We start from the raw sequence: 107,244 nt of genomic DNA on the forward strand, positions 1-107,244 counted from the left end.
TATCTTTATTTGCAATAAAATGATCAGATATGTGTATTATCATGGCGAAAAGAATTAATCTCTCTTTACAATGACATTCTTACTTTTACGACTCTGTTGGTATTTTATGGAATTATTAGATATCATATTATTTTTTTTGGTAAACAAAATAGCCTTTTTAGTCAGAATACATATATATATTTACAATTTACTGACGTTAAATTCATAACTATAATATCTATGTCAGAGTATATTTCTTAGAACATTCTGATTTCATACTTAGTTTTTTAAGTTGGTATATATATATATATATATATATATTTAAAGAATACAAAGTAATCTGGAATGCAGTATGGGGATCAATGTGGAGACATGAAATCTGATGGCCAAGAACGATTTATATAGTGATGTAGGGGTTCTAGGCTGAAGTATTGAGGGTAGCTTTGTCTCTCTCTCTCTCTCTCTTTTATCTATCCATGAATACCCTCTCCTCTAGAAATAGATCCCTCAATACATATAAATATCATCTTCCAATTGACTCTACTCTAGAAGGCTGAATAAAATAAAATGATTTCAAGATCCACCAAGTTTTATTGTGTCTGTATTTTATTTAAGTTAAACGATGAAAGAGAAGTGGAGGGGCTCTTATGATGTAGAAAATTGCTTTGATCTTGAAATCATCATCTTCTCCTTATGTTCATGTCATCATCTTCTTCTCGATGTCCGTCAATTCTTTGGCACACATCCACATCTACCCATGTATGTCTACCCATCAGAGTATGTTCATCACATTTATACACATTATCCATTGTTATTTAATTTAATTTTCATAGTTATCTGTTATGTATATTTACATAAATTCTAAATGATGTATATACATCACTTAGTTGATCATTAATTGTCACCCTTCTCATCTAATTTTATTTTTAATTTAGAAAATATCTACTACTATCCCTTATTTACCATTTTAAAAGACATTAGATCCCTAATATCTTTTCCCTATGGGAAACAAACTGTTCTCATCATTAATAGTCAAATTAGTTAAGAGTTTCAAGGTTTATAATTTTTTATTGATTTAATAAAATACAAATGATATTTAAATACCTTAATTTTGAGTTCATCAGTCTACAACATATATTCATGGCAGAGGGAGCACTTTCCTAGGGTGTGTCAAGATGAAGCATTCTCTAGGCGTGGGATAATGCCATGTGCATTTTCTTATATCCAAAATTTGATGAATAAAAACTCTCTTTGATATATTTGGAAAGAGAGAGGATGCAAGCGAAGGTAGAAAAAACTAGAGAGGATGTCTTCTTGCTGAAGTTAACACACATGGCGACTTGTAAGGCTGTTAATAGTAAATGAGACCTGACTTGAAAGTAGCACATGAAATATAAATGTTTGAGTTTCTAGTCTTTGACGAGCTCATCTCAAGAGACAGTGAAGGAACTTCCTCAGCATGAAATATCAAAAAATTATTAAAATGAATTTTGGAATTATATTTTGAAAATTCTGGACTGTTTGGTATTTGTATGGGATTTTCTGAGATCATATTCATATATATAGAAAATTTCATTGATAGTTTTTGGTAGTTTTATAGTTCAATGACATTAAATTCGTAATAAAATATTTTGAAAAGTTGGAAGTATATTTTTAGGACTTTGTGACGTTAATTTTTAAAAGAGGAAAATTTCGTAATTTAGAATGCATTATATCAATTAAGAAATAAATATTTTTGGAATGTTTAAATATGCTTTTTTGACTTTTTCCACGTTTTAAAAATTTCAAGCCACGCTGGGAATCTGCCACATGCATCAAGGATGAGAGAAAGTCAGATTACCCATTATGATTCAATTTCAGATCACAATATCTAAAAATTTAGGAGTTTTGGGCCAAAAATTTGAGGATTTCCTACTCTATTGCATCTCGGTCGATACATACCCTGTGATTGATAAATAGGCTCTTTGATCAATGTTATAATAATCCTAGAATTTCTCCCACTTTATTTTACTTAGTGAAAGAAAGTAATTTCAAGATCCATCAAGTTTTCTTGGTTTTCATTATTGATTGAAGTAGAAAAGTGAAAGAGAAGTGTAAAATCTCTTGCAACATTTACATGAGCTTGATTCTGGGAGAATAAAAGGATTGACTCTGAGCCTTCTAGTGATTTCTCATCTTCTTCTCAACATCATCCACCTATTCACTTACATTAATTTACATATATCCATCTTCATCCATCTCATCCATATGCATCGTTCCTCTCTATTTTACCCGTCATTGTCATTCACCACACCAACCTATTCTATTAATCTATTATTAGTTATTACATATAGCTGTCTTTCTGTTATTTATATATAAATCATCTCATCCTTGAGTCATCACATTAAAGACTTTTTAAACTGAGATTTTTGGTTCCATGTGCAGAGGACTCTTGTTCATATCTTACAAGTCAAATTCTTTGATGAGTCACTATTTATAAAAGAAGTTAGTGAACTCACCTTAGAACAAAAATTTTAATCCAAAATTTGAGGTCATTGATAGTTTGAGCCGTTTTTTAGTCAAGTCCCATGTCTTATTGTTTGGGTCATCCAAAACTGTCCAGAACCATCTCATCTACGAGCTATCTCATCTGGGAATCATCTTTATAAACTCAAAAATACGGTTTTAACTCATTGTTGGTAACTTTAACATCGTTCAATAACATATAAACCTGTAAGTACTTAGTAAACTTAGATAGTAACAAGTACAGATTAGCTCTACATGGAACGGTGTTAAGAATTTATTATTCTTCATGTGGTGATTAGTGAAATGATATGAGATATGTGCTATATATGAAATCAACTGACGAGAAAATTCAAGGCGAGATAGTGATAGTTGGTTGAGGGTAGTTAGTAGTTAATGATAATTGGGGTTTTAGAAGAGCATGCGAGAATGAATTAATGATGACGTGAAGAATGATGGGAATGGGGTAGAGAATGAGTCAATTACGACAAGTGAGAAGTAAATTAATGGTAAAATGATGATGTGAAAGTGGTAAGACATGATTTGGAGAACATATGGTGGTGATGAAAGGACGAGACATGTAGTGAAAGTTAACTAGGCTATCGACGGTGTTGAGAAAGAAAAAAACAATGCAAATCGCAGATGCCTACCATAAATCCTTACTTTCCGCCAGGATCAGTGTGATTCATGAGTGTAAGTAAGCTTCCCTCTACTTCGTTGCTTCTTCCCACACATCTAGGGCACCAAGAACACACTTGATGGATCTCAAAAACTATTTTTCAGTCAGTCCTCATGAGTAGGAAGCATGTTTAAGGATGATTTTGACACTGATCCACACCTCTATTCAAATATTAGAGGGTGTAAATGGAAAGAAGAGGGGAAGACAAAGCACCCTTGAAAATTTGAGCTCAATTGGAACTCTGGATCATCAGATATTATGCTATGAATTTGGAGCAATCCTAACTGGCCATTTTTCTCTCTCCTAGACATCGATGCCGACACTTCCTTTTTCTGATTTTCAGTTAAGCCCTCCAACTCACAAAGAATAATCATAGGCATGATCGCCTAATTTTAGGCAATCATGTGTTCGAAAAATACCACATGTAGCTGCATCATAAATGGTAAAAAAAATGCATTTTTCTTCACTTTTGTTCAATCATTATGTGATGACGCATCTCCACGTGCCAGGTGACTTTATTTTCCTCTTCCTTTATTCCTTAATGAACGAACACTGACATGTGTCATTCATTTCAGAAAGTGGAACGTTTTCCCCTATGATTGCCTGACATGGCACGTGTTTCAGTTTACCACATTAGGATTTAAATCCCCTTTTAATGAATCGTTGTGGTACACGTGTGCACCATGTGTATCATTGCACTATTTTATTTTTCTTTCATGATTTTTTGTATTCTTGATCTCCAAATCACATTTATGGCGATTTAAATTATCGCTTTTTTTTAACTTGTGCACGTTGCCTCCATTGCACCTTTGCACAATGATTAGCTGCACTAATCATTGTGGATACTCATGATTGGACGCCATTCGATGACTCAAATGGCAACACGTGGCGGGTAGTGTAATTCTATACAAATAGAGAATTAAAAATAATTGTGAATTATTATGAGATAAAATCCTTAAATTATGTATTATATCTAATTGGACACCATTGCAGCTTAAATAATAGCTCGTTTTATACATTACATCTAGAGGAATTAAAAAATCTATGGTTCATTTCAAGTATCATGATGCATTTCATAGAGGATTATTGGGACTACAATATAATGCAATGGCCAATCGACATTAATAAGACATTATCAACTTTCACATGGGATAATTCATCTCATAATAGTTCTAAGATAAAGTCACAATTTTATATCTATTATTTAAGTGTAGGAATCTGAAATATTTGTTAATATTATAGAAAACAATAAGAAACCCAGCACTACCAGTTTATTGGATGGGATATCAGTCAAGCTACCACTTGTTTTTCTGTTGTCAAAATAAAAATCCTTTGGACAATTACATGCCATGGGCACTGCAAAAAGAAAAAAAGATTCAACATGTCTATTCTTATAAAATCACCCAATCTTGTTTTCACCAGGATTCATGTTCCCAATAACCGGGTATGGTTTAGAACAGCTACTTAGGAAGAACCCTTCAAAATTGATACCAAACACTCAAGGATTTGGATAGTTCACCTAACATAGGAAGTTGCCATGCGAACCACAGTCTTGGCCTTGGTTTTAGGAAAATACATAAACCAAGACCTATACCCATAGTCCTATCCGTTCTCAAATTGTTCTAAGACCAGTTTGGCCTGCTCTCAATTTGGGCAGGCCTTCTAGTAAATATCAAGTTCATAGCGAAAAAGGTCAAAGTCAATAGAGTAACTAAAATTGATATTAAAAGATAACACTAATATTCTGGTAATGGAGAGAATGAATAATTTGACATGATCCGTCAGTATGAGGAACAGTATGTGATAACAATAATATTTTTTCCGTTTTGAAAAAATATGACGTTCTCATTTTAAGGGTTGTCATTATATCTAGTCCCCTTTGGCTGTAGTCATTCCTTCCTAGATATCCTTGGCTCCACAAAGTTGTGGCCCTGCGTCCAACTAATCATCACTTGAATTTCTCCTATATTCACATGCAAGAATCATAAACATGTGTCCTGTTTATGATTTTGAAATTAGAAAACATAATAATATGGATACAAATAGAGAAGTAGAGAGAGATTAAAGAACAGAGAGGAGTTGAACATTGAAAAAGAGATAGAAAGACAACAACAGACTTAAAAGAAAAGATATAGAGAGAGAGGTGAAGATAGGAAGATAATGGGAATAAACATGAGGGAGAAAGAGATTTTGGGAAAAAGATGGGGGCACGAGAGACACGCAAGCAAAGTTTGGTAAGACAATGGTGATCCCTTAGTGATGTTGCCTTCGGAAAACCACCGCTGTGCCGTGGCTTGTTGGAAGAAGGCCTCAGAGCGAGAGAGGTAGATAGATAGAGAGAGATAGATAGATAGAGAGAGAGAGAGAGATAGAGAGATAGAGAGATAGATAGATAGATAGATAGAGAGATAGAGAGATAGATAGAGATATAGAGAGATAGATAGATGGATAGATAGAGAGAAAGATAGATGGATAGATAGATAGATAGATAGATAGAGAGAGAGAGATGGAGAGGGAGAGAGGGAGAGGGAGAGAGGGAGAGGGAGAGAGGGAGAGAGGGAGAGGGAGAGAGAGAGAGAGAGAGAGAGAGAGAGAGAGAGGGAGAGGGAGAGAGGGAGAGGGAGAGAGAGAGACACGGAGAGAGATATAGATAGAGAAAGATAGATAGATAGATAGATAGATAGATAGATATATAGAGAGAGAGGGAGAGGGAGAGAGGGAGAGAGAGAGAGAGAGACAGAGAGACGCGGAGAGAGATATAGATAGAGAGAGATTGATAGATAGAGAGAGAGAGAGAGGGAAGACTGAAAGAAAGAGAGTCACGGAGGCAGAGCGAGGACCGGCGAAAGAGAGAATGACCAAGAGAGAGAAAAAGTAAGCGAGAGGACGTGGGAGAGAGAGCAAGCGAAATAGAAGACAGACAACGTGAGCGAGGGAGAGCAAGATATATATATAGAGACAGAGAGTGAGTGGGAGTGAGAGAGACGCAAAAGGAGAAAGAGATAGAGAGAGAAAGAGAGGGAGAGACAGAGAGATGGAGAGACACAGACACACATAGTGAGAGATAGATATATATTTAGATAAAGAGCTAGAGTGTGAAATAGTGAGTGTCAGACTGCGCAAGTTAGAGAGATAAAGCAACAGCGAATAATAGAGATAGAGAGCTTGCAAGCGAGAATGCACAAAGGAGAGTAAGAATGATCGACATCTACAACTGTCATTGTCGTCATTATGCCCTTCGATGACAGCCATTACCCTTGTGATAAGACTGTCATCCCCATTAACGATTGTCGCCATCTCCATTGATGATGGTTGTCAACCCTATTGATGAGAGTCGTCGTCCCAGTCGACAAATGTCATGATCCCCGTCCAAGACTGTCCTCATCCTAATCGAACACAGTATTGATCAGGATTGTCTCTCGTCCACACTGATCTTTGTCCCTATCTGTGAAAAGTCATCATCCCCGTTGTCAAAGTCAATCATCGTCCTCCTGATCATCATCCCTGTCCATAATATTAGTCGTCCCTGACGATGATGACTACTATCATTGCCCTCCACCATGGTTGTCATCCTTGTCCACGATGGTCTTGAAATTATATAGGCGAGCTATTTTTCTACAGTGGGTACAAATACAAGGAATGAGTCATAAATCATAAGTAAGATAAACGGATTTCGGAGGAGGGTTATAAGTCTGCGAATTGATCGATTCGAGTGCATGAAATTTGTGCATGTCCACTTTCATTAATCTTCCCAGGGATCTCTGAATCTCCTCCCGTCGCTAGCCCGTCTTATTTTCCTGTTGATATTGCATCTCCAGTTTGCTAGAGAAATCAAGAAAAGCAGGATATTTGATGAAAAATAATTTGTTCCCTCTCGGCTTTGAATGAAAATCGGCGCTCTTATTTTTCAAAGGGGAAAAATGTCGGCCCGCCCATTTGTCGATTCGTAGAATCGTTCGAACTCTAATTTCTTCTTTTTCCCCTCAACACAAATCAAGCTTCATTCTTGATATCGGATTCAGGTCTGTTAGAAGACCGACGAGACACGGAACCCAGTACTCGTTATAGAATATATGAAATAGGATTCAAGATAAGTTTCAGCATACTTAGGATTCAACATAGATCGGATTCAACAGTTAGGATTATTCTAACCATAGCCGTTATACTCGTTATAACGACAATGATTAAAACAAACTGAACGGCTAAAATTTGTTCGAACCATAGACGTTATACTTGTTATAACGGCTATGATTAAAACAAACTAACTATATGGTATAACTATAGGTCCTATAAGTACTAACCAATGTAAAAGGCTGTGAAATCAACGAGAATACAAATCTTTTAAACATCCTTGACGATGTTCTTTCTCTCTCTCTCTTCTCTTCTCTCTCGACTCCTCTCTCTTCTTCCTCTGTCTTCTTCCTGAGCGAGGGCAAATTCATACAATGCTATTGTGTATCCATAAATATTCTCCCCTGGTTTTCACATCTATTGCTTGATTCTCCGGCGTTTCCTGGTTTTTTCGTTCTTCTACCTTGGCCTGTCCTCAACCCTTGCTCATAATCCAGGCGAATGGATTTGCCAGTTCTGTGCCGACTGAAGAAGAAGTTCTTCAACTTCTGTGGACGAGAAACTACTCGCCTGCTCCAGGAAAATACGCGGAACCCTGCGCCATTTGCCTGGTACGTAGAGCCATAGTCTGATTTCTTCATTGTTTGTGTTCTTAATAGCGTGTCATCTTGGATTAGTCATATAAAAAATCATGATAAATGTCTGATTCTGGTGTTTCAGGAAGATTTTGAGATGGGAGAAGAGGTAGCAACGCTGAGATGCTGCCACAGTTTCCACGCCAGATGCATCGCAAGATGGCTTACGCAAAGCAATAATTGCCCATTGTGCAAGAGCATTGCCCTGATGCACCCTCGTTGAGAAGTGGGGCAACTTTATACTAGATAAAATTTTTGTAGTGAAAGATAAAAGAAATATCTGATTCACGGGCGAATTTCGCCCAAGAGAAGCAACTGTGGAAGAAAGTCACACGTTGTCTGGAATGTTTTTTGAAAGATGAAGGACGATAAGCCAGAGGGATCCTTTTTTATGTAGTCGCTGGTTCATCGAAGATTATGATTGTGTAGACCTCGTAGGCTAACCATGAGTAATGGACTTTTCCTTCTTTTTTCGATAGACTAGTGGACATTAAGGTCATTAGCATTAAGGGGGTTTATCATTTGCCCAAAGAAATGCAAAACGTCGGTTCAGAAGGGTGATCATTTGGAATCCGCGCTGGTGGAAGCTCGCTTGCGCCGCTGATTTTTCGTAATTTTTCGATCTTATTTCATTTATGTTTTGATTATATGAGATTGTGGTCATGCGGTTGCGTCTCGCTCTTACTGTCTGCAATACAGCCGCAGCAACTCAAGAGGAGAGGCGACTTGCTCCGACTTATCGTGTACAAGTTGTCGAATGATTGTTGCTGCTACCATAATGAGTGTATCATGTTATTTATGTTGAAGCTTCTCTGAGTATTGGATTCATCAGAGAAAAGATCGGTGGCAGACAGCAGAGAGAGAATTAAGAAGAAGAAGAGAGAAGAAGGGAGTATTATGGAGACAAAGATGAAGCTCGTTCAAGAAAATCCGTGCAGGTCTGGGCAACGATCAGTTGCATTTGGAAACGGCCATAAAACGATCAGTTGCTACAACAGAATCACGACCATCTGTTGTGAAATGGTCTCATTTTTTTTCTTTTTTCTTTTTTAAAAAGGGTCCCTCTGGCTTATCGTCCTTCATTTTCAAAAAACATTACAGACACCGTGTGACTTTCTTCCACAGTTGCTTCTCTTGGGCGAAATTCGCCCGTGAATCAGATATTTCTTTTATCTTTCACTACAAAAATTTTATCTAGTATAAAGTTGCCCCACTTCTCAACGGGGGTGCATCAGGGCAATGCTCTTGCACAATGGGCAATTATTGCTTTGCGTAAGCCATCTTGCGATGCATCTGGCGTGGAAACTGTGGCAGCATCTCAGCGTTGCTACCTCTTCTCCCATCTCAAAATCTTCCTGAAACACCAGAATCAGACATTTATCATGATTTTTTATATGACTAATCCAAGATGACACGCTATTAAGAACACAAACAATGAAGAAATCAGACTATGGCTCTACGTACCAGGCAAATGGCGCAGGGTTCCGCGTATTTTCCTGGAGCAGGCGAGTAGTTTCTCGTCCACAGAAGTTGAAGAACTTCTTCTTCAGTCGGCACAGAACTGGCAAATCCATTCGCCTGGATTATGAGCATGGGTTGAGGACAGGCCACGGTAGAAGAACGAAACAAACCAGGAAACGCCTGAGAATCCAGCAATAGATGTGAAAACCAAGGGAGAATATTTATGGATACACAATAGCATTGTATGAATTTGCCCTCGCTCAGGAAGAAGACAGAGGAAGAAGAGAGAGGAGTCGAGAGAGAAGAGAAGAGAGAGAGAGAGAAAGAACATCGTCAAGGATGTTTAAAAGATTTGTATTGTTCCAACCATGGTCTTGAGGAGGGGTATTAAGGAGACAAAGATGAAGATTGTTCAAGAGAAGACGTGAGGGTCCGGGCAACGATCAGTTGCTACTACGGAATCACGACCATCCTTAGTGAAACCGTCTCATTTTGAGACTATAAATAACTCTGTACTGCTCTTGTTTCAGTGAGGCTTTTCTTACTAAAAATAAAAAAAATTAAAAAAAAAATGAGACCATTTCATAGCGGATCGTCGTGATTCCGTTGTAGCTGTTAAGAAACGCGAGATGCCAAGATGCAATCAAGAAAAGAAACCAGAGAAGAAGAGGAAGGGGCATCTCACGATCTTCAATCATCAAGCCATTTAGGCTGAAACAATAGAGAGCAAAAGAGGTAGACGAGGATAAGAGGATGGGCAGGGCGACGGGTGGAGCCGCCGCCCTGGGAGACGGATTTTAGTAAGAAAAGCCTCTCTGAAACAAGAGCAGTACAAGTTATTTATAGCCTCAAAATGAGACCGTTTCACTAAGGCATGGCCTTTTCCAAATGCAACTCATCCTTGCCCGGACCTTCACCTCTTCTCTTGAACAAGCTTCATCTGTCTCCTTAATAGTAGCAACTGATCGCTTCATGGCCATTTCCAAATGCAACTGATCGTTGCCTGGACCTTCACGTCTTCTCTTGAACAAGCTTCATCTTTGTCTCCTTAATAGGGAAAAGTGGGAAAAGAAAGAAGTAATACACTAGAATGGGTGATTGAGGAGATAACTTTTTGTTGAAGAAGCCAAGCACACAAGACTACAACAGGGTCGTAGTTATAGAGTGTGAGATAAAGGACGGGGTAGAGTGTGTTGTAGAGTACGAACCAAATGAAACTCGATTTCCACGTGCTTTGTTCTGGCATGAAAAACATGATTAGCAGCAAGATGGGTGGCACCAATGTTATCACACCAGAAGTAGGAATACTGGGTACGGAAATTTGGAGTTCTTTGAGAAGGGATTGAAGTCACAAGGCTTCTCTGGTTGCATTATCCAGGGCCTCATACTCAGCTTCTGTGCTCGAGTGAAGCCATAATAGGTTATTTCTTGGAGCTCCAGGAAATGAGATTGCGACCAAAATAGACGAGATATGTGCTGGTGAATCACCTATCCTGTTGATATCCTGCCCATTCGAAGTCGCTAAACACGTTATACAGATATCAGAATTGGTATGGAGGTGCATTAGAAATAGCGAACAAGGCGCTTAAATGATGGGCAGTCATTAGGGTTCAGAGAATGCATCTTTTGGCAAGTATTATCGAGGCAGGTTAAGGTTAAGTACTGGAGGGAGCCAACAAGCAGACAATAGAGATTATGATTAAGTTGAGAGGGAAAAAGAAGAGGTAGAGAGGGCACAATGAGTGGGAAGAGGTTTACTGACGGCCATGTTATCCCAGTGTAAGACGTAGGTGTATTTGGACTGAAATTCATGTCTCAGAAATATAATACGGAGAAAATATGAGAAATAAGATATCCTGAGTCATGTTGCAGAAATTCAATACGGAGAAAATAATGAGCATGACCGAGGTCTTTGGTTGCAAAGGTAGACTGCAATTGGGAGATGAGATGGTTTATGGCAGATGCGCGGGGAGAGAGGAGAAGGAAATCATCCACATAGACAAGAATAAAGAGAGGACAGTTAGAGGAACCCTTGAAGAAGAGAGAGGTGTCGGTTTTGGAACCTTCAAATACAAGTTCATGAAGAAAAGTGGAAAGTTTGGTAAATCAGGCATGAGAGAATTGTTTGAAGCCACAGAGAGACCTTTTCATCTGACACACATGAGTGGGATATTGAGGATGTTTAAATCCTGGAGGTTGTTCCATGCATAGAGCTTCATCAAGATCACTAAGAAGAAAAGTGTTGGAGACATCGACTCGACAGCTAACAACAATTGACAGAAGGAGATAAATGGTACTATGCTTGATGAGAGGACTAAATGTTTCACTAAAGTCAAAACCTGCTTGTTGTGTATAACCTTTGGCAACGAGTGATGTAACACGATGACTGCCGAGATTGGACGGCTCGTGTTACAACACAAAGATGGTAATAGATGTATGAATTGAAAGATGGATGTGTAATATTTTAGAAATATCCAATGAGAGTTACAACTACAAACTCCCAATGACCCGCTGAGATAACTAAACACTTACGACGCAAGGGGCGTGACAGCCCAGTGGCATCCACGACTTCCTCGGTCAGTTGAATTAATCTGTATCCACAAGAAATCCTATCTCTCGTCGAGGGAGGCTAATCCTATCAATCGTCGTTTAATCCCGAAGGGGAACAAATAGCGGAAGATGACACTATAGAAAGTAATAAAACTAAAAGTAAGGGGAAGCGACAGAACCTGATCGTGTTCGTGAATCTATAGCCCGGGACAGAGGTGATTTGTTCTGTGGTGTGACCATGGCGTGTTGGTGAGTCGACTCTACACATATGAGTGGACTGGTCAGTTTCTCGTGCGACAGGCTTGTGGGGCAAACAATCCAGGCGAGGCAACAATCCTGGCGCGGCAGCGATGCTGACAAGGGGAGAGTCGAGGGCGGCGGTTCTTCCACGGAGTGATCTCCATGTGGTGAAACTGGAAACGTGCCGACGATGGACCCACGATCTACACTCTAGAAAATGGTAAAGATAAATCTGTAGCAGAGGAATAAGGGACTCTAAGGGGAATAAACTTTTTCAATTTTCAAAGGCAGTCTAAGGCGTCCTTGGGCATGCCGTCCCTTTATATAGGTGAGGGAGGATGCCCAAGTGGGCCGACACAACGGAAAACCGTCGTGAGAAGATGTTTCCCCTTAAACATAGATCAAACACCATAAAAAAAGATAACAATGGATGAGGCCCAAACATGGTGGCCCATCCAAATCGTTCAGAAAAACCAAAATACAAGAAAGAAAATTCAATACTCACAGTCATCAGTTATGTTGGGTACTTGAAGGCGGGGTCACAACGTCAGCTCGAGCTGTGCGGCGTGGTTGAAGTTGTTCTGTGTCATAGTTGGCGTGATGGTCCCCCATCAACGAGGCAGGCTTTTGATAAAGCCGATTTACGTGTGTTTTTCATTTTAATGTCGTTGTAATTTTAATTTTCCCAAATTAAATAAATTAGTTAAAATGTAGAAACTCACTCAGATGTATAGTTAGAGCAAGGTCATCTCTACAGGGACAAGCCTTTAGATATGAATTTACTAACCGTCAAGCCCCACTCCCTGGTTCTGAGGGCACTTGTGGGGACACTAGCGGCCACACTTCTATAGGAGAGGAGGACGATGATGCCTCCATCTCCGAGGAGTCAGACACCGACACCCCATCTCCTTTAGAACATCTCTCGGATGCCCCTCATACACGTCGCATCTATAACACCCGATTGCGGGTGCGTCACGCGAGCCGATAATTTTATGATTCCAAGTCTTGTTTGGAATTTTAAAGGGATCGTCAACCCTCTAACCCAGTCACATCTCCTCTCCCTAATCAATAAGCATAACTTAGGGATAGTTGGGCTTATTGAGCCGATGAGTACATAGGATCACTTCCATTCCATTGCGAGGAAACTCAGAATAGACCATGTTTATTGTCATTCCTTGAATAAGCTCTGGCTTTTTTGGAAGTGAGATTATTTGTTGGAACTACTGGCAGAAGGGACCCAGTACGCCACTTTTGACGTACTGCACTACCTGAAGCCATACATGCTTACAGTAGTCTACGCATCATATAGACACCTAGTGCGGGAGGCCTTCTAGGAGGAGCTCACCTTACATATTCATGTCCATTCACGGCTTGTTGACCTACCTTGGTTTATCGCTGGAGATTTCAACTAGATAAGGGCAGTCCGAGAACGCCAGAGAGGCCGCCCACCTCGGTCATGATCTATGGTAGCGTTTAACGACTTTATCCATCAGGCATCACTCGTGGAGCCACCTACCATCGGTGAGAAGTGGACATGGTGTAATGAGCATCAAGCAAATGCAGGTTTGTACGAGCAGCTTGACCGTTGTTTTACTAATATCACTGTGCTGATGCATTGCACCATCACGATTGAAATCCTACCAAGATATTACTCAGATCACTCAACGATCCTCCTTCTCTCGGACTTGAGTAATCGAGTCTGCCGTCCTCCATTCCGATTCCAAGCCATGTGATTAGAGCATAACGACTTCCATCGTTTTGTACACAGCAATTGGCATGGAACGATCTCTACGTTGCCTATGGAGAACTTCAATTTTAGGCTGAGGAATCTCAAGTTCCACTTGAAATTGTGGAATCGACATGTCTTTGGAGACGTACATGCACCGATCAAAGCACTCAAGAAGGAACTAGCTATTATCGAGCGATAGCTGCAAGATGGTTGGACGGACGACGTGGGAGAGCGCCAGCTTTGACTTAGAGAGCATCTTGAGGATGCTATGCGGTGTTAGGAGATTTTCTACCTCCAGAAATTGTGGGTCCAATGGCTGCAAGGAGGTGATAGAAACACACATTTCTTTCACGCCTCGATCTGTCACAAAGCCCATCCTATTATACGACCCTATTAGAGACGTATATTCAGGACCCCGCCCAACTAGCAACCACATGAGTAGAGTTTTATCACTCGCTCCTACACTCACAACCAATTGTTGTGAGGATCTTCTCGCCTCTATCCCTCACTTGGTGACTGACCAAGAAAGCACAATTCTCACAACCCTACCTACTCGAGCAGATATCAAGGAGGTAGTCTTTTCCTTGGGTAGGAACTGATGGAAATATATGTAGCCGGCAAGCCAATCACACATTCCATATCTCGTTCCATGTTCATTAATAGAACATGTTCATTATAGTGCACGTGTGATGCGTATAATGAAGTCCATGAATACATGATCAGACTTAGTGAATTATGATGAGATCGTAATACGGAGATCACTAGTCTTTAAGCATGTGTCTAAACATTCCTATTCAAAGGATACACGAGAATGACATCATAGTATCCGGATAGAATAGCACTATCTAGCCTCACTCATATGATGAGTATGGCCGGTCCCGTAGCCATTAGTGTGGCGACATTAAGGATAGATAGTGGGTGCTCTTTAGTGGAAAGAGTTCACTGAATTGATCCGTACGAATCCCTGAATGGTATTATACCGAACTGTCAATCAGGTTGATTCACGTCACGGTTGTGTAAGTGGTCTTTAGACCTGAGACACCAAAGACGTCTTATGGACGGACGGTTGTACTTTGGCTATGGCCAACGAGTCTCTAATCATGGGATTCTAAACGGTCTTAATTCGGGTGCATCAAGAAGTACACGAAGACGATTGAGTGGTCAAGATGGGATCGTCCACCCTCGGTATAAGAGGTGACAGCTCAAGGAAGACGATGCAACGAAGTCCTTGGCCAAGGCAGTGAAATATCGGAGAAGAGTTCTCTGATGATTTTTGAATGCATCAGTACTAACTCGGATGACCGATTAGGGTTTGACAGTTGACCATACCCTAAGTCATCCAAGGAGCGTCAAGTGGATGAGGGATTATACATACAAGGTAACTGATGATGAACAGGTTCCATGAGTGAGTCGATACAAACTCCTTTGTATCTTCTAGGACACGAGGTGTAGCTTGGCACCCCACGTGTCGGAGTCTTGACCTATCGATTGGGTTAAATTGATCCGACATTAATTAATCTATATGATGATATAGTTAATTAATTTGGAAGGCCAAAAAGGTTATTGGGCCGCTGGAGTCGTTAACTAGACTGATACATGGGCCCAGAGGGTCACACACAAATGGTCTTTTGGACGTTGGAAGATATACTTAAGTTTTGGGAGTTTTTATGAAAAATACCCACTTAGTATAAATAGGGGAAGGCCCTGAACGAAATTCACCCAGGCCATAATTGTTCAAGGGCCTTTCCCCTTCTTCTCCACTCTCTCCACACCTCCTCTCTATCCCTGATGTGATCGTGTCGACGTTACGACGCCGACGGAGATAGAACGGGGCTCGTCAACGAGAAGGAGGAGATCTGACGCGCCGAGGACCGCGTGGATACATCTAGAGGCTGCACACTTGAGCAGCTCTACTCGTCTCGCTCCGGGATCAAAGAAATCACGAATGAGATTCGTGCAAAGGTACGCCGTTTCAATGGTTTTTGTTGATGCCGTTCGATTCGCAAAAGACTTCCGTTGCGCATCATTTTGTTCTGTTCATCATTTTTTTTTGTTCTTTTCCTTGGGTAGGAACAAGGCCCTAGGACTGGATGGATTTTCAGCAGAATTCAACACTATATGCTGGGATATCGTAGGCACTGACTTGGTGCTTGCCATCAAGGAGTTGTTTACGCGCATGCTCGAAGTTGGAAATCCACTTTTCTGGTGCTCATTCCAAAAGTGGACACTCCAACTTCCTTCAAAGACTTTCGCCCCATCAGTCTTTGTAATGTATGCTACAAAGTTGCATCCAAAATCATTACAAATAGACTAGGGAAACTTCTTTATAGACTTATCTCGCCTGAACAATGTAGTTTTGTCAAGGGTCGATAGATCCATGACAGTATTATGCTAGTTCGCGAGCTAGCATAATCGTTAAATGCTCATATTCCGGGCTCAAATGTCATTATCAAACTGGATATGGAGAAGGCCTTTGATCAAGTCGGATAGAATTTCCTTACCCGATGCGTTCATGCATCAAACTGGGTTCACCGATGCGTTCATCGATCTTATTGATGCCTGCATTAGAGAGAATCATTTCTCTCTCCTGATGGATGGAAATTCCACTGGCTTCTTCACAACAACGAGAGGTCTACGACAAGGTGATCCTATCTCACCCACCCTTTTTATATTGATGGAGGAGGTCTTCAGCCAATCGCTCATACGTGCGATTGACCATAGCTTCATCGAACTGTATTTTATGAAAAGGGGATGCACAATCCTCTCGCACTCTCTATTTGCATATGATGCCATCCTTTTCCTCAATGGATGTAATGAATGTATGAGTATCCTCACAATATACGAGCAAGCTCCAGGCCAACTTGTCAATTCCTCGAAGAGCAGCTTTATAGTTGGTCCTTACACCACTATAAAGCACTCTCAGATACTCCAACACTATACCCGCTACTCACGAGGACGCCTTTCTTTCAACTATCTTGGATGCCCTATCTTTCTAGGACTCGCTAGGCTTCATTACTTTGATGCACTGCTGGTTAAACTGAGAAAGAAACTGGTGGGATGAAAACTTCATTTTCTATCCCCTAGAGGACGTATCCAACTTATTCTACACATCCTCATGAGTATCCCGCTGCATACCCTTGCGCTCCACTCACTATCTCTCACAGTCCTACACTCAGTGGAATGACTATGCGCACGTTTCCTATGGTCTGGTCACCTTGAGAGAGAGTGTCGTTATCATTGGTTCTCTTGGGCGAAAGCTTGTTGGCTGAAGATCGAGGGGGGTTTAGGGATCAGACGGGTCACGAACGTCCAAGACATGCTTCAAAAGAAACTCGTATGGCGTATGCGCATCACACACTCCCTATTGGGAAGTTTTGTTTCTGCCAAGTATGGCAAGTGGGCCCGTCGAGAGATGGATATCCGGGGCCCTTGGTGATGGTGGACTTGGCAAAAACACTGGCTTGAGATAGCCCAGGTTACATGTTGGCAGGTTGGCCGAGGTGCGATTAGTATTTGGTTTAACACTTGGCATGGTGACGAACCCTTAGCTCGTCATCCACACTTTGTACCTCATTAACTGAGATTAACACTGGCCCAACTGCTCATGGACAACATGAGACACCTATGGGAGCATCATGGCCTCCCTTCAGTCTCCCAGGTACAGAGTACCCCTATAAGGACCACTCCTGACCGTGCGATTTGGACGCTCACACTTGATGGAAACTTCTCCTGTAGATCTTCTTGGGAGCATTTCCGTGAGAAATCCCCCCACCAGCACTAGGGTCGTCGCATTTGGCATCCGGCGATCCTCACACGTGTCTTCATTTTCCTCTAGAGACTCTTACGTCGTGGCCTTTCGATTGATGATCGGGTGATCCGTATAGGTTCTCCCTCAATTCGCGTTGTCACTACTACCTCGCATCACCACAGGATGAGACTATGGAACATCTATTCTTCCATAGTGAGACAGCCCTAGATTGTTGGTGTCACATCACACACCCTTGGTATCCACTTCTTCCCATCCCACTGACCCCGTTCGAGTGTTTTGGCAAGATGTTTCTCTCGCCAACACGCTCTTAAAAGAGCCCCATCCTACACATCACATAGCTTCTTTACTATGGGAGATATGAAAAGGGCGAAATTCTTCTCGTTACGCAGGAACTCCCATGTGTGCCGTAGATATCACTCATCGAATCAAGCTCTAGATATGAAGCACCCACCATCTCATCTCACCTCGCAACTGCATCTCAACCCTCACGTGCGGCTTCCTTCGCTCTTGGGGCATTTCGGTGACCCTTTCCCCTGTCCGCATTCAGCTATTGGTCGTCCATTGGCTTCCATCTCCACTCGACATCCTCAAACTGAATGTAGATGGTGCGGCCAAAGGGAACCCAGGGCCAGCAGGTGGAGGTGGTATTCTCAGTGATCATATAGGGAGTATTATCTTCGCTTTTTCCTCTTTCTATTGCATACAAACTACTACAATAGCCGAAGCTATGGCGATACGTGATGCTTTACTCCTCTACGAGGAACAAAACCTTTACCACGTCGTCATAGAATTGGACTCACATGTGTTGGTTGACATGCTTCGTGCAGGCACATGCTCCCAATGGCGCCTACATCGCGTATGGCAGGACATCATGCGGTGCCGCCCTCGCACAACTAGTATACATCACCAGCTGCGAGAAGGCAATCGGACAGAAGATGCCCTGGCCAACCATGCGGTACACACATGACACCCCTCCTGTCTTTTTCTTTCCTGGCAGGCCCTCCCTCCCTCAGCTCGGTGATGCTATCGCGTGGAATGTCTCGGCTTGTGGACCCTCCGTACGCGTCACATACTACCGAAGGAGGACCTGTAGGAATGGCGGATTGCGTGGAACACTCGAGGAGGGTGTGCCCAACCTCTCACCTGATCGGACAACTTTCACAATGGCGGGATGGACTGCGCACACTTCCACCATCGTAGCTGCTCCGCGACCACCACTCTCCGCCCCCACTTTCACTCGGAGGTAGCATGGATGAATGAGGTCGGCGCGGGCGAACTTCTCCGAGCTCCTGCTAGGTATCATTTATGTATCTTTTCCTTTCATGCACATTGGCGTGGACAAGTGGGATCCAGGTGGGATATTTATGCTCGATCCACACCTATAAACAATGATAAACACTCCATTATATATAAATCCCCCTGGGTGGCATCCGGGGCACGGCTAGATTGGACTACGAGCACAACCACAGGGTTGGCCGTAACCGACACCGTTTTTTGCTAAAAAAAAAAGAAGAAGTAATAGTAGGAATAAATAGACTAAATATTGTATAAAATGAGTAATTAGTAGCTAGGGGATACTATCTTATGGATTGTAGAAATTATGATAGTATTGGAGGATGATAAATAGTAATTGATAAGAAAGAGAATTAGAGTAAGAGGGATAATATGAGATATTATTTATATATTTTTATAATTATCAAAGATAATAAGAAATTAGGATAGTGATATGAGTTAATAGATTTTAGTTAAGGATTGTATTATTGTAGGTCGTATAAGAAGTAGAGAAGATTATAAAGATAAATAGAATAGTAAAATTCTATGAATAGGGGCACGGAGGTTATTTATAATTAGTAGTAAGCTACATAGAAAATTGAAAGTGGATATAACTATAATGATATTAGGACTAGTTAGATAAGGAATAAGGACTTACGGTAATGAGATGTAAGAAGTTAGTTAATAGGAATATTTAGTTTAGTAGAGGGTAAGGGAAAAAGTGAAATAGAGAAAGGGATATGATTATGACAGATAATAGAAGGAGAGATTAATGGATTACAGTATTAGATATTGATATAGATGAGAATATATGTGTATAGTGATGTATAGATATACTTAGAGCTTAATATGAAGAGAGGAGAGACAATTGATTTTTTTTGGTTTTATTTTTTAAAGAATGTACTTAATTAGATAGAGAGACGTTATAGAGAAAAAGGAAAGGGATTAATAAGAGAATTCAAGATGAATATATATTTCTAATACGTCGATTATAATATTAGAATATTTTAAATGTAAGTGTCGTGTTTCTTATATATATTTTATGTATTTTCTTACAGCAAAAAATCAAGAGAAATGGGTGTATTTCCGACCCCACCCTACAGGTGTCCAACAGAATGCCCCAAAGAGGTTGAAATGCAAGGATGGTTCACTAGGTATATCTTTTCTAATCTTTATGTATACATTATATTTGTAAAAGGATAAATGGGGATGAATTTAAATAATTGATGGATAACGTTGAATGCACTCTAGGTGTTCGATGGAAGGCCCTAATGAAATCATGGTACTGAATCTTGATCACATTGAACTAGATGTGTGATTGATCTGATTTGAATCTAAGTGTTGGAGGACCATCTAGAAGACCAATCCAGAGCTCATCAGCAGTTGCATCAAGGAGCGCATCAATAGCCCGTGGCAATCTCGGCAAGAGGCTCCCCAGCCATCTCACCTGGAAAGGCTGCGCAAATGTCGCCACAAGGGCCACCCTAACCGCCGCCCGCAAGGGGTGCCTGGCTGCAGCCTTCGCACCGATTGTTGCCCTAGTGGTCGCCGCCCGCGAGGGGTGCCCTAGCAGTCGCCGCGAGGGTTGCCCTAATGATCGCACCAGGGGATGCCCAAGCAGTTGCAGCCTATGAGGGCCACAATAGACACCACTCTCGAGGGCCGCCATAGCCACCTCCCACGAGGGCTGCCATAGTCAACACCCGCTAGGGCTGCCATAGCCGCTGTTGGCGAGGGCTGCCATAGGTGCCGCCCACGAGGACCTCATAGCTGGCAGCTCGCAAGGGGAGCCCTAGGGGCCACCACCCCCATAGCCGTCTGCTGCGACCGCTGCCCTAGCGGCTGCCTACTGCGGTCTTGCCCATGGCTGCCTGTCGTCTTGCCCATGGGCTGCACACCAATGCCTGCCATCATGCCCCTACCACTTGCGCCGTTATGTTCGTCATCATGTTTGTCGCCATTGACCTTTGCTCCCATCTGCATTTTTGCTAGTGGCTGATCGTCTACTGCTCAAAGGTTGTCGATTTTCCACTATCATTGCAAAACAACCGACCACAATGTCATTGATCAGTCTCGTGATCCCCCTTCGTTATCAATGATTATGCCCGCCTCAAGCACCTGGGCCCAAACCCATAGGTTACACATCCCTTGCTCTTATTTTTAGTATTATTATCTTCATCTGTGCCATCTTCTACTGCTCCACTGTCGAGAGTTTTTGAGTCATAGGAATAGCCACTGAGTTCATGTTATGGACTTTCCTTTTTGATGTTGGATTGGTATCGTTCTCGACAATGGTGTGGATGCTCATAGGCAGTGATTGTTCCCCTCCCGCTGGCCTTCAAGTTGATTATTCGGGCCATTTAAAGCTTGCCACTAACCTACCCCTTGTGTCATTACTCTGGTCTTACCCCTGAGATCTGTAGCATCTTTCATATATTTCCATTGATTTTACTTCGTGTGCGTCACATCCGTATTATTGCATATCTGATCGTAGTATCTGCCCTGTGATGTAACACAAGCCGTTCGATCCTAGTGTCCTTCATGTTACATCACTAAGCTAGGGCATTATCCTACTGCATTGAAATTAAATTATGAAAGGATTCTGCACTAGCAAGGAAGAGGGGAAGGAGGGGGAGAGCAGCACACAGAAGTCAGGGGGTGGCGATTGACATCCCCGTCCCAGTTCCTCGATTTAGTCTGGATCCTGAGTGGTCTAAATGATAGATATTATGTGGCTATCAAGCCAATCACACTTCTATGTTTATTCAAATTCATTGAATAAAATATATCCATTCATTATAATTTATGTGTGATGTTTATAATGAAGTTTATGAATACACTCAATGTCATAGTGAATTATGATGATATCATAATACAATGATCCCTACTTTTTAAAGATGTATTCTAAATATTCATATTTGATGGATACTCGAGACAAACATCGAAATATCCAGATAAAATAGCACTAGCTGATCCTACTTATACGATAAGTATAGATGGTCTTGTGGCTATTAGTGTGGCGACACTAAGGACAGATAGTAGGTGCTCTTTGGAGAAAGAGTTCACAGAATGGATCCGTAGGAATCTCCGAATGGTATATACCTAAACGTCAATCAGGTTGATTCATGTCACAGTTGTATAAGTGATCCATTGACTTGAGACGCCAAGGACATCTCTTGAGCAGACGACTACATTTTGATTACGACTTACGAGCCTCTAATCATGGGATTCAAAAAAGTCATAGCTCGGATGTAGTAAAAAGCTCACGAAGAGGATTGAGCGGTCAAGAAGGCATCATCTACCCTTGGTATATGAGGAGATCGACTCAAGGAAGGTGGTGCAGAAAATCCATTGCCAGGCTAGTGAGTTTATTGGATAAGGTTTTCTTCAATGATCCTCGTTACGCAATCGTACTAATAGAATGACGGATTAGGGTTTGATGATAAACCATACCCTAAGTCATTCGAGAGTCTCGTGTGGATGATGGATTATATATATATGGTAACCAATGACGGCAACGGTTCGATGAGAGAGTTCAACACTAGTCGGTCTCTTCTAGAGCACGAGGTGTAGCTTGGCACCTCAAGGGCTGGAAACTTAATATATCAATTGTGTTAAATCAATCCTTAGATAATCTATATGTAGATATAAATTTAATTAATTAGGTTGGCCAATACTTGTTATTGGGCCACTAAAGTTATTAAATAGAATGATACATGGGCCTAGAGGGTCACACGAGTAAGGTCATTAGAGCATTGGTGGATATATTTTACTTTTTAGGGTTTTTGAGAGAAACTTAAAGTAAAACATAAATAGGGAAGGGGCACTCATTTCAAGCACCCAAGCTAGCCATATTTGAGAGCCCCTCCCTTTCTCCACTCTTGTCTCCACTCACCCAAGGAAAGTGTCTTCATGGTGAGAAGATATTCCAGATTTTTAAGAAGAGTTGAAGGAGACGATGTGGAGATCCAAGCGTCGTGTGATTGCATTAATATTTCTTGAGGTCGGAGGTGTAAAAGGCTTCCGAAAGATCTCAGAGTGGCAAAGTCAAGGGGGGAACAAGTTCCCCGCAAGGTACACTCAATGTTTTATTTTAAATATTCATTATGAATTGATCAAAACGCTTCCGCATCCATAGAATCATTGATAACTTGCAAATTAACAGGATTAATTGATGAATTTTAAAATATATTTATGTGCTTTAATGGACATATTTGCATGTTATCATATAAAATTGAAGATTAATGAGTTACACTTTGATTTTACTATTATTTCTAATTTTTTATCATTTTTACATGGTATTTAACCTCATTTTATTGAAGAAATATTTTTTACAGGGCTTTAAATATTTGGCTAAAGGTTGGTAATGGCTCTCATAATTTTTCTGAAATTTTTCCATATTTTATATAATTTTGACCAATATTTAGCCAATAAATGATTTTTCCAATTAAAATAATACATATTTTATTTATATCACATTTTAGAATGTTTTATATATATATTATATTTATTAAATGGCATCCACGTCATTCGCTTGAAATTTGGGCGAATGAATGATGCATATTATTTGAATATTAAGGAGAGAGAAGGAAATGAGCATTATTGGCTCATTATGGCATCGCAAATCGCAATGCCATAATGAGCCAATCATTAAATTAAAAGGGGTTAATAGCACAAAATATCCCAAACTTGTTCAAAAATATGAGACTTATCCTAAACTTTTTTTTGGCACGTTATATCCCAAACTCGCTAAGTCGACGACGACATATCCCGGTGATGACGTGGAATCCATCGTGGCTGCCAGGCGGATTTTCGGCCAGATTTTGACCTGGCGAAATCCTCTTGGCAGCCATGATGGATTCCACGTCATAACGGGGATTCCACCTGCCAGGTGTTTTCTAATGAGAGAGAGAAAGAGAGGCATTCTATAGAGAGAGAGAGAGGCATTCTAGAGAGAGAAAGAAAGAGTGGCCTTATTCCTTGACTATGATGTCGTCGACCCCGACCGCGCTTTCATGTCCGATTCTGTGAGTTTTCTCTCATTTCCCTGCTCGTTCCCTTCTTCTCTTCTCTCTCTAGAACGCCTCTCTCTCCCTTTCTCCCTCTCTAGAATGCCTCTCTTTATCTCTCTAGAATGCCTCTCTCCCTTTCTCTCTCTCTCTCTCTCTAGAATGCCTCTCTTTCTCTCTCTAGAATGCCTCTCTTTCTCTCTCTAGAATGCCTCTCTCTCCTCTTCTCTCTCTAGAATGCCTCTCTCTCCTCTTCTCTCTCTCTAGAATGTCTCTCTCTCTCTCATCGGAAAACACCTGGCAGGTGGAATCCCCGTTATGACATGGAATCCATCGTGACTACCAGGTGGATTCCGCCAGGTCAAAATCTGGCCGAAAATCCACCTAGCAGCCACGATGGATTCCAAGTCATCACCGGGATATGTCGTTGCCAACTTAGCGAGTTTGGGATATATTGTGCCAAAAAAAAATTTTAGGATAAGTCTCAGATTTTTGAACAAGTTTGGGATATTTCATGCTATTAACCCAAATTAAAAGTACTTATAACGTGGCGCGGTCGGCAAAAAAAAAAAAATAATAATAAATACATTCATTTTTATTTGGCTAATCATTGACTTAGGAATCGATAACCACGTGCATTTAATGCACGCGGGAATCGATTCCGCATCTATGATTTATTCCTCGTACGCAGAATTGAGTAGCCGCGTGCACTAAATGCACGCGGTAATCCATTCCATGTAAATTTAAATGCCGCCCGCTTTTCAATTTTCTGCGTGCATTAAATGCACGCGAAAATCGATTAGCAAATTTTGAAAAAAAAATAGCGGTAATCTTACCGCTGTACTTTTATTATTATTTTTTGTTTTTGTAGGCATTGACGAGTGATGTGGCGTCCTCTCAGCCATTCAAGAGGAGATTCAATCATCCAATGATTGCGAGCGGCGGACACGGACAATCACGTGTCATAACATGATCCGAGAAGGCGGAAAAGGAGAAAAATCATGCGTCAGCCAATCAAAAAAATCAATTTTTTTAAAATAACAAGATGATCCAACGACCTAGATTAAACTATAGTAAAATGACGATATCTAGAGATCTATATGTCCGATTGGGCTGAAATTTTGAGGGTAGGTTCATCCTTTTCCCTCTACAATCCAAACGGTTGGATCTTTAAATAGACGTCTAGAAAAGTGTGAAATTCACTTTTTGGAAGCTCTCTCCAAGGATTTGGCCAGGACGGACACAATAGTTGCTTTGGAAGTTGACAGTTCTTGATTCTACACTCAAATTTGTAAGTTTCTGATTTGTATTTCAATCTTCTTCTTGAACAACTCTTAAATGCCGAGGCACGGGCAAAATGTACATGCCCTAGAAGTGGTTTTGTATGAAATTAGCATTGCATTTTGATTCTGATTCAAGATATGGTTTTTAATCTTTAATCCTACATCAATTTTGACCATTTTTGCAACATTAGATTTTTAATTTAGGGTCAGATTTCATCATTTCCCCAAATTCTTCACTTTCTCTCTCTATGTTTATTTATCTAGTTTCTCTCTCTAGATTTCAATTTTTATTGTTTGGAAATTTAATTAAATATATAAAAAACCTAAAAATAAAATTTTATTTGAAAATTCATCCATCTTGAAGTCCAATTTAAAAATCCCTTTCTTGATTATTTAATTCCCAATTTTAATTCATAAAAATTGTCTTAAAATTTTATAATAATTGGGAAATTAATGATCCGAATTAATCTGATCTTATAATTGAAATAATTCTATCTTGAGCTTTTTGACCGAAATAGTGAAAATCAAAATTAAGTTTTTTATTTAATTTTGATTAATTAAAAACATTATTAAGTATAATAAGATTTATTAATTGCAAAATTAATTCATATTTGAATTAATTCATTAAAATTGGATGAAAATTCTTGCTGCCTCCCTATGGTTCAACCCCTTGCTTGCTCTATATTCTATATTTAGTGATTAAGGGTAATTGTAAATTTTATTGTATAAGTCTAAACATCAAATCAACGACATATTTACACGCATTTTTAGGCTTATCAATCATCTTTTCCTTGGACGAACCAAGGCACATAACCCAATAGTACACAGCTTGCTCTTTCTTGAAGTCTTCCTGAGTCATCTACACATCCACTGAGCTTTCACAACATTACCGAGTGCTCTAATCCTTAAATGGACCTTCGCATGCGATAAGAGATAAAGTTAGAGCCTTCCAAATCACACTTTAAGGGGTTTGAGTGGTCCTCCATGGGTCACATCTGATCCATGGATCGATCCATGGTTCCCTCATCGACGGCCATGCTGGCCAGCCGATGAGGATAGCAACCAGGGGTGGAGAAAGATAGGATCACCCACTTCCCCCCTGATCTTATTTTGAATGGGTTCAATGGCTGAGATTAAATTGCAGCCGTGGACCCATTCTAATGGTGTAACCATTTTATTTCCACATCAACACCTGGTCAACTGCCCCTTAAGCATGCCATCTTTGTGATTTGCCAGCTCGTGTGGCAAAGTGTGCCAACGTCTGAAAGATATAATTGTCCAGTCTTATTTAAAAAGATTAGATGATCACGATTATATCATTGTTTTAAGAACGCTCGTTATGACTTGGCTTCAGGCCAGGTCAGTGCGAGGTTCAGTCAATATTTATTTTATGCATCTTAAATTCATGGCCCATGGAGCAGCAACCAATCTCATCCTTGTCAGCATGTCCCCGTGTACTCCTGAAAGATATACTTAGATGCAATCCTATATCAAAAAAATTTAGGAAAAGTTATGTTATATAAATCTCTTTCAATATTCTAGATCAAATTAAAGAAGACATCCATCTAGAGTGCATTCCTTGATCTCTCTATGGGCCTCTATGGGCCTGGTGTTGGGGCTCTATGCGGCCCATTTGCATAGACCTCTTTGTGTGCCAAAAGTTGGCTTCTTCTGCGGTGATGCTTGCCGATTTCTGGGTAGCTTGACATTGTGCCCTTGTTGGTTGGAAGCTTTCTTGAGTGCTGTTGTGTTCTCTCCTTTAGCTGGCCACCAAAAAACCCTTTTGTTTATTTTATTTTTTATTTAATGCACTTTAAGCTTACTGCAATTAGAAATGATAATTCCAATTTTTTTTCCAAATGACCTACAGTCACTAGAGAGAATTTTAGTGAAAATAAATGGTCACGCTTGAACTTCTAAAGAATTAATGCATGGAATGGGAATTGATGGTAAAATAAAGATAAAAGTAATAAAATGGTGCATATAATGATTCTAAGATGTGTATATGATTCTAAAAATCTCTTCATTAGCTTTGTATTTGTCTATTGCACTATAGGGAGTGCATTTGATGCAATAAACCCATTTTCAGCCAATGACATGGAAATCGGGATTACAGGGAACCAAGGTCCAGGTGCTTTTATGTTCTATGACATCTGTTTCAATGGTCATGTCAGCTTTCCTGGTAGCATTTGCGGGAGAAATGGAGAAACTAGTGGGTTAGATATGGGGGAAATGGAGAAACAAGTGGGTTAGTTGTGGGGGAAATGGAGAAACTAGTGGGTTAGAATATGGGAGTGGTGGATGCTATGAGGCCAAGTGGAAGGGGATTCTAGTAGCAAGGAACATAAAGCATTTGGTAGGTGATGAGGCAACTAGAAGGGTCAAAAAGAGACTGATGCTTGCACAATTAGAAAGACAGTTTCAAAGAAAATAACATGGCAAGATAAAAAGAACTTAACTATGAGGAGGGAAAGGCATTGATAGCCAAGAGGGAGAGAGCTGTATTCAAGAAAAACACACTTTTTAGACCTGGAATCAAGTTTATGTTTTGCATATGGGTGCATAAATGGATAACGTAAGCAGCCAAATGTTTTAAAAATGAGTTATCCGGCGAGGTGTTAAAAAGTAGTTCCAACGTAAATTGATGGTGTAAGACTTTTGTGGGTGATATGTTGATTAGAAAAACTACAGTGATTATACCTTTATCCCAAAATTACTTCAGGACTAAGGCGTGATGAAGCAATGTAAGTGTCATTATAATTATGTGTTGATGTTAATGTTTGTTGTTGCTATTTTGTTCAGGGGTTTCAGGACTAAGGCGTGATGAAATAGTGTTAGTGTCATTTTAATTACTTCAGGACTAAGGCGGGATGAAGTAGTGTAAGTGTCATTTTAATTATGTGTCGATGTTAATGTTTGTTGTTGCTATTTTATTCTGTAGAAATTTCCAAGAGAGTTAAGATAGGTATGGAGAGGTGAATATTTGCCACTCCAATCAGTCTGGAAGTATTTGTTTGTGAAATGTCATAAAAATTCAAGAAGATCACTATTACATTCCAAATTCAAGAAGATCACTAGTACTAGAGCAGGAATTGTGAGGTTGAGAAGACTCACCGCCATTGTTGTTCTGTCATCGTTATCGTGTGGAAGACCTTTCCCGACATTAGCGATCCAAATGGAGATGGAAGTTCCGTCATCGTGTTCTTTTTTTGCTTCTGTCATCGTCATCATGTGGAAGACCGGAATTGTCGATCTGGAAGGAGACGGAGGTTCCGTCATTATCATTTGGAGGTTTGCTATGAAGTGCATTGTCATCCAGTCTGACCATCGTTTTTTGGTGGTCCTACTTCTATCAAGTTCAGCGTGAGAATTCATTTGTGCTATTCTGTTGAAGATGGCTAGTGAGGCATAGTCTACAACAGCAAGTGGGGCTCATGGAAATGAAGATCTAAGGGACTCCCACAGTCTTCTGCCCTCTGTAATTCCCCATGTTGTAGAGACACTCTGATATAATAGGAGGAATTTTTCTCAATGGGGTCAAATAGTGGAGCTTACTCCGATTGGGCGAGAGTTGAGTGACCATCTAAGTGCAGAAATGGCTCCAAGGAATCCCTCGTATAAGTCTTGTAAGTGAGACAATGTCATTATCTGTGTGTTTTTACTCAGCAGTATGACCAAAGATCAACTTCCCAAGATGGCATTTTTGAAGACAGCCAAGCAGATTTGGGATTATGTCAAAAAGAATGTTCTTAAGGATCTTAAGAGGACTATGAACTTGTAATTTGAGCCTATAATATACAACAAGGAGACAGAAGTGTGACAGATTATGTAAATGAGCTTCATGCCCTTTGGTTGGAGTTGGATCACTACGGTCTGATTCACGATCCAAATGAGTGGGAGTATACTCTCCAAGACAGAATGTTCAGACTCTTGATGGGTTTGAACCATGAATATGAATCTGTGCAGAGCCAGATTCTGAATCGAGAAAAGATTCCTGATCTGGAACAAGCTATCAATCTCATATTGGAAGAAGAAGGTCGATTACAAGTTGGTAGTAATGCCTTGAAGGAAGTGACTAGCTTGGGACTGATGGCCACGGTGAAGGGCCAAAAGACTGGAGCAGCGGACTCTTCAAGTGCAGATAAAGCTACTGGGCAAGAAAGAAATGAGGCATACCAAAGCTGTAAAGGTCATGAAGGTAGGATCAATAAGGGCCCATGTGTGTCATTACTGTAAACGGAGAGGGCATACCAAAGATAACTGTACAAATTTGCACGAGCGACCTACAAGAAGTCAACCTCATTCTGCACACACCGGGGGAAGTGATCCAGGCGAAGCTGAATCATCTGACCAACGGACAGTAAAATATGTGATGAAGTCCAACACTGAGGAGGTTAGTCATCTCAAAGAAGATCTTGAGAAGTTGAAGGCCCTGGTCAGTTCTACGTCCATGGCCAGCACAGTCACCAGATCAGGTAATCCATCTTACCCAGAAAACCAAATTTATCGAGATTTGATTCTTAATTCTGGAGCAACATACCATATGACTCCTTATCCGGCCAAATTCTATTCATACTCCCCTTCCGAGGGAGTTAATGTAAAATTCTATTCATACAGTAGGAGCAGCCTTACCCGTCACAAGCATGGGTAATATAAAAGTTGAAAGTGTGGGAATTATTAAGAATGTTCTCCATGTGCCTAGCCTAAGGGCTCAATTAATTTCACCCCAGCGTTTAGCTCGGGATACTGGATGTACACTAGTTTTTTATCCTACTGGGTGCTTTTTTTATGACAAGGCAAGGAACCAGAAGATTTCACCCTTCAAGGAATGAAATGGGCTCATTTGCGTCAAGGATGAATGGAAGGCAGGGATGATGGTGGATGCTCAGAAACTTGAAGAATTTAAACTCTTACATTTTTTTCTGGGACATCCAGCTTTTGTATTGATGGAGAAAATGTTTCCCTTTTTTGCTAAAGACCTTCAAATATATATAGTTGTGTGTGAATCTTGCCAATGTCCTAAACATAAGTGAGCATCGCAATGACTGTACGTGGTTAACCTGGATACACCTCCTTAAGCACAAATCCGAGGTGGCAAAAGTAGTCAAGGACTTCTGCATATGAATTAAGACTCAGTTTGGTGTGTGTATACAGAAATTTTGATCAGATAACGCAATGGATTTCTTCAACAACACCTTGTCATCCTTGGAAGAGGAATAGTACACGAATTGTCATGTGTATACACACCACGTCAAAATGGTGTAGTAGAGAGGAAGATTGGCTATGTGGTGAATACAGCTCGAGCGCTCCTCTTACATCAAAATGTTCCTAACCTCTATTGGGGTGAGGCTATATTAACTGAAGTACATTTAATTAATCAGTTACCATCAAGAGTACTAAATTATGACAGTTCAGTTGAGATACTTTATAAGGATTTTTCCCATATTGACTTAAGGACTAAGTTATAGCCTAGAGTGTTTGGCTGCACAGTGTTTGTTCATAAACACAGTCCAGTGGATAAACTCAGTCCAGGAGCATTTAGATGTATATTCATTGGGTACTCTCAAGAAAAAAGGGGTACAAATGCTATGATCCTAAGTTACGGAAGTTCTATATATCAGCAGATGTCACGTTTGATGAGAAAAAACATTTTTCTCCAGTGAAATAGCAGAGAATGTTCAAACTGCATTCCCTGCCGATGAGCTGGATGAAATTATCAACACTGAGTACAAGAATAATGAAATATTGGAGCATATACAGTCACTAGTTGATATGGATCTGATTGATAATGTTACTAACAATAGATCATCTACATAAGAAGTAATGGCAAATGGAGATGAAGAAACTTATCAGAACAAAGGTGAAATAGTCTTACAGAATGAAGAAGTGACTCCTCAATATGGGGACCGTATAACTGAAGAAGGGACTTTACTAGATCAGGATGATAATGACGGGTGGCCTATTGCACTCAGGAAAGGAAAGAGGACATGTACTCAGGGAGTAAAATATCCTCTTTCACACTTTGTGAAAAATTACCATGCTTCTACTGAATTTCAGATGTTCCTAACAAAGATCGACTCCATCACTATTCCAAAGAATGTTAGAGAAGATCAGGCAGATGATAGGTGGGCGGAAGCAATGAACACTAGAATGGAAGCTCTCAAGAAGAATGATACATGGGACATTGTTGATCTACCAAGAGGTAAAAAACCTGTTGGACGTCGATGGGTATATACTGTAAACTATAAAGCTGATGGATCCATAGCAATAAATAAAGCACAATTAGCAGCCAAAGGCTATACATAGTGCTATGGAATTGGTTATGAAGAAACATTTGCTCCAGTGGCCAAGTTGAATACATTACATCTACTGATTGCAGTGTCAACGAGTCTAGGATGGGAATTACATCAACACGATGTTAAGAATGCCTTCCTACACGGAGATCTGGATGAATAAATTTACATGCTATTGCCTCTTGGATATTATTATTAATATCTCATGATAAAGTTTTCAGGTTGAAGAAGAAGTTGTATGCTCTCAAATAGTCCCCAGAGGCGTGGTTTGGTATAATTTCCCCAAAGTCTAAAAAGAAGATTGGATAATTGCAAAGTCATGGCGATCACACTCTATTTGTGAAGCAATCTCTTTTCACGCAGGTAGCAGTTCTTGTTGTGTATGTGGATGACATCATCATTACCGGCAATAATGAGGAAGAAATTAAGCTACTTGGTGTGCGCTTGGCTAAAGTGTTTGAAATCAAGTCATTGGGACCACTAAGGTACTTTAGGGGCATTGAAATTGTGTACTCAAAGGAGGGGATCTTTATGTCACAACGCAAGTATATCATGGATCTTTTAGACGAAAAAGGATGAGCAATTGCAAACTGGTTGCAACCCCACTCGAGCCTAATATTAAGTTGGGTGTGTGTGAAGAGTCTACTCCTGTCAATTAAGAAAGATATCAGCATTTGATTGGAAGACATATTTATCCCAATCATACTATGCCAGATGTTGCTTTTGCGGTTGGACTCCTCAGTCAATTTATAGATAGTCCTTGTGAACCTCATATGAAAGCTGTCGATAGAGTGCTATCCTATCTGAAAGGCACAGCAGGCCATGGTTTTTTGTACAAAGAGAGTAGTGGTCTTAATTTGGAGATTTATATAGACTCAGGCTATGGCAGATATCTCTCTGATCGCCGGTCAACAACAGTATATTGCACCTTTTTTGGAATAGTAAGAAACAACATGGTGTTGCACTATCAAGTGGAGGCTGAATTCAGGGCCCTTGCTAAAGGCATCTATGAAGGTATATGGCTCCATATTATCATTGAAGACCTTCGAGTGTGGAGAAGCTCAGCAGACTCTACTATTACATGTTGCAATGAACCGTCACTTCATCAAAGAGAAGATTGATCAGAAGCTAATCAAGCTGGAGTATGTGTCCACTATAGATCAAGTAGCATATCTCCTCACCAAAAGCGTTCTAGGGAGGATATTCCAAAAGCTTATATCCAAACTGGGTTTAGTAGTATCTACCTACCCAGATGTAACATGACCTGTCGGATCGAGCGGCTCGTGTTTACACCACGAGGAGTGGAGGGCAGGGCGGCGGAGCGGTCGCAGGGAGCGAATGCTTTAGCAGTGGTGGCAGAGTGGACCCCGTCTTCAATCTGCTATCGGGCAACAAAGATAGGCGTCGGCGGTGCGGAGCGGCGACTGTATATCCTACTACGGCATGTATTTCATAGCGGTAAACTAGCGGCGGCATGTCATCCGGCAATCGTCTTCCTTGGAGCTTCTCTAGGAGACCGGAGGGGCTGGTATGTGATGGTGGACGGCGCAGCAGCATAAGGTGGGGTGGATGGGCTCAGAGACGAGCGCGGTGGTGATGGATGGTGACGGCAGCGGTAAGGCGGCGATGCCGAGCGTCCTGACTAGGGCGCCGACAGCAGTCACTGGGTGCCGGAGTCGGCGGCGGCGACGCTGGAGGTAGGGCGTCTCGGCGGCGGTCTCTCTTCTGAGAGACAAAAGTAGGGGCGGCGGCGCAATCCGGCATTGCTGATGCGAGTTCCAATTGACGGCGATGTGACGGGGGCGGCAAGGCGGCGGCAGCTTTCTCTTCTCCCTTAAGGGACTCCTCCCTTCTCTTGGAGGTTTCCTCCTCTTCCAAGTAATCTGTCAAAACAAAGATAATTTCCATGGTATCGAGGATGGTTGTAGCGCAGCTAGGTGCGGCATTGGGCTTGGAGGCGAGCGTAGTGACGAGGATAGTAGTGGCGCAGCTTTGCGCATTGACGGACTCGGAGGCGAGCGCAGTATCGAGGATGGTGGTTGGTGGCACAACTGGGCGTAGTAACAGGCTTGGAGGCGAGCGTAGTATTGAGGACGGTAGCGGCGCAGCTTTGCGCGTTGATGGACTTAGAGGCGAGCGCAGTATCAAGGAAAGTGGCACAACTGGGCGTGGTAACGGGCTCAGAGGCGAGCGTAGTATTGAGGACGATAGTGGCGCAGCTTTGCACGTTGATGGACTCAGAGGCGAGCGCAGTATCGAAAGCGGTGGCACAATTGGGCGCGGTAGCAGGCTCGAAGGCGAGCGTAGTATCGAGGGTGACCATCGAGGGCGGCGGAAGGCAGCCAAGGACGGCGACGATGCCGGCCGGGCCGGCGTCGGGCTGTCCCGCGCGATAGCGGCGACCCCGAGCGATGGCAGCGGCCCCGTGCGAGGGCGGCTGCCCCGTGCGAGAGTGGCGGCTCCACGCGATGGCAGCGCCCCGCGCGAGGGCGCTGCCCCGCACGCAGGGCGACGGCCCTATGCTAGGGCGGCTGCCCCGTGCCAGGGCGGCTGCCCCTTGCGAGGGCGGCTGCCCTATGCGAGGACGGCTGCCCCGTGCGAGGGCGGCGGCCTTGTGTGAGGGCGGCTGCCCTGCAGGCGGCGCGGCGGCCCTGTGGCGGGCGGCTGCCCGGCGCAGGGCGGCGCCCGTGAGGGCGGCTGCCCTGGCGAGGCGGCGGCGCCCGTGAGGGCGCGGCTGCCCCCGCGGGCACGGCGCGGCCCTGCGCGAGGGCGGCTGCCCTGCGCGGCGGCGCGCCCTGTGCCTCGTCCTGGGACCCCGGCGACCGCGGCCATCGTGGTGGCTGCCGCCGCCTAGGGTTCCATTGCCATGCCTGACGAAACAGGAGGGGGGGGGCAGAACGGGACGGATGGCCAAAGTGGGCCCCGTCCCGTCCGCCCTTTTCTCTCTCCCCCTCTTTCTTTCTTCTCTCACAAGAGAACGGGACGGGCTCTTCCTTTTCCAAAAATTCAAACTAGAATTCTTCTTACGATGGACACCCCTCCCCTCTTATAGGGGGAAATGTGGACCTTCTTCCTAAGAAAAAGAAAAGAAGGCCCAAAAGTTTAAAGGGAGGGCCCAATTAGGGAAAAAAGAAAATGGATACACGGGCACGCGAAGGAAAACATAGACGAGACATTTGTAAGGCTGGATGGTCCCCCATCATACCCAATTGAGGGGGTGTTAACCAGATAGCCCATGTCTATATTTTTACTTTCTTTATTTTCTAACCTTCTATGTAATGGGCTCATTACAGGTCCATAAGTCCAATTTATGTAACATGTCTGTAACCTATCCCTGTACCCATTATAAAGGGTACACGGGGAGACTTAGGAGAGGACGAAATAGAATATCTTGTTTTTCTGTCTCTTCTTTCCTCTCTGCTCGACCAAGGGTTAGGTCAGGAAGAGTCACAAAAGTTGTGTGATATTTCAATCTCAATCATTAAAGAGATGAAGCTTGCCACAGAATTATCACTATGCATTTGGAGGGTGAGGCGCTAGATTAGTTTATTTATCATATATTAGTTATAAATGTAGAACACTAAGTGGAAGAGGATGGTGCATCATGCAAAGCCTAGGATGATATATAATTATTGTCCTATTAGAAGAATGTCATGCACTATAAGTCTCTTCTGAAAGCCTAAGAATGATCAAATAGGGCTAGTTAAAATACTATCCAATAGATTACTTGGTCAGACTCTATGGCCTACTAACTTATTCTGAGTAACTGCACACTGTATCTAACTCTAGAGTTTATTCCTGGTACCTACAATGCAGTAATTTCTGTAGGATCTAAAGCATGTAGATACAGATAGATGAGAAGATTGTTTTCTATGAGTATGTGGGAAAATTCCTAGTGTAATGTCCCAATAAGGTTTGGATAGCTCCCTGCAAAAATCTCCCCCGTCCTTATCAAGTATTGTTTATTAGGCCTTCTCATCAAGCACTTCTCATTTCACTCGCACTGGCTTTATAGATGTGTGCTGCCCCAGTCCAGCTTAAGTGTGTAGTTGTGACAATGTTTTCTAGCCCATCTGCTCAGCCTTTATCTTGATGAGGATCTAGATTTATTTAATATGTCAACATACCTATACCCATTGAATCATCATTAAAAAAAATTGGTTTTGGTCGATGTGATGTTTTCGAAAGTCAAATATCAAATGTCTCAAAGGTTTGAGCTCTTATATTGAATCTGTCATACATTCCTTGCCTTATGAACCAATGTGGTTGGAACTTGTAAACATCAAGACACTTAAGCATTGTGCTTCCCAGGAAATCCTTGGGGATTAGAAGAGGTCTGGGAAACCTCTACATTTTACATTAAGATACTAGGCCAATGACTGGAGTGAGAATTGGTACTTGGAACTTGCATGAAACATTATTTGAAACAGGATTCAAGTCGTTGTTTATGTAATCAAAAGAGAAACTTGGATTACAAATGTCTAATTACTGAATGAAAATCATTTATCAAATTTTTCTGTTTGTAGTTTCTTATGTATGTTAAAAACATGTTTAATGACTAATAACCTTTTTTATCAAGTTTAATATTTACTCTAGATACCGTTAGTTTTCTTTCAAATCCTTAGATTATTGAACAATCTTCATTATATCCTTATGTTGTCAGCCTTTTAAATATTTAATAAATTAAGTAATTTAGGTTTCTTACAGCTTACTTGGTCATATCACGTTAACAATCATTCGCTTGAATTTCTTGTAGTTTGGATTTTCATTATATTAAAATACTTCTCTGAGTCTTACTATTTAAAGGCTTATGAATTGTGTTTTCTTTCAAGGAATTTTTAATGATATTGAGTCATATCTCCTTTAATATACAACATTTTATGACCGTTTTAATTAGGAGGAAAGTAAACTGGTTTCAGGTTATCCTGCATTTTGGTTGATTATTTAAATGGGATTAATTTCATTACATCTTCATATCGAATGCCTATATTAAATTTATATCAAGAAATTCAGTTCCAAGAACTGAAACTTTCTATCACAAAGATTAGGGGCTGTTCCACAAAGATTTCTTGCTTTAAATTGTTATGTTGCTCTTTAGAGACTTTTCATGTAAGTTTTGGGTAGAATGGATCTTTGGTGAGGGGAGAAGATATTCAAACCAAAAAAATATATCTTAAGGTCATCTAATCTGGAAAAATAGTCTTCCATTAAGATTACATCGTATTCTATATTTTTTCTTAGGAGCATACCCCTTAATTACAGCCTCTAGTAGTATGGGAGAATTTTGTTACCAAAATTCATAGTAAGCTTGTTATTCCAGTTAGGCTTGACAAAGTTGCCCATAGAGGCCGTGGATCAAGGAATCATTTATTTAGTGTATGGGAATTTTTTGAGTGTTTACACTATTCTTTTAACCGTATACATCCTATGGTTTCCTTTTTCATAGCTTCCAACCGAATCTTCAATTGCCATTCCACCCACTTCGGCTTTGAGCTGAGTTTAGTTGGCTGATCCACGACCTTCAATCCATCTATGCCCTCACAATGGTTTTGCACACCTTATCAATCCAGGTATCCAAATGGATGTTGTAATATTGATTAAATCTTTATCCCAGCTGGCACTCATTGCCGCGCTCCTTAGACTGTCAACATTAGCTATCATGCAAAAGTTTTATGTTGAGATCTAGACATATGTTACAAACCCATCATTAAAGCTGAATAGAACATGACTTCCCCCACATTAGTGTTCGCTCATTCCAAGCCTATATTAGATGACAATATCAGGATGAGTGCTAAACCGTATATCAAAAACAGGCTAATCTAATATCCATCTTACCAATATTCAAATTTCAGATGATGATATCGGATATCAGTTGCTACAGTGGTGGTATAGGTCCCAATTTTGGCATTAACCTTCGTTTCAATGGTTGGATGACAATATCTGATATCAAAGTTAGATATCAGCTTTTTGATACCTGACAACTAAATAGGAATATTATTTAAATGTTATATCATTTTATTAGGAAACATGTAAATTCATAATTGAGCCATATAATTTATATACATAGCTGTGTTGGAGTAGAATTGTTATTTGTTAATCTGATACGATCTACAAATTATTTTGGACCAACCCAAAATAGGCCCAGTATTGCTGACAACAAAACCCAGTTGGACTTGGTCAACCATATTTATTGCACGATTGGCACAGCCTAGTATCTTTTTCATTATATTTTTCATTGAAATCATTTATAAAATGTTGTATTCCTCTTTTTTCCAAAAGGGCAATGGGTGTTTATTTTTTAAAACCAATACCATGATAATTAGATCTTGATATCCGGATACTGATTTTCTATACCGATTTTTGAGATCTGAAATCTAGATATCAAATAATAATATCCAGTGCCAGCATCTGCCATGTCTCAACCTCCACGATATCTATCCCAATATTTGGTATTCAGTAGATATTTGATATACTTCCATTATTCAATATTCGGTATGTCAAATCATCTCAATCTCATCATAATAGTGAATGGGCGAACACTACTCCTCATGTCACCCCTCCAGGATAGGCCCCACCCTGCACCCATCCCCTATCCCCTCCACCAATACACACATCCCTATTCTACACTTTGAATATTTCACCTAGATCAGGGCGAATGAGTTGCCTCAAAGCTATTTCAAAGTGTAAAAGCTTTTCTTTTATGGTCCCAGTGCCAAAGAATGGACCTATTATATTGAGTTGTACTTGAAATTTCAAGATCTTCAAGAAAAAGGCAAAGTCATCATTGTTGGTACGCAATAAGTTTAAGTTTGAAGTATTTTTAACTTTTTGTTTGACTCAAGTTTGGAAAAAAATATTTATATCATTTTTCTCCTTAACTACTCTATAATAAATTGGGGAAGCAAAGGGGTTGATCCATAAAGGATGATCACATTATGGCAGGAGCCTAAGTTGGTCAATGAATACTAAAAAAGTGTATGCTGATAGTGGGCACCTATATGGCATTTTGAGATGCACGCATTGTCAATGGTCCGCCCCCGCAGGACAAACTGTGGAAGACTTATTTAGTTTTTAATGCATGAAACTACCGATAAATATCTTTTATCAAGAGAGAAGTGGGATAGAGATGAGAGATAATTTTTTAGAAATCGAAAGATAGAGAGAGAGGAATAAAATGAATGAAATGAATAGATTGTAAGTTCCTAATGTCTCGATGGTCTGTTCGTGCCTCTCATGCACCCCAAATCCCAAAATTTTGCTAGGATCAGGCATTATTAGTGCAAGGTGAGAATTGATTTAAGTATAACTATTTCAAAACATTTACTTCTACCAGGTATATGGACCAGGGAGAGCTCACCCTCCCGCCTGATAGTCCATCAAGTCGGGCACCTCCATGATGACATCTGCAAACGGGGAGGGTGGAGTACGCACTCCACGCTTTGCATCGTTACGAGGGCTCCCCCAACTCCTTCTATCATGAGTGACCAACTCCCAGCCTTCACTAGGTAACACCTATGTACCTTTTCGTTCCTGCAACATGGGTGTGGGCGAGTAGGGTCCGTGTGTAATTGGGACATGTACGCTCACTCCACGCCTAAAAATGATAAAAAATACTATATATATAAATAAACGCCCCCTGGGGGGTGTCCAGGGCGCGAATGGATCGGTCCACGGGCACAATCGCAGGGTTAAATGTACCCGACACCGTGATTTTGCTTTAAAAAAACCAGGTATATGGACTTATATCTTAGAGAATACCTTGTATTGCTGGTTAGTTTTTTCTAGATAGTGTACGTAATGAAAAGAGAGACAAATAAGTAAAGAATGTTTATAAATAGGCCATGATTACTTAAATTATTTTTCATACTTTCATAGTATCTATCATTGCATTTTTTCTTCTTTCCTCATTATTTCAAAGCCCCTTGGTTTGAATTTCTGGCTCCCTCTCAAGGAGGGGAGTTGAAAGGTTAGTGGATGGATACACCCCCATAACGTCAAGAAGTGCCCAGGTGACTTATTTCCTCCTTATTTATAGGTGGCAACCTCCGCCTATAATTTGCCTTATACGTTGCCCAACTTGTCAGCAGCTAGTCCTCTTTTCTTCTTCCTTTTCTCCAAGTCCGAGGAAAACCCGTATCACAGGGCCATTGGAGTTGACGTGTCATTGACACATTTTTTTCTGCCATGCCCTTAACCTCCAAACTGGAAATTAATGACATCATTACAAGCTTGAAGGGGTTGTGTGTTAAACTTCAGGTTTAAAATGTTACTCTCTGATATATGAAGGGGTTTCCTGTAGAAGTGTAATAGTCTATTTGACTATTTAAGACAGAACATGAAGGTCAGTGAGCATTTCTAATCATTTTTAAACATTTACACCCCCATAACTATTCCTTTGAGTTTCAACTCCTTATATTATCTATCATGTTCCCGACTTTCCAATAGAATGGCTTTTCTGCCCTAGGATGCTCCATTCCGTTGTTAACTCTCCCGTTTAACTTTTTAAAATATTCACATATGATGTTAAGAATCATTTATTAGTAGTAAAATTATGACTTCAAATTGTTGGAATATTCATGATATTATGTTATTACAAGATAAATTCTTTCTTGAATGCTTGAAATAATATGAAATAAGTTTAATTGTGAGAACATTAATGATTTGATTAGTATCCTCTTTTAAGGTGATATCCTGGAATGGTATCAATGGGAACTAAGGTTGCGGTCTCCATCAAAGATTGGTTCAGTATAAAAACCTATAATAATCTTAAATTAATTGTGCAGTTGATACTATGTTTGGATTTTAAGCTTAATCTTTAAGTTTATAAAAACTTGCAGTCCCTAAAATAAGTCGAGCAAGTAATTATTCTGGATAATCTCTGTAGTATATAACGATGGGAAATTAATATTTTTAAATGGTTATCAAATATGAGAAAAAAGATATAAAATAAGAGGTAAAGAGACGAGGAAAATGCAAGTTGATAAGGTGATAGTTCATTATTAATTAGATTAAGATGATTAATATCAAGGATGATAGATAAGAGATAGATATGAGTTAGATAATAAGAATGAGTGAGACAGAGGATAAAGTAACAATGATGAGATAAAAAGATAGATAGGGAGATGGATAAGATATTAAAAATATTTGTGTTAGTGGAATGATGGTTAGCTGTTAAAATAAGGTGATATGAAAGGCGTAAGATGTGATGGAAAGTGGAAGGATGTGATCTGATGATATAGATGATGGCTTTAACTTAATGACGCTGATGTAGAGAAAATACTAAAAGGATTGGCCACTTACCCTAGGTCCCTATGTTCTACCAGAATGTCACGATCATTTCTTTTATAAGCCTTTTTGGTAGCTCAACGAATGGACTTTATGTAAACATAACATTTATTTAATTTATCACTCTGTTACTTCTTCTCATAAACACTGCCACTCGTGGTGAGTGCAGGCATTTGATAACATGATAAATAAAGTGTTATTTCCATAAATGTCATATGATTTTATGCTCATTAATATGGCTTTATCATGTTATTATCTAATTTACTGAAAATTCCTATATCACTTATAATTTTTTAATTTCTATGCATTATATGCATTTTAAGATAACTTTTATTGACATTATCAATGAGCTGGAGTATTAATTGGAGCTAGATTATTGGGTGGATGGGCTTAAAGGGATCAACTGACAAGTGAGATTTTGAGATTTAAAAGGAGCAATTGAAGGATTCTGAGCCACATCCTGATCCATCAATTAGCCTTCAATCACTTCTTAAAAGAGGGCACAGAATATTAGAAGGAGAAGCCCTCAACCAATAGGAAAAATGAGGCAAAAGGACAAGGAAAGAGAGTTCCCTGTTTTGTACATGCTCTAGAAGAGGCTGACAAGTAGGACAAGGCATTCTCTAGGGTTCAGACTGTTTATCCTACATTATATATTTTTCTTGATGTTTTTAGTCAATCTCTTCTCTTTGTTCATTGAAAAAATTCATAATCCTGGAGTAATTTAAGGATCCACAAGTTAGACTAAACATTCAGGGATTAAGAGACCTGCATTAAGGTTATAGGGACTTACATCTCCATTTTCGTACCATTACCTACTTATTCAACCATTTTCTCTCTACAAAAAAATTCCCCTTTTATCTTTCACTAGAATCATCTTTTTTCTCTCTCTAAATTTTCATCCATATCTCTACTTCGTTGGTCTAAATTTTTATTAAAAATCTCAACCACTTTTATCTTTGAATTCCATTCCCATTACTACCTCCTACACCATCTCTTCACTTTCTCTATCCATTTAGCTCAAGCACTTAATCTCTCTAAGATACATCCATTTCTCCCTCTCTCTAAAATATTTATTTTACTCTATATTTAATTTTTTCTTCCAAAGTTAAAGAAAATTCTGAAACTGAAATATACCTCCCTATGGATCGGCCACTTAACCTGTATTTATGATCTATTATTTAATTTGAATAATGATTGGTCCCTAAGAAGACTGAGACAAAAATGGAAAGAATAAATAATGATTGAAGGCTTGGTGTCATGCAATCAAATCCGGATCTAAGAACAATGCTTGGATCGTACACGTGTCGGCCTCAATACTTGGGCCGGAAGTTGAGCAACCTTCCCTTGTGCAGAGGAAGTCTCTTTAGATAGCTTAAGATTGCTTGGAGGTTAAGGAGAAAGGGTAGGGCTAGGCCCTTGGCATAAAATCAGCACATTGTATTATAATAAGTATAATTATACAGAGGTGGTAGTATCTGTAGTCATAATTGAATTTTCTTTCGTATGTTTCAAAGATACATCATTATCACTATAGATCAAAGAACAATACAAAACATCATATACTTCCCTGATAATCATATGATCCTTAATATTCCCATGTACATTCATAAAAATATCATTTTCAACATCACAAAATGGTATATCAATATCAGAAATAATTTCATGCTCATTAGAGATGCTCAAGTTGGGAGTATGAATAACACATTTTTCAGATAGCTCTTCATTCGATAGCTCTTCATTCGATTCTTTATCCACACATTTTTCCTCCATATTTTCCTTGTGAATTTCTTGTTCAGAATATTTAGTCATCTTAGAAAGATTGTCATTACTCATAGAAGACATTTGATGTTGAAGCATAATTACACAAGGTCCAAAATTTTCAGGATTTTTGATGTCGGACGTTGTCAACAGCGTCGTCCGATGGGTAATTCACTAATGGGATTGTAACTACATGAATGCAAATGACCTAGGTGGAGTGTACATGCATGTCCGACTTGTGGAAATTTACTGAGTTTTGAGCTCTGGGGCGGGCGACCGATGAAGATGACGGTGACCTTCTGACCCTCATCGTAGCGACGATGGTGACTATGGCACCGAACGGAATAATTCCGAAGGGGCTCGTACATAACGGATGGGCTCGCTCCGTATTTAGGAAATCACTCATGACGTAGTTCTCTCCACCATTTCTTTCACCAAATCTGACCTGAGCGCGGTGGAGCACAGTCGAAAATATACTGAAGATGGTAATGTAACGGGTGAGCAAGGGGACGGCGTATCTTGTCAGTGGAGTCACTCATCGTCGGAATCTTCGTCGGTGTGAGAACCGGTGCGGGCGGATGTAGTGAGAGACGTATTGTAGTGGGGCACAATTAGGCTCAACTGATGGCAGTGTAGCAATGCAGGAGCGTAATGGAAGAAGAAGTTGAAGGCGAGGAGGCGCAGTAGCAAGGCTTCACAACGGGATCAACACGCCAGAAGTGAGCAGCGGTGAGGACGTTCACACAGGCACAGCAACGTCAGTGCTTGAGCAAGGCAGCACCTGGATATGCAACAGCACGTAGAACGGCAAAGTGGCCCCCTCAAATTCACCAGGAGAATGCACCGGCGATACAGCACGGGACATCGCCAGTGGAACAGGGTCATCCGAGTTGGCGTCCGAAGATCTGAATCAGCTCACATCCAGGGTAAGTCAGAGGAATTGCAGCAAACACTTGATAATTCCACCGTAGAAGATCCACGGCCACAGGTGATTCAGGTTTGTGGGATGGGTAACCCGCCAATAGACTCCTTGGATGATCAAAGAGAACACCGGTCGCACGGTTTCCTGTTGCACGAAGTAGTCAAGAGAATACCGTCGTCGGAGTCATAACGTAGAAAAATATACGTCGAGACATATGCATGCAGGATTGACCACGATGGGGCCCACACACGTGTGTAATCAGAGTCGGACATTCGCCCTAACAGCACCCACGTGGTGGGGTCGGCCGATCGGTCAACAATCCGCACTGCACAAATAATTTGCCACGTCGGTCGATAAGTAACGTCAACCGTCAGCGGCCTCATGTGGGGGGGGGATTGACCGAGCGATCAGCAAATGCGATGGGCAATGCGGTGACGTTCATCGCTCTTGAACGAGGATCGTGAATGTAGGTGACATTTTGGTGCACTCGAACGGGTGTCCAAGGGCGTGAATAGTTAGAAGACCATGTGGGAGTGACGGTGCCTTCCTTCCTCTTGCTTCTAACTCTGGTATCCTTCCCTCTTCCTCCCCCTTTCTCCTTCTTCCTCTCTTCTCTGAGATGAGATCTGAAACGACGGTAACTGCACAATAAAACCATCCAGATCTGTCTTTGAACGTGCCCATCATGGCCTTATATAGGGCCATGATGGGTCCATTACAAAGTTTACGTAAGGGGCCCAATAAGGGACCCCTTTTACAGCACTTAAAAATGAAAACATAGGGGAAAAAATTAAAACAATTCGAGATAAAATGATGGATAACGTGCGACAATACGGACGAGTCATGACGAGTACAGTGAACTCGTCGTGACGAACACAAAACAGAAATTAGACGAACAAAAACAGATAACTAAAACACAAACACGTGCGTGTAGGTGCTCTACCAGGGGTATTTAAACCCGGGCATCTTCACAGATGCTTTGGCGTGCCGGTTGGGATGGATACAGACCAGCAATGATGCTGATGATGGCGAAGACGGCTCTGATGACGTTTCATCGATGTTGTTTGGCGCACTCCATCAATTTTATTTTTTACTATCTATACAAGTACCATGTTTCAAAGAATCCTGATCAGTAATGCATTCAATTGAATCATCTTTTGATAGTACAGAATGAAGACATTTTTGAAGAGGAACATGAGTTTCATGATGTTCTAGATGAGGATCTCTTTTAGTTGTTTCTTCTGCCAGAACATCAGTATGCTCATTCTCATCTCCCTCAACTTCATCATTAGGAATTTTCATGGAAAGGGAAGATGATTCTCATGACAGTATTACTCAAGACTTAGCAAGAATGGATTTCCAATTTTCCTCATTGATTGAAGTCAAGGAAGATGACGCATGTGATTCAATGTGAGAAGGCTGATAAGAATGACAAAAATTTTGAGTTAAGGTTTGACCTTGAATGGCACACATGTTGCTTTGTTCATCTTCCATGAGGTTGATAAGAGACATTTTAAGCTTCTCATGGACCCTTTCATTATTTTCTATCTTCACTAAGATCCTTTCATTCAGCTCCACCATCATTTACATCATCTGCAATAAGTTATTATCAGGTTTCTCATTAGTTAAAGGCACATTATGAAATTTGGGCGAGATTGAAGTTTGAGAAAATGTAATGATCTCTGCTAAAATGGATCCTTAGATTCACAATTGTAGTTTTTGCTTCCTTGATTTCGCGTTGTGCTCCATTGGTGATGACCTTGGTCAACATGCATTACATTTGGCTCCATATTCTGACATGCTTCATTACCATCCCCATCTAAAACAAATTTTACAAAAAGGCTTTTGCATTTGATGATTAGAATAAGTCTGGTCATGATAATTTTTCCTAGAAAAACTTGTTTCATAATAAGGTTTTTCATGAAAATAATAACCATCATATTTTGGATCATCAGAAATATGGCATGAAGTATGATAAGAGTTTGAATTCATGATAAAATAGTCAAAGGATCCAATAAATAAATATACCTAAAAAATTATCCTTTGATGTATTTAAAAAAAAACAAATGTAAGAATGAATAATAAAATTTAATACCTCAATGACACCTGCTCCCACGCGCCAGTTGATGAACCAAAATTTGCGTCAATAAAAGTTGTTTAAGACTCTGATTTATGCAACAATATTTATAAAACTTTCCTTACTTAGAATAGTGTAAATAAGGGTTGAATCCTCAAGGGTCAGGTAATGAGAGAGTAAATTTTAATTCAAATATATTTTGAAATAACTTTCTTAGGTGATTTTATATATTTTTGGATTTTTAACTATTTTCTAGAGTGAAAATCAATTAAATGATAGAAAACTTGTCAAAACTATTGGAAATAAGTTAACTAAGTATTTGTGTTGTTTATTATAAGTTCTAATAATTTATTATGATTTTTGAAAATTTTCCTAGGGCAAGAAATAAACTTTAAAGGCAAATAGAACCTTAGGCCGCATTTCCCTTGGTGAAATTGCGGCAGAAATGAGTAGTGGACGAAAATCGATGTAACTTGTGCTATAGGAGGAATTTTAAAGTGTCGTTTGATGTGTTGGAAAGCTTGAAGTCTATGCTATCCTATGGATTTTTTATCTATAAAATTTAAATAAAGAATTCAGGAGATCACACAAACCTTTTTGTCGCTTCCCCTGAGGGCCAAGTGGTGCTCTTTCTCCAAGAATCTTGATCACCCTTGAACTCTCTCGCCCGCATTCTTCTATAACAAGGATGGATTGAAGAAATATGATGCACTAGGCCTCCAACAACAAGTTGGGAGCAGAAATCTTAGATGAGATACAAAGAGAGGGGAGAAGAGAATAAATGGAAGTGACCTAACTCTCCCAGCCATTGGATTTAATTCCAAGGGATTGGAGGGCTAATATTTCTTGATTTCCATCCTGGACCCACATTCCCTCCTCAGATTTTGAAATAAACCATTAAATTCAAATTGTGGGTCAGTTCCACAATTCTTACCTTTATTTGACCTGGTCTTTAAGGAGGTTTGAATGAACTTCTAGAATGGACTTCTTGTGTATCGGATCTCCTCTCATTATCCATTTGATTTCTAATTTCCTCCCATTTTTATCTCAAATTCACCATTATATGAGAAATCCACTTGACTCTACAGATTCAAGTGGGGTTAGTCTCAAAAATAATAAAATAATATAAAAATAGAGCCTAGGAAAATAAATTATAAACCCAATGTTTTACTGATCTAATTTGATGATATCATGTACATAGAACTTTTTGGACTAATAATCATCAATAACTACCTTTGCTTCAATGTGTAGTGTGGTTGCCATCTTGTGTACAGCATTAGTTGAAGAACCTAGGAATAATGGAGGTCAATTGAGAGAGGCTCATCATAAATTTTAGAGTTGAAGGGAAGACCATTGCCGTGGGGGAAACCCTATAATGAGCCATTTTAGAATTTCCCTCGTGTCCATGCTCAAGGAAATCAATAAAGAAAATGAACTATGTGTTACAACGTTCCCATTGTCTTCACATACACAACCTCATATGGTAAGGGATATCTTTATTGATTCTACAGCATTCAGACTCATGTATCAAAAGTTTCAAGAGCATTCACTCCATAACAACTCAAAGAACTCATCATTTGACCTCCTCTAGTTGGACAAAATGACTCACTTCTGACCTTGCTACAAATATTTCCCTAACCACAGAATGTGAGTGGTAATAATTTTCATACTAATTTCATGAATTTAGTGTCTTCATGTTCACCAAAATGATAAAAAAATTCAGTGAGTTAAGGCTTAAATTATTTATTACATTTTTTATGAAGTTATGATTTTTCTCTACTACATGGTATTTTAAAATATTTTTTGGGCTAATATCAATTAAATATTTTTATAAGTTAGAAAATATATTTAGATTTATTTAAATATTTATAAGGAATTATGGTTTCCCGATTTTTTAGAATTTTTATGGAATATTCTGACACCAAATTCATTAAAAATAATTTTAAAAGTCATATAACATATGTTTAGATTTATTTAAAATTTTTTAGGATTTCCTATATTTTTAGAATGAAACTCTGATTTTTTTCCAAGTTATTTATTTTAACAGAATTTTCTAGTTAATCAATTCGAAAATTAAATAGTTATATGAGTCCTAAATATTATTTTATTTTTAAATTAATTTTTAAGAAATTTTTTGAATTTTTCTAGTCTTCTTATTATTTTTTCATTCTGGCATATCACAACAAGGATCACGGAGAGAGAAAATCGTAGAAGAGAAAAACTCAGACGGCTCAAATTGCCCCAACTTGAAATAAGATATCTAACTATTCACAAGAAGTTTTGACCTGAAAGTTAGAGGGTAATGATGTATCTGCCCCTTTCCTAGGTTACACTCACAGATAGCCTAGGCTTTCACTGTCACGCATGCCACCTCCAACTTTGTCACTCATCAGCACATTGCCAGTTGTGACAATAAAATCTGAACCACTCCCCTAACTGCATTATTTTCCAGCACGCATCTGCAGCCATCTCTGCCCCCAACCCCCTATAATAAAACTCCATTCTACCCAATCCACTCACCTAGATTCCTGCCTCTCATCCCTACCAAATATTTAATTCTTATTTCTGATTAAAAAATTACATAAATAATTTTAAATTATTTCATAAATCTGAATAAATTACATTATTTAGGAAATTTTTCTTTTTCATCATTTTATAAACATTTGAATTAATTCTCACTAGTTTATTTTACTCTAGATATGGTCTTAAGGAAAATTGAAATTATTATTGTATAAACCAGAAGCCTTAAAAAACATAAGTTAATCCCACATAGTTCTTTTAATGATACATTATTGATATCACAATTTACTAGGTGTTTTTTTAAAAAAATAAAAGGAATCTAAATTCCATGTCTTTCCTTCAACCTTCTCTTCTCTGAAGTATGAGGGATTTAGAACTATTTTGGGCAATATTTTGGAGAAAAATAAATATCTAAACTAGTTAATCTCACATTTCATATCTTGTTTAGTGTTCATTAGTATAATATATTCATCGTGATGCATGTTTGATGATTATAATGAATGAATTATGATCAAACAAAGTGAATTACAATGAGATCGTAATATGGAGTCTATACTCTTTAAAACATACAATCTAAATATTCCAATTAAAAGCATACTCAAGAAGGATAGCAAAGCATCCGGATAGAATAGTGGTACATTGTCCCATTCATATGACGAGTATGGCCAACCATGTAGCCATTATTTTGGAGACACCAAGGAAAATTAGTGGGTGCCCTTTGCGAGAAAACGTTCATTAAACTTTTTGGAAAGTAATCCTGAATAATATTATAACAAACTATCAATCAAATTGATTCATGTTACGTTTGTGTAAATTATCCTTAGACCTAAGACACCGAACACATCTTGTAGATGAATGACCCACGAGGTCACATTCATGGAATTTCAAATTGTCTTAGCTCAAGTGAAGCAAGAAGTTCACGAGAATTATTGAGTGGTCAAGATGGAATCATTCATCCTCAGTATAAGAGGAGACAGCTCAAGGAAAATAAGGCAATGAAGTCATTGACTTAGGATAGGGTTTGATGGTTAAGCTTATCCTAAGTCAGTCTGGAACATCAAGAAGTCGAAGGACTATACGTACACAGTAACCAATGATAGACAGGTTCCATGAGTGAATCAGTTCACTCCTTTGCATATTCTAGAGCACGAGGTGTAAACTCAACCTATCCTTAAATTGATCTATGATCAATTAACCCATATCATGATGTAGATAACTAATTAGGTTAAATAAATTTTATTGGGATACTGGAGTAGATAAGTAGGCTGATGTATCCAGGGAATATTGTCTCAACTTTAGAGGAGTAAAATTATTGTTTTACACATTAATTGTTTTTTCAAATTTTGAATTTCACATGAATATATAATCTCAAATTTAGAAATAGAGGCCCAAAGCGTCACACACGAATAGGTATTTTGAATAATTCTCATTTTATGGTTAACAAAAATTTTCAGGTGCCCTTTTTCTGTCTTATCCCTTTGGCTCCTCTTAATTCATGATGCAATCGTAACAGTGTGACAATAATGGAAGACTGATAAAAGGGGTCTTCAAGATGAAGGATATTTGACATGCCAAAGATCAGGTGGATACATCTAGAGGTTGGACACATGAATAGCTCGACAAGTCTCACTCAAGAAGGCAAGAAATTGCACATTTGATCTGTGCCAAGGTGATTTGATCATTCGATTTTAGATTGTTGTTTTGATTATGTTATGTATCTTCCACTATAAAAATCATTTAAGTTTCACCTCAACCACAGAACTAGAACCAAAAAACTTAAGTTTATGACTGCAATATTTATTAATGAAGAGGAAAACACCTTTGTTTCTAGTTTTTAAAAGCTAATTTTATATAAGATGTACCACCAACAGCTGAAGCAGCTTCATTGGGAAAAACTTTATCTATATAATTTTTAAACATCTTTGTTTCTAATTTTCTTCTTATCATTTTGTCTTTCTTATTTCGGTTTAGACTTTGATAATTTTATGACAATGTATTTGTGAAAATCTGATATCTCTATAGTTTTTAAGATCTTTTCAGTAGTATGTTTGTAAGCAGTGGATCTACTAAAATGTAACAAGATATATAATACAACTTAAGCAAGTGAAAATAAAAGCAGAATATATCGTTATTCTACCCCACTATGTTGATTGAATCCCATGTCAAGATTTGAGCCTCAGAGGAAAAAATTAAAAAAACACGAAATAAGAGATTTTTTTCTTTAAAAATAAATAAATTCAACTGCAACCAAATCTAAATAAATCATTTTGGGCCTATAATTTATGAAACAATGAAAACTGGCTGACATTATGTCAAAACCTCTATAATACCCAATGAAATATGAAATTTTAAAATCTATAAACATTTTAACTTGATTTCAATCATCTCCCCACTCTTAATAACGGTTACATAGTAAAATTATTTATGTCATAATGCTAGTGCTGTAGATTTTGATCCATGGGACCTATCTCTGATATGCATATCAAATGCAGGTGATAATATGAAATAGGTGAATGATATTAATTAAGTTTCAACAATGAAAACTGTGAGATGAAAATTTTTTGATAATAAAATGTTTAGTTCTAATTTGTCTTTCTAGATAAATTATTGAAATTGGGTAAAACTCAAAATATTTTTTATTTGGAAAATTTTATCACCCAATCCTTTAATGGTGTCAAATTTAAATTCCATATCCCTCTGTATGTATGAAATAAATGAATTTTGCATGATTGGAGATAACATTTGATCGAAGATACTTTGCGTTGAATAATGGATTGATATAAAAGCAAATGAAGCATTAACATTTTAATTTGATAACTGCTTTGATTTTTTGAGATATAAAAATCAAGTTGTATAAATATTTAAACAATTTAACATGAACGTGTTCAATTCTGATCCAGTGTCATGTAAGGTTTGCCATTGGTGTTATGAGAAATGGAAGATATGTTTTCAAAATTTTAATTTTATACGTATTTTCTCATCTCATGTTGCTTCCCCTTGGTATTATGTAAAATTGCAATTTTAATTTTAACAGGCTGCAATGAATCTTCCCCTTGGTGTTATGTAGTATTACATATTTTCTCATCTCATGTTGCTTCCCTCAGCTCTACGATGTTAATTGCCCAGATTGTGGAGCCTCAGAAGATTCTAGAGAATACCGTCTTTCAATGAATTCTTAGACCGATCTAAAAGAACATGAATTTACTCTTATAGACAGCACCATATTTTGCAAAATTAGACGAATGGATGTGCAAAGGATTTCCAAAGTGAGGAGCATTTTGTCATTCATCCTGAATTGGGAAGTGGATCGAAACTACCTAATTTGGAGAAATGTGGCTTTCTTCATGAATTCAGAAGAGCTTAATCGAATCTACATTATTAGCAGTGATGTGGCTTCCTTCCTGAATTGGAAAGGGCTTGATCAAAAAGCAAGTATGACTCTTCTTACATTATACATGACTTTATTGAATGTTGTTCCTTCACAGGATGACAAGTAGATCATAAGGGCCCGTCCTAAAAAAAGAGCTCTCATGTCATCTGATTGAACAGGCTACAGTGAATCTTTCGGCATCTTCTATTTGCATGCTACTCTATCTCTCTATGTCACACTACAAGCTCCCACTCGGCGTTCTTGTCCCAGACACAAGTTACTAGAGAAGGTTCACTGTTCTTGGACCTACACTTGTCCAGATTTCAGTTCGTCAGAAAAGCCGATGATAATGTTGATAACCTTTGATGATGATGATGATGGTATGTCACTCACACTGCACAGGCATCCATATCAAAGACACTTGAGGTTAGAGGACTACCAATTCTTCAACCTACATTTGTCTAGCATTCAGTTTGTCAGAAAGAAGATGGAGATGATGAGGATGATGGCAAGGAGAACTCAGTGTCAGGAAAGGATGAGACTATGCCGTAGATTACCAATGCTACCAAGCTCCCCTGGAACCTGCAGGGATCTGCTGTAGAACTGTGAAGTTTCGCTCCTCGAGCGTCGGCGGCGGAAAATCTTCTCCTCCGAGGAGTGCAAGTTATGCACATTGGACCGCAGAAAGTGGTCTAGATTCTGTCTGTACTTCTCCTTGGACCCCTCATTTTCTCCAGCAGCGCTGACAACAGCACGGCGGCTCTGCCGGTCCTCGTCATCCGTCCAGTAGCCATTCTCAAGGTCATCTCTCATGGCAAGGTCGTCGTATTCCTCATCTGACTTGGTCGACTCCTCGTCCACTGAACCCTCCATCTGTAATCCCACAACCATGAGAGACTTGGGAACCAATAAACAGGAAAAGGAGGAAGACCTTTTCTGGGCTCGTACCTCTTCGCCTGCTCCACGCCCACCTGCATCACTGAGATCATCTTCGCTGTCTGGGTCCTGTCGATCTTCGCCTTCCTCTTCACTCCCGCACACTGAGGAATCTTCCTTGAGCTATAGAGAACACACAAGTTGGATCAGATGGATGGATAGATGGATAAATAGATGGGTAGATGGATAGATGGCCAGATAGATAGATTGACAGGCAGACAGATGGAGGGATAGATAGGCAGACACGCATAGAGACAGGATGGATGGATAAATAGATCAATTTATAGATAAATAATGACTAACAAGCAGAGAGACAGACAGAAAGATAGACATATGGATGGATGGATGGATGTTATGTTATGTATATCAATAGAAGAAGATATATATTATGTATATCAATAGAAGGAGAGATATATAGACACATATATGCATACATAAATACATACATGAATGGACAGAAAGATATAATGATAAATGAGTGGAGAGACAGATAGACAGATAGAGAATACTGTTGATAGAGATAGATCGATACATGGATGAAAGGAAAGACAGTTACACAGATAGAGAGATAGACTGATAGATGGATAGATGAATGGATAGAGAGAGAGAGAGTAGATGGGAGAAGGAATATACTTCCTTGGCATGCCCTTCTGAAATCCTGGGGGAGCTGCAACAGGAAGAATAATGTCTGCTCCCAGTTTCATCAGCCCTGGACTCATCCACACTCCCAGCATGGCTCGTTCCGCCTGTATCACTGGGCCAGGCGCTGAGCCCAAAGCCACCAAATTGGAGATTCACCGGCTCTGCTGTGCCGATGTGCAGCGGACCGTACAGTGGACCACCCCCTGGCTCAGCCATGGGCCATGCCTTTGCAACTGACCCATCTGTGTTCAACAGCACCACAAGCTGCCTCGATGACCCCTGCCTCTGTATTAGCTGGTACATCCCCTTGGAGCTCAGTGAATTTGCTGCACACTGATTCCTGTACTCATCCTCCACCACTGGCACCGTGTTCGTCACTGGGTCATAGAGCATCTCACCGGCAGCACGCCGACGCAGGCAGCTGAATACTGTGGCGTGGATGGCTGCAACGCTGCGATCCACATTGGTGTTGTTCACCTTGGGCACCCGGTGCTTATCTGCACAGTTGCAGAGATACTCCTGTATTGTCCTGATATTGCGTATATACTTTACATATTTGTTTTTCGCTGGGTCCAATGCCATGTATTTCGCCCGCACCGCAAACCGCTCCATGTGTTTATCCTCGTTCGTGATGTAGATCATGAAGGGTATCAGCGACGGGTGCTTCTTCATCAGACCCATCTGCAACCAAGTAAAAACCCGTCAGTCAAAAAAGATATGATTTGCCATCGCATATGATGATGATGATGAGTCGTCATCATGCTCATTAACTGTCCTTGATGATGATGATGATGAATCGTCACAGGATGACAGAGACCAAAACAAATCGTCATCATCTCTCAGGCAGATTGTTCATAATGATAACGATTGTCTCACCTCTCATCGTTCTCACTCTGTGAAAGTCCACAAGATGATGAGAGACAAATGACAAGATCATCACTGTCATTGGTCTGCGACAACAACAATAATAATTTTCATTGCATCCTCAAGCACTGCGTTGAAAGGCAGGGATAGCCTATGCTGATAACGAGCTATCATTGTCCCCATCATTTGTCAGCAGCATCATACCACAGATGAATGCCAATGACATCATCATCATGCCGCAAACAAATGGCGATGCCACTTTCGTCATCGTCGTCCCTTATTACCTTGCACAGATGATGATACACGACGACAAAGCCATCATCGTCACTCGAGCTATGGATGGTGACGATGAAAACTTTCACCATCGCCTGCAAATACAAGAGTCTGAATTTTTGTCTTTGCCTACCACGAAGTTAAGGCTAAGGTGCACGCCCTCGACGACAACTGATTCCTTCTTCTCTTCCCAGGCGGTGATTAGACGGTCGAGGCTGTCGATCACCATCTCACTCTGGGCTTTGAACCCTTCGACAGCCATCTGCTTCTTGCTCAATAACCCTAGGGCAGCAGAGGTTGGGGATGCGGTGGAGGGTTCTTCTTTGGGCAATGCGAGTTTCTTTGCCTTCCTCCTTGCCTTGGCCTCAGCTACGGCAACGGGATCGAGGTGATCGCCGGCATGGTAGGTTGACGCCCAGAGAAGAGGATTCTGCTTTTCATCCACGAAGCTTCTCATCATGTGCCTGATCGAATCCGTGGAGATCACTGTCGTTACCCCAAGTCTGCTACCCTGTCCATTTCATAAAATAATGGTGATTAGAAAGAATATTCTGAAAATGATCAGGCTGAGAAAATAATATAATGAACATTAACAAGAGTACCAGCAATGCTGACAAAGTAGATTTTCCGCATCCACTGGTCCCGCAGAGGAGGACAGTAACAGATTCCTTCTTCTCTCGTATTCTACAAAAATGGATAAGACTCATTAACTCAATTAACAATATTTTTAGCTAGAAATAAAATGAAAAAAATTATTAAATTAGAATCGGAGCTCATTAATCAAACTTGGAAAAAAATAGTAGAAATTTGAAAGCAAAAATTAACGCCGTACCTGCATGCTAGAACTAGGTCAGCTCTTTGGTTAGGTCCTACGTACTTGTACTGTGATAGAGCATCACAGACCACATCCAAGAAGGATTTTCGGTTAACAAAAACAGTGGTAAGCCTCTTGTACATTTCAAAAGGCACCGAGTCATTCTCTGGAATAGGAGCGTTGACAGGATCTCTTCTCATAGAAAGCGCAGAAGCGGGAGATGAGCACTCGCTCCTGAAGACTTCATACACCCTTCTACTGATCTGAGAAGAAATAAACAACATAATCCAATAAAACTATTAATATTTTAATTTAAAAATCAATGGGGAGTTCATCGGAGTTTAAGAAGCTATTTGACAAGTTTTGAGTTCCAAATACGAAAGACTTTACCCTTTCAGTATTGCTCCAACACCAAGGAATTAAGAAATAAATAGTCGCAAGTCTAATTTAAATGAATAAATTGAAGAGGGCTCAAGAAAAATCAAAAGCACGATAAATTACTCCCCAAAACCCATATGATTAGTTTACATGAAATAATATGAGACACATCAACCAAGAAGAAAAGAAAGATGAAAGATGAAAGAGGAACAGATATCAAGGGATGCAATAGATGTCAGAAAGTTCCAATGATCTGTTTGGAGAAGGATACAAAGAACAAATTCGAGGATCCTAATCCCTGGACCAGAAATTATCAATTCGTTCAGTTTAAACAATTTCAACAAGAAAATTGAAATCTTACATTGAGCTATTTTCCCCCTTATACCTTGAAAGCATGGCGCGCTTTGCAACCCATGAGTTGTAAGGTGCTCTGCAGGACAGGCCGAGTGTACCGGAAGGAACTGGAATGACAAAAAGACGAAGCAGGACATGCGGGCGAGGATGGAAGAGGAGATTCTGCAGGAAAACCCTTCCCCTTTCCGCCACTGCCATCCTCTTCATCAACTACGGCTATGTACAAGAGCTTGGGCGCCGCCTCGCCCATCTCCTCCGTCACCAAATGCGAATCGAACTGGAACAAACAGAGAAACCCATTTCACCCGCAAATCAAAATCAACCCAGATGTAAAAATAGCACAAAAAATCAAAAACTTGAAGCAAAAAAGCCGGAGAACTCAACCCAGATCAAAAAATAGCACAAAAAATCAAACCCACGAAACAAAAAAGCAGGAGAACTCAACCCAGATCAAAAAAATAGCACAAAAAATCAAACCCATGAACCAAAAAAGCAGGAGAACTCAACCCAGATCAAAAAATAGCACAAAAAATCAAACCCATGAACCAAAAAATCCGGAGACGTTAATTCATCCTCATGTTACGACGTTAATTCAGATTCAGATTCAGAAGGGGCGGAGGTTATTACAGAATTTCATCTTCTGTTTTTTCTTGCAGAACAAAACGACTAAACTCAACCCAGATGAAAAAATGGCATCAAAAATCAAACCCATGAAAGGAAAAAGCCGGAGAACTCAACCCAGATGAAACAATAGCACAAAAAATCAAATCCATGAACCAAAAATGCCGGAGAACTCAACCCAGATGCAAAAATAGCATAAAAAATAAAACCCATGGAGGAAAAAGCCGAAGAACTCAACCCAGATGAAACAATAGCACAAAAAATCAAACCCAAGAACAAAAAAAGCTGGAGAATTCAACCCAGATCAAAAAATGGTCCAAAAAATCAAACCCACGAACTAAAAAACCCAGAGAATCGAACCCAGGAAGGCAATGCAGATACCCAGGAGCTGAAACCGAGATTTCAAGAAGAGGGGAAGACCTAAGAGACGCGGCAGGAGCAGGGAGTTGGTGATCTTGCGGCGAGGGGTAATCCTGGCCGTCGAAAGGCGTCAAGAGATGAACAGGAAGGCGCTGGTAAGCGGCGTGATCGACCGATCGAGGGCGGCAAACTCGACGTGTTCTACTGCAAGTTCGTCGAGATCTCGCCATCGTTCTTCCCGACTTCCACGCATCTCTCAATCGTGCTTCCATCTGTCCTCTCCCTTCTTCCCTCTCTCTCTAAAAACCTCGTAAGAACAACCCACGTGCCAGTCTTCATCTCTACACGTGCCAGATTAAGCAATTTGATCCGACGGTCAAGGGAGAAAAACGCGTGGCCGGGTTGAGGATCCAACGGCTGGTGTCGTCCGGTATGCTGTTTCCTGGAAACAAGCGGAAGCCGCCTGTTCCCGAGACTTTGGCTGGGCGGTAAGTGTACCGCCGATGATTTGGTCATAATTTGACCGTTGACTTTGACCGAGTCTATCTTGCGTCGTAATGCACAGGTCAGCGTTTTGGGAGCAGTTAGACCGGCAGTTTGTTATTTGATTGTTTTATTGGCATTATTTTCATTTAATGAGTAACAGATGACGTCATCTTCTTCTAAGGCCTTGCGCAAAGTGTCACAAAGTGAATTATAACTCGTTTGTGGTCAGTTTACTCTGAGATTTTACCTTACAAACACATTAGATTGATAGATTTAGCCTAAATTTGTATTTCTTTGTTGCTTGATATTTCTAGAATAATAAGTTTTAACTCCATTTATCTTCCGTTTTAGAGAGTTTTTTCGTGATCTCTTCAAAGTATTTGTCACTATTTGGACTCAAAAGGAATATTTGCTATTCTATACATCATGATTTAGGGGAGCATGTCAACTCTCTCATTGAACCTTTATTGTCGTCAGTTATCGTGTATATATAATTCTGCATTCTTGCAATAACCCAAATGACTTGAAATTTTATGAATAGTGAAATCAGGAGAGAATATTTCCTAGGATATTTCTACTAACTTGGAAAAGGGTTTAACTGTGCCTCTTTCTATGAGTCCGACTCCTCTCATACCGAGGACGGATGATCTCATCATGAAATCACTTTTGTGTACTTGTCGTTGCATCATCTCAAATAAGGTTTAGAATGTCACGGTTTGACATTCATTATTTATAACTAAAACACAATCATCCATCCACAATGTGTCCTTGGTGACTCATGTATACGGACCACAACCATGACATCAAAATTTTTTAACTAACAATAGGTATGATAGTATTCAGGAACTCAAGCGGTCTACTTAGTGAACTTTTTCCAAAAACAGCACCTATTAGTTAGTCATTTGAGTAAAACACTAAAGGCTAAAATACTAACGGCTACAAGAACGACCATACTTAATCATTTGAGTAAGACTAGAGAATGTTATTGTTTCAGTATATGTTAATGTCCTTATTTAGTATTGTTCGAATATCAATATGTAGTACATGTATTTAAAGACTATTAATCATTGCATTACATGATCTCATCATAATTTACTTCGTCATTGCATGTATTAATGGATTTCAATTATACAAATCTTCCATGAACTGTAATGAATATTGAATGAGATGTGGAATACAGTGTTGGCTTTCACTTTACATGTATTTCCAACATTGAATCCATCAATCATCTTTTTAAGCGGTTAATGTAGCCATCCACCTGTCCAACCATCATGTAAGTTGGAAACGGTTACTCTTTTTCTTTGGGAATATGATAAAATGAACATCTTATCAACTATTTAAGTGGAAGAAAAAATGTTTAGGAGTATTTAGTTGGTTTTCACATTTTTCTTCTATTGGAAATACTTCACCTTTTTTGAGACTCAAAATGAAAGTATAGATCACATTGCATTAACCAATAAATAATATGAGAATAATAATGGGACTAAAATGGAAAAATATGGATATAATTATTTTATCATCTCTGTGTATATTTGGAACAGGTAGTCCTATGAGTTTTCCCACGAGTATATATATAGTAAAAATTTGTCTTTGTTGGCCTCATCATTCTTTCACTCTAAGTTGGGATGGAATATTTAAACATCATTCCAAAGAATATTAAGCTCAAACATTTCATTATTTTGCCAACTAATACTCTATGACTATAAAATTAACGGAACAAAAAATCTTCAAATTGTGTGAAAAATAAAACATTACAAGGCCAATAAAATGGACAGATAAAATTTCTCAGTCATCATAATTATGGTTTCAAATGCCTAATTAAATACTGGTTACTTCTCATAAAGCCACACACAATGAATATTTTTATTGGTCACTAATATGGATTGCCGCATATGCACATGCTGATACCCACACCAAGTATGCAATTTTTAGACCACACCCCAACCCTTTAACAGTTTGCATAGTACTTTTAGGGTGGAAATCTGCACGCACAATGCATAAAACTACACAAAGATTTGAGAGATGAGAGAGAGATGAGAAACGATAGACAAGAAATGAGAGTGAGTGAAATGTGCGAGAGAGAGGGAGACGAAGGAAAAAATGAGCTAATGGGCTGGAAAAATGGCGACACGGGAATTTGTTTTATTTTCTGTAAAAAATGTCACATATGCACATAAGCGCACCACACGACTCTCATGGTCATGGTCTCTATAGACAGCAACTATTGTGGTTGTTGTCCCCTTCCACAACAATCATTGTGCCTAAATATTGAGTGCAAGACAGATGTGAAAACCAAAAACAAAGAAAAATCAAAACAGGGATCTCTTATTAATTTCTCAAGTGAGCATCTTCAAGGCGTTAAGATAACTGGCATCTGGATGCATCTACAAGTTATTTAGATTGTTGTATCTTGTATTCTTTCTATGAAGTCTGCAGTTCAAAATTTGATTTCCTATCCATGTAGTCTCCACTAGAAGCAGCACTCAAGGAAGAGGAGGAGAGGAAAGAAGGGGGACTCAAATTGATTTGCATGGATATCAAATGAGGTCCCCCCTTTTTTTTACCTTGCTTGGTAAAAATTTTATTAAAGTCCTTAAGAAAATTTTGGGAACTTGGAATATATCCACTAGCATCCATAAACCTTGTGCATAGGACCCTCTAGTCCCAGTATCAGTCTAGTTAATTACTTCAATAGCCTAAAAACATTTATTAGATTCCTACTATTAGTTAATAAAGGATTGATTTAATATAATTGATTGGTTAGGTTTCCAGCCCATGGGGTGACTCTATACCTTAGAAAATCCAAAGGAGTAAGCCAATTCTCTAACGAAACATTTACTATCATTAGTTACCATTTATGTATAATCCTCAATCCACACGATTTTCAAATGACTTATGTTATAACTGTCAAACCCCAACTGGTCATTCTAATTAGCATTGATGTATGATAAAATTATCAAAGAATGCCTTATCTGATATTTACATTGTCCTGATTAGTGATTTAACTTAATCTTCCTTAAATCGATCTCCTCTAATACTGAGGTCAGAGGATCCCATCTTGACCACACAATCACCTTGAGTTGAGGATGCTATCATCCTGAGTCGAGGAAGTTTTATGTCTCTGCAGATGTCACTTTTCATGAAAATATTAGTGTCCTCAAGACTGTTGAATCGACTGGGGAGAAGGTACGCCATCAAGCATCTGGATTTCAAGAAGTTGAAAGGAAATCTGAACAGGCAATATCTCTTAATGACCAACAAATCGTATCAGAGTCAGTACTAGAACCTGCACCAAAACATTGGGGAACACCAGTGAATGCCCATCAGAATCTACCAGTCAGTGCAAGATATGCAAACATAGAGGATGCAAACAGGGAGAAGATGCAAACATAGAGGATGAGGATGTTACAGAAACATTGGAGGAAGTGGAACCTCCACCACAAGTAAGTGATGAATGCGATGACGTTGAGTGGCCAATTGCCCCGATCCTCTATGTTAGGCAATGTACCCAAGGTGTTAGATACCCACTTTCCCATGTGGTTGGGTATGAACAATTGGGACCACAGTATCAAACTCTCATGACATCACTTAATTCAATTTCCATTCCAAAGACACATTCTGACGCTGTCGAGGACCAGAATTGGAAGACGGCGATGGACGAGGAAATGGAAGCATTAATAAAAAATGAAACGTGGGAGATTGTCATAGCTCCACCAGGAAAATGCCCAGTTGGATGCAGATGGGTGCTTGGCATCTCAAGTCCAAATACCATTTAGGAAATTGTGATATAGGTCTAATATCATTCATGAATTCATCAAAACCAATTTGGTGCACTCTTTTTGTAAAGAGCATCATGGCTATTGAATAGGCCATGCTCATGTTGAATGACAATAGATATTGCACTTCTATCTAGTTATTCTGATATCCTGCTCGAGTATCCTTCAAAAAGGAATGCTTAGAATGCATATTTTAAAAAATAAAGATCACTGCATTAGAATCTCATCATAAATTACTTAGTCATTGCATGCATTCATGGACTTTAATTATTAGCATTGCACATTCATTGTAATTATTATATATGATATCCATGAATTTTGAACGAAACATGGATTGACTTATAAGGCACATCTATTTCAAGCGCAAGCTTTATCAATGATGGTCAACATCCCTATGGTCGTCGTCCGTGTTGACCATAACCTTTGTCATCGTCGATGACAATTATCTCTCAGGATGAAGACTATGGTAGCGGTTGTTGTCACTGTCAATGAGAATCCTCATCCCTATTGATGATGATAGTAGTGGTCGTCGTATCTGTTGGCGACATTCATTGTTGTTGTCCTCCATGTTGCGAACCATTGTTATGGTCGTCCCCATATCAACCATGGTTGCACGTCGTCGTTGATGACAATCTTAGGGATCATCAATGATAGTATTTGTATTTGTCCTGTAATACTGTTCTCGTCGAAGACAATTAGTGGCGTCGCCAACAATATTCGTTGTCCTTGTTTATCACGCTTTTGTCAATGCCCTAGTTGTCTATGTCCAATTAGTCGTAGGGTACATAAGTTTATATTTCCTTATGTTAAATATAGTATAGACTATATATTTGACAACATTATTATCCAACTTCATGTTTTAATTTTTTTTGCAATTGCCAATGTGATTCCATCCAGCCAATTCTTCATTGGCCACAACAATGACAATATGTTCTCCATCCAATAAGCTTTGACGATTGTAGTACATGGACTCAAATGGGATGGTTCTTTTCCAAGATGAAAAAAATATCCAGGGCCTCAGAAGTCAGACAAGACAAAAATTCATATACTAGAGGATGGACCAGACGGTTTTAGTGTTTTGGGACAAGAAAACTGTACCTTATTCACACAATGGATCATACACATGATGAATGCATTGTTATGATCTTCTATTGACATTATTGAAATTTCTATGAATTATAACTGAATCCGTCTTTTAGATAAATGCATTAATAGTCCATCTCTCGTTTTCTCTTCTTCATGATGTCCAACTGAATCCCAGCCCCAGGGGTGCGGCAGTTTCCCAACAGCATGGTCCCCATACATGACTGATAAGCTGATTTTAAGTGTTTATAATGTGCCCTCTTAGGCAAATCAACTTATACAATAAATTTATAACTCCTTAATCACTAAATAACCTAATATAGAGTGAGCAAGGATCGATCCACAGGGAGGAGAGTTATCTATATTTAAATTAGGATTTCTTTAAGAATGTGGAAATATGAGAAGGATGAAGGAATTATCTTTATGTATTTATCCACTTTCGTAGATTAAAAACATAAAGATCTAAGTGTTGATTTAAATTAGGGATATTTACCTAAATCTAAATTTATTCTAATAAAACTATTAAAATAAAATCTATTTTTTATTTAACCTTTCTTTCACCTTTGTGTGAGTGATGCTCTCTTCACGTTCATATCTTCATGGACCCGTACATTTTTCCCGGTGCCTTGGTGTCTTACTCGAACATGAATCAACTAATGAAAAGAGAAGAAATTTAATTACCTTTTGATGAAAACACAATTCTTCACGTTTCCTTGGGCTTTGTTTCACTCCGGCAAGCCATTTGCTAGAAGTCACACGAAAATGGAAGAACTGGATGCTTTGAAAACTCTTTTCTTTCACAACTTTTCCAAATTTTCAGTACATAACAAAACATAATTTTAAAATTACTTTGATGCCTTTTTACAGGCGTTCTGTGGGCCAGAAAATAGGTAGTTATCAGAGGAAACTATCAAAAAGCCATCCGGATCAACAGTTAGGCCCTTTGAAAATGCCATTTTTTAGGTTTTTTCTGATTTTTAAGGCATTTTCTGATTTTTAATGATTTCTATGGCGTTTTTCTTGATTTTCTTATGATCTGAACGATCCTCAGTCGTCGGATCGTCCGATCATCCCGATCAGAATCATTTTCCACCATTGGATCTTCTTTTTAATTTCAGATTGCTTCCAGGTCGTCAGATCTGGATCCAAAATAATCGAATTAGCCGCAGACCGTCCGATCGATGGACCGGTGGATCATTGTATCTATTCTTCAATTTTGGGTTTTTTTTCAGCTGTTGGATCTGGTTCCTTTATAGTCGGATTGCACGTGGACCGTCCGATCGATGGACCCCTAGATCACTCAACTTTGGGTTCCTTCTTGGCCGTTAGATCTGAGTCCATAATTGCCGGATCGTTCGTGGACCGTCCGATCAATGCGCCTTTGACCTGCAGAAAAGGACAAAAGAAGAGGAGGTAAGCTTACCTCTTAAACGAGCAACAACATTAATCCCATATAGAAGAAGTTAAGACTATTTTTCTTGATAAATAACAAAGCATATGTAATCATCCATTGAAACTTCTCATTTGCGCCCATTGCTCCTCTAGCACATGCATGCATGTGCACTTACACATACCCGTTAGTGCCACTTGTTCCCTTTGGGTGCTTAAAATTCTGAAAAATTCTAAAAATTTAAAATTAAATATCTTTTGATTTAGTCATCCATTTAACATGAAATTTTCACCAAATTCTATCTTTAAAATTCTATTTTCCATTAGAACAACTTAAAACATAAAATTACATCCAAATTAATTCAAAATAGCTATTTTTTATATTTTTAGAAAAAATCAGATAATAAAATATTATTATGCAATATAACTTACCAATTTAGCCCAAGCCATGCATGAATTGTTATACATAAACATGTATGAATTGCATATTATCAATGACCTTTTGACGGGACATTTCAGAGATAGGATGGTTTGAGACGACCCAAATAAATGGGACATGCAATGGGACAAAGAAGATCATTCACTATACTGGTGACTATAGTGCAGGGACGTGGACATGATGGTTTTTTTCGTCCCAGATTGGACGAAAATTGGGAGGAAAATTCATCCCGGGACGAACAGACAGGACGATGGACGGTATGGGAATGTTTTCCTATCATCAGACGAAAAAACCGTTAGGAGGTCTCGGACGATGGACAGTAAGGGATGGACTAAAATCTGTCAGATTCACTTCTGACGACTGAGATCTTGCCACGTGGCATCGTTTAATCAATTCCTTGACATTTTTGCATCAAAGTCCCTACTTTTTTCGCACGCGCAACCTGACGTCGCGCAAAAGAAATTGTACATATATCCCTCCGCTTTCCCTCTCCTCCATATTTCCTTGAATTTTTTTTGAAAAGTATATTAAAATTTTTAAACGTGATTTTTTTTCGTCCGGGACAAGGGACGAGAAGGTTTTCCTCCAGACGGGATGAAACTAGTGAAGTCGGGACGCGGAAGAATTTTTTCTTTAACGGATGAATCCTTGTACAAGACAGTTTGGATGAAGTTGAAATATCCGGATGATCTGTCCATCGTCCACGTCACGGACGATCCGGAACTATACTGGTGACAGTTCTGAGAGAAATTTCTAAAATTCTGAAACTTCGTAACGCCACCTCAAAAAAACCTTGCATTCTTGCCGCTCCTAAAGTCGCGCCTCAGAAGTTAAAATTTTGGTGGATAGGAATCCGGTAAAACCGTCGTTTGAGCAATGGGCCAAACCCGGCCGTTTCTCAAGAACAATAGCCAAGGGCCCTTCCTCATTTCCGTCTTATCGAATCCATGGGGGACTTGTCATATTTAGAACCTTTCTGCGGTGTGCTCCGTTTACTATTCTTTCGTACTTTCTTCTCTTTACCACGCGATAGGTCAGCGAAGTGACGAGTCTGGAGACGTGACGAAGTGCCGAGCCCACCTCGTCCCATCTCCATTCGGCATCCGTCCCGTCCCGTCCCGTCCTTAACCTACCGCCTGATAAGTGATAATTGACTTTGCAACGCAGATAAAAACCTTTGAGCTCGCTTCTCTCCCTCTCATGGCTTCTCTGCCGTCGCCAGCGGGAAGGCGAAAGCCGAATATACTCGTGACGGGAACGCCGGGGACGGGGAAGACGACGACCAGTTCCCTCGTAGCCGAGGCGACGAACATGCGACACGTCAACGTCGGCGACCTCGTCAAGAAGAAGGGCCTTCACTGCGGCTGGGACGAGGACCTCGAATGCCACATCATCGACGAGGATCTGGTATCTCTCTTCCCCAATTCATTTGCGTTTTTCAATTCTGATTTCCTGTTTTAGGGTTTCGGGTATGGGGTATACTTTCGAGACTCTTGATGCTTGCTTAAGTTTGTGGCGGGGAGATTTTTCATGTGGGCAGGGAAAGAATTAGATTTAGGGTTTCGGGTATTTTAAATTTCAGTTTTTTTTTGTCTGGGATCGATGTGCCATCATGCTTATTTGATTAGGGTCGATTAAAATTGATTATTGGGTTTTGTTTAGATTTATCAAGTGCTCAGTGATCGTCAGGAATATTGTAGCGATTCCTCCTAGAGGTATACATACGAAATGATTTATAAATCTATGCAAGTGGGTTTCCTATTGTTGGTTTCCACCCTCTTATAATCTTATGATTTCTGCGTTGTTTATATTTTACTTAAATTAGAACCAAAATATCAGAAATGATGTAACGATTTCTCTTAAAGGTATCTAGACTAGATAGATTCATGAATCTGTGTAAGTGGGTCTACTATTGTTGGTTTCCAACCTTTTATTATCTCATGACGTTTGCTTTGTTGTTAGTGCACTAAGATTAGAACCAAAATAATAGGAATAATGTAGCGATCTCTCTTAAAGGTATACAGACTAGATGGATTCATAAATCTAGTAAAATAAGTTTGATATTGTAGGTTTCGACCCTCTTGTAGTCTTATAATTTCTGCGCTGTTGTTAGTATACTAAAACTAGTACCAGAAAACCGTAAGATCAGATACTTGACAAACATATTGAACAAGATACATGTCAAGCACTTTTGAGCTTTCGCCACACCATCTTATGGGATTACTTTTTTATAATTATCAGGTGTGCGATGAACTGGAGGATTTGATGCAAGAGGGAGGAAACGTTGTTGATTACCACGGTTGTGATTTCTTTCCTGAGCGCTGGTTTGACTGTGTCGTTGTCCTCCAAACTGACAATTCCATCCTTTACGATCGACTGTCCTCTCGGTAAATACATGAACTTACTATCTAAGATCAAGCTTCTTAGCTTATAGTGAGGACTTGGATTGACTGGAGTGGAGGTGTTGCTTCTTTCAGGGGCTACACTGGACCAAAGCTGACGAACAACATTGAATGCGAGATCTTCCAGATGATGTTGATGGAAGCACGAGGCAGCTATCGCGAAGACATCGTCGTGGCGATGAAGAGTGATTCAGTTGATGATATAAGTAGAAACGTGTCAACTTTGAGAAGCTGGGTTAACCAGTGGGTTCGTGCTCAATCCTCGTAGTGTTCTTATGATTTGTTGTTATTTTTAGTGTACATGTTTTGCTGTGGTAAGGTTTTTGAGTTATTCAAATGAGAAGCAATGTTGCACTATGATGATTATGGCATTTTCTTTTGTTGTTTTTGTGGAGTGTTTATCCTCTCTGGCCAGTCATTTCTGATAATGTCAGTTTTGGATCTTAATCTAAGAAATAATTCATCTTTTCAACAACATTTCAAATACAGACTTTTATGGTTTTTGCAAGGGTACAGTTTGCTTAAACCTATATATTGCATTGCTGGATTCGGTTCGTACAATATTTCGTATCGGATGATGTATTGAGCTCCAAATATGCGTCAATTCGTTAAATCTCAGATTTAATGACTTCGCGAACTAGTTGAAATTACAGTTATTTCTTTTTTATAGTAGTCAAATAATTTCAGCTCAATTCAGACCCAAACTATTTTGATATACATGTAGAAAAATGAAGATCAATGAAAAAGGTATGATCACGCATGTACAATATGTTGTCAGCTCGTGAAAACATTGAAATGTCTATAACGTGAGTAATTATTATAAATATTGGTTTGTTACTTGAAGTTTATTATTCTGGTTATAGAGAAAGGGTATTGTGATTTTAAGTGCCTTTCTTTCGCAAACTTCGTGTTGAAGTACGAGGGAGCAAAAAATTGGTTGAGAGCTATTAATTCAAGTGTATGTTTTATGCGAATACTTCAAATTGTTTATTCTTTGGTGCCAGCCAAGCCTCACCTGGTAATTATGGAAGTCGAATTAAATTCAATAATCGAAGAAAATTCATTGAGATGAATTCTAGTTATAGGGATCAAAAGAGATGAAATCATTAGGCTTACTCAAGTCAAACAATCATTGAAATTGAGTTGATTACCAGCTAAACATATTTACTTTTCAATCGTTGAAAATAACCTACCTCACATTTTAAGAGTAGAAATCCCGGTCAAGTGAGCATTCTAACAGTGTCCAAAACACATTTAATTTTCCTAAAGCCGCAGAAAATTCAAATATCAACACATTATTTTAGGATGAGGACTTTCTAATGGTGGCTGCTTCTCCGACGGAGACTTGTGGGGCGAACTTAAAGGCAGAGGGACACTTTGCCACAGAGGAGTGAAGAAGACTGCTCTCTTCTGTTCTTTGAGTGCCCGTCCCTGAAATGGTACAAAGTAACTAAAGTGCTCAATGAGTGGATGGAAATTCAAAGTGGAGGATTTTGCCCCACGCTGGTCTAATCTATAAAAAGTCCGGTCCTCCTTGCTAGTGTTTGCCCGTCCTAAGCCTGATATCGGATGACCATAAGGGATGGATGCCAAACCAGTTATCGAAATTGGCTTATCCAATGTCCGTCTTTACCAATATCCGGAAACAGGATAACAATATTGGTTAACGGTTGCTAAAGTACCAATATCCGATGCTGATGCTGAATAAAGGCATCAATCTTCGTCTCTACGGTTGGATGATGATATCAGATATCTAAATTAAACTATATTTTAAATAATTTATAAACAACACTCCTGGCAACGCTTGTTGATAGGCTTTGACATTTTGGAGGGGGGGCCGGTCCGACGGGATCGAACCGGGACCGAAAAAGACCGGACCGGAAGTGGACCGAACTTCAGGTAAGGTTTAGGTCCATGCCAAAAAACCAGACCGGACCAGACCCGACCCTGTCCCACACACTACCCCTCCCCCTCCTTGTCGCCCTTCCCATCACCCGCCCCAAGCGCTCATCGCCGCTGCTTCGCGTGCACAACGCCTCCGCCACCCTTTGTACCGTACCGGATCGTGACCGAACAAGACCGTACCGAACTTCAGGCACGGTTTAGGTCCATACCATAAAACCAGACCGGACCGGGACCGTCAAACCCTACTTGTTGATGTATCTATAATATTGTGTTGATCACTGACCTTTCTTAAACATGGGAGACAAACATCCACTTACTAAATAGGAAATATTAAAGAAACGAACCAGTTTTTTTCTTAAAAAATAATTACACTATTAGTACTACAGATAGAAGACTCGGATAAAGGTATAAATAGAAGACTCGGGAAAGAAGAAGAGTGAATGTAGGCCGATATGCCGATGCGATCTTGTGTTCATCATCTCCGGCGAAGCCTGGCCGCGTTTTCCTCGTCGTCGTCTCCGCCGAGAATCCTGCAAATCGGCACGGCGCTCAGGAAATCGCGTTGTTTCTCCGAGGCGGACGTTCGAGCCTACTCCGATTTAACCGGCGACGCAAATCCCGTCCATTTCCATCTCGAATCCGCCGTTGTCGCCGGATTCCTCCGCCCCGTCGTCCATGGCATGCTCGTCGCTTCCCTCTTCCCCCGCGTCATCGCCTCCTCCTTCGTGAGTCTTCCGAAGCCCTAGACCGCTCCAAACTTTCGATTTCTCACCGTGCTTGTCCCTAATCTGCGCAGCCTGCCGCCGTGTACGTTTCTCAGCGGCTGGATTTCAGATCGCCGGTGTATATCGGCGAGGAGATCGTCGCCGAAGTTCAAGCGACCGCGATCCGATCAGTGAGGAATCGATTCTTGTAAGTAAGTCCGCGCGCAATCACAAACAATCGTCCTATTTCGGCCGAATCAAATCGTATTCACCTGATTTAAATTTGAAAATTGTGAGATTTGTATCCGAGGCATTTCAGTCGAACGGCTAAATTCAGTCAGATTCACCTAATTTATATTTGAAATCTCTGTACAATATGTTTCCCAGGCATTTCAATCGAACGTCTAAATTCAGTCATATTCACCTAATTTATATTTGAAATCTGTGATCTGTTTCCGAGTCATTTCAATCGAACGGCCAAATCCAATCATATTAACCTAAATCATATTTGAGATCTGTTTGATCTGTATCTGAGGGCATTCCAATCGAACGGCCAAATCCAATCATATTAATCTAAATCATATTTGAGATCTGTTTCTGAGGGCATTCCAATCGAACGGCCAAATCCAATCATACTAATCTAATTTATATTTGAGATCTGTTTCTGAGGGCATTCCAATCGGACGGCCAAATTCAATCATATGAACCTGATTTATATTTGACGAAATCCGTGTAATCTGTTTCAGAGGCATTTCAATCGAACGACCAAATTCAATCATAGCAACCTGATTTATATTTGATGAAATCCGTGTAATCTGTTTCCTGAGGCATTTCAATAGAACGGCCAAATTCAATCATATTAACCTGATATATATTTGATGAAATCCGTGTAATCTGTTTCCTGAGGCATTTCAATCAAACAAATAGGAAACAAGTGGGGATTGTACCTCATGTTTTGTTCAAGGCCTCGATTGATCTTTCTTTCCGATTTATCTTTCCTCAGAGCCAAGTTCTCCACCAAGTGCTTCAGAAGCGGTGAGGAGGTGCCAGTTCTCGACGGCGAGGCAGCGGCTGTTCTTCCCACACTGGCGGTGATATCGTAGCTCCGTCGTTAGTGTCGGTGCCCGAAGGGCCACCATTTGTGCTTCCTCTTGGGCTCCAATGGCGGCATGTCTGCGCCTAAAAGGAATACCACCAGAGGTTAGGGCGGTTCCGCGGTTGTGCGGTGCGGTTCAAATTTTCTAAACTGCTATTAGCACAGCCCACTGAGCTAAGCTCCGTCTGCCCACCCAGGGAAGGGCGGGGCGAATGCGAGATTTCAATGGATTATTTAATGAATGACTCATGCGAGGGACTAGCTATCAGGTTTAGACATGGTCATTCTGGTCTGTTTGTTTTAAAGGAACAAAAAATTCGCACAAGAGAACCTCACAGGGCCTTGCTCTTTGTTCTGTTATTTTTTTTTTTAAAAGAAATGAACAAAATTCGCATGCTCGAACAAACCTAGAACAGAATTCGCACAACGCAAACAAAAGAACCACACGCAGGTCTGTGCGATGTTCTGTTTGAATTTGTTTTTGTTCTGTTTGGAAAACCGAGCAGAACGAACAATTTGCACGAATTCACACAAAAAGAACAGAACGACCATGCTCCAAAGGGTTTGGGGTTTATGGTTTAGGGTTTTGGATGGTTGGAAATTTGCTTGGTTAGAATAAATATCTGCACCAACCCTCATGGGGTAATTAAGCTTTGGTGGCAATTTGGGTCAGACTGAGCGGGCCTTCTATCCATTCAGTTGTTACCAGGCTGGCAGTTTAGTCCAGTTCCGTCCCCGAGGTTGGACTGAATAGACTCAGGGCGCTTTAGGGTAGTTTGATAAACTAAGTGGTCTTCTTCGGAGGTCAGGACAAAAGAAATACCCTGGCAGAAGACAAAAGAAAGCTTACCTCCGTCCGGGTAAATCGAGTTGTAGTGCACCTCCGCCCAGAAGCTCAGCAGTATAACTGCGCCGCAGTAGAGTGAGAGAGATGAACGTTGAGAGAGAGAAAGCTTAGGAGTGAAGGTTATCTTCAAGATAACTTATCTTGAAGATAAGTTATCCGAAGGTTCGACTTTAGGTTATCCAACAAAGAGTTATCTTACTTTCAGATAAAATTGGCCACTTGCCCATAAATCGGCGAGATCTTACCTCTTTTTGACTTTTGCACAGCTGGCATAATCTCAATGCAACACGTGTCCTTGAACGAGGTGAAGACGAAGATCTTGACCCCATACTGGAGGAGGAAATGGGGAGCCACGTCAGCTCTTGTTGACCGGTGAGAGGAAAATTCAAAGGGAAGGACGCGGACTCACTGAATCAGCGGCTGCCTGGAGGGTGACGTGATCTCCCCATTCGCCGCTCCCGGCAATCTTCTTCAAGTACTCAGAGTATGACATTGGCACGTAACCCTCATAGATATCAGGATGAGATTTAAGCTGCAATTTCATATATCATGAGTATAATCAGAATTTAGGTTATAATATTCCTTTTATTATTAATTTTGGCAGAATGTGGTCTGTAAGTGAAATTAATAATATTTCTCCATAATTTCTCGATATTCATTGAAAAAATATAGATAGGGCAGAAGGCCCGACCTGATTTACTATTTGCCGCCGAACGAATTTGTGATGCTCCGGTGTCCGATAAAACTGATCGGAGAGGGCCCGAAACTAAACATTCAGAGAGAAACCGTAGTTAAAATCGTTGTTAACATCATACATTTTAAAAAATCAAAATGTATGCATTTTTTATTTAAGTGATGAACAGAACCCAAGTCAGACCTGACAGTTGCCGTCTCCCGCAACCTTCCTCTCCACTAGTTCGTATAACCGTAATCTGACATAAAATAAACTCAGTAAAAAACTCTATCCTGAATATACTTTTAATCATGAGCCGACCAAAATGAAACGATTACTAATCTAAACCGTAAAACTAGAAAGATATATTAGCATCAGAAGGAAATAAAAAAGGCGAACTCTTATTACAACTATGAAGAATACGAGAGAATACGCAGCATAAAGGTTAAAGCAAAAGGATGAGGAATATATCACCGTTCTAGGAGCCTTTCATGATCAGACGTCGCTTCATCCGCGGAAGGTATTTCTTTGTTGATTCGTGGTTTATGCTGCCAGAAGAAAACGCGCGGTATTAGGAAAGAAAATAGCTGAAGTCTGATCATCAAAGACAGAGTTAAGCAGACAGAAAACAAATAAATAAAATCATTCCAAAGTCATTTATATGAAAAGGAAAGAAACTCACTGGCGTGGGAGCAACTTGATTCAGCCTCTTGCCAACTTCATCCACGTCATGGAAATCTTCCGCCAAATCCAGCATCCATTCCTCGGGCTCAGAATATTTCTCCGGGCTTGAGGATGAACTAGACCCCAAATCCGCCCTATCATCTCGGGTTCTCTCCTCTTCTGAGCAAGATAAAAATGGGAATCAGATTTTGCCAAGCAAAAAATGAAGCGATTGGAAAATAACAAAAGTAACCCAGTATGTGATTCATCGATCTCTCCCAGTATTGATCAAAGGATGATTGTTGGGCCTGTCCTTCACTCTCACGCGAAAAGCCAGACGCTGAGAAAATTAGCAAATTAGAATTAGAATTCTTGAATAACATGCGAAAGAGTTTCTTCGTCCTAAGTTACCTTCACTGGCATACTCTCTGGGATAGTAGAAAGAGCCGTTGTCACAATCCGAGCTCGAGTCCTCACAGAGAAGTTGATGAAGACCCCATCGAGTCAGCTCCGGTTCGTACTCGCAAATGGTCATCCGGAGAAGCTAGATGCTTCAGACAAAAATCTTGATTGTTTAATTTGACGGAAATCTTCTCCCGAAAACTTGGAGCAAGCTGGCCTCGGTCAGAAGGATGTTTTGTCTTAGAAAATAATTAATATCTATTCCATTAGAATATATCCTATAGTTAACAGCGCATTACTTTTTTTTGGTTACAGGAAGGAATTTCAACGGATTAAGCTGGAAAAGGGCAGAAAGATGATCTTGCCATGAGTATACAGGAATATCTATGTCTCTGTTTAAATTCTGACGTTAATCTGAGACAGGGCATTATTTTGGCCAGGAATAATCGGCTGTCTAGAACTGTGATGAAATATCCTTCACGAAAGACTGAAGAAAGAAGGTAATGATTGAGAACGATACGTTCTAACAGAAGTTTCACGGAATTCTGAAAAAAAGGAAGAATTTGGTTTCCACCGAACTTAAAAAGTGTTTACATAAAAATGATAAAATTATAATTAGCCTAGACTCCTAGTGAGAATCATAATTAATATGATTGATAAAATTAGAAATCTTCTGAACGAAATTCTAGAAATCGATGTTCTTTCAAGCCGACACCGAAACTTTTTTTTCTGAAGAAAATAGGGCGGACCACCCGAAACCGCTGGCCCACCTGAGGTGATTCCGAGACTTGGTGCTTCATATTCCGCAACCGTTCAGTTTTTTCCCATCCTCTTTCCATCTCAGTCCTAATAAAAATTTCTAACTCGCGCTAGAAGCTTTCTGAAAAATTGGAGATTTTTTTTTCATATCTAATTCAGACTAGCATTCGATGCTATTTATCACATAATACATAACCTCTCGGTAAAACTGTATCCACCGTCCAGATTTCGAACAGCAAATTTCAACGTCTTAGTGCGTCCTCTAATCACACGAAGCGCACCGAATATTTTCTGGCAGCGCAAGGAATTCCCAAAGGATTAAGCCGACCATCATAAAGATACTCTACAGGCAACCGAAACATGTGCTTTCTTTGACGCGATCACACTTTTAATCATCTTCAGAATCCTCCAGAATTCAATACAGACGCAAAATTTCGATCTTCAATCCGAAAAGAACGGCAGTTAGCGGTAAGAAAGAAGAAGCAGTTGACATACCACGAGACGAAAAGCTCCGCCTAGACGATCACGGTTGACAAGATACACACTTTCCCCGGAAAAAAAGTCGCGCTTCCTCAAGAACGAACAAGGGTCGAACAGGGTCTTCTCGGAGCCGACGGAGATAAGAAGATCACGCACGAGCGGCGGATCGGCGCAGAGACAGCAGAATGAATGAAACCCAATCGGCGGTTCACGAAATCCGATCGAAGAAAGGACGCAGATAAATGTCTCAGCGGACGTCACGACTCCGATAGTCGGTATTCCACGCTACCGGTGTTTATATACCCGGGCAGGCAGAGAGAGAAAGAGAAGCGGTCGACGGTCGTCCCTTTTGACCACCGTCGATTCTTTCCTAAGACCATCGGAGCCGTCCGATGGTCTCAGGAAAGACGACCGCGTACGCGGGAACAGAAAATGGACAGCACTACAGCGTTATATCGGAAAATGGGATTTTTATTTGATGGGCAAAATCATAGGAAAACAGTCACATCGAAAGCATTGGGAAAAACATACCTGGGGGGTTCAGGCTCGCTTCCAGATACGCGTTACCCCGCCGGGAAATCCCCTCTTCTTGTTGTTCTTCTCTGGGTCGATCTTCGTTTCATCGAGAGATCGCTGGGGTTTACCGGGCTCTACGCTGTCCAGGATGGTTGCCACCATGAATGCCACGTCGCTCATGTTGGGCCGGGATTTGGGGTGCCGAGAGAGGCATCTGTTGGCCACTATTGACAGCCTGTGAGCCGATCTCAGAGAGTAGTTTGCGCCCAGCCTCGGGTCCACGATCGAACGGAGCGTTTTCGCGTTGGAAATGTAGGGTTTTACCCATTCTAGAAGCTTCTGCTCGCCCTTGGGCCGGTTCAAGTCCAGCGGCCGGCGGCCCGTGATGAGCTCGTAGAGCACCACGCCGTAGCTCCATATATCGCTCTTCGCCGTCAGCCGCCCCGTCTGGATGTACTCCGGTGCCGCGTAGCCCATTGTTCCCACCACCTGGTTCCACGTCATCCGTCGTCAGGTTAGAAAATTCTATTTTAATTTTATTTTACTAGTTTTTTTGTGGGCACTGGTTGGGAGTAATAGTGCACGATCGTTCAGGATGGGGGCGGAGGACTGGACGGGACGAAGATCATCAATTTTTAGAAATTCGTCCCTAATATTTTTGTCCGAACTAAACAGGATGATTTTTTCGTCCACAGATGAACTTACCGTCCTGTCCTCGTCCGTGCACTATATTTGGGAGACGGAACTTTCAATATTTGGGTTTTGAATTTTCGATTTTTAATTTTTCTCTCTAGTTTTTTTATGGACAACAGTTTGGGACGGTTATTCCGTCCTGAGATGAAAAAAACGTCCCGGTCACGGCCTCGGACACGAGGGAGGAACTGTTTTTTTGTCCTGGGACGAAAGATGGCTAATGTTCAACTCTTTTATTTTAGGACTTTTTTCTCAAATTTTAGAACTATGCATCCAGAACTTCTATCGTCTTCCGTCCCTGACATCAGACTGAGTTATCTGAGAATTTCTGGAAAAGGTTCGGGCACGGACGACGGATAACGGTTTGAGACTGACGGAAAGGAAATGAACGAGCTTGTCGTTCCGTTCCGTTATCGTCTGAGGGATTCGACGGAAGGACGATTAAATTTAGACAAGCTGGGCCGAGTTTGAAGAGGAAACGGAAGGGGTTCTGTTCCGTTGCCGTTCTGGGGACGAGACGGATGACGGATAGGATTCCGTTCCGGTCCGTTTGTCATCCGTCTGGGGACTTATTTGTTCATCTTACCGCGGTGGAAACGTGGGTGAGTCCCTCGGCGGGGCCCTCCCTGGCCAATCCGAAATCAGAGAGCTTCGCATTCCAGTTCTCGTCCAGCAGTATGTTGGATGTCTTCAAATCGCGGAAGATGATCTGTAGAGAATTTCAACGGTGGAGAATGATGCTGGGGATGATGAAAATGATGATGATGATGTTGACGAAAATGATGATGATGATGATGTTGACGAAAATGATGATGATGATGATGATGATGATGATGATGATGATGATGGTGATGATGATGATAGTGATGATGATGATGATGATGATAGTGATGATGATGATGATGGTGGTGGTGGTGACGATGATCATGATGATGATGATGATGATGGATTGAAGGAGATTTACCTGAAATTTCATTTCTTCGTGGAGGTAGGACAATCCGCGGGCAGCGTCAAGAGCGATTTTGAGTCTGAGAGGCCACGGCAGGGTCTGGGCAGAGCGAGGAGAGAGATGATCGTCGACGCTCAGGTTGGACATGAGTTCGTAGACGAGAAGTCGCTGGATTCCTCGTTCGGCGTCGTCGGCGCAGTAGCCCACCAATTTTACTAGATTGGGGTGGTCGACGATTCCCAGCACGTTAACTTCCCTCACCCACTCTTTATGTCCCTGGATTTTACAACATTCATCAGAACAGGGTATGATCATGATCATGATGATGACGATGATGTTGATTGTGATGATGATGACGATGACGTTGATTGTGATGATGATGACGATGATGTTGATTATGATGATGATGACGATGATGGTGATGGTGATGAAATGAAAAAGAATCTAGAAGAAGAAGAAAAGTCTAGACGGATCTATAGAGAAAAAAGAGTCGAGAACTAGAAGATGAAGAATGAGAATTGGAACCTAGAAGAAAAATAAGATCGTCAAGACCTGTAGTATCTACAAGATCTAGAAGATTAAGAATAAGAAGAAGAATCTAGAAGAACTCGAAGATCTATAGGAACCTAGAAGATCAAGAATAACAAGGAGAATCCAGGGGTAGAAAATCTGGAAGAAGGTAGAATAATCTAAAAGATGAAGGACAGGAAGAAGAAAAATGTAAAAGAATTTATAAGACAGAAAATTCGAGATGAACCTAGAGGAGGAAGACGAAAATCTAGAAGAAAAAGAGAAAAAAAGAGTCAAGAAGGGTTTCAAGTCTTGCCTGCAGTCCCTTGGAATTCAGTTGTTTTACAGCAATATTAAGCCGCGTGTGTGGAGTTTCTAAGGTCTTGATGCTGCCCTTGAAAACCTGCCCAAAACCTCCCTCGCCGATCATCATAGATCGGCTGAAGTTCTTCGTGGCGGTCTTCAGTTCCGAGTAGGTGAACACCCTCAAATTGTTTGCGCACTGGGAGAAGCTGTGGAACTCGGATCTTCCCACCGAATCCAAACTAATCTCCGAAGCGGTTCGAGAGTTGTATAGCGACTCGGATTTGTTCACTTCTCGATCTGTCGAGCTGGTGTTGTATGATCTCCCCGACACGGACTTTGTGGGAGTCGGCTTCTCCTTGTTCGCACAGTGGAAGCCGAAGCACTTCATCTTTCTATTTAGAATCGATGATAAATTTCAGAGATCTGCGCAAAGAAGAGTTGAAGACGAAGCCATCATGTGAATGCTCGGCGTTGGATTAAGTTCTACGGACAGTTTTATATATGTCATTGAATATAATAACGTTATCATTTAAATTTATTCGATCATGTTAATCATGGGATCAAGAAATTTCAGCTTGGGGGTTTTTAATTGACGTCTATAGACTGAAGCTATCATCTAAATCGATTCAATTATGTTAATTATGGGATCAATACATTTCAATTAGTATGGGGATCATTTATTTTCGTCTAACAACTAAGTACCTACCATTTGTTTTTTCGTGCCTTTCATCTTTAAGAATTGACCCAAGACTCATAAACTACCACGCGATCAGTAAGATCTTTAGCAACATCGAAGGACAATCACTGTTGCAAAGTTCCGGAAAATAAGCTCAATCTTCAATTCCTTATGCTGTCAGAGATCGCATAAATTGATGAGATCGGATGCGTTCTCCACAAAGCAGTTCACGGAAGAGAACTAAATTCTCTAAGATCGGAGTTGCTCGGTCTCTGCCACTGCTTCTTTCCCCAAACGGATAATTAAGTCTTAATATCCGAAAATTCGAGCTAACGAACATGAAATCGAGGCAAACATCAGTTCTATCCACGAATTTCTTTGCAAATGAAATAAAGTTGATGATCTACTCCGTCCGCGACAAGATCATCCCTCTTTCGCAATAATACCGTTCTCAGCAACCCCTCGCATACGTAAGGCCACGATCAACTAATTTTCTGCCAGTTTCATCGAAATTACAGGGGGAACTCACCTCCACAACACTTGTCGATCGAATCAGCATTCCAAAACAAGCTGAGATGGCTGGCGGCGAGAATCAATCAGCCGACCTCATGAATACTGCTCGAGTGATGGCGAGAAGGAAGCCATTTCGATCCAGAGGGGATTAATCGGAAATACTCCACGAGCTTTCGAAGAAGCAGCCAGCAAGAAAGTTAGGCGGGGAACAGTATTTATAACGTCAGAACTGGCGGGGCCCACCTTAAAAAAATCTAATTTCCCACCCCTATTTCGATTTTTTTTAACCGAATAAGAAAAAAATGACATTAACTTCGTCGAAGGACGAATCCACGTTTATGGTGCGGCCCAGAAAAAAGGAAATTTCGACCCTAAATTCGAAGTTAAATTATAAATGACGTCATCTCCGTCCCCACACGGTTTATTTTGGTTTTGGATAATGCGGAAAAAATATTAAATGATAATTTTTCCCGAGGAATATAATTTGGATTTTGTAGTGTAAAAAGGGGTGTGGATTGCACTCGCCGGTGAAGTCACGGAATAGATGAGCTGGCCTGTTCTGGTCTCTGGCTTTTGCAACCCTGTCAGAAACATATGATATAATAGCATAATTTATTGTGGAAAGGTCTTTTGACACTGAAGTTGCGTGATTTAATTGGGTAATGTTTGGTGGTCTGTGGACTGAAACGGTCACAAACTTTGTAGTTTGTAAGTTTTGGCAATGATAATGAAGTGTCATAATAAATTATGGCATATGATAATGAAGTGTCATGATAAAGCACAGGATTATGCTCACATTTATATTATAATATTTCTATTCCTTGTACCACTCATGGAATTGGAATAATAAAAAATGGTCAACATCGTTTAAGAATTTATTGTGTTACTAACATCGGATCCCTCATTGATTTAGCAAAAATAATGCTACACCAAGTTTCTGATATTGATGTTTGTCCATATCCCCTTTTCTTTTGTCCCTTACTCATGACTGGAAATTTCAAATTATGGGTCTCTCCCCACCAAACCCCTTCGTGTTTCGTGACTATCAGATTCTGTGAGCAGTTGCTTGTTGCATGGATGACGATGCTATGACAGATGAAGAGGGGTTCAGATGGGTGAAATGATAGGATGTGAGCTCCCAATGACGGCGAGGACATTTTTTTGAAAAAAAAAGATATAGCTCTACCTTCTCTCTCTGTCTACCTCTATCTCACTCGCTATCTCTCTCTCTCTAACTCCACAAATCTCTTTTCACATGTGGCCATGGCAGATATGGCTGTGGCGGGAGCAGCTAAGATTGGTGGCAGAGAGAGAAACAGTGTGTGTGAGAGAGAGAAAGAGAGAGGAAGGAGTATGAGGGAGAACGAGAGAGAGAGAGGGAGAGGAGTGAGACACGGAGAGATAGACTGAGAGCTAGATAACCACAGAGAAAGAGACTATGAAGACAGGGATGGTTGATAGTAGGAAGGACAACAAGACTAACTTAAGTTTCAAAAGACCTAAAATAAGTATTAATTTCTTTAAATTTGTAAATATGTCTATTGACATGACAGTCATGACATCATTTTTATGAAATGACAGTGACGTGTCATGATGGTATGTTTCTTGAGAAAGATTATGATGGATTTTTCAAAACAAGGGACAAGTAAAGGGACAGGAGGCATGACAAACTACCTGTCACACCCGTTCCATTGCCACTCATTATCCATTCCCTTCCGTTTGTCCTGTCTAAGACATGCCAAACTGAAGACGTAACATATCAACATCCATGTTGGATGACATGTCATGTTTTGGCAAATGATTCTAGATTCAGAGGTGCACATCAGTGTTTCCCAATTTATATTTATCGTACTATCTGACACTAGAATATACAATGATATCAAGATGGATTTTGTAATTGTAGCATGTATCAGACATCGGGACAGATATCACCATGACATTGATATCATACATTTGAACCAGATTCCAAATGATATATATTAGGTTCAATATCCAGATATCAGAAAGTACCAAAGCATTGAGGCAGGTTGTTCAATATTGACAATATTTTTAAAAAAGTGTATATAGAAACAGAGAAACAAAGGGAGTGCAACAGACAGGTAAGAGAGATTGAGAAAGAGAGAGAGAAACATCGACAGTTAGAGTAATACACAAAGAGAGATACATAGATATAATTGAACTTCACATAAATCGATAGAGAGAGGTTGATGATAAACCAACTTTGAAAGAGAGACCGAGCTTCAAACATTGGAGATAGAAGGGGGGAGAGTCTTTACCTTGCTCACCATTAGTTGGGAAACTTTGGGCTAATACACCAGATATCTTAAACTTTAGGTTAATCAATAAAAAATAATAGACCAGATATCTTAAAGATGTAATTTAAAATACATCAGATGATAGCAAATACGATGTATGTGTCAGATATCCAACATCGACATCCAGTCCTCATGTCGCACCAAGATGCATTGAAGGCGTACATCAATATTGGTATTGTAGAAAAATGTATTTGATGTCAACATCTCATAATGGTTATTGGTTGGCGAATATCGGCTTTTCCCTATTTGGTATTTAGACCAATACCAGCATCTGATAGGGACATCCTTGACAAGCAAGCACATGTGTGGTAACTTTCTATTGAAAATAGCAATATTATTGAGCTGAGAATACACCTATTAGTTTGTCTTTTTGAATCCAGATATGGGATTTATATAACATTCCAATTTTTGACATGTCTCGATATGGGATTATAATCCAATGTACTTTTCAATTGAAATAGAGGCATGGTCAAATGTCAATAATGGGGAAGCTGACCATGGGTTACTACCACAGTTGGAATTAAAAAAAAGAATCTGATATGTGGGCTTCGAGCCAACCTCGCCTGAAGTATGAATGCAATGGGGCTTGTCTCAAAATTCTTTACGTTAATCTTGACCATCCAATCTTTTAAAGAAGACTGAATGGTTAATATCAATCCCAGATTTTTAAATGGGGGAAGGTCCTCATCTTTTACTTTCATTTTCAGTCTATCCAACTGAGAAGGTGATAAAAAGTTTTACTTGGAGGAAAAACATCAGAGATATTGGGAGAGGAAAGGAGATCCATTGACTTGAATGAATAACTGGTTAACAGCTGGTGGTCTGAAGCTGACATTGGCCATCCAACATGACAGCCAACTATGGTAACTCAACATTAACTCTTATAGATTAGAATTATATGAGTTATTTAGATACATAATAAATAAAAAATTTGAGTTAAATCCAAAATTTACATAAAAATGTTTTCAAGCTTCAAGCTCTCTTTTGGGTATTTTATTGAAAAATTTGAGATTACCTAATTTTCCAGATTATTTTCCCTTATTTATTTACATCCTTGGGTCTAGTTATTGATAAGTCCAAATTTAAGGCGTTTATGTCATTGTTTTGATTCAGACTTAACCAACAATATTTATGAAAATTTTCCACTTAAATACTCTATAATTAATATAGGGAAAGTAAGGGGTAGATCCACAGGGAGACAGAAATTTAATTTCATGAATTTTCTCAAGCTTGGAATGAAGGAAATGAGTCTAAAAGTGAGAAATATAATTTTTGAGATTTTTTTAGATTTTTAGTCAATTTATATAATTTCCTATGATCTAAAAAATTGAAGCAGAAATATAAAGAAAAAACACTAAAAATATTTTATAAAAATGTTCCTAATTTTAATTAACACTAGAAATATAAAATAAATATTTTTTGAATTTTCTGGCATTTAATTAACACCAAAAACCGCTATAAATATTAAAAACTAGAGTTCAATATTTTTTTAGAATTTTGCTATACGCTAAAAACACTAAAAATTGATTATATTAATTTTTGGGATTTTTCTGATTTTTCTGGAATTTTTAAATGCAGAAAATACGGAAAATACTTTTTCTAGCGATTGCCGGCAAAGCGGTGGCGGAGTGGTTACGGCAGCAACGGAGGACTGGATGGGGCGGCAGGCCTTGTGTGGCACATATAGGGCTGGCTTAGTGAGTCAGCCCAATTTGGCTAAGTCAAGACTTAGCCAAAATGGGCTAAACCCTATTGGGCTTGACCTAATATGCTCTGGACTTAGTTAATTTGACTAAGTCTTGCACACTCCACTTTTTTTGCGCTAAATGATGGAATTCAAACACATTTTTTAAAAAAATTTAAAGGAAGAATGAAGGATGATCTAAAGAGAGACTGTAATGGATTTTAGAGAGATAAAGAAATGGTTTTAGAGAAAGAAAATGACTGAAACGAAGAGATAGAGAGAGAGAAATGAAGAGAGGGAGTAGAAGAAGTTTGAGATGGAATTTGAAGGTGCAAATGAAGGATATTTTTTATGAAAATTTTAGGTCATGAATTGGGGATATGGATGAATATCTAGAGAGAGAATGAAACGATTCTAGAGAGACAAAGTAGGGAAAATGAGTATTTAGAATGAGAAAATGATGGATTTTAAGGGTAAATGGATGGATGATGATACGAAAATGAAAATCTTGGTTCCTAAAATCTCAATGCAAGTCTGGTGAGCCCTCAGGGCTTCCTCTCAAGTCTGTATCCTTATATTTTTCCAGGTTCAGGCATTTTTCAATGCAAACAAGAGATGAGATTGAATGAAAACTTCAACAAACTTACATTAAGCAGGTTGAACAACATGGATTATGAGATGCCTTGTCCTGCTGGCCAGCCACTTGGTAGAGCACGTCCAGAATGAGGAAAAATGAGGGAGAAAAGAATATTTATAGAATGGATGAATTACTAAAATACCCCATTTGGGCATTTTATATTTTCTTTTCTTGCCATTTTTTGCTCTTTTTTTCCATGAGTTGAGAGTAGGGAAGGATATGATCTGACCGAACTTTGGTCAGACCGGACCGAAGCGGATTGTCGGTCAGCCATTTTGGGGGTGACCGAACTGTTTGGTCTGGGTCCGGTTCGCAAGTCAAACTGGACCGGTGACCATTCGTAAATAATAATATTACTATAATAATTAAAATAATCACTATGGAGGAAGAGGAATGAGTCAACCTCTCCCCCCATTCCTCTCCTCTCGGCCAATACATTCCTCGGTCAATATAGAAGAGAGGGAGAGGATCCAGACTGGATGCCACCCCTCGCCCCCCCTTGCCGTCGCCACCTCCACCACGTTTGAGACTCTCGTTCGCCAGACTCGCCGTCGCCACCGCCACCCTCTCATAGTCCCTCTCGCCGTCGCTGTCGAGACCCTCTTGCCACCGCCACCCTCTCGCCATCGCCGTCGTCAAGTTTGAGACTTGGTAAGCTGCATTTACTTCTCCCTATCTCTCTCTCTCTCTCGCAGTGCCTCCCTCACATGCTCTCCCTCTCTCCATCCCCCAGTCTCGCTCTACCCCTCTCCCTCTCTCTCTCAACCTCTCCTGCTCTCATTCCTACCATCGTATCCTCCCGTGTTCACCTTCTCTCATGCTTTTCCCCTCCCCCTCTCCCTCTCTTACGCTCTCATTCCCTCCCTCTCACACTGTCCCTCTTATCTCTCTCTCTCTCTCTCTCTCTCTCCTTCTCTTCCGATCTAATTCCCTCCCTCTCAAACGCTCCCTCTCACTCTCTCTCTTGCTCACTCCCCCTCTTACACTCTCCCTCTCTTCCTATCTCCCCCTATCTTGTTCTCATGCTCTCATTGCCGCCTTCTTACACTCTCCCGCTCACACTCTCCCTCTCTCTCTCCCTCCCACACTCTTCCTTCTCCCCTCTCATAGACTTCCTCTCTCCCACTCCCTCTCACCCCCTCCTACACTCTTCCTCTCCCTCTCCCACGGTCGTCTTCTCCCCTGCTTCCACTCTCCCCTCCCACGTTCTTCCTCTCCCCATCTCATGCTTTTCCTCTCTTCCAACCCTCTCTTCCCCCCATGCACTTCCTCTCTGCCTTACCCATTCTCATGCACTTCTACTCCGCCGCATTTCCTCTCCCCCTCCATCCTCTTCCTCTCACCAGCACCCTCTCTCCTCCGCCATCCTCTTGCTCTCACCCGCACCCTCTCGCCCACGCCATCCTCTTCCTCTGCCCAGCACCCTCTCCCCCCCTCCGTGCTCTTACACTCCGTCGCACACTGTCTCCCCCTCCATGCTCTTCCTTTCCCATTAGCTCCCTCTCTCCTCTCTCGCTCTCTCCCTGTTCCCCTATTCCAATCTCCCCCTCTCTGCTTCTCTCACTATCTCGCTTTTCCTTTCCATTTAGCTCCCTCTCTCCCTCTCTCACTCTCTCCCTATTCCCCTATTTCAGTCTCTCCCTCTCTACCTCTCTCGCTCTCTCCCTATTCCACTATTTCACTCTCTCCCTTTCTCACTATCTCATGCCCCCCCCCTTTTATTTCACTCTATCCTTCTCTCCCTCTCTCATTCTCACACTTTAATTATCTCCCTCTCGCATTCTCACTCTTTAATAATTTCCCTTTCTCATACTCTCAATCTCATTCTCACTCTCATTCTATTTATCAGTCTGTGAAATAGAACCTGCTTAGAGTCAATGGAGTTGGGTAAAGATGAGGTATTATTCTGTTTATTTTATGATATTTAATTTGAATTATTATTTACACTTATTACCATGAATAAATTATTTACATTATATGGGTGATGTGACTATGAAGGGAATAGAGGTTTGTCAAGGTAGAAAATCGTCGCCTGTGATGGAGTACTTTACCAAAAGTACTAATGGAGACTATAAATGCAAGCTTTGCAAAAGAAAAGAGGTGATGGTGAACCATGGGAAAACTGGTAGCACAATGAAGTTGTGGAACCACTTATGAAATTCTCATATCAAAGTTCATAGGAAGCTTAAGGGTTCTAGCCATGTGAAACCTGCTTCGGATAATTTTTACAAGGCATCAAAAATTCCTGGCAGAACTGCAGAACGACTGAAAGAAGAATTGTTGGATCTGATTGTAAGCACAGATATGCCATTCTCAATTATAGATCACCCTAAGTTTCAAAAATTCTGTGAATTCATGGCCCAAGAAAACGTAACTACTCCAACCGCAAAGACAATAAGACGTGCTGCATCAGAAAAATTTGAAGAGGAAAAATCCAAGATGAAAGAGTTGCTCCACCCTATTGAAAAAAATTTCACTTACAATGGACACTTGGACCATCTCCAACCGTGTTGCCATACTTGGGATTACCGTGCATTGGATTGATGATGCATGGCAGCTCCGTGAACGAGTTCTCGCTGTTCGAGAGTTGGTTGTATCTCATCAAGGTGTATATTTGGCAGAGGTATTGCACTCCGTGACGAAGGATTATAACCTCACTCAAAAGGTAAGTATGTAATTATGGATTCTTTAACTTAATTGCTGCCTTAGTTATTCTCTTTTTATAGGTTTTTTCTATAACAACTGATAATTTGCTAGCAATAAAAAAACTCCGGTTGACGCATTGGAAAGATCTTTGAAGAATTGTGGCTCAAAGTTCACCAACCAATATCATGCACCATGTATGGCGCATGTTCTCAACTTAGTGGTACAATGAGACTTGAGGAGCTAGGTAATCTACTTTATCACGGTTTCTATCTTGTTGTGTATCTAATAAATATATGTGACATAATTTTATCCATTTACAGGGGTTATAAGATCAAATGAGGAGGATGATGATGAAAGTAACAATTCCATGAATAATATGCAACTTTCGTTTAGAGAAATTCTGTTTAGGCTTCAGAAACTTGTCATTGCAGCTGGAGCTTCACCGCAACTTGTTCATCCCTATCAAAATTTATGCCGTGAGTTGGGCATGGATAATACAAATTTGCTCATTGAAGACATCCAACCAGGTGGAACTCCACACATGATATGATTGAAGCAGCATGGGAGAAGAGGAAAGTATTAGACAAAATGGCGAGTGATTATTTGAATAAAAAAAAAATTAATTATTCTATCACAGCTGAGGAGTGGGATCTCTTGAAAATATCATCAGAAGAACTCCTACCTTTTCGGGAGGTTACTAAAATTGTTTCACAGTCACATGCAATTACAGTCACATGCATTTACTGTTTTACGTGCGTATCAACTTTTAGACAATCGATTGCTATCTGCAATTGATGCATTGGACAAGCCTCATCATGGAGTCCCAGGAGTACCTTTTGGCACTGAACGAACAAAGTCTTTGAAAAATGCATATATTGCAATGAAGGATAAATTGGTAGAGTATGAATCTCTATCGGCAACGAAACCAATGTTTGTCATGCAACAATGTTAGATCCTAGAAGGAAGCTTCAATTTATCCATAAGGATGAAGACTTTTTCATTATCAATACTGTTGTTCGGCTTCTTGATCAATTTCCCAGCTCATCAACCTCATGTGACCAGACAAATATGGAGGATACACCTACTACACATGTCAAACTATCAAAAGTGATGATTGAATTGATGGAACCTGAAAAAATAAGCAAACATGCAACATCAAGATCTAGTAGAGAAGAAGTGGATGATTACCTCAAGGAAAGGTCCATTGGTTCTCATGAGTCTGCACTCCATTGGTGGTGTAAATTTGGTTCAGAAAAATATCCACGCCTTGCGGTACTTGTAAAGCAATTCCTTTCTATTTGTGCCTCAAGTGCCCCATCGGAGAGCCTCTTTTCTACAGGAGGTGGCATTGTCACATTTAGACGAGGACACCTTTCTACGGACACTATATCTATCATTATGACTATGAAATGTTGGGCTTCAATGAACACCATGGAATGCAAAGGAGAGGACAGTGAAGTTGAGGACATGGGAGTGGAGGAAATCGAAGACTAAAAAAGGTACACTCCTTTTTTCTACTATTATTTTGGAAGATCTTTTCTATTTTGGGCATATTATTTATGTTTTAAATCATCATGAATATAGTTGCTTCTCTTAGGTACACAATATCAAGCACTCAGATGAAGTATAGTAAGATGCGAGGAGATCACCATGAGTAGCAAAGGCAAGCTATGTAGGAATAAGGGGACTACTTTCAGTGAAACTCCAAAAAGTACTAACCTATTTTCTATTTTTTATTAAAAATACTTTCTAAATGTTGCTTGAATTATTTTCTTCATATTGGCATTCACTTTCACACGGACTAGTCAACCTGAAGGACCGAAGACCGGACCGGACCGAGACTAAACCGAGACCAAGACTGGACCGAACATTAGGTCTGGTTTAGGTTTTCGCTAAAACCAGACCGTGACCGGATAGTGTCCTTCCCTATTTGAGAGTTTCCCCTTGTAATCTTCAACTTCCTTCCTTAGAAGACTTTTGAAAGCCCAATAGGAAGGTCAGGTAATGGCCTCCACCTCTAAAAAATTCTCCAACTCTTGAAAAATTGTATCTTCTCATTCCTGTGAATTTCTGGACATGTGAAACTATAGTACTCATTAGTTCTAAAACTTTTTGACTTCAAAGAAGTCAAGGAGTTTAGTCAAAAATAACCTTAATGTACAAAAATTAGACTTTATGGCTTATGTATAAATATTTAGTTAATTAAAATAATAACATGTTAATTATGTACTAATAACACCATAATCATTTTAAATGTATATACATATTCATGAATTTATCATGTTATCAATTACCATCTAATTCTGCTAATCTAAAGTTCATGATTATATAAAACAACCTGATTTCAATCGAAAAATCTAGATAAATGCCTTTTCTTTCATTTCAGGATTTTTACAAGCTCATAGTATGCATTTCCTCATTTCTATATATTTTTAATATTTTTTATATCTCGTGATACTCTTTCTTTTCTCAGTACCTAGTCTCTTCATGAATATATACCAATACTAACCTAGTCTCTCAATAACAGTACTAGGTATTATTATCTGTGTGATAGTCACAAATATCGTGCTTGTTTTGACTGTAATTTCATGTATTTAATTTTGAGTTAAATAATCATAAATGAATTCTATCGATGCTTAAAATAGTTTATTACATTTTAAGAATGAAGTCTAATTTTTTTCTCAATCTTATAGTACTCTAAATGATTTTTCTGAGATCAACTTCATAAAGATAAAATTTTGAAAAGTTAGTAAATATAAATTTATATTTATTAACATAATCACTGGGTTTATTATATTTTGATAATAAAATCCTGATTTTCTCAAATTTTAGTATTTTATGGAATTTTGTGACAGAAAATTCGTAAAAAGTAATTTATGAGAAAAATATATAGTTAGATCTATTTAAATGTTTGTGAGGGTTTATTATATTTAGATTTATGTTCTGATACTTACCAAAATTTTAAATTTTATTTACTTTTATAATATTAGATTGATGTTGAAAATAATTTTATGTGCCATAAAATGTTTTTTGAATTTGTTTTAATATTTCAGTATTTTGTGCCATGCTGGCAATCCACCATGCGGATCATGGTTAGAGAAATTTGGATGGCTCTGATTGCGCCAACTATAAATTGATATATTAATGACCATAAGGTGTTTGGAACTAAAATTTTAAGGGTAGTTCTATTTTTAAATACTCTACAGATCCAGTAAATTGTATCCATAAATAGATAGTCCCATCCTTGTAAAAAGCACCCTTATATTTCTTAATTGTGATTAACAGAGTGATTTTCTCATTTAAATATATCGTTTGGGTCAATTCTTCCATTCTAAGTGTGGAAGATTTAAAGAGTGATGTTCAGATCAAGACTCAGGAAGAGAAAGTGCTACTTGGCTAGTGGGTTATGCGATGAGGATGTAAGTGCGACCTTCCTCTTTGTTTGTCTCACGTTGTTGTCCCTTTTTCTAGGTTATCATCATCGATATCCTAGGTATTTACCATCATGCAGGCCACTCTAACTCCACAACTCATCAGCCCATATTTTCCTCCATCTCCATTGCTCCAAACAATGGTAAAAGTATGCATCTTGTCTCACTCTGCAGCTAACCTGGTATTACCAAAGTATTTGATTAGAAATAACTAAGATTCATCATTAGAAATTCCCAAAGTTATACATATTATAAGATTTTGATAAAATAGGTTAATTAGAATATAAAAATTTCCACTTCCTACAGTTATTTTGCATTAATTTTCACCTTTTTATTTCATTTATAAGACTTCATTACTAAAATAAACATAAAATCCAAAAAAATAATTAAAGTTGAAATCCACTTGTTTAATACTTTCTCCTTGTGTATTCTTCCATTCCTCTATGCTTGTAAGAATAATTATAAATACTGTTTTATACATCAGGAGCCTTAGACAGCATAATTTGGCCCGATTTCTGGTTTATCAATGCAAGAGGGAGTATGATGGGAAGTATCAGTAATATATGTATCAAAACTGTCTAAAGAAATAGAATTCTATTATGAACAGAGTAATAATTATTGTGTAAGAGCTTTTGAGATTCACACGAAGGTAGTGTTCACTTTTCAATATACATTTTGATACCTGATATCAGCTGTCCATGAAAATCAAGAGAGCCTCATAGATTGATTTGAGGTCAGGACAACCTCATAGAGAGCGCTAATTGAAGGTAAAGTGAGATCAAATAGATTTGACTTAAGGTCAACATTCATAGGAAACTAAAGGTGCTTGTGTAAGCCCAATTTATTGTCCCCGACTCTTAATTTGGTAGGATTGTGAATGAGAGCCCAGAGAAAAGAGAAAGGATTTCCCAGACCCAGAATAAAAACATGTGTTAACTCCTTTTCTTCAACCCCTACACTAGATAGTTAGGAATTTATAGAACCCCTTACACAAAAAAATGGAAAAACACAAAATTGTTAAAATAACTAATTCACTCCCTCTTAAAAATTTCTTAGATCATTAAACTATTAGTGTCGAAGTATGTAGACCATGAAAATATGATTTCGGAGTTGCATAAAGAGAACCTTGAAGAATTATGATGCTGTCTCAGAATAGTAGCTTATATTTTTTCATATTCTTTGCATTGTATATTTGTCAAGTAAAAATCAGATTCAAGGTCAGACCTACAATTCTTCATATGCAGGAAAATGGTTCAGTTCGAGAGCTGCATTGGCCTATGGATGCCACTTACGTACATTTTTTCATAGATATTTTTTTAACAGCAGATATGCCAGTTATGCACATTTTTGAACATGTAATTTCATGAAGGTCTGATTAACAGAAGCTTGTGGTAACATGAAGGTCTCACTGTAATGTCTTTCTTGAAGCTCTCATACTTGTTATTCTTTGAGATCCATATGTCAAATCCAAGTATCTGGAACTGGCTTAATTAATTCCTTAGAATTAGTTTTAAGTATCTGCGACTAAAATACCTTTCCAAACCAATTTTCAAGAATTGACTTGAATGCGAAAATGCAGACGACTTTAGTAATTCTGAGAAGGGACGAGAAAAAATAAACAAAAATTTCCCCGAGAACAGCAAAGGGATGCAGGAGTTGAACATCAGAAAGATGAAGATGAAATAGAAAACTTAAGCACAGCACCTGCAGCACAATGAAGAAAAAGGGGGAAAACCCCAAGGAACAAATCATATATACCTTCATTTACAATTGGTATTATGGCAAATTTGTGTTTAACTAACGCTCACAGAAACTCTGCACAGCTATTCCTTTCCAACGGATCTCTCAAGCAGCCTGAGATCGCCGTCACAGCATCCTCGATGGATTGGTCTTCACCCTATTTCCACCATAGAACGAAAGAACTCATAAAATGAAGGTCATCAATGAACAACCACTGAAAGCTTTGTAAGAAATAAACTGCAGTAGAACCTTCTCTTTCCAGTAGAACATGTTCCCATACTTCCCAGCCACGCGGCTCCAGAAGTTTCGAGGGACCTCCAGATCAACTGTTGCACCAACGTTGAAATGCAAGATATTGCCTGTCATGTTAAAAAAAATTGCCTCCCATGATCAAGATAGGTGCACATCCATCTAAATTTGACACGTCACAGCCTTCAAAATCAAAACAAGACGTCTCAATTTTATCCAAATCTTCTGAAGATGCTCTAAATGAAGCTTGTTTGAGGTAAATCAACGACATGAGTACGTATCAGAAGACGAATGATAGTCCGGGAGGAAGAGGAGATAATAATCTGGAGAGGGGAGAGATAATCTAAGATATCCGTTAAAGAATTTGTCCTTTGAAGTAAAGATGATTTCGGCCTCACCGAATGTTGGGTCTGCAACGCAGACTATGGTTCTTTCATCGACGTTCCAAAAATCTTTAATGGCCAATCCTGGGTGACAAAATGTAGAAATATAAGATAAAAGAGACACAGGATTTTTTTTAAGAGAAAAAGAGACACTGTAATATGAGACTTCAGATAATAAAACGTAAGTCCGATGAAATATCACACCAGGCGTATCTGGATAGTTCTGCAACAGAATTCTCAGTTTATACCCAGTGTCCTGCTCGAGATCACTGATCAACTTGATCAATCGATTTTCCTAACAATTTCAGACACTTGTCAGTGACAATGGATCAATTCAAGATAATTCAAAAGATTCTGGAATGGTAACGCAAGAGCATCAATGAAAAAAGAAAAAGAAAGATAAACCTTGATTTTCAGGTAACCAAGAAATGTAAATTAATACTCAAAATACAGGAAATATTTTCTAAAATGATGCAGGGAGACAAAGAAAAACCTGCCCGGGTGACAGAAATCCGGCAACATCAATCACTGGAGTGTATTCCTTGGGGAGCAGTTCTGGTTTGTTGACCCCCGTTTTGGCCTCGACATGAACAGGTCCTGCAGAGGTTCCATTAATTATCCATGAAAAATGATAATGGGTTATAAGAAAACATCAACAAGTTTCTCAAGAAGAGAAAAAAATATGGTGAATCTTCTTCAACTGAAGGCAATCATGATCAAGATTCTCTTGATAAACTGACAGAAAATTAATAAACGAATAATTCACAAGAACCCAGATATCACCAAGCTGAGACAAGACCAGGTGACTCGTAAATCAATTAAAAAGTATGAAAATTGGGGTTTTGGCGAGTCAGGACCTCGCATGATGATCAAGATCAAGATCTCTGTATCAGACCCATTATCATACGTCAGAATCAGAAGAAATCGCATAAATTTGGCGGAGAATGAAGCTAAAAGAAATGAAATTGGAAGGCTGCGAGTATGCCCACGCACCAGAAAGGGACACCCCAAGGATCACTGCCCCGGAGAGGAGTACTTTGGCCAACTTCAGACCAGAATCCGTTGCCCATTTTTTCAAAATTTCCTTCGTTTTGTTTTCGCCCGGTGAGCCCTCACGGAAGAAGCATGATAGTTGTGGGCGCCCTCGATTGCCAGAGGTCCTCAATTGAAGCCGATGAGAAGAATATACGGCGGAAGAACGAAGAACAAGGCACGGTGATGCCATTTTCAGCAGGGGCGATTTGAGAAACTCGCCGTACCAGCGAAGCTGGTGGGTTTTCCTGGATACGCAAATTGGCCAATGGAGTTGGATCGTTCAGAAGGGATGGCCAATTTCGCGCCGATAGTTCATATTATTTCTCTTTTACCTAATTTTATCATCTCTATCACCATCTCCATCTCTTTCTCTACCTCTATGTCTAATGATATATCTCCATCTCTTTCTCTACCTCTATGTCTAATGCTATATCTCTATCTCTATCTTCATCGCTATCTCTATCTCTATCTATATCTCTATCTCTATCTCTATCTCTATCTCTATATCTGTCTCTATCTCTATCTCTGTCTCTGTCTCTATCTCTATCTCTATCTCTGTCTCTATCTCTATCTCTATCTCTATCTCTATATCTGTCTCTATCTCTATCTCTGTCTCTGTCTCTATCTCTATCTCTATCTCTGTCTCTATCTCTATCTCTATCTCTATCTCTGTCTCTATATCTGTGTCTATCGCTATCTCTATCTCTATCTCTATCTCTATCTCTATCTCTATCTCTATCTCTATCTCTATCTCTATCTCTATCTATATCTCTATCTCTATGTCTATCTTTATCTCTATCTCTATCTCTATCTTTATCTCTATTTCTATCTACATATCAATATCTGTCTCTATCTCCATATCAATCTCTATCTCTATATCTATATCTGTCTCCATCTCTATCTCCATATCAATATCTGTCTCTATCTCCATGTCAATCTCTATCTCTATATCTATATCTGTCTCTATCTCTATCTCTATGTCTACGCAGTTTTACGTCTACATATTTATATCTCTGTATATCATGTGTATAAGTAGATGTATACACTTATCTATAAATGTTATATATCTATGTTTATGTATATAAGTATCTGCGTATATCAATGTTTGAACCCATATGCATGTTTACATTGATGCTATCAGATTATAACTGAAATTCAAAGATCTTGGTATTAATTTTGTTTAAAATTTTTCAACTTTAAGGAGCATGTCTCTAGATCACTAGAATACCAAGGATTAAACAAAACTTACCTCATTAGGTTCATGTTTGATGACTAAGAACCTGAAGGTCACACTGGAGTTCAACTTTTAATAAAATTAGTCCACTTGATATCATGTCTTTTTAAGTATTAACATATTGCAACACCATCTCTGTGAAATTTACTAAGATAAACATGCGTTGATATGTGGACGTCAATGTCAATTGATCTGTGTTAATTTATGAATATGAAACACATGATTTACCCAAAATGTGATACCCCAAGAAGGATAATAATGCACGGATGTTTCATTGAATTCATGGAAGACACTTCAGTATTAAAAAAATAATAAACCAGATAAAGAGATAAGACAATCACCATGATATTATCTATGTGATACAATCTCATTCATGAAGGAATATTTTGGGGAAGTTAGTATGATAACTTTTAGACGCATTTTCCAATTAAACATCACTATTTGTATCAGAAAAATTCAAGAATTAATCATGTAATGAGTAAAAATCCTGGAAGAATATGTTAACAGGGAACATAAAGAACAATATCTGTCCAAGTTTGATTCTTCTTCTTACACCTTATAGCTATGAACCCAAAGTTTGCACAATAATCTGGTGCCCATCCATCTTCTTACTTTCTGTCTATCAGACAATTCAGTTATTGGTGCTCTAGTAATCCGGACTACTGATAGCTTGACCCAACCTGATAAGTCCAACCCAATAGCAGCATGGTACATTTCTGATGATAGAAAATAAATACACTTTTAATTCCACACAAGAAATAGAGGGTAAACATGTAAATAAAATTGTTACAAAATCAATCAAATATAACGCAGTCCTATGATACATGATGTGAATGTTTGAGGCCTAGTGGGTTCATATGCTAATATCCCATTAACTTCATAAAATGCAGCACTTCAGCCTTAGTTGACGTGATTCATTTTTCTTGGGTGCACGTCTGGCCCATGCACTCACCCCAGTCATCTTTTTATGCTGATTTTTATATTTTTAATTATCTAATTTCTATAAAATTACAGTTAAGTTAGAGCGAATCATATAAGACACAATGTCCCATCAATTCATGCGTAATGTTTTGTATTTCAGTTCTCTTACAGTAGTATGCAAATATTAAACTGCACATTACATATTAATTATATAAAATGAGACACCTAAATGATACAAATAATTTTTAGAACACTCTCATAACATAAAATATGATAAATATAATTTAAAAGCATGATAAATTGTTATCATAAAAGTCAAAATATCAACATAATTATAACATCAAAATGGGCATATTAAAATCTAAACAAACGTAAAGTTGTGAGTTAAACAAAAATAAATAAACAGGAATGTTCTTTCATTCAGAAATAAATGATAGTGAAATAATATAATGTATTTGTCACAGTAAGATGGAGTCTGATTATTATAAGTAAACTAAAAAATAGTAAATTACAAAAAATACTAAAAGTTACAGAATCAGTCTTTATACAGACACAACTGATTAACACAATAACCCCATCTAATATGATGGTGTGCAGGGAAGGTATACATTATTTAATGAATTGCTTAAAACTCAAAATGCAGGTTTTAATTTTTCATGGTTGGTTTATGACTTTATCAAAAAAACTAAAGCTAGTTAGGGGTGAATAAGGATGCTCTCAAGAGGGAATGTTTATCAGGAATTTTATATTATTTAAAAACGAATTAAAAAGATAATAAAACATACTTATATTATACTAGGTAGTTTACATTTTAAAATGATTAGCATAAATGACAGCAAATATGTGATAAGCCTAAACATGGTGTGATTAAAAGCATATTAATCATGTTGTTAGTGTTTAGGCTTATACAATAAAATTTGTGATTCCTTTTTCAAAAATATATCAAGTATAGGTTGAGAAAGGGTTCGATCACAGGGAAGCAACTGGGTGTAGACTTGTAAATATTCTTTATTTTTCTTGACTAAATTTTTTGAGAAAATAGACGAATGCAGAATTACTTATATTATTTTTATAATAGTATGATAGTGTCATAGGTTTCCAATGATCAATTTTATAGTTTCAGCACTTAAATTTGAGATCAAAACGAAATCAAATTGAGAACCATAATTATATAAGATTGATATGTATATGTTTTTTAATTACGATATATATTATTATATATATATTCTTTTAACTCCTAGAAGCAATCAGAAATTCAAAGTCAAGGTCAAAATCAGTGAATATTTTTATGAAATTTTAAAAATAAATATTCTAGATAAAGAATTTAAGTTTTAAACAATCCAATCTATGTTCAAGAGAGAGAAAATAAAGTTTGTGATTTAGAGAGAGAAAGTGGTAAAATTAAGGGAAACGTATCTTTTTACTGGATTTCAAATTGATCTTCAAATCTAGGATGGTAAATAAGATACGGAGCATAACAGAATGATGTCCTGATGTTTTTTGTGTTGAATTAAAATCAAGTGCTCTTCCCAAATATTTTGCGCATCTTAGCTTGGCACAAATATTTTTCCCATGCCTTGGTGTTTTGGAAACATTGAAGAAGGAAATCAAAGATGAAGAAGAAAATTAAGAGTAAGCCAAGAACCGAGAGAAATTTTACTCCAGGAGCTTGCTGTGTCCTTCTTGTACAACAAGGGTTGGGCAAGTATGAAGTGTCCACCCTGCCACACCCCCCTTTCTTGACCTAATCTTAACAATCCAATGTATGGATGGAAAGATGGGGGAAAATACAAAAAATTCCCTGATTTAAATGAAAAACTACCTTGAGCTACGTAGGCCATTTCACTTTTTGATTCAAATGCAAATCGAGAATCTCTCTCTATATCTCTCTCCCCGCCGCATGCCCTGAAAATCTAAAGAAAACCACTAATTAAATCGTAATTGCTCATTTTGACTTCCAAAAATTGTAAGGTCAAAACTGACATGGTTAATTAAGACAAACTATGTTGTTAATTTACTGTCACGGTAATTTTAATTTTCTTAAATCAAATAACTTTGTTTAAAATAGAAAAATACTCATATTTGTATAATAGGGTTGATATCATATCCACAAGGACCAGCCTTTATAAGTTGATCTAATAGTTGAGTTAAGTTGTTGGAGACTTTAGGATGATAATAATGGTAATTAAATATTTTAGTAATAGTTTATTAATATAAGTAATAAGGATAGTAAATATAATGAAAATAGTAAAATATAAATAATTAGTAGGTGGGAGGAAGTGTTTAATGGATGAGGGAGTCAAGATGATCCATAATAATGAGGAATAGTAAATGGTGCGAGGAAGAACTAGAGAAAGAGAGAGATAATGTTAGATATTATTTTTTATAGATATGGGATATGATAAAGAAGTAGGATATTGAAATGAATTACTGGTATTACAATTAAGGATGATGTTAATGTAGGTAGTGGAAGAAGTATATAAGATTACTAAGATAGAATAAAAATATGCTATTCTTAATATAAGATATAAATGTTTTTGATTTAATTAACAGTAGTTTGATGTAAGGTAGGAGATCGATATAATAATGATGGATATTAAGATTTAGTTAGATAGTGAATACGATTTGATTTTGATAAGATGTAAGAAGTTACTTAGCAGGAGTATTTATTTTAGTACGAGGTTTTTAAAAAGCAGAATGAATAATAAATTTAATAGAATTATGATAAGTAAGGAGAAGAAGGGATTATCTGATTTATAAGAGAATGTAGTAATTAGAAATTTATGATATTTAAAATAGTTTAGTTAACTAAATAGATAGAGAGATTTAGAAGAGATAAGAGGATTAAGAACATTATTAAGAGTGAATTATATAAATAGTTGGTAGATCATACTGACAGATTGTGGCTTATATATGTATAATATTTGATAAGTATTTATATTTATATTTTTTATTAGATAAAAGCAAGAAAAATTTGAAAATTGGAGAAAATTATAGGTGCCTGAAACATATTTGTGAAAATGCTTCAACGAACATGCAATCCAAAATCGATGAGAATGTTGCTTCCTACATCAATCGATGGTGATCTTTGATCGAATAATGAAGATGTCACTATTAGGGGAATGATCAAAGGAATTGCGAACTCACAAAACATCGTGATTTGAAAAGCATCAATGGAGGTGCCATCTGTCGTCTCCCTAACTTGGGTGTTAGTTGCTTGCTCTTCTGCTCCATGCTGGTGCGATTTTACGATGCTTTGAGTCCTAGATTTTCCTGAAAGGCCTTCAAGTAATTAGAGGCGTGTCACAACCCCTCTTCCAGCTCCCAGGTCCCCTTCAAGGGTCCTCCCCATCCCCCTGATTTCTGCAGTGAGGATGGTCGAATCAGGTCTTCTGAGTTCATTTTAAATCACAAGGACTTCCCCTGGTTGTCGATCACATGGACTAGCCATGGGGGGTTCTTAAAGGCAGTCTGATAACCTATGGTGAACCCCCTCAGTCGGAAACCGATATTCGGCTGGAGGAGGATGATGATCACGGGCGCAGATGACATATCTTCCTTTTGGCTGTTAGATCTCGTACATGAGAGGTTTATAACGTCGATTAAATCACTGCGGTCACTCCTTTTAGTTTGATGCATCCCTTCTCCACGTCAACTTCCAGCGTTAGTGACCCCGTCAGCCACCCTGTCAGCACCTCGCGTTCTGATTCTCTGTTCAGATGGCCCATCATGTGTGTTCAGATAGCACTGGCGTGTGGATTGTTGGAGCATATGTATCACACGTAAGATCCACCTTCTCCCACTCGTAAACTCGCCCCTCGATGAATTTCAGGTATGACCAATTCCCCACCTAGTTGAATAGGCCAAAGCAACCTGAAAAAGGTTCCGAAGGCACGAATCTAGGAGCAAAGAAGCAACGAGCAAAATAAGTCAATGATGTTATGAAGTAAATGCAAGGCGCGAGTTTTCAAGTGGGTGGAAGTTTACGAGTGATGAATCACATTCTGAAAGAAATGAAGTCAAAGGCGCGACTTCAAGAGCAAAAGCGATGGAGTGAGGCGCAACTTTCGGAGAGATGAAAATGAAGATGCATGTTATGAAGGTTAGATAGATTCTTTAGAAAGATTCTCTGCATAAACTAATCTAATACCAGAATAAAAATAAAGGCACGAGTTTACGAGCGACAGGAAAAGGGCCCCATTACTTATTCATTCAGCGGGGACTAGCCTCATGAGTTCCCACTAGGTGAGAGGTACACCTAACCCACCTACCCACTCGTCAATCACGGTGTTCAACTGACTTGCACTGATAGACCCCTATTGTATAGGAATTTGGCGTCCATCTTTTGATTGTTGTCAACTAATCGCTTCAATCTTTGATTATACTCTATGTTAGAACATTTCTGTGAATACTATTCCAATATAAGTGGTCCCATTCTAGGAAGAATTACTCTCTTTTCATTCCAAATTCAAGAATATGACCGATATGATTGATTGGCCTTTGTGCCTCTATTATTACTTTTTTGTATGCCCCTGTTCCTCGGATACAATTCAATCCTTCTATGGCCAAATCTCAATTTGTAGAAAGCCTTCGATGGCTTCCTTATGAAAACATCCATTTATTTTTGGGTACAGATGGTATTTCATATTCTTCGTGATATTGACCACATTTCTGATCCCTATTTGCATTTCAGTGGGTTGGTCTAGTATGAGAAGTTATGGGAAATAGTATATTACAACATTTCTAACTCATGAATTTCTAATGATCACCATGTCCTGCATGCTGGTTTCTCTACTATTCTATGTTCTTCCCGAAAGCATGAAAATCCCTATGTTGTGCGAAGCTGAGCATCTTCTATTCACATGACTAACTTCATTTCTTATGTAGGGGCCTTGTGCAATAAACCCCCTACGGGTGGTCCCCCGTTATTGGTAAGGCTAGTAGTTCCCACGATCCCCACGAAGCTTTTGGGAAGAGGGGTAGTCTTGCGTGTAAACATATCATTTCTGATCAAACCACCAAACGACACATCTTTTTGGTGGGAGGGTACTCCGAGTAGTGGGTACCTCGTAAGACCTCGACTTGCCGACTCGGATCTTGTATGGATATGCAGGAAGGGGTGCTCCTAGCTGTGTGTAGGGGGTTTTTTATTTGCGAGAATGGAATCCTCGTCAAGTAAAAGGGGTGTGGACACACTTGGGCGAACTCGGGTTACAACTACAAGGTTTGACTTTAGGACAAACTGTACCTGACCAGCGATGGATGTAAACTCGAAAGCTACCAATGGTAGGGATAATCGTCCGAGTCTTATTCTGAAACAGAAAAGCCGCCCCACCACAACAGGTAGGTTGGTTCCTCCATTGTCGCTGGTTTTGGAGAGGAGACCATAGAATAAGTTGCTAAAACAAACAGAGGGGAGCTGTTCAATTATTCCGAAGACAGACTGTTGACAGCAGCTGGGTGGCCCCCCAAAATGCGGGCAGGTTCTTCTTTTAATGTCAGAAGAATTATTTTTTTTATTATAAAAAATCAGAAGAATAATGCAATAACTTAAGATAAGAAAAGGTGTGTTAGCATAATGCATGCATCTTTGTACAAGTGTTGCGTACAACCAAAAAGATCAAACCAATTCCACTCACCAGTAGTAGTAGCATTAAGTGCGATTGGGGGGCTAACATAAGGCACTTGCAACTTTCACAGATCTCCCTATCTAGTCTATCTATACTATATATAAAAAGAGAGATCTGCTGCATGAGCAACCCGACTGTGCGTGACATATGCTTCTTTATCCACAGGCCGCACTCAATCTTTATTTCAGAGCCAAGTTGCCCATTTTCTTGATTTGAAAGAAGTTCAAAAGACAGGGTTACGGTCAGGCCCCCTACCACTAGTATGACTAACTAGTGAACAGTTCTTTTGGGTGGAAAGCAGGCCGGGCCCTATGGGGGGGCATCTCTCGCAATGCAAGCAGCCTTGTTCATCACCACCCCCAAAAGCAAAAGATTTTAGAGTCAAGCAAGGCGTGAGTTTACGAGTGGGTGCGAATCTACGAATGATAAATGAAACAAAGGTTCAGCTTTAATTTAGGTAAAATACATGCAAAGATAGTGGTCTAATGACAAGGGCTGATGACTTCAATTCAAGATGGAGCCGTATGATGCGAAAGTATCATGTACAACTCTCTGAGAAGGGAGTGGCTATCCAGTGGAGCTTATAAAAACTACCACCGATCAGGTCAATTCTGCTTTGGGGCCACCCCTGTACTATTAGTATAGGGGTATGGGGTTCGAGACAAAGAAATATCAAGGAAACATACCAGTTTTTCCTATACACTTCACTTGGATCCGTTTTTATGCTATTAGCTATTATGTTGATTCTTTTTCAAACAGGAACCACCGATTCACAAATCTTATTAACCACATAGTTTAACCACAAATCTTATTCACAAATCTTAGTGAGCAGCACCAAATTTTTTTATGGATTGCTTCTTTTGCCTCTTTTGACGTCAAAGTGCCTATGGTACCAGTTCATATTTGGTTACTCGAAGCCCATGTAGAGGCGCCTATGGCTGGATCTGTCATCTTGGTAGAATTCCTTGAAAATTAGGAACCCACGGGTTTTTAAGATTTTCAATCCCCTTGTTTCCTGAAGCGACACTTCATTCCACTCCTTCCATTTATACTCCAAGCGCGATTGCTATAATATATACTACTTTGACCACTTCAAGATAGAGTGATCTTAAGAATATCATTGCCTACTCCCCAGTTGCTCATATGAATCTGGTGACTATTGGTATGTCTAGTTGGCAGGCGGCCATTAGGTCACCTATTTTGAGTTATGGACAAAGAGGTTATAAAGGAAATAAGGAATGTGCGATCCATCAACCTACTAGAAATGGGGGAGAAAACATAGCATGTCACAACAAAAATGTTGATTCAAGGCGTCACCAAAAGCTGTATGTTCCAAACATATAAACCCCAAACCAGGATAGGTGCGCAGGCAGCACCAGCACCGGCTCTACGAAAAATAAATCGAATCTTTGAGTTTCCTGTGAATAAGAATTGTTGGGCATTGGAGATATTAGCTCATCCAAGTATTTCACCAGCTTGTTTCTTATTATGGCTTGGCGGAAATTAACATAAACGAGATGAACATTTAAATCAATTGAAAGAGATTTTGTTCAATAGTTCTTGATCATTCTATCTATTTTGGAGACAAGATAGATAGAAATGTTGGATCCATAATAAAAAATCTATATGCATTTGATAGAGTCTACATCGTCTGTCGAGAGCAAAAGTCATCTCAGTTTTCTTATCCATCGGTCAAATGCACTTTTTCATAGATGTGATGCTAATCACTAAAGGAGTTGTTTTGTTGTTCTTCGCCACCTCGACACATTTCCCCCAATCGTCCCACACAGAAAGAAAGAGCGTGGAGCCCCGACCTGACCTGTAAGTCCGCTAACTTAAAGCGAGGAGTTGAGCCAGCAAACCGAAGTGACTTTCGTAACCATACTTCCTATAGCTAACATGTGTCCAGTCCAGCGGGAACACTCCATATGAGAAGAGTCCCGTTGTTTGATCTTTCTTTTAAGATTGGACGGCCAAGATCATATCTGTTCACTTAAAACAACCTGATATGATACAGGGTTGGGGCCAAGTCAGCTCGAAGTTCAATTATAATTTCTTAAGGTTTTGGCCCACCAGGCTGCAATCCATCATTTCACTTGTTTGCTCAGCCCGGCACAGAGCTGAAAGAAAACATATTAGTGATTATCCCACATCAAAAATTTTAGAAAATAGTGCTGCTATATAAATGTTTAGTTGGCATCAATATTGATTGAATAAATACTTGCCTCTTCCACGTGCGTGCACAAGCTTGACAACTGTATGCCTCTATGGACTCTCTTATAGGCTCCTTCTGGGCTTGGTGGGATCTTGATCCTCCTTGCGTTTGCGCACAGGACTCGCCAGCTGCCAATGGGTTTGAGCACTCCTGCACTCGCACGCCTATGTCTGGCTTGAGTGCTCTATTGCTAGCACTTAGATACTCTTAACCCCCTTTTTTAACCCCTTTTTTTAGCACTCAATTCCCCGGACCAGGAAGATAGAAAAAAAAACTAAGAGTTAAAAATCATTTATTTATTTCAGAAAGTGATATGACTTCGCACCGCCATCGCTTCTGCTCAACACATTAATAATTTTAAAGCTCATTTTGCATGAAAATAGTTAAAGATGTAGTTTACGCACAAAAAATACATTAAAATGTACTGTTGTAACCAAATGCTACATTTAATGCATGAGATGAAATTTATATAAATATAAAGATAATTTAAATAAAATTATCCCAAAATGGCCTTAAAATATGTACAATTTCATGCCACATTTAGTGTTTGTCAGTGGCGTGCCATTACAAACTCTACCATGACACACACAAACTGACACATAGACTCGCCTTTTACTCTAAAAATGTTATTTCTGCCTTAAAAAATATTTTAGGGGTGAATTAGTTGTTGGAAATTTTGAGAAAAATATTGGAAAAATTAATAAATGCCTTTTAAAATTGAAAAAATATTATTTAGCTCATATAATTGGTTTTGACATGCATATAATGTCAGAAAAATTTGAAAAATACTAAAAAAATATCGTAAATTGATAAAATTACACTAAAGACTATTTTAATTTATTTTACTCATCAAGACATGCAAATATGGAAAATATGACCCTAAAATATATGTAATATGCATGATTTTTTAAAGTTTTTTTGCATGTTATCAATAGATTAATGATGTGAAAGCAATGATAAGAAAGAGTGAGATGAAGGATAATGTTGCAATGACAAGTTAATAAGACATATAGAGAGACTTGTGTTAGTGGGATAACGATGAAGATGTTGAAGACATGATGATACAAATGGTGTAAGATATGATAAAAAGTGGAAGGACGTTATGTGATCATATGTATTATTGTTTTACTCTAATGATGGTAATGAAGAGAATGCAATGTAAGGCAATACCGCTTAGCTTGAGTCCTTAAATTCCACCATGACCACATCTATTTGTGAGTACAGGTAAACTCCTCTTCTTTGTTTTCTCTACTCCAAAACCCAGGACACCAAGAACAGGTTCGATGGATCTTTACATCTTATTCTCTTCCAATCAGCCCAGAAATGTAGGAAACAAGTTTTGGGATGATTTTTATATGGATCAGTAAGTAAATTTATTCATCAAAGGAAAAGAGACATGCATGTGAAAGGCAATAAAGATAAAGCTTCCCTAAAAATTTCAGCTTGATTGATCTTGTAAATCATCAATTATCAATCTTTGACATTGGAGAAATCCTAACTGTTTTTTTGATTAAATATTCTCTGTCTCCTTATCAATGCCCTGAAAATGGTTTTGAAATCTTAAAATTTTAGTAATCATTGATTGTCCTTTCCCTACATTTATTATATGCATGACGTGGTGATGCATCACCGCACACAACATAAATGTGTTTCCCCGTTCGACATAGACACATCAATATCTATACATAAAATGTGCATGGAATCTTTACATAAAAAAATCATAATGTGGTGAATCAGATTGCAGCTCCATGTCAATAGGATTGTTTTCATTCCATGGTAAGGAACTGATGTCATGTAAGTGTGCCACATTTTATAAAATTTTCAAGCATTGAGTAGCACATAATGTTTTTTCTTGTTCTATATCATCATATTTATTTTAATTTTAATACACATTTTTTTCTATTCATACATGTCACTGCACTGATCAAAAAAATGAAAAGATGTCAATCAATCCTTTATCATCATGGCATTGTGATTTGCAATGCCACAGTAGCATCTTTTCACAATAATTAACAGCACCAATCATTTCAAAAAAGATGAAATGTCATTCATACAATAAAAATTAATTCTTGAAACTATATTATTAATATTCTTACTTAGAAAAAGCCCATGAAAATGCCAAAAAATCTTTAAAAATATTTTAACTCAAAAATTTAATTTCTTTAATAATATGACCCTGAAATTTTTTTAAAAATACTAATAAGTCCACAAGATACTAATATCACCCTAAAAATATATTCAATCATTTTACCCTTGATTACACACATATAGATATATCATAAATCGGATAAACATGTCGATTATATGACATTAACTTAATAATTATCCTATTATCAATTAATCATTGAACTATACCATTTGTGTCAGATTAAAGCCTTTATATGTGAGGCTATACAAGTTTATTCGAGTTTGTTAACTTTTCAAAATTTATTGGTGACCTGAGGTCACATATTTGTACCGATTGATCACCTTCTTCATAACTTCCCAACCGTACCAAATGTGCTTGGCAGAAAAAAAAAATTCACTTGATTTAGAGTCCCAAATCTGATCCCCAAAATATGAAAAAAATAGATAATAGCACAAGTAATTTTATATAATCTTTGATTGGAGGATTATTTTTTTTCATGCATGTATTTAAATATCAGACCTGCCCAATATGTGCATCCTATTTTGTCCACTCCTGCCCTAATTTAAACTAAAGGGAAGGTTAACATATCATTATTCTTTACGAATACCAACCATTGAATTATGACTGCTTTAGTATCCGAGTCCACTTGGCTGCTTGACCTAGAAAATAAGTCCCAAATAGACCAGGTGAATATTACAGATAACCTTGGTGAAATTATAAATGGGAATAATGAAAATTCAACTGAAGATAGCTCTCCTCCACAACAAATGTTGGGGGGATTTTTTTGGCCTCGATAAATTTTCTTTGTCGCCTAGCGCAATATGAAAATTCATTTTTATAGTCATTGAAAATTTTTTGCTCAATACCATTTATTCAAGTAAATTAAACATATTTAATTATTAAAAATTAATTTAGAGGAACTTCAATTTCAGATCCAAAAGGTATTAAGGGTTTGAATTCTAAAAATTGAACAAAAAATACATGGATACACATTTTAGTATTTAAGAAAAAATATGAACTAAGATAGGTAAATTTAAAATAATTTTATCCCAATAGGAATACTGAAATTATATGCACTTATATGATTTCTACTTAATTACTCAATGGGGAATATATTTCAGCATAGGGATCAAGACACAAGAAGTACGAGGTCAAAATCAAAATTTTAGTTTAGGCAAGAGATAGATGATGTTAGGAGATGTATATAGAGCGGGAAGGAGCTCAAAGAGAACTAAAGAGTCATTCCTAGATTAATATCTGGGTGAATGAAATATGATACAAAAGGAAGGATATATATTTCTAGATGTAAGAATGTACTAGAAATTTGTGATGTGTTAGGTCATAAATGGCTTACAAGGTTCTATACAAGTTGCCTAGGCCAAGATTTTTCTAACATTAAATTAGGAAGCAAATAATCACAAATAAAACTCACTAGTTAATGATCCAATTTATGAAAATATGTCTGGCCTGCAAGCCAAACATAATTATATGAATGCATGCAATGATGATGTGAATTATGATGATATCATAAGACAGAGATCACTAGTATTTAAACATATATTCTAAATATCCATATTCAAAGTATACTCAAGAAGGATATTAAAATAACCAGATAAAAACATTATCTACTCACTCATAAGATGAGTACGACTGATTCCATAGCCATTATTGTGGAGATGCTAAGGATAGATAGTGTATTTGACCTTTAGGGAAAATAGTCTACTGAATTATTGTGTATGAATACATGAATGATATTATACAAACATATTACTCAGAATGATTCATACACTATTGTGTAAGTGGTCTTTAGACATGAGGAACCAAAGGCATATTCTAGATAAATATTTGTTATTTGATGATGACCTATGAGTTTTTATTAATGGAATTCCAAATCGTCTTAGCTCGGATGTAGCAAGAAGTTCACAAATATGATTCAGTGGTCAAGATGAGATGGTTCACCATTGGTGTAAAATGGGATAACTCAACAAAGACAATTCCATAAAGTTTTTGCCAATGTAGTGGAATATGGGAGATTCCAGTTAGTAATGATTTTCTAACAAATCATTACTAACCGGAATGAATAATTAGGCTTCAATAGTTAATCGTATCCTTAGTCGTCACAAGAGTGTCAAGATGATGATGGAATATAAATAGATGGTAAATCAATCATTGATTACTTAGTTTAGGACTCCATAAGAGAATATCATGCTACTCCTTTGTATTTTTTACAGTATGGGTACTGCTCAACATCCCACATGCTAGAAATTCAACTCATCATTTGTGTTAATTAATCAATGATAAAATAATCTATATGATAATATAAAAAAATCATTTCATTGGCCAATTAATTTTTTGGGTTAAAATATTCGTTAACCAGATTGATACATGGTCTCTAGTGGGTCACACACAAAAGGTCTTTTGGATCTAGGAGATAGATTAGAGGTTTTACAAAAATAATATTCAGGTGATGGCCTTGAAATAAATCATCTAGGCTAGAGTTATTCATGTGACCAACCTTCTTATCCCGTCTCCTTTGGGTCTCCTCCACTCTTCAATGAGATCAAATGTCATAACGACGATGAGAGTGGATCAATAACGGGAATCATCAAGATGAGGAATATTTGATGTACATGCGATTACGAGAATACATCTAAAGGCCAAAAACATGACTATCTAAACAAATATTATTTGAGGAACCAAAAAATTGAATATATGATCCTCAAACAAGTGATTTGACCATCAAGCTTAAAGTGTTTCTATAATTATGTTTTACAACTTCTGATGCACAAATTGTTAATTTTTCACCTCAGTCACATCACTCAAACCAACATCAATCACCCTGTCGACCTGATTTGAGATTTTTTCCTTCAGATAGCCATTTTTTGTGGTGTGCTACACAATTGAGCATAGAAAACAGAATAAAAATTCATTCATAGGGAATATATATCCTAAAAATGCCCTGTTACTCTTAAATTATTGTTAAACCAAGTCACATAATGAGTTTAATGTAGGTGATTAATTTTTAGGAGGGAATCATGGAAAGGTTTGGATACAAAAAACATAAAATTACCTGCTAAAAA

At 39.0% G+C, this 107,244-nt stretch overlaps 6 protein-coding genes, 1 long non-coding RNA gene and 2 pseudogenes across 11 annotated transcripts; 4 read left to right on the forward strand and 5 right to left on the reverse strand.

Moving 5' to 3' along the window:
- Positions 1-9,083: 9,083 nt before the first annotated feature.
- On the reverse strand, positions 9,084-10,307 carry LOC144716415 (RING-H2 finger protein ATL77-like). The gene is made up of 3 exons (XM_078591523.1): positions 10,239-10,307; positions 9,331-9,507; positions 9,084-9,221 (listed from the first exon to the last, which is right to left on the reverse strand). The coding sequence occupies exons 1-3, from the start codon at positions 10,305-10,307 to the stop codon at positions 9,084-9,086; spliced, it is 384 nt and encodes a 127-aa protein (XP_078447649.1).
- A 41,165-nt stretch (positions 10,308-51,472) lies between these two features.
- On the reverse strand, positions 51,473-56,936 carry LOC144700070 (P-loop NTPase domain-containing protein LPA1 homolog 2-like). Of its 4 annotated transcripts, none has more exons than XM_078571459.1 (9): positions 56,710-56,936; positions 55,700-55,945; positions 54,955-55,199; positions 54,725-54,806; positions 54,256-54,633; positions 52,977-53,666; positions 52,356-52,466; positions 51,965-52,280; positions 51,473-51,858 (listed from the first exon to the last, which is right to left on the reverse strand). In XM_078571459.1, the coding sequence occupies exons 2-9, from the start codon at positions 55,916-55,918 to the stop codon at positions 51,854-51,856; spliced, it is 2,046 nt and encodes a 681-aa protein (XP_078427585.1). In that variant the 5' UTR covers positions 55,919-55,945; positions 56,710-56,936; the 3' UTR covers positions 51,473-51,853. The 4 variants fall into 4 exon arrangements, with proteins under 4 accessions (XP_078427585.1, XP_078427583.1, XP_078427582.1 ...); XM_078571457.1 differs by having other exon boundaries at positions 51,473-51,868; XM_078571456.1 differs by having other exon boundaries at positions 51,473-52,280.
- Positions 56,937-64,984: 8,048 nt separating this feature from the next.
- On the forward strand, positions 64,985-66,612 carry AAK6 (P-loop containing nucleoside triphosphate hydrolases superfamily protein). The gene is made up of 3 exons (XM_078571461.1): positions 64,985-65,229; positions 66,064-66,209; positions 66,300-66,612. Exons 1-3 carry the CDS (start codon positions 65,023-65,025, stop codon positions 66,490-66,492), a joined length of 546 nt encoding a protein of 181 aa, XP_078427587.1. The 5' UTR covers positions 64,985-65,022; the 3' UTR covers positions 66,493-66,612.
- A 1,944-nt stretch (positions 66,613-68,556) lies between these two features.
- Positions 68,557-70,280, forward strand: LOC144700074 (hydroxyacyl-thioester dehydratase type-like protein). Its single transcript, XM_078571463.1, has 3 exons — positions 68,557-68,854; positions 68,926-69,041; positions 69,837-70,280. The coding sequence occupies exons 1-3, from the start codon at positions 68,582-68,584 to the stop codon at positions 69,934-69,936; spliced, it is 489 nt and encodes a 162-aa protein (XP_078427589.1). The 5' UTR covers positions 68,557-68,581; the 3' UTR covers positions 69,937-70,280.
- On the reverse strand, positions 69,670-74,062 carry LOC144700073 (OVARIAN TUMOR DOMAIN-containing deubiquitinating enzyme 12-like; annotated as a pseudogene). Its single transcript, XR_013580666.1, has 10 exons — positions 73,769-74,062; positions 72,524-72,726; positions 72,366-72,452; positions 72,132-72,292; positions 71,924-71,997; positions 71,654-71,708; positions 71,468-71,542; positions 71,022-71,308; positions 70,780-70,836; positions 69,670-70,012 (listed from the first exon to the last, which is right to left on the reverse strand). The product of XR_013580666.1 is annotated as an OVARIAN TUMOR DOMAIN-containing deubiquitinating enzyme 12-like (transcript).
- Positions 74,063-74,203: 141 nt separating this feature from the next.
- On the reverse strand, positions 74,204-78,095 carry LOC144700072 (serine/threonine-protein kinase PCRK1-like). The gene is made up of 5 exons (XM_078571462.1): positions 77,933-78,095; positions 76,738-77,150; positions 75,927-76,187; positions 75,549-75,671; positions 74,204-74,758 (listed from the first exon to the last, which is right to left on the reverse strand). Exons 2-5 carry the CDS (start codon positions 77,113-77,115, stop codon positions 74,294-74,296), a joined length of 1,227 nt encoding a protein of 408 aa, XP_078427588.1. The 5' UTR covers positions 77,116-77,150; positions 77,933-78,095; the 3' UTR covers positions 74,204-74,293.
- On the forward strand, positions 74,644-75,219 carry LOC144700075 (uncharacterized). The gene is made up of 2 exons (XR_013580667.1): positions 74,644-74,783; positions 74,864-75,219. It is a non-coding gene; the product is annotated as an uncharacterized LOC144700075 (long non-coding RNA).
- Positions 78,096-90,344: 12,249 nt separating the features above from the next.
- Positions 90,345-92,340, reverse strand: LOC144700076 (thylakoid lumen 15.0 kDa protein). The gene is made up of 6 exons (XM_078571465.1): positions 91,995-92,340; positions 91,495-91,598; positions 91,206-91,296; positions 91,017-91,085; positions 90,619-90,728; positions 90,345-90,526 (listed from the first exon to the last, which is right to left on the reverse strand). Exons 1-6 carry the CDS (start codon positions 92,224-92,226, stop codon positions 90,434-90,436), a joined length of 699 nt encoding a protein of 232 aa, XP_078427591.1. The 5' UTR covers positions 92,227-92,340; the 3' UTR covers positions 90,345-90,433.
- A 7,109-nt stretch (positions 92,341-99,449) lies between these two features.
- On the forward strand, positions 99,450-101,277 carry LOC144716417 (uncharacterized; annotated as a pseudogene).
- Positions 101,278-107,244: the final 5,967 nt, after the last annotated feature.

The sequence above is a fragment of the Wolffia australiana genome, chromosome 2, assembly GCF_029677425.1.
Source record: "Wolffia australiana isolate 7733 chromosome 2, ASM2967742v1".
NCBI lineage: Eukaryota > Viridiplantae > Streptophyta > Magnoliopsida > Alismatales > Araceae > Wolffia > Wolffia australiana.

What these genes read in the sequence shown, in the direction of transcription:
- LOC144716415 (XM_078591523.1), bottom strand. Translation starts at nt 10,307, where the DNA reads ATGGCCATGAAGCGATCAGTTGCTACTATTAAGGAGACAGATGAAGCT. An exon ending in GTTCAAGAGAAGAGGTGAAG is followed by an intron (nt 9,508 to 10,238) that starts GTCCGGGCAAGG and finishes CTGGATTCTCAG; the next exon opens with GCGTTTCCTGGTTTGTTTCG. An exon ending in AACCCTGCGCCATTTGCCTG is followed by an intron (nt 9,222 to 9,330) that starts GTACGTAGAGCC and finishes CTGGTGTTTCAG; the next exon opens with GAAGATTTTGAGATGGGAGA.
- LOC144700070 (XM_078571456.1), bottom strand. Translation starts at nt 55,918, where the DNA reads ATGGGCGAGGCGGCGCCCAAGCTCTTGTACATAGCCGTAGTTGATGAA. An exon ending in ACCTTAGCCTTAACTTCGTG is followed by an intron (nt 53,667 to 54,255) that starts GTAGGCAAAGAC and finishes ACTTGGTTGCAG; the next exon opens with ATGGGTCTGATGAAGAAGCA. An exon ending in GGCGTGGAGCAGGCGAAGAG is followed by an intron (nt 52,281 to 52,355) that starts GTACGAGCCCAG and finishes GTGGGATTACAG; the next exon opens with ATGGAGGGTTCAGTGGACGA.
- AAK6 (XM_078571461.1), top strand. Translation starts at nt 65,023, where the DNA reads ATGGCTTCTCTGCCGTCGCCAGCGGGAAGGCGAAAGCCGAATATACTC. An exon ending in ACATCATCGACGAGGATCTG is followed by an intron (nt 65,230 to 66,063) that starts GTATCTCTCTTC and finishes TATAATTATCAG; the next exon opens with GTGTGCGATGAACTGGAGGA. An exon ending in TACGATCGACTGTCCTCTCG is followed by an intron (nt 66,210 to 66,299) that starts GTAAATACATGA and finishes TGCTTCTTTCAG; the next exon opens with GGGCTACACTGGACCAAAGC.
- LOC144700074 (XM_078571463.1), top strand. Translation starts at nt 68,582, where the DNA reads ATGCCGATGCGATCTTGTGTTCATCATCTCCGGCGAAGCCTGGCCGCG. An exon ending in GCGTCATCGCCTCCTCCTTC is followed by an intron (nt 68,855 to 68,925) that starts GTGAGTCTTCCG and finishes TAATCTGCGCAG; the next exon opens with CCTGCCGCCGTGTACGTTTC. An exon ending in TCAGTGAGGAATCGATTCTT is followed by an intron (nt 69,042 to 69,836) that starts GTAAGTAAGTCC and finishes ATCTTTCCTCAG; the next exon opens with AGCCAAGTTCTCCACCAAGT.
- LOC144700072 (XM_078571462.1), bottom strand. Translation starts at nt 77,115, where the DNA reads ATGAAGTGCTTCGGCTTCCACTGTGCGAACAAGGAGAAGCCGACTCCC. An exon ending in TGAATTCCAAGGGACTGCAG is followed by an intron (nt 76,188 to 76,737) that starts GCAAGACTTGAA and finishes TGTAAAATCCAG; the next exon opens with GGACATAAAGAGTGGGTGAG. An exon ending in ACGAAGAAATGAAATTTCAG is followed by an intron (nt 75,672 to 75,926) that starts GTAAATCTCCTT and finishes AATTCTCTACAG; the next exon opens with ATCATCTTCCGCGATTTGAA.
- LOC144700076 (XM_078571465.1), bottom strand. Translation starts at nt 92,226, where the DNA reads ATGGCATCACCGTGCCTTGTTCTTCGTTCTTCCGCCGTATATTCTTCT. An exon ending in GAACTATCCAGATACGCCTG is followed by an intron (nt 91,086 to 91,205) that starts GTGTGATATTTC and finishes TTTGTCACCCAG; the next exon opens with GATTGGCCATTAAAGATTTT. An exon ending in CGTTGCAGACCCAACATTCG is followed by an intron (nt 90,729 to 91,016) that starts GTGAGGCCGAAA and finishes TTAACATGACAG; the next exon opens with GCAATATCTTGCATTTCAAC.